Consider the following 144,179-nt stretch of genomic DNA (forward strand, 5'->3'; position numbering starts at 1 on the left):
CTGTATTCTTGGACAGCATTTTTACTTTATACATAAGCCTCGTGCACATAATTACGCTGATAACGTAACGCGGGTCACAATTTTCTCGCAATCACACAAGAAATGTCATTCGCATTGTCTCCGGTGCAGATAGACTAAGAGACAGTGCACTTTATCACGATCCTTAGGAGCAACTGACCAAAAATTAGTGGCATATGGGGCAGGGAGGGGGCTATTAGTCCATTCGTATCACACCTATGCCCTTGAGCAATCGTTCACTTCTCCTTGTGGTGACGGTAATTTTATACACCTTCTTTCACCATACGTACTCAGCCCTTTGCGTTGCTTCGAGCTTTACCACGATTTAACAGCTGTTGTTGCACGCTGTCAAACAACTGTATGCAGCCGCTGAAAAACAGACTGCGTGTGCGCTACTATCGCTGCTGTGATGGCGGATAGATAGCGTTGAGCGTTACGAACAGCATTCAGCGGGTGTGGCACTGCTGTCCTATGAAGAAGGCCGAAGGAACTCGGGAACAGATGAACTCGCAACATCTTGATGTGCGTCTGTTTCTGTGCCGCCCTGTTTTCACTGACCTGAAAATAATGCAAACACACCAAGAAATAGTCTATTGCGAATTTGTAAAGGTTACCAAAATATGCGTAAAATAAATGTTATTCTACGTAGATTCTTCACGAGGCAACAACTTGGTGGCAAAAGGAGCAATGCGACGACAGAACAGGCAAAGGCAACAGGAACACGGTGTTTGTGTTGTCTTGATCGCTTCTCTTGTGTTCATGCGTACATGCCTCCATTTCGGTTATCGTAAATGCTCATCAACCAGTTCAACTCTCTGTTGTTCTCAGCACAATGAAAAAGAACAACTACCAATTTACACTAGCAGACACTCAGCAGCTGAGGACGTTCACCTGCATTGCGTCCTGTAAAGCAGGACATACACAGATTTTGCACACTCGTTGCAGGTCACACAAACAAGATCAATGTATACACGCGCTGCAATCTGGTGATGACGTCAGACGTTTTGCGCGAAATCTTCTTGTGTGCTGCCACTGCTGCATTCGAACTTCGCTCAATTCGTAAGCCTCCGTGATTGACGACGCACATGACGATCCAGTCAGAGCAACAAGGTGTGAGCAAATCTGTCGCACCTTGAGAGAGTTACGTTGCGATGGCTCCCCCACCAGCAATACTGACAGTCGGAAATATAGGCACGTTGTTGCATAGTTTTGTGACATTGCTCAAAGAAGTGGTACATTTCACAACAGCAAACTACAGAAGTACTGACAAGAAGGCGAAGATAAATAGGTTGGCACAGCCGGCACAATCGGTTGGTAATCAAGGTTCTTGTTTTTAAGTTCTTTTTGAAATGGTGTAAAGACCGAAATACGTGACAAAAAATTATAGTCGTCATTCACTTTTGTTCGTGTTAATTTTAAAATTCCACAAGAACAATTTAAAAGTTTTCGTGTATAAGAAATTTGTGTGCGAAACTCCTGTGTAGTTTTATTTGTTTTGCACGCAAAAAAAAACAAGATTGAATAGGAGTATTTCTGCAATCAACTATGAAAGCAGGAGCAATCTTATTAACGTAGCCCCGCCGAAGTGGTCTAGTAACTAAGGTACCCGGCTGCTGAATCCGGGCTGCGGGGGCTACATTTTTGATGAAGAACAGACACACTGAAGTACCAGCGTTCAAGGGCGCTAGCGGGATGGCTCACTGCTCTCTCATAGTTGAGTACGAAGTACTCAAAATCGTTAAACTTTTTTTTAAACATTTTCGATGGAGGCCAAAATGCTGTAGGCCCATAATCTTTCATAAGCGTCTCTCATAATCATATGCTGGCTTTGGGACGTGAAGCCTAATATATCAATCAATCGTTTTAATCAACACATGAACTTTGCAAAGAAACATGGTGTGGTGAGGCCATGATCACTCCATGAAAATCACTGTGTGACACTGCGGACATTAGAGGAAGGTAAGTACTGCATCAAGCCTCGTCAATTTAGAAGAGTTGCGCGGTGTATAATAAAAAAAGCCCGTTCAATAGTTATCAACCCTTCTATTACAAATATAAAATGTCACAATTTGGGGGGGGGGACATCTCAGCACTGTGAAAGAGGACGTAATGTTTGAAGCACAGTTGATAAAATAAATACACCTATAACGCTTAAATTACTAGTGATTAGACCAAGAACATCTGCATGCTCACTGGCAAAGTTTTCAGGATCTACAAAGCGCGACACCGTGAATCCAGTTGAAGAGGCACCGCCCAAAGCGTCAATGTCTATATGCCGAGAAGCTGCACGGTAACTGCACTCCGTCTTGAAGTATCAGCCCTATACACAGTCATGGAAAGGCGTGAGTGGCCTGGTGATTCGTCGCCTCAACTTGGCCATGTTGTCTGTAATGAGCTTGTTCTCTGGGTCTAATGAGTGGGCAACTTGATAGTGTCGAAAGGCACCTTGGTAGTCACTCTGTGAGACAATGGTTAACACAAAATGTTAGCCAGTAGATCGCACATGAAATTTTTTTGCGTCGGATAATCAGTTGTTTATGCACAAGTGCAGTTCTTGTAAGAGAAAACATAAGGAATAAGCAAACAAGTATCGTGTGTGTTTCGGCGAAGAAAATGAATATTGAAGCATGATAAAACAGATTTTCGGAATGTTCTACCAAATATCGCAACTTCAATGCTCACCTCCAAGTGTTTGATCACAGCGAGATTCAGATGAGCGTGAGCAAGACCAGAATCCAGACGAATGGCCACTTCGTAACTCTGAAACAGAAAACATAATGGCCTTTTCTGTTTTTTATGTATGTTATTATATGAGGAACACGTAGGGGTCATAATAACGACATAATATAAGTGGTCATCTTTAGATGCACGCCGGACGACTGTCTCTTAGGAAAACAATTCATAAGAAATCCACAATTCTGTGGCACTCATCTTTTATTTTCCCTGAAACTTTTGCACAGAAAACTTTTCAGCTTTATTTCAGCCCTTGACGACACAGCACTTCTATAGATAGTAAACGAACAACAATATTGAGTGAGCGATCAAAGACGTAACCTTATAAAATGTTTGTTCGTGAATAAAATATTTTTGTATTCATAAAAACCAAAAATGTATGAGTAGTATTATAGCTTTATACAGCGATATTGCACTATGTTACTGTTTGATTTCGGTTGAAACGTTTTCACACTACTATCTTTAAAATGTTTATTTGCTCCGAGTAAAAATTTGGTCAGATTAAAAAAAAACTCCGTTTTTATGAAACAGCTGCTTCTTGACCTAAAATTATACTTTTACAATATTTTTGCTAATTTTGTTACCTTGTATGCACACCTTCCTGCCCACGCAAAAGTATCTCCAAATTACCGCATAACTATCACCTTTGGCTGAACTTAATGAAACGAAATCTCATACAATATAAAAACTCAAAACTTTCGCAACTCGAACCTGACAGCACAACTCTGGGCCGTTCAGCGTGCCGAGGAAGCCGCTTCGAGACAGGGTCTCGGAACCACATCCGCGGTGGGTGCCCAGGCCCACTAAAAAACGCCGGACTCGAATCGTCTGGATTCGACAAATAAAGTTTATGTTCTTCTTTCGCAACAAAATTAATCAGTTCAAGCCAGTTCGATTAGAAACATACGCTAATTCAGTAAAAACTACATCATTCAAAGAACCAACCTTTGCCGACGAGCTGAGGTCGCCCAAGTCCTTCAGTATGTCGCCGTGATCACTGTGTATTTTCGCACAACGCAGGTCATCAACATCGCATAGCTTCAGAGCCTTCAAAATGTAGTCCAGTGCCTGAAATATTAGAGAGAAATATTAGCAACGTGATGACTAATCCACTGATCAAAAACGTTAGTGCGAGAAGGTATAGCATTTCGGAAAATAATAATTGTATTCAGGACAGCGTGGGCAACTTAATTTGCTGTATAAAATTGGCATATTGTTTATTTAGGTAAAATAAAGATGTATAAGACAAGTTCTTGTAAAATCACACAAATTCTTTACGTATTTTTAGGCGTTATTTCAATTAGGGCGCTTTTTACGGTCTCTTCAACAGTACCGTAGTTATAGAGCACCCTGTGCGGAATTCGCAATGTAATTTAACGACCAATGGGTCGCCTTCTACAAATAATTGGTAAGCAGATCTGAGAAAAGTACTGAATCACATCTCGATTCAACGTCTACATACGAAACTTGGCCACTCCACAACCCAGCCCACAATTTGGCTACTTGCTAGGTACCTAAATTATTTTGAGATGTTAGCCACCAGTTACTGCTTGCTGCCTATAAAAACAAAATCGCATGCTTGCTCATTATTTTCTTTACAGTGATGTAGGGCAAAAAAAAAATGAAACCATTAATTTCTCGCAGAAAAATTAAGTTACCTGAGTTATAGGCTTAACGTGAAACATTATTACAGGGACTGCAGATTTACCCGCGCTATTACATTGGGTGAAATAATATAACGGACGAAGGCCAGTGATATGTTTCTGTGGAAAATGCTGAGAGACAAATATAGAGCAATGGTTTTAAGTACGCGCACGCAAGGAAAACATTGACAAGCAAGTGATATTCCGCGCAGAAACAAATGCTTGGTTCGCACACAAACAAAACAAAATGGTTGTCTAATTCGGTATAAGGTAACAAGTACCTCGACTGTGCGGTTGATGTGGTTGTATAAAAGGGCAGCCGTGTGCAACGCTCTTCTGTCGGTGCTGTTGTGTTCAATCACATCCAGTAGGAGGTCTTCAGCTGCTCGAAAGCTTCTGAGCTGAATCAGGAGCTGAGCCTGAAAATAAAGTTAAAGTAATACACCATAAGAACGGCTATTTGGGCTAGTTGTTTGGAATTCATGGTAATAAGGGCTGCAGCGTGAGCACGAAGGTGCCTTGCTTCACCTTTCGTTTCCCGTTTCTTCTAGCACCTTCGTGCTCACGCTGCAGCCCTTATTACGATGAATACACCATAGGCTGCTTTTCACAGCACGCTAAGTCGGTACAGTACTCATTTATAGCCTTTACATAGTGAAGCACGAATACAAACACGTTCGCTCATAGAAATGCAGATATTTAACACGTATGAATGCAGCAGTGTCTAAACAGCTACTGCAGCAACGAACATCAGCACGCCTTTCCCCTCTCGTAACATATAATTCAAAGTTACTTTAACGTCAACCTCACACAGTCACAAATATACCCCTTCTTTTATTGCACACACTCTCGAGAATGATTTCTATATTTTGAAGAATTCATTATTCTTTTTTCTCAACCATGCACCTTGAGAGGATTTAAGTTGATTTAAATGCATGCACACGCGTCCTGTTTTCTTTACCACCTCGGCTGGTATTACGTCACTGCCTTTCTAAACTAAATTTTTGCATGAAAGTTGCGCTACAAACACAAATCTTTCAGCCGTTCGCGGTGTGTCGCAGACATCAACAGAGAAAGTTGGGTCAGTTTATTGGAAGTACGTTTACAATTCTGGCGGCTCTTTTGTGTTTAAGAGGCAATGAACTATAGCCTGTACTTAAAACTGTGCTTATTATTTATTACAGCCATCTCGCCTGAGAGTAAATAGCAAAAAAGACAAAAAATTTTATGTGCGTAAGTTAGTCATAAGAATAGAACAGAAATGGTCTGCCATTTCTAGTCTGATGTTTCTCTCTTGTAAAAAAGAGCAGTGCGCGAAGGCCAATGATGCCACATATGAGGTGTTAACAAAGATTTTATTGGTAGAATTGAAGTTCCGCTTGGCGTTCCTGACTCACATGGTGAACCCTGCTTTCACGGTGCTCCGGGAAACGCCTATGAATATCCTCAAACAGCTCTCTTGCTTCGGCCAGGCGGCCAGCGTTGACGTAGAACACAGCCAGGTTGTCCATCACCTGTGGATCCGGCTCAACAGCGAGTGCCCTGTCCGTTAAAGAAGAACACATCATATTAAGGAAACTGAAACTGCAAAAATTCGACCTGTATGCCAGATTCACGTATAGCGTGCATGGTGCTGGCTTAACGGCAACGTACGTTTAGTGAGGCTTCTTGAGCGACCGTCCCACATTTGCTCTACACCATCATTTGTATATACGATGAAAAACACCTCTGATACGATGTGTCAAAAGTTATTTTGTAGGAAGTCAAGCTTTTCAAACATGGTTGGAAAGCTCACTCCCTGATACTCTTGATGTCATGCTATGGTAAATGTCACTCAGCCGCTCATTTATTCAAATTGACAATGTGAATATTAAGGCAACATCAGTGTTACCTACTAAATACATCTGAAGCACTAATTGTAACACTAGTGCTATCTGAAACGCTAGAACGCACTAGGGGGCATCGATGCGCAGTTCCTACAGACACGTCAAGGAAACTATTACGTAAAACACGAGTAATACATTACATTATGTTAACTACGAGGAAGCGTCTTGTAAGAAAGCCATCACTGGAACACGAACACTCAGTGACGGTATCTTGTGCAGATTTTCCCCCTAACAACATGGACCAGCTAGTGGCCTTCAATAACATCGGTCTATGCTGAGAATATTTGGCTTACGACGTTTTCAACCAACGCTCACCTTTCTTAAAGCTCTCCCGCGGCTTGGCCCGCTGAATCGAAAACGTAAGAAACTATTGATTTGAGGCACTGGGCGTGGTTCTGATGGTTCAGTGGCATCAGTAATATGTATATGTTGCAAAAGAACCTGCCAGGAAACTTAATCAATTGATCCTCTATTCAGGTCAGCTGTTGTGACATGTGGTCAGTATGTTGTCACAACAACCGGTAAATGGATAGGTTAACGTAGTTCTGTGTATCAAGGTCGGCTGTTGGTATACTGTCTGACCTCTTGTAGAGACTCTCGGCCTGCATGTTGAGGTTCATGCTGTGAAGGCTTCTAGCTGCGTTCAATAGTGCCACGGTGTAGTTTTGCTGGATGTCGAGAGCTTGCTCATATTGTGCCATGGCCTCCTCAGCACGGCCTGCACAAAAAAGCATATCTATGATTACATGAATAAAAACATCAAAAGGCAGAATATTGCAACAATTATTTAATTATATTAGAAATGACACATTATAAAACCAGGGTGTCATTTGTGCGAAGCGGCAGGTATATACTTGAGTACCAACAGCCGTTTTCGTTGAACAACTCTACAATCTGTCTTTCCAGCAATTTCTGCTCGCTTGTAATTTCCAAGTTCGCTGTTTAAAATTATTATCGACGAACGTGCCATGTAGCAGTGCCTCCAAACACTTTATTATTTGACCGCTCCTGCACCATATCATGTTTATACCGTTAAAAAGGTCGGACGACGTGCTAAAAATATAACGGCTGAATATTGAATCAGGAAATGCATCCAGCCGTCTTATTAGGAGGAAGGAGGAGGAAGAAAGTTTAAACGGAAAGACAGGGAGGTTAGCCAGTTCTCAGACTGGCTGGCTACCCTGTGCTGGAGTAGAATTGTCACCTGTACGTTGAAATGGGACCTCGGGAAACTTGTCATACGTTGCCTCGCCGCGGTGGTCTAGTGGCTAAGGTATTCGAATGCTGACCCACAGGTCGCGGGATCGAATCCCGGCACCAGTGAATGCATCGATGGAAGCGAAAATGGTGTAGGCCTGTGTTCTCAGATTTGGGTGCACGTTAAAGAACCCCAGGTGGTCGGAATTTTTGTAGGCCTATTCTACGGCGTCTCTCTAAACCGTATAGTGGTTTTGAGACGTTCAACGACACATATCAATATCGAATCTTGTCATACATTGCAGTAACAATTTTCAAGCGTTTGGCTGATTTGGCTTAGATACAGCTTACCAGACGAGTTACCAGTTATTTAGCTATTGAAGAAGTACTTAACACCTTTTATACATAGCATGACTGTGAACTTAATAGGAATGAATAGAAGCCACAGTACAGCCGGCCTCACCGTGTGACTGAAGGAATGTGCCGTAGTTGTTGCGGGCATCCGCATTTCGGTCATCGCTGCGTAGCGCCATCTGGTGCAACCTCTCTGCTTCAACGAGGTCACCTTTTTCAGCCATGAGGACCGCAAGCGACGAGTATGCCTCGCTGAAGTCTGGATCAAGCTCCACCGCACGTTCCAGCAGAGCTCTTGCGACGTCCTTTTGGCCTTGCTTGCTGCACGTGGGAAAAGAACGCTAACTGTCAAGTTTCTCCTTTTTCACCCCACCATGGTAATCCAGTGACGAAGGTACTTGGCTGCTGACCCGCAGGTTGCGGGAATGAATCCCGGCAGCGGTGACTGCATTTTCGATGGAGGCGAAAATGGTGCAGCCGCGTGTGCTCAGATTTGGGTGCACGTCAAAGAACCCCAGGTGCTCGGAATTTTCGGAGGCCTACACTACGGCGTCTCTCTGAACCATATAATGGTTTTGGGACGTCAAACTCTACTTATCACTATCATCTTCATTACTTCAAATTTTGCGCATTTTTTGCAGTGCGTAGCGCACTGCAAAAAACATTCAAGAAACAAAGCCAAACCAATATAGCTGTACAAGTGACACTTACAATAAAAATGCGCCATCTACAGCTGTGATTCTAACTTGGGTCTTTTGAGTGGGAAGCGGGAATTTCACCTTTTCGGATCCACCCGCAACTTTTAAATCGACGACACAACGCAGACTACCGACAGTGCCACAAGCGAGTTGATCCTGTTTGGGCGTCATTTTTCAAAGCTGGGACCGGGCACTCCTCTCTTTTAGTAGACCTTAACTCAAACAAACTTTGAGTACATTGCCGAAATAAAGCAACGGAAACATCACGTGTTACCAATAACATTCCCATATAGCGAAAAAAAAAATCAAAACAGATAACGCAGCACCGCCTCACACTAGTCGTGAAGATAGTCTATCTCACAGTAAAATAAAGCAAGAGACGGCTTGCTGGTGTGTTTTATGCCCAATTTGTTGAAGCAATACCTTCAAATAATTCTCGTTTATGTCTTTTTTCCATATCTTCAAAGCTCTAACGTCTTCTCCAGCTTCCGTGTGTAGCCGGTTGACGCACACTGCGTGACTGGTGCACGTCAGTCAAACTGAACGGCACCTGAACAAGCGTCAGCATGAACGTAAGCGTACATTAAATAGTGACACAGGAAGCGACTTGGCACTTCATTAAAGCATAAAGTGCGCGTCAAGCTATTGCGCACCTTAGCTGGAGCAGTACCGAAGCCGTACAGAAATGGTACAAGAACAGAGCATCACAGGTAGCCAAGATTGAGACCAATATTCATGTAGCAAAGCAAGCAAAGGACTATTCTTTTTCGACGCCGTTAGCAGTGAAGCAGGCAAATACGCGGTCATTTTTTTCGCTATATGACAAAGTGTTTTAGGGGCGAAGCTCCTTATGGTGTGGCTTGTGCGTTCCGTTGTCGCAGCACGTAACCTGTGGCGCATAACCCAAGAAGGATTATTCTCCTTGAGATACCCGCATACCAGTGGCACTTACCCGCCCTCGGGATCATATCTGTGTGTCCACATGTTACGAAAAACGTAGCATGGGGTCGTTGTCAGGCGCTCGGTGTAACAAAGCGCTGAAAGCACAAATGTGGTACATACTCATGTTTAGTGCTTGAATTATCCGCTGGATGGCATTATTTGGATAAGATGAATATATGATGAAAAGAAGCGAGATGGCGGCACTTGAAGTGCTCACTAGATGGACGGACGTATGCACGGACGGACGGACTGACATAGAGGTGGACAGACGGACAGACACATGGACGCACGGAAGAACGGACGCACGAACGGATGGGCTGACGCCCGGACGGATGCAAGAACGTATGAACGAACGGGCGCACGTAAGGACGTATGGACACACGGATGGAAGCACGGACAGATTGACGGACGCTTCGGTGCACTCATCCTCATTCATTTCGTAAATATGCTGTGAATTTTGTTTAATGGCTTTATATTTACAATCAACGAAAAGTAATGTTTTGTTGCAAGTGTGTGCCTCTTTCCTCTCAGTTTTTAACCTCGCTACACCCACACCTTGCTAGAAAAGTCAAACGTACCTGTAGATATTCGCCAGATTAAAATGAGCCCCCGGGTGGTTTGCATTCACGTTCAAGGCGTACCGGAAGTGGTGTTCAGATTCCTCCGCTGACGTCAGCACAGTGCCCAAGTTATTGTGAGCGCTGGCGTGATTTGGCCACAACCTGCGGAAAGCGGAAAAAGTGTTCAAAGATCACCTTATCGCATCACGCCCCATCACCTGCTACAGTATGCCGCGTCCTCACCAGCGCAAGCGAAGGCTTCAGTAATCGCAGTAAAAATAAACATTCGTTCTCGCTTGTCCGGGCCTGAACAAGCGTAAGTAGTGCAATCCGGTTCAAAGGTTTATTGGCCACAGACAATATTAAAAGAAAGATAGCTTTTTTGGCTGGTATACCTAGTGCGAATGCCCGGATTACGTCGTATTAAAACCTGCATGCCTCATTTTATGATTCGGATGGTATCATTTGAGTACCCGGTTTGTGGTGCAGTCCTTCAATGTCACGCGACGTTTGGTGACAAAAAGAGTCAAAACCACGTCATACATAAAAACAAACAAATAAGCACTAAATGAAGAATGTTTATGGACACGAACACTGCATGTATGAAGCGTTGAGCAAAGATTACAGCGACCGAGAACTCACGCAATCGCTAGTCGGTAGTGTTTGACGGCCAAATCTGACTTTCCAATGTCCTTCTGCAGATTAGCGTAATTGTAATGCACCTTTGCGTTTCCTGGAAGGTCCCTTACACCGGATCTGAAACAGACAAAATGCATCATTCACCTAATGTAAATATAATGAACGAAAGAGAAAAAAGAAAGCGTCCAATGTTGATTCACGTTCTACGTTTGGTGAACAATGAATGTGAAACGAAAGATGAACTGCGCGTGAAAACAGTACGAATTTCACCCACTCGAACAGGGCCTCTCTGGACGCCCACACGATGTTCCTGTTCCAGGTGCGGGCAGCAAAAAGCAGCACCAGAATGAAGCAGATGCTCGTAGAGCACCACCGGAGCACTCTAGAGCACCGCATGTGAAGGCGCCACAGCCCTTCGGCCACCAACAGGGACATGCCGATGCTGTAATAAGGAGAATGGCAGTGCAGCTAACTTGCAGCATCTAATATATAAATGGAACAACAAACAAGAAACTACACATTACGATGGCAAACGAATAAACACCAACAGTTGTGTCTTGTCTATGCCAACTTCGAACTATGAGAAGCTCATATTAATGTCTCTAAAAGATACTGATTACTTGACGAGATGAGCGCAACGCGAAAAGCTGAACCATACGCAGTGTTTTGTGTAAAAAAAATCCGTCTGGGAATCAATGCGATGGGAAACAGCCAGTAAAGAGTCCCATACATTGCTTATTTCGTAATTGGTTGCAAAAGAAGTCATTGGTGTTTTGAGATCTAGTTCACTATTCCAAGTGTTCAAAGTTTTGCTTCATAATTTTCTTAAATTTCAGCACAAGGAAGAACATGAAAACCACCTTCGGAGAACACTTATGTATCCAGGGGGTCCTAGAGACCATAAGGTAGCTCTCAATGTCTCAATCAGCTAGGATTTATAGCATCTTCAGAATTGTGCCCAGGAGCAGTCTAGAATTTTCCGAAAACCAAAAAAGGCAGAACGCCCCAGTTCTGTGGAGGGGCAAATGGAAATACCGAAGAAAAAATGGTCCACTTTGGTGCGCAGTGCTAGCGCCGCCTAGCGTAACGCGCGCGCTTTGAATTTGCGCCCCCCTGTGCTCCGTCCGGCTTTTTGCATCGTCTGCTACACCGTGAGCGCTTTTTTCCGCTGTGAATAGAGCCAATAGGCTCCAGTCCACAAACTTTTAAAGTATATGTAAGTATAAAATCACTCACGTCGACGTCGGAGTAGAGCTTGACGGTTTCCCCCACAAAATTGCGAACTTTCAGTACTTCATCGGTGCGCCTGGTCACCCAGCTTAGCCAAATTTCATCTTCACTGTCGTCATCAAATACCCTGAACAAACATGCCTCCGAAAATTAGAGGCGTGCTATCTTTCTTGCTGTCGCCATACAAGCCGTTGCGCGTCGTCTGCTGATCGTCTGCTACGCGCGCGGCACACAACGAAGGCTGGGATTACACAGCGTCCCTCCAGAAATTTTTTCGGAAGACCTCGGAGCAACAAAAAAAATGTGCCCCAACAAGGTGCGTTTTGGTTACCGAAGATGGTTGGTGCGCACTGGTGCAATTTATCGAATACGTACAGACGCACTGGTGCGCACCGGTGTGATTTCCCGAAGATGCCTTAGTAATTAGCTTTTCAATGACTGCAGTAAGCAGAGAGTTTTGTATTGAAAAATTGGAGGAAGTTGCGTTTCGAAACATTTACACGTGAAAGAATTCCTCTAGCATTTCTGTGCTCCGAGGTATCCCGTGGTAAGGTTTAATTGTACTTTGCATCATTAGCATGCAGGGCGGTGAATATCAGTGAATTGCTTTTTCCCGATGTGACAAACAGCCATAGCTTGGTGTCGCCAACCTGTAGAAGGGCAACCGTTATCATCTTTACCAATGCCCTCGACTTATTGTCAGATTAAACGATGCACGTAACTACCGTGGCCCTTCGGAAAGTAGGATCGCGCCAGTGCTAACTGTCTTGCACGTGTAGTCATGCTAAGCAAAACTAGGTTTCTACGCAGTATCTCGGAGCACAGGCATGCTAGAAGAATTTTTCCAACGTGTAATTGTGTAGAAACGCAACTGTCTCCCACTTCTAAATACAAATATGTCCGCTCACTGCAATCTCTGAAAAGTTAATTATTGAAACCTAGTTAATTGTGCCACTGACAGCCACCAATATTTTATCAATTTGTGTCCCCCTGGATGCGTAACGTATCTGCGAAAATCGATTTCGTGTTCTTCCTAGTGCTGAATTTTAAGAAACCCATTAAGCTTGAATTTGAACACACGGCATATCACATGTTTATTATGTCCAAATGCATGAGCAACATGATATATACACCCCGCGAATGAAACCTATAGGTCCTGACAGACTTCTTAGTGGGAACCGGGCTCTATGAGCGCTTGTGATGGTCCAGGGGTTATTATTTATGAAATGATGTGTTAGTATATTAACTGAGAGTAAAATTAGAAAAATTTGCGTCGGAACATTTTATGACAGTGTGAACTGCTGCAAAAAAACTGTTCATTCACACGCTATTTCAACTAGTATAAAAGTGCTATTATGCGTTTTTTGTTTTTTTTTGCTGATTGTTCATTTTTATTATCATTCAGTATTGATTTTTTTTAATTTCTTTTCGCTGCAGAACTTATTGATATGGAGGTGCTGGGGCAATATGTACGTCAAACTCTCCACAGCAAAACAGTTATAATACAACACGACGGAACAAAAACCGATATGACCGTACGTACATGACCTGGTCATGCATGACCTGCCGCTTACGTTCGTCGTGCACTGATGTCATGCCATACCAATTTATATATATATATATATATATATATATATATATATATATATATATATATATATATATATATATATATATATATCCTGGTAACAAAACTCCGAAAAACGCACCAATATACTATACATACACAATACATAATACATACATAATAAACCTGGCATGAATTTTATGTTAGAACTTGTTATTTATGTTCGTCTCACAAACGCGTCAGGTAATAACAATTTTAGAGCATATCAAGCTAGCTAACCGGTCACAAGCACACCGTAGGCGTGTCATCTAAATGTTGTTCATGACATGCATATGACTTTTTTCATGTTACCACCAGTCAATTCTATTTGTTTTGCAGTCGCGTCCCAGAATACCATTTTTGTTGTACATCAGTGTAGCCAACTAACTGCAAGCGCACCATGCGCGAAGAAAGTAAGTAACGCAGTGCGTGACATGCATGTCCTTATTTTCATGTTACCGCCTAACACTTATGTTCGCTACACATTAACGTTGTATTTAAAAATGAAAAAAAAATAATCTCTGTCTTAGAGGCATTAGCGCAAAGAATACGGAATTGGTGAAGTAAAAAAATGAACTAAATAGCTAAATAAAGATCTGAACATTCTTTCGTTTTTCTCACATTTCCCCACAGCCAAGCGAAGCCTTAAGTGATTTTTATAGCAATTAGCAAGCAGGAGACAATGGAGTCATTAGGACCAACAAGGGAGAGTAGGGGCAGTAATTGGTTCCAAGGCTGTATACGCAAAATAACAGAAATCTGCGAAAAGAATGTGTGAATACACACACAAGACTAACCCCAATCGAATATGTGGCGAACTATCTCCGCACTCTCATTAAGGTGGTGATGCCCAAGGAACGGCTTTCAGCTCTCCCATAGTAGAGTACCGAGTACTCTGAATCGTTAAGCGCCTTTTTCCAAAGCCACAAGAATAGGTACTGAGCAGTGTATGGTATGCTTTCGTTGGCAATGCAAGCGCAAGTTGGTTGGAGACAGCAAAATACCATCTGCGTGGAACACTGCTGAAGAGTCTCAGTAATAATGAAACTGCAGTAAGCGAATATCTTACTCCACAGAGTAGAAAATATGTTGTCCCAAAAATACGTAAGCAGGGACGCGCAAGGAGAAAAAGAATGACAGTGACGGCGCCGAACGACCATACCGGGAATTTACTAAAACAGCTGAGGATGTACTTACCTAGGAATTGACATCATGTAGAAAAAAAGGCCTGTCCTCTGTTTTTTTTTTTCTGGATATGAACAGACAAACCGCTTTATATATTTGTTCGCGGAATAGCCGTTTGCATTTTCACTATTTTTGAATAAGCTACGAAGCGATTTGTGCGTGCGTGTACACAACAAATTGCGGCAGTGAAATTGCTGGGTGAACGTCGTACAGAATAGAGAAACACGACCACGTCAAAGAACGTATCGAAAATTCTAATATTTTTACAAAACACCGCGGAATAAAATTTAGCGCTGTTCGTGCTCGTGAAGTTTACGTGATATCGATGTAGGAACCAAGACGGTTAATCAGGCGTTAAAAAATAAGGTGCGTTGCAGTTCTTCGTATGACAGTAGTTCGACTGAAGACGCAGAAACATTTACAAGTGCTTGTCTGTATGTTATAGCAAGCTTCTTCTTGAGTACGTCCAACAGAGGCAATTCAAATGCCCCCGAAACCCACACCTCCGGTGAACATGCAAGGTTCCCAAGTTGCTCTGAACTTTAGAAGTACAGGGCAACATGGTAATTTAAAGCGATGACAGAGTCCTTGAACAGAAGGTATCGCTGCAGCGATACTTAATGTTTAGAAATCTTGCATTTCATATGTACGTGTGTTTTTAACTCGCGCTGTTGAAATTAACGCGGGGTACAAGGCATCAACGCAGGCACATAGGTTGGGAAGTATGGTGTGAAGTTTTAGAAACATGGAAGCTCATATATAACGCAAGTAGGCCAACAAGCTTGTTCACAGGAGACAAACGCTACGTTCCCCATTTTGTTTGCTTGATCATGAGAAGCATCGAATTGCGAAAAGAGAGCAGGAAAATCTTGCGTCAGCTGCCCGTAAAAAACAGTTGCATCCCCAGACGAAAAAATCTTATAAATTGAAAAACGAAATAAACAACAATATGTTTGCATAGGTATTAAAAATATTCAATTAAAATGTCAGTTTCATACGAAACGCGAATTACGCTGAGTCCAGCAATGCATCAAAGCGGTGATTAAGATTGAGGATGGTTACTTGTTCGTCTGTTGTGTTGAAGTAAACGTTGCCGCATTCTTACATTTTTCCACTAATAAAGAAGTCATGTTAAACTGTTACTTAGCTCTTCCGCGTGAGACTAATATAACAACAGTTCAGTGTTTCAACTTCTTCACAAGCTTTCTCTATAATTGTGATCTTTGTGGAGTTGCCTGTAAAGGGTGCTTCGTTGTATATTTAGTGTTAATGTGGCAAAAGTACTCACTGCCCGAAAAGCCCTTTTGAAGGTATATAGGAATTAAATAAAGTGCACACCGGCGATGGCGTACACACACCGCATGAAATGAACCCACTTGCCAGAGTTATAAAGTTTTGCATTCCGCTATTTATTCTAATTATAGTTTTTATGCTCGCTATTATCCACGCGCTTCTTAGTGAACGCGGTGTCAAATTCTTCACAGAGTGAGGTGACTACGTCAAAAATGAAAGTGGACTGTTCGCAAACATACTTTCTATTTTCCAGCTCGCAGCTCTTTATGCTTTTCCTTGTTCAGATAGTGCAAACAGGAATGATCACTCTGAACGAGTACACGCTTGCTCAATATCTTTTAACTTTCACTTCGCTCCCATAGCACAATCGCCGAGTTTTTTTTTTCTGATGTGGAATGCGAAACCTAAGACGGGCGAGTCTGTTAGGTGACTGAATATTATATACCTTCACAATATAATCTGTCACGTGACTAAAATTGCGTAACATCACGTAAAGCTCGCTCACCTAACTATAACCGCGTAACAAAGTCACATGACTGAACATCATATAACGCTCACGTCAACTCTCTTTGTCTACATTTGTTGAAAAAACACTCGCGTCACCAAAAATTGTGCTACGCCTAGTCGCATGACTAAAAAGACGTAGCAATTAGTCGAGTGGCTGATATCAGGCTGCATCGCATCACAGCCAGTTAGGTCACATGTTGCGTTGATATATAAAACTCGTAATCGCTACTCACGTGGCATGTTACCTTTATAAACCACATAACAGTAGAGTGACCTTACTAAAATCACATCAGGTAACAGATAGAAACGGGACATGTCCAGGCATGTCTGGGCATACTTATTACTACTAGCGAAAACATAGGATATGTCGCAAATATTTGGCATTACTAGCATAAGCTTGGTAAAAAAGTAGTTTCACTGATAGTTGCAGCCTTTTGCCACTAGATAAAGGCTGCAACGTCTTCTTGAAGGACGTTTTGCACGGTTCAACTCATATATAAAAGTTATTTTTTACATATCAGATTCAATCATATCATTCCGCCTTTTGAACACCATTCGTTATCCGCTATCATAGGTACACATACGACTATTATCATGTGCGCTGTTAAAAGGTATTCCGTACCTGGGAATATAGAGCACTCTCTCAGCTACGACGAAGCCAACGGTCACGAACAGGTTGGACGCCGGAAGGAATGGCAGCACAGTCAGGAGCAGGGGCACCAGTAGTCTTAATGAAGGGTCGCGCGGTTGCTCAGTGTTGTTGTAGTAACAGTGTTGTTGTAGTTGTTCTCTTGATCCAATGGCAGGCTTCATGCGTCACATGAAATGATACCAATCGCTCAAAGTTCTCAAACAATCCTATCATGCTAATATTGATGACAATTGCGCGCATTGTATGGTTACAAAAAATCACACCATATCCACGGAGTAAGTGAACTCTGGAGGGCGTAAATATATGATGATGAGTGGGGCGAAGCGTCCGTCAGTTTGTCCGCGCTCGCGTCCATCCGTTCGTTCTTGCTTCCGTCCATCAATGCGTCTGTCCGTGCATTCATTCGTCTATCCGTGCGTCCGTCTGTCCGCACGTCCTTCCGTACGTCTATCCGTCCATCTGTCAATGTGGCCGTGCGTTCATCCGCGTGTTCATCCTTGCGTCCGTCCATCCCTCCATCCGTGCATTCATCCGTGCGTGTGCTCCTCCGTGTGTCAAACAGACAGACAGACGACGGACAGACGCAGGCGGTGGATGATTTACTGTTTGTCGATGAAACCCCCCGAAGCTTCACTTCACTCATCATCATTCACTTCGTGGATATGCTTTGAGGTGGTTACTACATACATGCATACATACAGGTGACGAGCTAAATACGCCTCAAGGGGCTTCGCCCCTTAAATGTTTCGCCTGAAGACACACACATGCAAAACACAAATACACTCACGCACACGTGTACATATGTTAAAGGTAATACTTAAAGTGGCAGAAAGTAGAGCTAATCAGTAAGGACTTATCATAGAAGAAGATAACACGTGCAGACTGGGCCGCAACAGAAGGGACCAGACGGCGTTTGTGTTGTCTTGTTTCCTTTATTTGTGTTTTTGTTTGCACACTCTGCCTTCATTATTACTTTTGCCTTTAAATGTTGCTTTCATCTCAGGTAGTAAAGGTGTCTTTCTTTCTTTTATAATGAGCAAGCCCACTATAAGTTTATGATTGTGAATGTTTAATCGGTCCCACTGAAATCACTGACTGTGTTACTGCCAGAACAGCCAATATACTATTTTTGAGAAAATTCTGCGACTTCAATTTTTTTATGGTAGAGGACATAAAATAGTGAAGAACACAAGGAAACAAAAGTTCGCCCCATTACAAATGTATGTGCATAGCCATTCACCTTCATTCATTTATTTTCTTCAAGAAAGAAGAGTGAAGCAGTGTATAAAAGTACTCTTGAAACTACTGGTCCAGTTATGGGGAAACTTGTTGGCCTGTTTTACAAAAAAACCCAGCTAATGGACGATTTATCTCATGACCCTCAAGAAGAACAAGTATCGAAGAACCGTCAGCGGATGACTATAGCAATGTAGAGCTTCCCTGCAACATGACATACAGGGAATTCGCGCAAGTAGGCTTAAACGTCATTACCATATCCGCTGTGAGGAGAATAAACATACTGACCAGCTGGACTGAATACATGTTGGCTACACGCTTAATACAAGGCTTAATACGCGCTAGCCTTGTGATGGTAATGGTGGTTGATCTAGTGATGGTTTCTCGTGAACCGACGCTAGATAGTGCTTTACATATTCGAAATTTGGATGCGTTCGACCTACCGAAGCAAACATAATAATAAAAAAAAATCATATAGTAAATATAGAACGACCGTTCGGTGAAAGTATATTCTTAGTAACACCATGATCAACACAAAAATTGCAATTCCAGTGCCCCCCCCCCCTCCTAAAAAAACATACATGAAATTGAAGTTAACTCATTGCTATTCCGTTTTTAGGCAAGGCCCGTAGAACAAGAAAATATGAAACGTAATGGCAACTCACGCTGCTTTCTCTTTTCAATCTCGTCAAAGTCTGCCAGCCAAGAGCCAATAGCGAAGTGATTAACGCCAGTGTAGCCAGATTCCTGCAGTCACACGGTGATGTCACGAGAGGTATACTGCCCATCTGCCAATCGTATGACAGGGTACGTGGACACAGCAAGATCCAGGCGTTGAAGGCACACAAGTAGCTGTAAGTCAACAGCCTGTCGCAAGGAAAAGGAAAGAATCAGGATGGGCGACGTGCACTCGCAAGGCTTATCATAAAATGAGCATCGCCACCTAATACTGTTTGTGCAGTGCTGCCAACACGCTGTGTACTTTTTGTGAAGTGAAAGTAGGATGTTAGCAGGTGCTCAAATCTTTTATGTAGCTGCCAGTAATTGAGTATACCGTTTTCCTGGAGTATTGTTTTTTGGAGTTGGTAGTAATGAAAATACTCTATAGTATTTTTACTACTCAAAACTCTATCTATACACTAGACGTATACAATAGAGAAGTAATAAAAGCTGCGGCATATATAAACTTGTTTACTGAGGAATTAAATTTTACTCGGAACTGTGCATTTAACATTTAAGCGTGCATAAATGTTCTGCACTACATTTTTATCGCGTTCCTCTATACCCGACTTCGTTTGTTTGGTTTTTTTTGCTTGACATTTTCTCACTGATTCTTTTATTTTGAAACATCATGTTCGCCATCGTGGAATCAACAGTGGACTAATAAAAAATTATTCAAGATGCGCATTTTAAAATGCCTGTCTTTTCATAATGCTGTTTCTTTCTATCATTTGAAAGTAACGTCTTATACCAAGTAACGCAAGACTTGCGTTTGAAAATCTTAACTTTATCTCTGTGACGTTTCGCGAGTTTTTATATATGTTCTGAAAGTTAGAGATAGAGTATACGAGATTTCATAATGACTAATACCCCTGTCACACGGGCACTCGCGAAGACCGTTTAACTCCCTCGTCCTTACGACAACGAAGATGCGGTCCGTGTCATACGGCCACCCTTACGCAAACGAAGGTAAATGGAGCATTTCGCAAAGGACGTTCAGCGATCTCCCTTCGCAGCGAAACGAGGTACTCTCGTCCCCAGCAGTCTAGAGGTCAGAGAAAAATTTCGAGCACTAAGTGGCCGCAGTGAAAGAATAATACATTTTGGCAATGATAAACGTTCTTTCGTTGTAGTACTTATTCACAACGGGTGTTTCTTTACATATATTTACGCCCTCCAGAGTTCACTTACTCTTGACATTGATGCCCTACACACCGTGCCTCGCGAGTCGGGCCGGCCGGCGCCAGCCGATCAACGTCATTATTAGCGCAACATCGCACCACTTCCTCACGTCGTCCGCTGTGTCACTCATGGCTGAAGAACACAAAATGTGCGCTCACGAGGCAAGGAAACATAGGAAATTTCGTACCAGGCATGTACACAGGCAACAAAACAACTAAAAGCACAATGTGGCCAGCGTCACTACTGCATTTAGCAAATGCGCTTTTATTTGAAATTATTTTTAATGGTTGGTTAGTCACATACCTACTTAATAGTACTTTTTGTAAAAACCGCATAACGAAGATTCTAAAAAAAATCAAGAGAGATGAAATTAGAACACTTTCCCGAAAATCAAACAGCGCTAGCTGAGCCCCCTCGCGGCAACTGTTACAACCTCTTCATTGCCGTGTGACATTGCCACAACTCCTTCCCCGTTGAACCCCCTAAGGGAGATTTACGTTGACGGTGTTCAACGGAGTTTGGTGGTGGCCGTGTGACAGGGGTATAAAAGAGAAAACATTGTAAGAATTCAGTTTTCGACTATTGACATTAATTCAATCTTGTTCTTTTCTATACAAGGAACTGCTTGCTCCCAAATAAAGATCGCTGATCTGAAATATTTTGTTAAGCGATGGGTCTGCGATATTGTGATACAATATACACTTTTCATAACTGTAAAGCAAGCTATCAAAACTAATGGTGGATAGGCAGTTACTGCAGAGAGGTTCTTTGTGCAATGTTTATTTGCGCTAAGACATCAAAAATATTGACTTTCCTCTCTTGACATAAACAGGCGTTACCGACAAGCGCCAGCGCGTGCAACTAGAAGTTCGCCTCGACCTGAAAGATGCCGACATTAGTTGAGGGAATGTACAATGCGGAAAGGTGCACTTGCTGATAATAAAGAGGTATAATAATAGTTATAAGCCGGTATTGCATTTGTAATGAAACCTAATGATTTGGTATACTTACTACCACTAGCCATATTTGAAAGGTATGTTCACCTGGTTGTACGCATCGAGGAGAAGGCTGCAGGGTTGTCCATCTCAGAAAATTCAGGAAAGCTTCCTTGCAGAATGCATATCCTGAAGCATAGGAGCAATATCGTCTGCACATAGAAATGAAAAACACGATATCAGCGCAATAGATGTCATTGCCTAGTGCTTTCCTTGCTTTAGTTTCTGCCAGTGATTGCTCCGAAAACATCATAAATTTCCTGGGTTCATTCAAGACAACAATTCCCATCCACCGGGGAGTTGCGCCAGTCTATGGACTAAACTAGTAGACATTTCTCACATTGCAAAGGAAGGCAATTGATAAATATATGTCATGTGAAGGAATTAATAAAGGTACAGAGCCTTGTTTGTTGAACGCTATTTGGTCGGAAGCCACGAGATATACGGCAGAATGTTTTTGCTTGCTGCTATACTTAATTTCTTTTTGAGAGAACCTAATGATTTATTTTAAAGAACAAAAAAAAAACAGTAAACCTTCTACGTCTATTCGCCGACACTTCAGTCACATTTTGGTTGGGACAACATTGCACTTTATGAGCCAGCACGCGTATAGGAATCACTGTGATTATCATTATTTTCATTGTTTTGTTCACCTGCATCTTTCTGAAGTTTTCATTACCTGAAAACACGTTTTTTTTTATAACTAATGACGCCGGAAACACACGGGATTTAATGCGAAACAATCTTGTTCCCGCTGTAGAGGCAATGGAAAGCGAGCAAACACGGGAAAATATGGCGAGCTAGACAGGATCGAGAATTGTGATATCGCCATGGTATTGTTACAAATTTCAGGAAGTGACTACGCACCACTAGCGCATACTGGCCATACAAGAAAGCAAGATCCAGAGCATATAAGTACGCGTGGACGTTTACTCATTGAGGGAAGCCTGACTAAAGCAATAGCGACTGTTTCGCTTTGTTCTATCACTCCTGCACAGCGTGGCAACGCTATTGTTCTGATGCGAGGCATACCTATTCACGGATGGTTCCAAACTGCGCCGTTTATCGATCGCCATTCGTTGCTTTAGAAAAGCGTGTAGGCCATATACGCGATAAGAAATCGTCATACTCACTACCAGGGGTCCTATTCCTTTTGTACTACGCTACTGAGTAGGGTTTGTTAGCAAGTAATAATGACCAGTAAAGACATTTTGCCTGGTTGTAATCGGCATAGGCACTGCCACGGGCCCTATTCCTTTTGTACTACGCTAGAGAGTAGCGTTTGTTAGCTAGTATTGGTGACCAGTAAATACATTTCTCTTGGTTGTACAGAGATTACAGAGCTTGGCTGCTGACACGAAAAATCAATCCTGGCTGAAACGTCACATTTCAATGCAGGCGAATCGTCTGGCACCTGCATAGGCAACTGTGTGACGTCAGTTCCATGTAAATGAACGCCAGATGATCGAAACTTTCAGGACGTGACTCATCCATTTCGTAGCTCTCGCTCGTAAAATTCAAGATATGACATTCATACTGAACAGAGAGTTGTGAGAATGATTAGTCCATACGTGCCAGGATAAATTGTTGGTTTCATCATTTTGCATATGCATGTGGAAGAGATTACAAGTTCTCAACACGCTGAAAATATGTGCTGGCATTGATCATACATAGCGCCAATGGTGGCTTCATATAAAGATTTTTTACTCTTATAATGTCATCGTTATCACGGGAATAAGACGTGTAATAAAATAGGTTTACAGCCTATGAAGCAAGACTTTAGAGCAATTTTCCTTTGAAATCAATGTGAGAGTAACATAAGGCTGGCTCTTAAAGGACTGAGTTGCCACAAATCGACACACCTTTCAATTACCTTCTTGTCGATTTGGCAAGTGAACTGCAGATAAGTGCGTTCCTGCTTGAGAAATTGGCAAGACCATTCCATCAATTACAGTCTCGGGGCCCATACTATTGACACGGAAAAGAACATTGCCTCTTCATGCTATATATATATATATATATATATATACGTATATATATATATATATATATATATATATATATATATATATATATATATATATATATATATATATATATATATATATATATATAAGGCTTATATGCAGAGGAATAACTTCGGTGTTGCCGCAAGGTTATAAGTATGAAAATAGATGCGCTTTCACATAACAACTGTTTGCAGAAGGGCTTTTCTTGAAGAGCGAGTTGGTACATGATACTGAGGAAAACAGCGCGAAAAACGGGATGAAGAAAATTTCAACACACGACACAAGCGCTGTGTTGTGTGTTTAATCTTTGTCTGTCCCGTTTTTTGCACTGTTCCCCTCAGTAATAATTGTCAACAGCGCGCCACTCTTTCTCCCACAGTAGGTCGGAGCTCCTGCTATCAACACAAAATAAGAGTACTGCGCGGTAGAAAACGCGGACGGGAAAAATACAAAGACAAGCGTCTTTTTACCGTCCGTGTTTTCCAACGCGTAGTTCTCTTAGATTATATATCACCAACTGGTTCAATCGTCCACCTTGATCAACACGAAACAACGGTGCCAAAAGTGTACCAAGAGTGGCCGTTCACGTATAGATGCGCTCGGCACATAACAAATTGCCACCAGCGGTGACACGTGACGTATGGCCCTTAGTGCCAGCATGCGCTGCCCGCGGGAAGCGCTTCTCACCAACGCCGTCACCACGCATGGTTCTTGTTGTGATCATCTACTGTGACCACGCCGCAAGAAACTTGGTTACTTGGCAAGCGCATGTTCACTACAAATAGTATTGCTCCTGAAAATGCTAGCCTTGCTTCGTAAAACATTTTAATGTGTTGTTATCACATCCATTGCTTTGCCCTTTTGGCTAAACTGTGACACTTTTTTTGTGCAGGTCATTTTTTGGATGCCTGCAGTGAGCTATTATCAGTGTCGTTCTCCAGGATCTCTGATGCCCACTGCTACAAGCTGCCTGAATTATCGAGAAATCCGTGATATTGATTCATTGACGCTGATCGTTTCGACTCTTAGTACACAGACTACGGGTTTAGTGTCACCGTCAAAACTGGTACTTTTCCCACCTAGGTGGTCTAGTGCCTAAGGTACTCGGCTGCTGACCTGCAGGTAACGGGATTGAATCTTGGCTACGGCAGCCGCATTTTCAATGGAGGCGAAAAGGCCATAGGCCCGTGTGCTCAGATTTGGGTGCACGTTAAAGGACCCTGGTTTTCAAAATTTCCGGAGCCGCCCACTACGGCGTCTCTCATCATTATTTGGTGGTTTTGGGACGCTGAGCCCCCCCATATGAAACCAAATCACTAAGAGAGGTACTTTGATGACTGGGCCCTTTAATTAATTGTCCAGCCAAGTGCCGTGTTTATATTCGAAAATCCTGGAATATCCTTGCTTCAAATTTTTTCTCCTGTAATCATTATCCACAGGTGGTCAGCTCAAATCAACAAGCTGATGTCGGTCACAGTCTCCGCCTCAGTTGAGTTATTTTTATCAGCAATACCTTTTTCTTTGTGACGCGACTTCTGTGTTAACCATCACATGTCGGCAAAATAATGTCGTCACAGATAAACGGTACGACAATAACCCAAATGGTGTGGTTTTGAGAATGGTGTAGGCTACGCAAGGAAACTTAAAAAATATTTTGTTGCCCCGCAGAAGTTGGAGAAACGATGTCAAACATGTTTAATAAAGATATAGTTTTTCCCAGCAGATTGAGTTGCATTTTTTTCAGCTAGAACATCGGTGATGTATGATCTCTAGCTTCCTCCAACGAGAATCTCTCGGATGTAGCGGCATGTGTTACCACTGACGACAAAGGCGTGAAAGATCTGCCGGTGCACTCCTGTGTCTGTCTTCGCGCAACCACTTGGAGAATTCTTGTCGCATAGCATCACTGAGTGTGACGTCCCTCTCGTGCATCCTGAAACCTCTGCTTGTAACGCCATTTCCGCTGTAGCCAATTTACTTACGCAGTGAGGGTCCCACATACTCAATGTGCGCCTTCCATGACAAGCTGAGCACGTAATTTTGACATGGAAAGAACGTGCCTGATGGCCTCGGGACGTGCATTGATAGCAGCGGTTGTCTTTCGTCAGTATTCCTTTCTTAGAGTCGAGCGAGAGGTTCACATCACAGGCGCATGTACCGTGTTTTTTTTCGATTTGCAGAAAAAACACTAGCTCTAGCTGTTTGATGTGCTGTGCGGTACCGAAGCGGTACTGCCGCCTCGACCTTTATGATGACTAAGAGTGTGGTCAATGAGAGGTCATTCTGAAAACGGCTGACACTGATCCGGCTTTCTATCTGTTTCAATGCGTGTGAAGGTAAGCAGCTCTTTTAATTTTGAATTAGAGGTTGCAGCTGTTAGTGCTGGGTCAAAGGCATTCGTAGAAGGCTCGTGTCTTAAAGCGTGGCCGCGCTTTGCTCGTGTGCACGCCAGTACGATATCATGTGGCGAAGATTCTCTTAGAATGTCAATGAGCAAGAAAAAGTGACCGTTGGTACGTTTAGCGCCGTGAGATATCATACGTTGAGCTGAGTGGTATCGTAAAGTGGCCGGAGGCCATGTACGCCACTTTCATACTTTATGTGAGGTAGATTTCGAAACGCTGATAGCTGGTGTTGCTCGATCCGTTTTTTCTTGCCGTCCCACTGTGGTCCCCGGTTTCGGCACCACGCAGTAAAGAAACCTATCGATTGGCAAAAAAGCCAGACCAAACGCCGTTCATGGTTTCAACGTCTTCGTTTTGTCTAGCAGTGCTCGCGTGCACACGTTTATACTACACATTTTTCTCCACCATAGCTGCGAGTACACCACTCCACGCACGAACTAGTTACAGGCAGAAGTAATATGGGTATGCTTCACTTGACCTATAACCTTCAGCACTTCATTGGATATGTCAGTTGTAAATATAGAAAAAACTTTTCACGTTTTTCAAGTGTAAGGCATGAAAAGCGTAATGGTCTTTCGTCGAACCCTTTAAAATGTCTGTTAGCTAGTTTGAGAGTTACCACATAATTACAGATGTCCAGATATCTACGTTGAGAACGTTTATACCACGCAGGTAAATGTGAAGCATTGGATCACTTACCAGTGTCGTGAGAGCCACAAGCTCTGAATCGGTGATGCATCGGTAGGCAATACCTCGTATGCAGTACCTGCAGACTGGCCTGAAAGTCAGTTACACGTACTTTTTCAGGTTTCGAAAGTGTGGTCGTTAAATTTTATATGTACATGTCTTGCACTTTCTCACAGATACGCTCAATGGCTCTGGTGTAATACAATTCAATAACACTGTTTGAGATCCCCAATTATATCTACTTCGATTTGAAGTACTGTGGCTTGCCTTGAAGTCGAGGGTTTGACGTAAACGCGATTTATCTTCATAAAACACGAGGCTGCAAAATCTGCCAACCAGAAGTTTAGGCCTGCCCATTCAGTATGAAACAAAGGCAACTTATCTGTATTTACAACTCTGAAACAAAGCTACAACACGAGGGTCGCCTTCTGTTGCCCAAGAATATAGCTACCACAGTGCGAAAACGCCACTGAAAACATTATGCTAAGCTTTGTGATAAAGCCTAATCAAGCATTGCATCAGATAGGACAAAAGGGAGAACGACCTCGTCAATTAGTCTCACCTTGCTGTCTTTTCCAAACGTTATCTGATGCGCTGTTTCATTCAGTTCCAAATTGGAACCCCACTAACACTAATGCATTCTTATGAAGGTTTTTTCTGTCATCTCTCATACGTAAACATTTTTTTTTCAGTCAATTCGAAGTGAACTCTGAACACTTGATTGAATGCACGAGTTAGTTAAGGAGCAGCGAATGATTTGTACAGAATTTCGTGAAGCTATGAATGCCGTAATTAAGGTTGCATGCTTGAGCGTAGGAAATGACCAACTAGTAATCACAGCGCGCTATATGCAGTAAAGAAAGCATCATGATGTATTTCAGCACAAGAAACTGTATATAGTCAAAGAACTTACCACGTCCAGCATCCAGCTTTGCGGCGTTGCTTCTCTTTTCCTGGGTGCATAGATCCACGCACTAATGTGCTTATCCTGAGAGCCATGCACAGCGGCAGAACTGTGATGCCTTGCTCTTTGGAAAGCAGCGCACATAAGGATAGCAGACCACTAGCTGCGAGCCACTTTGACTGTCCATGACTCCCTTGGACATCTCGAGAAAGTTGGCAGCTGTTGCTATGAAAAAATAAAATAGAGTGCACTTCTCTAAACTGCCTCATATTCTGCCCTATCATATCTGTTTGCGAGGACAACACGAGTATTTCGAAACATTTTGTTAACAGCAGGCTGGCCACATGCAAATTGTGAGGAGAAGTTTGTGGGGCACCTCAACCACCTAACCTATGAGATTTAAGATTTGGTTTATTTTCCCCACGTAGGTACATTTGTAGGAAAGCGAACATTTAATAATTGGGGGGAGGGGGGGAGGATGACAGAATGAAAAATGCAATATATGTAGCTTCACTGGCTTCGCTACCCACATGGCATAAAAAGAGCAAGATGCCGTGCGGAGAGCGTTTTAGCAGCGCAAACTTGAGAATCGCGTGGCAAAGTTCAGAAAGGTGATAAAACGCCGAAACTACCCTACTTACACTAGAAAGGAAAACGTAAGCAGACACTATATCTGATATTGAATTTTGAGAGTCTCAGGTTAACGTCGCCTGTTCAAATTTCAGCAATTCAGAATTTTCGCGCGTTCACGCAGTCTGCCAGGGAAGAATCTGTTTTGTTGTAATTGTCGAGAATTGAGTCCTCTAACAATAGACTGTCATTAAAGATGTGAAAACAGCTAATGCCAATGTTGATTTTCATCAGCGACACTTATTACCACGAAGCACAAACATCCGTACCACTGTACTAATCATGCTAATGGCTACTTATGAAAACACATGACCCTTCCCAGTATTTTGATGTTAGCTTATTCCGAGTGCTATGATATTTTTCGTGCAGAAGTATAAAACGAAGATATCTCAAGCATCACAGCAGACCAGGTTAATACTTATCCTACACATATCCGTCTCTCTATCACTATGTCTTGACAAAAAAACAAATGAGTAATCGGCTAACTATTATTTCTTCGCAAAATACTCATAACACACTTTGAAGATTTGGCACTTTTTTTATTAGAAACCGAAAGTATCTTTTCTAAATAAAGGCGGTGATTAGGGTTCTATACTCACGCAATATACAGTTGCTAACGAGCCCTGCACTGTACCCGCCGAGTATTTCCACAAATCAGTTGTACTTAACGCAAAATGTAAACGCTAATGCGTGAAATGGCGCGTCAGCCTCTACCGCCAACTCACAAGACTGCTGATAGAGCATGCGCCTAGGCAGCTCTCATGCAAGCCAGTAAACTTTTTTTCCGAAACAAACGTACGCTCACATCGGCGACATTGTAGCTGGGCAATTGTCCTCCTAATGCTGAGTACGCCATCAATACCACGCCTTGTGAGGACTACGCTGCGATCAAAGGCGCGTCAATGAGGCCGCAGCTGATGCAAACACTTGAAAGCATTTTCACGTAGGCATATATATGCGAACGCTATCACTTAACGTTTTCTTTCTTAGTTCCTTGTTGGCTGACAGCTGCAAAGCAACACTAATAAGGTTAGTAACGCTAAGTCACTCGATTACATTATGGCAGTTCGTACTTCCCGAGTTAAATGCTATCAAACGTGTGTACACTCAACTCTCATTTAATTCGCAAATGCAATTGCTTGACTCACACACTTAAGGCTTAAGGTGAAATCACCAGAATGCGTTTTGGTGCAAGGTTTCCGCTCGCTATTCCATATTCTTAGTCTGATATTGTCATTAAACATCCCGTTACAGAAGCTAAGTCAGACGTGATTATCAACATTTCGCGCGGAATTTGAATTTAAGTTTCCGTTCGGTAGAATGAGTATATTGATGAAAAATTGAGGAAATATGAGAAGAAAGAAGAAAAAAAGACAAACCAACGGAACCACCTGAATGATGGTGACGTTTCACATATGCGCATGCCCAGTCAGTTGCACAAAGACATTAGTAGCAACTTCTGAGACACGCATCCCAACCCTCCTCGGAAGTCTGTCTATGGTGCTCGAACGCTGAACCGAGGGTTGCGGCAGCCTTATTTTCGTAGGAGGCGGAAAATGCTTGATGCCCATGAGCTGGAATTTAGCTGGATGTTAAATAACCCCGTGTGGTGGAAAAATACAAAGCCCTCTAGGGCACCCGTCGTAATCGTACCGTAGTTTTCGAATTACAATTAGTAGTGGCGTGCACAATTGTTTCAGTGATAGCGTGTTGCCTCTCACGCAAAAGGCCAAGCTACCACTGCAGTGATGTTGACGGTGACGCTGTCGGTGACACAAGTTTTCTTTTAACTCGACCGCACTGGGATTTGAATTCAATTCCCAGTGCGGGAATTGAATTCAATGTACTTCGGTTGAGCTCGTTTGAATTTGTGAACTAACATTGGTTCTTTCCAGTGACGTGCGATATGACGACATTTTGTTGCAGCAAAATTCTGCCTTCTCATCAGGCATCTTAGGCTGTCGCACTCCTATAAAAAATTGGACGTCTTAGGCGCAAAACTTGATAACATCCATTGCCCTCTTTTTTTGTAGTAAGCCTGCCAAGCTGCAGCGCATTGGTTCAACAACATCATTAAAACTGATGAAGTTGAGTGACTATCAATTGAAAGGGTATAAAGCAACAAACTAAATTTTATTTAGCGGAATACCAAAAAATACTTGGAAATATACGCGTGCTGATGTAGTCACCTCTTTTTTAAAGTAGGCATATTTCATGCATTTTTAAATTACCATTCGTAACGATGTATTATGGAAACATTTTGTCTAGTTATCCCACTAAAATCAAATCAAATCGGGAAATGTTTTATGCCTTACAACTATCTATTGAGCAATAGGTTGTGAGAATCATTATTTTCCCTACATGTTTTGCTGTGTGCTTAAAGGAGCCAGTTTTCACTCGCTCATTTCTTCGCTTAAACGAATACTTCAAGTCACAAAACGTTCCAACGTTAGAAGTAAAAACGTTTTGGTGAGACAAATGAGCATTTAAACTTTTTTTACGTTGATCTAGCTCTTACTTCAGAAAACAGTTTTCAGAATGTTAACATAAGAAAAGGCTACGGCCTACACCGAAAAATTTTATCACGCAATGGGCTAACGGAAATCGATTATAGAGAATTCTCTTTTTTCTAAAATAATACCAAAAGCGGGGACGACTGCCTATTATAGTGATGTAGGACCAGATGGGTTACGCCTGCGCATTTTGACTTACAAAGAATTGCGAAAAAAATGGGCATTATCTTTTATCGGTTGCGTAGTATATAAACAGTGCCCGCATCAAAGACTGATCGTCTTTTCTTTCTTTCTACCATAATTGTGCAATAGAGACTCGGACAATGCGCAAAGAGTAAGTCCACGTCTCTTCTTAAGTTTGTCTCGTTTGAGTTTTATTCTTTCAGTAAGTAAATCTGTCACCTAAACTGCACATCCATAGAAACGGCATTTTATAGCGGCAATACACTGAAAAGCCATTGAGCAACACCATTTTGACCTAAAGCAATTGAAAGAGTAATTTAAAAGTGGTTTCGCGATTCTATTCTGAACCATTTTCAACCTGAAACGTTCAGGTTTCAGGTTGCCATAAAAGATTGGCTAAGAAGTTCATTTATAAAAGCTCGACCTGAAGGTTTCTACAGAAAGACGTCTCAAGCACGCGTTTTTTTTTTCAATCACTAATACAAGGTAAGTCGGCTGCGTAACGACTGATTCTAGGAAATTTGTACCAGATCTCTGCACTTAGAATAGAAAAAAGGAATAACGAATACCGTAAAATGCTCCGAAAAGTAGAAGATTGATGATTGGTTGATATGTGGCATTTAACATCCCAAAACCACCACATTGTTATGAGAGACGCCGTAGTGGAGGGCTCCGGAATTTTCGACCACCTGGGGTTCTTTAGCGTGCACCCAAATCTGAGCACACAAGCCTACAACCGTTCCGCCTCCATCGGGAATGCAGCCGCCACAGCCGGGATTCGATCCCGTGACCTGCGCATCAGCAGCCGAGTACATTAGCCACTGGACCACCGCGGCGGGGCAAAAGTGCCAGATTGATTAGATTATTTTCTTCCAAGGAAATTTTCGTTGGTATTTACGCTGCGCAAGAAGGCAGAAAACATAATGTGTTCTAAGACACTTCACTGAACGTGCTTACTTAATCAATACATTTCACCATCAGTGTTGTTTTTTCAATTTTTGCTGCAGTTCACTGTAGACTTTCAAAGTGTTTCTAATCAACAGGTTCACTACTGGAAGTTTGAGTACAGTTTACGTCATGCGTTGACATACCAGGCAAGGAGCTTTTTTTGTGTGTGCAGGATCATCAGCTGACCTCATTCAAGTTTCCCGCGTGAGAAATTTATTCCTACGAACACCGGGAATCCTTATCTTGCAAAAAAAAAGAGATTATTCTGTGTAACTGAGCACAAGCAAGTGTGTTCGGACAAAGTCTTTGCAATATAGATAGAGCTTCTCCTTTTTGATATTCAACACTTTTTGATACGAGGAAAACATACATGCTTTTAAAATGTATGTGTCTTTGATTGTAGCACAGATGATATCATGGCATTGCCTAACGTTACAGTAGCAAAATAACCATGCGCATCACTATCATTCATACAAATGCACGACCCCTCGGCCTTTGTACGTCGTCTTACCGGTGGTAGCAGAGGAACGACAGCAGAAAGAAGAGGCAACAGAGCACTTCGGCACGGCCAACTATGCTGGACACCTGCGACAGGGTCACAGATAGAAATAGGCCGATTGTACATAGCCCATCTGACAGTGCAAAATCTCATTGTCACCATCGAACCCCACTAGTTTGTGTTATAAATTATCGCCATTTTGACACTTGCCCTAAAAATAAGTTTCAACCTCAAGTGCGGCTTGGCGTGAAATGTAAATATTTTGTGTGTCTGGCATACAAACTGTTTCAACTGCATGACTTCGTAATACACCCAATGGGGCTGAAAGAGCGAGGCGGGATAATAGGTTAACAATGCTTTGCCACCTGCACACACGCGGTCGTAGATTTCATTGATTCTGACTGATCTTTTAGAACGCCACAGAGATTGACTATCAGTTATCGTATAAAAAGTGAAATTTTTTGCATAGATTCGTACGAGGCTTTGCTTAGTCTCAAGACACCATTGCTCTATTCATTCACAATATTACCCTGCAGATCTCGCTTACAATCTGATATTTTTTATACAATAATGGAAATGCAATATCAATATTTGTTGGAGAAGAACACATAAGTAATTGAGCTGATACTGAAGTGTTTTTCCAGGGACTGGACATGTCGGTTTAGGTGTATAGTAGTAATATTGATGCTTTTAGAAAAATATTAAAACTACTCAATCTTTACGCTCGACGGCAGAATGACTGCCGCCATGGCTGAAGTGTTAATGCATATAGGGCGTGTTACCTAAAGGTTTCAACTTCGATTCGTATACCGTCGGTAAATTGAGTCTTCATGCACGCCTATTTCTTTACATTGTTTCTGTCATAATTGCCACACCGAAGATGAAGACTACAAGTAATGTACCTTATGCGTTCTTTCGCTTCATCGTCTGCTCGTATTGCTAGGTTCTGTCCCACACAAAAAAAAGACAGACCCTTTTAATTATCTTCATTATTTCGTGATTTACAATAATTCATTTCTGAGTCATCTACGATATGGCAAATCTCATATTTCATTTCTTTAAATATGAAGGTAAGATGACAAACTGGTTGGCTGTTCTCGGACACAACTTTACTGGTGCAAGATTTCATGCAAGTACCTAGAGTGCATGCGATATTCGTAACTCGAATCAGGGCGTGCTCAAACTTTCCGAGTCTTAACGCCACAGCGAACACTCACTGCCTCGGTGTGCACTGGATGTGCAGCGAACAGCATCGAGGACAGGCCCGCATGGAGCGCAGTTATCCTCATCACATGGCGTGCGACGACGGCCACCAAAACTGAGCACGCGCAGTGCAGGGCAACGTTGACCACGTGGTAGCCACGCACTTGTCGCCCAAGGACGTAGTAGTTGGCCCTGCGAGAGAAGACATCAATATGCACATCAGGAGAAAAAAGCACCATTCCCAATAAAGGTAGCCATGACTAGCATGCGAAGCAACGCATAGGTAGACTTAATTGATTGATTTATATATGGGGTTTAACGTCCCAAAACCACCATATCATTATGAGAGACGCCGTAGTGGTGGGCTCCGCAAATTTCGGCCACCTGAGGTTCTTTAACGTGCACCCAAGTCTGAGCAAACAGGCCTAGGTAGACATAAAGTACCGTTTATCACGCGCTGTTTGCACGATGTTAACGCGTCTTTCAAAGTGGAACACACCATGAATTCGCTATAGTTTCTGTTGCTATTACTCGTCCCGATTGATGAATGATATATGGGGCTTAACGTTCCAAAACCGCCATATTATTATGAGAGACGCCGCAGTAGAGGGCTCCGGAAATTTGGACCACCTGGGGTTTTTTAACGTGCCCCCAAATCTGAGCACACGGGCCTACAACATTTGCGCCTCCATCTGAAATGCAGCCGCTGCAGCCGGGATTCAATCCTGCGACCTGCGGGTCAGCAGCCGAGTACCTTAGCCACTAAACCACCGCGGTGGGGCGTTTACTCGTCCCGAACTCTTGTTGGAGCTCACTAGGTGGGTTCATCGCCACGCCACGCGGGAGAACATGCGTCCTACGCACGTCTGCAGAATCTCGCTTTCTGACGCCATCCCATGATTGCTGAGAGAGTGTGCGGGGGAGAGGCCTCCGCGTCTTACCCAGCCCTTTACAAAGGCCAGTACACGCTATCGCGTGGGCGTGTTCTGGCAGTGCTTGGGATGCCGCACGCTGGATTGAAGTCAGCCATAAGCTGCCTCACATGTTATTGTTTCCTGTGTAACGCTTCACTGATATATATATATATTTGACCAACTGTGCGGCATAAGTCGAGACATTCAATTTGGCGATTCTGCAGATGATTCTTCAATGAAGCTTTTGATTGTTTTATTGAGAAGTTGTTAAGAGGTGGGTCTGCGGCATTGATGAGGATAGATTTTGAGAAAATAAATTCGGCAGATCCCCATACGTTGGGAATCGGTGTTATACGAAGCATGTGGAGGGAAGGTGACCGTGTTATAAATTTTATATAATGACACGACATCAAGTGTACAAATATCACACGCTCAGACATCTTTTGAAGAGTTGCAGATGTTTACATAACGAGTCATTTGCACTTGTGCAACGATACCAACAGGAACATAACTATCAGCAACACCGGAAGTGATAAGCTGATGTGAAACGCTGGTGCTCGCGAGGATGGTAGACCTGGACGCTGCTACACAAATAAACTTCAAAGCACGGTTCCCAACTACAGTTGATGTTAACTAAACGTCCGGGCTTTATTGTAGGTGTACTTATGTAATGCATTCAAAATTGAATAGCCAGCACGGCAAGAAACAGTTCACGTTCCACGAACTTCTGTTTGAAAAATAGTTTCGAGACCTCGCATGGCTCTGTGATAAAATGCTTGATTGCAGCGCAAAATGCGTGGGTTCAATTCCTTCTGGGGCCCTGACATTTATTCTTTTTAAGAACACACGAGGTTGCGTAATCACCTGCATGCGAGGACTATTACGATACACCGACGTCAGTCATTAGAGTCACCGCCCTTCTTTGTGAGCGAAAAATCAGCAGTGTCCGTGACCAAAATCTCCATGTATATCCATATAAAGAAGTAAAAAAAAAGATCTGTTAAAGTGCAACCAGGCTTTCGAACCTGCTATTACTTTCCCCATGGCTCCTTGCGTTCAGCCACTTTAGCGTGGACACCAACTTGCTAACGGCCCTGCATGTACACCTTTGAGTTTCGGTGATGCTTGATTTTAGCAGCTTTACACCACCCGCGAGATGGCGCAAAGAACTGGTTTCAGCAATCGTTGTTTCAGTAGGTATAAGTCCAGCTATTATTATTAAGGGACAGGCACAACCTCCTGGAAACTGAAACGAATGCTCAGTGAGCAGGTAATGAATAGTGTCCACTACAAAAAAAAAAAGACCCCATCACTCTTATGTTACAGTTCACCGTTGCTCTTTTTTTTTATACGATCCCGGCTGCGGCGGCTGCATTTCTGATGGAGGCGGAAATGTTGTAGGCCCGTGTGCTCAGATTTGGGTGCACGTTAAAGAACCCCAGGTGGTCGAAATTTTCGGAGCCCTCCACTACGGCGTCTCTCATAATCATATGGTGGTTTTGGGACGTTAAATCCCACATATCAATCAATCAATCAATCAATCAATCAATCAATCATTTTTTATATGTATGCGAGTTGTTTTTTTTTGGTAACATTTCACGTCGCGTAACGCAAGTGATTAGGCTCTCTTTTTCCCTTTGAGGATTACTATGAATTCAAATCAAATCTCCCGTATTTATTGAGCGCCGTTCTTTCTATTGGACTCGTGCCATTTGATCATGCGTTATCGGCAGAGGCAAAACTCCACAAAATGTAACAGTATTGACGCGATAGCGTTAGAGAGCTCGTGTCACAGAAATTGCGCTTTCGGCGTCGGCTCCGTTGGTTGTGAGCGCAAAATCGTCCGTGAGCGCGAAATCGAGAAAGAAGTAAATATAGTAGAAATTTCAGTCCCATTGAGGATTGAACTCGCGCTGTTCGCGTGGCAAGCAGACCACAAAACCACGATGCTTTTTGCAGCTTCTTTAGCGCACTTTGTTCGTCAGGTGTCACGACGAAAACGTGCCGTTTCGGCGATTTGTAGGCGCATTTGGGAGGCCATCAAACTACGCCGAAAAAGGTCGGGATAGTGCAGACATCGCCGCTGAAAACACACAGGAACTTTTAAACAGCTCTAAAAATGGACAACTATGTCCATCTAGCGGAAAACATATCATGCCTTTCCAAAGACGTTGATCTAGCAAACAGCGAACAATAGATAATGATCTGCCGCCATCTGTGAGGCATTGTGAGACTCTCTATATAGCAAGCGCGCGGCGTTTATCTTGGAGGACATGCAACTCTTGCTTTAAATCAAAAACCTGTATGTACCATTCGCACGCGCGTGTGGTACAGTTTACTGTGTGTGTGTGTATGTGTGTGTGTACGTGGTGTGTGTGCTTGTGTGCGTGTGTGTGTGTGTGTGTGTGTGTGTGTGTGTGAACGTGGTGTGTGTGCTTGTGTGTGTGTGTGTGAACGTGGTGTGTGTGCTTGTGTGCGTGAGTTTGTGTGTGTGTGTGTGCGTGTGCGTATGCGTGTGTGTGAACGTGGTGTGTGTGCTTGTGTGCGTGTGTGTGTGTGTGTGTGTGCGTGTGTGTGTGTGTGTGTGTGCGTGCAACAATACATATTAATAAGTATGCACATAGCGGTTGAAGGGTGCACTAGGGGCCGGATTTTGCTATCACGTTCTACTTCTTAAGGCGAAGCTTCAAAGTCCCCCAATGTTTTTTTTTTTCTGTTCTCTCTATGGAGTACCCGTTCACCCTCGAAAAGGCTGCAGCAGCAGGCAATCGGCATGTTTGGATGCTTCTCTGTTCAAAAGGATGCACTTAGAAAGTGCAAGCCGTGACTCACCAAGGGCGTCACTAAAAAAAAGAAGAAAACACAGTTCTCGTGGATCATGCGGGTCGGTATCGCTTTTCCATTTTTGTTTTTCTTTTCGTGTGTATCAGCTTGTGCAGCACAAACTGTTACAGGGGACATGCATATATAAGTATATAGATGTATAACCTACTAGCTCCGCCGCAGTGGTCTAGTGGCTAAGGTACTCGGCTGCTGACCCGCAGGTCGCGGGTTCAAGTCCCGGCTGCGGCGGCTGCATTTCCGATGGAGGCGGAGGTGTTGTAGGCCCGTGTGCTCAGATTTGGGTGCACGTTAAAGAACCCCAGGTGGTTGAAATTTCCGGAGCCCTCCACTACGGCGTCTCTCATAATCATATGGTGGTTTTTGGACGTTAAACCCCACAAATCAATCATTCATGCATAATCTACTATTCCAAAAAACAAGAAAGAACGTGCAACTCTTTTGTAGAGGAACGAGCTATTTGTGTCGTATGGCACCTATTTCAGGGCTTTCTTCTGGGTGGTTACTGAACAAGCGCGCACTTTAGCTCCTTGGATTGAACCAAGTGGCCGTACTCGCCTTTAAAACAGGGCTACGTTGCCTTTTTTTCAAACGAAGCTCCAAGTGGCACCTGCACTTTTCGATGCTAGTGCAGAGAATGCGTTATGTACACTGAGTAAAAATATAGTTTTCTGTGCTCTGAGAAGTGCTCGAGATCGGGCGGAGCTGCAGGTACACATGTAATTGAGACGTTCCTAAACACTAGGTCACGCACGAAATTAGTCCTTTTTTTCTTTCTGAACAACCTCTGAAAATCCCAGCAGAACTGGCTGCGAAATTCCAGTGTGCATGCATATACAGTTACCGTTGGTTTTTAATAAATTTTTATTAGCTCGAATTCTTTCTCCGTGGCTCGGCCACTTTACCTATAAGTCTATTATAACAATGCGCAAATATTCTCGGTCATACGCACTCGAATTATTTTCCGCCACACGTCTCGGACAATTCACATCGCGGGACACTACTACAAAGTACAGTAACACAAAAAAAACTCTAAAAAACACTCATCTTTGTTGTTTTAGTATAAACATCACCATAAGCCTTCGCTTCCTTTTGTGCGAAATTTAGATTGATTGATTGATTGATTGATTGATTGATTGATTGATATGTGGTGTTTAACGTCCCAAATCCACCGTATTATTATTAGAGACGCCGTAGTGAAGGGCCCCAGAAATTCTGATCACCTCGGATTCTTTAACGTGCACCCAAATCTGAACACAGGGGAATAGAATGGAATGAAAAAAACTTTATTTCGGTCCTGCAGGACGCGCTTAGCGCGTAGCGGACGTCTCCCACGTAGGGACCGACAGGGAGTACCTAGCGGCCGCTTCGTGGGCCTGCTGGACGGCCCATTGCTGGTCGGCGAGGAGGGAGCTCCTGAAGGACCTCTCCCACTTGCTTGAGGTGGAGTCGGGAGGAGTCGTTGTACACTCCCAGAGCATGTGTGCGAGTGTCGCTGTCCTACAGCATTTTTGCCTCCATCGAAAATGCAGCCGCCGCAGCCGGGATTCCATGCCGCGATTTGCGGTGCAGCAGCTAGACCTTAGTCACTAGACCACCGCGGCAGGGCTGTATGAAATTTTGCGTCCTTCGGTAAACAGAGACAACAGGTTCAAAGTTATCTGCGAAAGTTGATTTCATTAGGCCTTTTTCAAAACATGACTCTAAGGTCATTACCCTCTATGCTTCTTTTCCTAGCTCTTTACTTGCTTCTAAATGATTTTTCATTATTACTTTTTTGACATAGTCTCTGCTTCCAAATATAGAAGCTGAAGCGGGCTTTTGGTTCGTGCACATACTTGAACCTTTCGTGAGATAACAGTACCCTTGGCGCTTTGAAAGCCCATATTGCGCTCCACCGAGTGGTGGTTGAGGGTAAAATAGAGAGTTAGAGCACCTCCCTGGAGGGTGTAGATACGAGCACCGAGGGCATAGATTAATCCCTACGGGCAATTGTCATGAACGACATCGGGGTTGGTGTCAAAGGCCTTAACCTCCCCGCGTTTAGGAGGGCGTCCTTTCCCCCCTTTCATCCTCTACACTTCTCTTTGGAGCTGCCGGAGGAAATCAGACTTCCCTCGTCACTTCTTTTCATTACATTTTTCTCATTTTTTGCTGATAACGGGACACTAGGGATCCGTTCGCTGGGATTTTCTTCATTACATCCTATTTTAGGAGAATGAAGAAATAAGAGGGTCTTTTACACAGGTACCAACCACACTGCCGCCCACCAAGCAAGCCTCTATGTGGTATAGAGAACGGACGATTGGAATTCCACTTAAGACTTTCCGTTGTTGATTCCACAAAAAGAACGACTTTTGCGGGATAGCGAAACTCTCATTTCTCGTGGAAGTGAACCGTGTAGTTACGGTGTACCATGTGCCCCAATAAGAACCATGTGTGACGTTAATAATTGTCAAGAATGGCCAGCTGGGTAAGAAATAAGCACTACAGGTGCAAAAAAAACCTTATACGGGCTGAAATAGGACTTGAAAATTTCTATTATGAAATATGTGCAAGGTTCTTGAAAAAATTTCAGAAATACAAAAATCAGGCAAATGTGACTTAAGTTGTATACCTGTACAACGATTTTTTATCTAGCCATAGGCATCGTAAAATCATTAAATACATTTTTGCAACTGTAATTAAGAGGTTAAGCTATTTTACGCTTATAATTAGTGGAGTTATGCAGTCAAAATTTTGAGATTTCAAAAAAAAACGGACTCTAGTGAAACGTGCCTTAGCGCAACTTCTGTATTATTCCAAGACGTCCAAAAAGAATGATAATAATACCTGAGGTTCAACGTCCCAAAACAAAGCCACCATACTATTATGGGAAACGTCGTAGTGGCAGCGTACGGGAAATTTCGACTATATGGGGTCAGTTTTTTAACGCTCACTTTATTGTATGTATACGGGCCTGAAACATTTCCGTCTCCATCGACAATTCAGCCGTCACAGTCAGGACCCGATCCGATGACCTTCAGGTGTGCCATAACCACTAGACCAATGTGGAGCAGCTTTCAAAAAAGAATGATCCGCTTAGAGCAATCACGAGGTGACATTTTTTGAGCGTAGATGTGAGGACCACCCTTGCAATTTCAGCCCTTATGGTACACATTGATTTCAAAAACGCGGAAGAAACACACATTTATAATCGTTTGCTTCATCAATAACGTTATTGGGGTGATGTGCATGTTGCGCTCATTGGCACTTTGGTTTAGGTTTCACCGCTTAACTTTGTTGAATTTCATTGTCCCCACAACTATTAGAGGCCGCTTTTTCTATATCTCAACGCAGCGATCTGTTCTTCGCGTGAAAAACTTCAGTCTCTCCATTTCACATAACATCCTAACTACGGTATTTAAATATTTAATAAATTTAACCTTCCTGAATAGTGTTCCTAATAATCTGCTAAACAATCTGAAGCTGCCTAGCTATATAAAAAATCAATTTCGACAAATTTTCGACAAATTTATAATTACACCCGCTTTACTAAGTGAGCAAAGCCGACACTGGGCCTATTTCAACCGATTCGCATAAATAGACATGTTGTTTCAGTATACTCCCATCAAACAATACTGTATTGCAAATAGACATAAAAATACACACGCCACTTGAATCCAAACTATGGAAGGAAAAACTTCATCGGAGAGCTAGGCCATGTTTGTAAGCAAAAATATATACGGATATAAAAAGAAAGGCGAAGCATGTACTAGGAAACAGTAATGTTCATGAACGGTATGCTTAGCGACATCATTTGCTCCTTGACCGTGCTGAGTCACGCTAGTGACGCAAGCTTGACCGAATACGTAAAGCCATCTGCGACCTTAAACTCAGGAACACCAGCACGCATGATCGTGCCCTGGCACGTTCCACGTAACCTCGATTCACTGTGGTTTCTCTACAGCGGGTTGGTCTTTTTCAGTGCTTTACGCAATTATTTGTTCGCGACGAGAAGAAATATTCGAAAGTGTACGCTTTCTGCAGTACCGAGAATGCCGACTCTTTCGCCACTGACGAGCAATGATGGTAGCAGCACGGATTCGTTCGAACCGGCCATAAGGCGACCATCAGAACTTCTCACCATCTGCCGCAATATTGTATTGCTGCGCATCATCTAAAAACATTTAGCCCAGCGTGACCAAAGCTTCTGCGCTCTGTTTTACATACGTAGCACCTGCATATAAAACAAAAATGCAATAGGAGCGCTAACGACAACCGCAAGGCTGTGGCCACGAAGCCTGCAGCATGCTGCACGTGCCTGTGTTATTATCACGTGCATCGCGCCACTTCGGAGTTTTGAGATTGGCCCTCGCACTCGCAGCGCTAATTGGCCTGTTCGTGCCGGCGCATGTGTCAGCCATCGCAGGTACGTGACAAGCGAGACAAGTGAACGGTATGCAGAAGCCCGCCCCGCCCTCTGGTGTGAAGACACCGATAGGACAAGGCTCAATTGTTTTGTGCTTCGCTCGTTGTGTTGCAGATCAACGCAACAACAAAACTAGTCGCGCCTCGCAGGGGCGCATTTGTCATTTTTTCATCCAGTCTTATTTGCTGTGTGCTGCAACAGCCACTATTCTTGTTGTAAAGGCAAGATTGGGTAGACGCCGTGTTTTTAATTAATTGCGTTGCTATTCGCCGACGCAAAATTACTCGCAAAAGTTGAACAAACGAAGCTCTATTATATGCTGTTGTTTTGTTCAGATAATCAATATTTAATGCTCAATATATGCTCGCAGAATAGAAGCGTTGCCATGGTACCTGTTTATTCTTTCGCGAGTAGCTTGACTTGCTTTTAAAGGTATCGTTCACGGAAGGGTCTACCTAATGATAGTTCGGGCAGAACGCTGCTGGATGGGTCAACCACGTATTCACAGAAAAGAATAGCAAAACAGAATAGAACAATGGGGTTCATCTTGTCTTGAGGTCTTAATACATACACCTCGGACGTAAGGAAACAACATCTCGTTCAGTGGTGAGCCTTTTGCTCGCGTAGGTAAACATCTTGAATAATAGACCCAACTCCTTGGCACTGCTTACTTCACACACACACACACACACACACACACACACACACACGCGCGCACACACACACACGCGCACACACACACACACAAACACACACACACACACACACACACACACCTATTGACGAGCACACTCCTCGAACATCGTCTAGCGAGTCTGCAACTCTGAATGCGCGTATGAATGGGGGAATGCCAAGTCGCACCTGCTTTTGAAGATGGTATATCATCAGCTAGTTCGACAGCAAATTCTAGTGTATATATGGTTTCTTGAGGGTTTAAGGATGATTGGAAAAAGAGCCTGCCACGATGATACATGGCATCACGCCTGAAAAGGCAGTAAAGTGTACGCATCGGTTCGTCGAGAACATTGCTGAGAGTGGACCACCTCTCCTGCTCTCCTCCAGCTCGTCCCCCTCATTTCTCGTGTTTTCTGTAAAATGGCAAGAAATAACCCCCCTTTCCCCACCCGTCACACACACAGGCAAGTTAACACAAATACAAAAAAGGAAAGCAACTCAAGGAGCAAGCGAGAAAGCTGGCATGATCGAGGAGTACCCTACCGGGCGTTCGTGTGGGGTCCTCTGGGCGCTATACGCATCGAAGCATGTAGAATGGGGCGAGGGGGGGTTGTAGTGAGGGTTTACAGTTAGTTGTTTGCCAGAACAGGACATCCCAAAGGGCAGCACCCCGCCTACGGAAACGCCACGTGCCCCTCGCCCCACCGTGTATAGATGGGCGAGTAGACGAGCGGCACGAATCCCTCTGCCCCCCCCCCCTTTTTTTTTAAAGCTGAGTGGCGGCACGGACGTTCTGTGGTCCCCTAGTTGGGTGGACCCCCCGTCCCGTCTCACTGGTAGACAAGTGCCCATTGTGCAGCGGCGTCGACCGCTTTATATACGCGTGCACCCAAGTCACGAACCCAAAGGCGGCGCCGTTCTTTTCGCGCTCTGTGGTTCCTCGGCAAGTAGATTGTGTGGAAGGCGGAGTGCTCAAGCACGAACAAGAAATCTACCTTCTCGCTTCTTGTAGCTTCATGTAGCAGTTGTGAAGAAATCCAACGTATCGTATTTCACGGTATTTCACGAGCTATGGTTACTATAAAAGTAATGTAGTAGTCCGTATTTCTATCAAGCAGGTCGCAGCGGTGGTACTGCGGTTACGGTGGTCGGCTGCTCACCTAAAGTTTGCGGGTTCAATTCCAGCCACGACGGTCGCATTTTTGTGGAGGTGAAAAGGTAGATGCTCGTGTATTGTGCGATGTTAGTGTATATTAAAGAGGACCTGGTCGGTCCTGACCAATTGGTTCTGAGTAGGTCGGTCATGACCAGTCTTCTTAGAGACCAGATTTCGTGAGCCCTTTAATACGACGTCCCTCGTAATCACATCGCAGTTCTGAGTAGTAAAACCGAAATAATATTATTTTATATGTTGTGTAGTGGTGATACACGATAATGATAGAGTACAACGCCATTCGAAGTGTACTTGTTTGATACGAAGATAGCAAATCGCAGTTTTTTTTTTCTTCAAAATGATCGGGCATCGATTAGGCGCTGCCACGGCGACAACGTGTATAAATTACAACTTCAGATCTTTCGAGGCCACTGTCTAAAGAAAGAGGAAATGCAGCAAAAACGGCGACGCCAACTAGACTACGGGCTGTATGCTACCCTACAAATGAAAGGAGGACGAAAAGACAGAATAGTCATCAAGTAGGGTGATAGCGGATGCCCAATCTGAAGAACTCGGTGAGTACGCTTTGCAAACTCGAAGAACACGCCCGACGTCTTGCCTGTGAATACGGTAGATGATATAACGTTAACATGAGGAGCCGGTTAAGTTGCGCAATTCAGTACTTGACATGTTTCACGTCTGCACGCATACGTAAAACGTGGCGCTTTACAGCTAATGGCTGCTATAAGGCTTTCTTGCGCTGTAAAATTAGGTAAAGCCTAAAGACGGCAAGGAGCATCCCTCGTAATGGGCATGAACAGGCAACACGCGCAAGCGAATAACTTCCGAGTTCTCGCGACTAGTTGCGCGCACGTAACACGTCTTCGAATGAAACCTGCAGCACTGAGCAAGCTCCGACACTTTTTTTCTTTGCACTTCTGTTTACAGCTGCTCGCCTTATATATTTATTTATTTCGTAATACTATCCGGGCCAAACGCATTGTGGAGAAGGGTCAAACATGATTTTTTACTCATACATTGTTAGCTAATAATAAAAAATAAATAAATGACAAACAATAAAGAACAAAATATCAGCACTGTGTACAAACAGAACAAGTAAGTGTGCTTATAAAATGCTAGTTAGCGCAGAACATAACAAGTGATGATCGGTCAAGATGGCCACAGATCCTGGAAGGCGGTTCCCGTCTACTGATGTTCTGGGAATAAATGAATCGCTGCAGATTCATCCGAACTACACCTTCCCAGTTAACGATCCTGCCATAGTGATGCAGACTTATTTTTGACATGGCCAATTTCTTGTGAATGAATCATCCCAATAATATAAAATGACTCACATTCTGTAAGGCTATTTCATCACAAATAACTAAATCAGTACAATCTTCAATATAATCAATAACTCGTCATCTCTCTATAAGTTGAAAACTTCTTTTTAGTGCAGAGCATTTCTTAGTCGCATGACGTCGCGCTCGGCGGCAGCGCCGTTCGCACTGCGCATGCTCGCATCTCGTGCGGGCTCAGGAAGGCACCCTCAAAACTATCGCTTTCCTCTCCCTCTCTCGCCTCGCAAAACCGAAACTGGCAGAGTCTGCTATAGTAAAAACAAATGAATAAAAAACGACTGCTCGCGCTCCACAACCGTTCACTGTAGTTACTGGATCGCACGTTAGGAATTAAGTCATGGGCGTCTTTACTCGGCTTTTGCTTCGCCTTCATTGTCGTAAGCCTTCTGTCGCTTCTGGGGTGTTTCTACAGTTTTCGTTGCCTTTCCCGTTTGCTATTTTAGGGCTAAGGATTGCCTTCTTTTTTTAACTGACCAGTGGTGAGCAACAAGACTTCCCCCACGTATGTGGCACATACCAGCCTATGGTGATGATAACTTTCTAATAGACCGCGAATGTTTCTGTGACAAATACCCATTTGTTGTGCTAAATGTTGGCGTATTCATCGTTAGGGGACCAGTGGTAAGCCTGCATTGGTGTTTATCCTGTTTATTTGGCATATAACTGATAGGCGTCGCTTGGCAGGCCACACAAGATAGACCGCCCAAATTAGTGCTGCCTTAAACAGCTTGTCTGTCAATAGCTTACTCGCGTTTCCAACCATTTATGGGACCAGGTGTAACGAGAGCCATAACAAGAGAAAAGTCGGTCCCTCTTCGCTCTGTTATGAACAGGATACACGTATATTGCAAGGACAACAAAATAAAGTCAATAAAGCAGCTGCGTGCTTTCTTCATTCATTCTTTTTCGCGTTATTTACGGAAGCACCTCAAGGGAGTTTTCGAGTATAGGGGCCTGAAAAGTTTGAGGGCCCAAAGCCTCTTGCGCGTGGATGCTTTGGGTCAAGCAGGAGCGAATGGGGTCTCCGGCACATTGGACACCCCCCCCCCCCTTATTCTATGACACTCTAGTCTTGGCCGAGAGCCGTTCCTTCAGTGGATGCCGTCAGATTTGTCTGACCGAAAACTTCTAGGGGCAGGCTTGAGGACTCCCGCCAAATTAGAACAATAGCGTCCCCGACCCAAAACCCAAACTCGGTTTGGGTTTTGGGTTGGGGATGGTACTTTTCGCAAATGCGGGAAACCCACACTCGGCTTGGGTTTTGCGCATGTGCAGTGGCCTTGACGCTATTTCTTTCGAAAACTTCCTAATGTGGCGGCCGCACCGCGGCCCACGTTATAGTTCTGCAAAAGGCGTTCCTTTCGAAGGTGGCAGCTAAAACGAGGGTACATATTTCGCGCACCTCGACACGTGCGTTTCCTTTTTTCTTTCTCGTCTATTGCAACGTCCTGTCGCGAAAACAAGGGCGGACATAAGACAAAAAAAACAAACAAAAAGAACTCTGGGAAAGTAAGGGAGCCCCCGCGCGAGTCGGGGGCCTCCCCATGAGCTCGCTCGCGGCAGCGAGCTATACGCGTTAATGTTCCGCCCCTACATATTCCTCGAGCCGCCGTGGCGAGGGCTCCCTGCCGGCCACTTTTTCATGCAGCTTGTAATCGTTTGTTACGCTCCACGTGGGTGGCATCTCCGAGTGCGTGCGGTTGTTTTGTTCCCTCTGTTTTCACCTCTGTTTCAGAAGCTTATATTGGGCTTACCACAGCGAAAGCGGTCCGAACACGAAACTTCGAAGAAGGCAACCCCACCTCGCACATTAATAATGCCTCTCTGTCACCAACTATACGCAGAAAATTAGGCAATGTGGAAGCTTGGCATTCTGAAAAATGCCGGGTGAGTCAGAAGTATACTACTACCGAGTTTGTACAAGTTGGTCATGAAGCGATGTCGGCGATTAATATTTATCAGCTTGCGAGATCTGAGGAATATACAAATAGACTAAAATGCCGAATAAAAGGTTCAGCAACACACATTTTAATGTCCCTTGCGTGTCAGTTATGAGAAAAGCTGACTGTACACATTGTTTTTTCCTCTCGTTTAGAGCTCGAACAAAGACCTGGCTTGAAGATAGCCCATATGTGTATGTTGTAGGGAAGCAAGATCGGCACTGCTGCTCGCGCGAGCTCGGCTAGTAAAAAGAAGGGGAGAACGAAGAACTAAAAATGTCAACACTTTTACCTCTAAACTAGATTTTAAGACCAGTTTTAGTTTCAGTTTAGTATTCTACCACCCGGTTCTTGACATATACTTTTTTGTGGGTGAGTTCCATTTAGGTCATCATCATCATCATCATCATCAAAAACAGTGGGCTTGCAGCAAGGGTGCTGTCTCTTGCTTGTCTTTCTTTACAATAGCGCAGTCGATGAAAACGACGTACTAGACCTTCGATTCCTCCCAGCCTGAGTTGTTGTTCGGAGCTTATTGGCCGAGATTTCACACGCCTCAAGTTCTCCATATACAGAGCTTAAATGTTCATATTGTTACGGAAAAGAAGAGACCCCGTAACGACGGGGCTGGGGATTAGATATATTCCAAACCAGCGGTAATGGCGTGCCCGGTTCACCAGCGATCGAGCGGAGACAACCCTTCGTCTTCCTCGTCAGGCACACACGCGCGTCGCTCCCTATAATGTCAATACACATGCATGTAGCATGACCCCCGGCGGCGCAAGCGCCGTCTCGGCGCATTTAGATGTCAACGTCACTAGGAGAATTGTAGGGCTTCAAGCGCGCAACATGTACAATATCGGTAGCCTGTTGGGCACATTAAGGCAATGGGGTGGCAGGACCAATTTCATATGTTAGAGGCGTAACCACACGGAGGACACGGTATGGGCCTGTGTAGCGAGTAAGCAGTTTTTCTGACAAGCCAACTTGACGGGTCGGAGACCAGAGCAGTACCAAAGAACCGGGTGGAAAGTGTACGTCGCGGTGTCGTTGGTCATACAAGCGCCGTTGCTTCTCTTGAGAGGTCAGAAGGCGAGTACGGGTGATTTTGCGTGCGTGAGCGGCCCGAGTGATAGCGTCCATGGCATATTCACTGGTGGGTACTCCAGGAGACGGTATGACGGTGTCTAGAGGCAATGTTGGTTCTCGGCCAAACAGCAGAAAAAATGGAGAGTAACCGGCAGTGTCATGGCGCGAAGCATTGTAGGCAAATGTGACGTACGGCAACGCGAGATCCCAGTCGGTGTGGTTGGTAGAAACATACTTAGCGAGCATGTCTGTAAGAGTTCGATTTAGGCGCTCCGTGAGTCCATTGGTTTGCGGGTGGTATGACGTAGTCAGCTTGTGTCTCGTTTTACAGGACTGCAAGATGTCGGCTATGACCTTCGACAAAAAGGTGCGGCCACGGTCTGTAAGCAGCTGCCGTGGGGCTCCGTGTTGCAAAATCACGTCCTTGAGGAGGAAGTCGGTGACATCTGTGGCGCAGCTTGTTGGGAGAGCTCGTGTGATGGCATAACGCGTGGCGTAGTCGGTGGCCACGGCTATCCACTTGTTACCTGAGGAAGAGAAGGGAAAAGGGCCAAGTAGGTCCAAGCCAACGCGGAGGAACGGTTCTGACGGAATATCGAGTGGTTGAAGGCGTCTGGCGGGAAGTGTCGATGGCGTTTTGCGGCGCTGACATTTCTCACAAGCCGCAACGTACCTTCTGACTGAGCGTGCAAGCCCTGGCCAGTAGAAGCGTCGGCGTATTCGGTCGTAAGTGCGTGACACACCAAGGTGACCAGCAGTCGAAAGGTCATGAAGTTCATGTAGAACTTCCGAGCGAAGGTGTTTCGGAATGACAAGCAGCAGAGCCGGTTCATCCGGCTCAAAACTTTGGCGGTATAATACACCATCGTGGAGCACGAATGACCGATTGGACTGACTGGAAGATGGTGATTCGAGGCGCTCAATGATAGCACGCAAGGACGCATCATAGCGCTGCTCGTCACAGATGCATGTCATTTGCGAAAGGGAAAAGACGCAGGGCTCGGTGTCGGTGTCATGCATAGTGCTCGACTCAGCGACCGGGTAGCGCGACAGGCAGTCTGCGTCCTGATGTAGGCGTCCGAACTTGTACGTCACCGTAAAGGTATACTCTTGGAGTCGCAGAGCCCAGCGCCCGAGCCGGCCAGTAGGATCCTTCAGTGACGTAAGCCAACATAGCGCATGATGGTCAGTTATCATAGAGAAATTAGTGCCATATAAATATGGGCGGAACTTTGAGACTGCCCAAACAAGAGCAAGACAATCACGCTCCGAAATAGAATAGTTGCGCTCAGCAGCTGTGAGGAGGCGGCTAGCGTAGGCGACAACTCGGTCGTGTCCCCGTTGGCGCTGGGCTAACACGGCTCCGATTCCGTGACCACTAGCATCGGTTCAAATGGTCAACATGTCTTTGTTATCTTGACGATGTCGTTGTATATTCCCCAACATTTGAGACCCACCTTCAGCGTTTGTCAGCTATTCTCGACATATTCCGCATCGATGACACACACGCGTCGCCCCCTATAATGTCAGTACACATGCATGTAGCAATATAGAACTCAAATGTCCATATAAGTGCCGTATCTGTGATCAGTGATAGCAACAGCTCTATCAAAAAACAGCTTCACGAATGTTTTGCAAAACAAGTGATACTAATGTCAGACCGCATTTTAAATTCTATTCTGAGTGATCATGTGGCTTATTCTTCAATAGGGACAGCCATTGCGATGGATGCTTCGCAAAATCAAGAAAATGTGGAATTGGGATATTTTCTGATATTCTAGATTGGTCACTTTCTCGGCGCATTCCCGAATTTTTGTAGCAGAGTTGTTTGCGATAATTTTGGCTTTCACAAATTACCTGCACCAACTAGTTCAGCAATAATTTTAACTAATTCGCTTTTGGTGTGTTCTTCTCTCACTGCAAATGACAACTCCTACGTGCTGAGTACTTTCAAATAATTAGTTCCAACGTATATACAGTGGGTAAATTGGTGTGGGTTCCGGGGCGTAAGGGAGTTTTACTCAATGAAATGGCGGATGTATTAGCTAATTCATCGTTAAATGGCCCGGTTGTTCACATATTACCAGCATCTGAATGCGACATAGGGGCTAGATTTAGGAGAAAAATGATGTTAGAAGAATTTTTTTCCGTCCATATTAAATACATTAGATTTTTAACACCTACATTGTCGTTGGAACTGTAAAATATGTGACCCGCGTGAAGTTGAAGTCGCAATCACTCGGCTGAGATATCAAACTCCTTATCTCATTTTTTATTTACGCAGAGATGGTCTGGCTGCTTCCCCTAATTGTTGGTTTTGTGGAGTTCCTGAAACAACAGATCATTATTTGATATATCGTATGAAATACGCTGCATTTCGCAAAATCTCAATAAATGTTGTCTTTCGTCTCGGTAAGACTGGAGTTAAACACTTCAAATGTACTTTATTTGAAGGCTTCATCGCCCCGCAACGGTGATCTAGTGGTTAAGGTACTCGGCTGCTGACCCGTAGGTCGCGGGATCAAATCCCGTCTGTGGCGGATCCATTTTCGATGAAGGCGGAAATGTTCTAGTCCCGTGTACTCAGATTTGGGTGTACGTTTAAGAACCCCAGCTGGTCGAAATTTCCGGAGCCCTCCACTACGACATCTTTCATAATCACATGGTGGTTTCGGGACGGTGAACCCGACAAATTAAATAAATCATCAATTTGGGGCTTCGTTCCTATGATTCAGTGACGGGAAAGTTGCCGATGCCTTGCAGGAGTTTATTAAAGCTTCAAAAAGATTAAAACTGCAGAACATAATATTATTTTTAAATTACTTTTTTCCAAATTCATTTATTCATTCTTTTATTGATTGTCCTTGCGAAAACCATCTGCTTCATTTTCTATATCCGTTATTTCTCATTTTACATTTTCAATATTTAATTTTTGCCCTTGCTCTCTCATTACTTTGAAAAAACGTGAGCTAATAAATTAACAGTATTTCGTCAGAAATACCTGGTTCTTGGCCAATCTACCAGCGTGGGTGTGTGCCACAGTTTCCAGGCCTTTCCTTCCTTCTTCGTTCATGGCACCAGTTGGCGTCCAGCCGCGGTAAGCCGTGCTTGAGGACGGAGTGAAGGCCTTCTCGGCACCTGCTCACCTGCTGCAACGGCCACCATCGTTCGGCGCGTCTAGGCCTCCTGGGTGGTTCCGCGTTACTGCTGCCATACCCGTTCTTGACAACAAACGCCGTCCAGGCACCCTTGGCTACGCACCCAGCCGCCTTGAGCACAAAGGCCACCGCGCACTCCGCGATAGCCACCCGGGCTCGGCGCGTACCTCCGTCGGCAACTTTCCGGAATTCTCGCTCGTGCTCACAGAACTATCACATCAGTTTCACCGCGTGTCGTCGCTGAAGTCTGATTCCTCATCTTCCGCTTCACGATAGTCGGCTGTTTAAGCAGTGCCGGTTTTTCGTGGCATCCAGGACGACGTACTCTCGTGGGTCGAAAATAATAACTCTCTCAGCACCCCCTTTGCGTGGTTGGAATATCACAAGTGGATAATTGCCATCGATCTCCTTCGCGATGCCGCCAGGGCGTGGCATGCCTACGAAGGCATCAGGCAGCAGTCCTGGACTCAGTGGTGTGCTAGGCTCACAAGTATCTTTCACCCTCTTGCACATTTATGTGACGATCTCTCCTACGACACTCACTCTACCACGGATTGGAGCTGCGATGCAAGCCACTTCGATGGCACATATGTGCCCTGCAGCCTATGCGCAGAGAATACCGAAGCGTACGCGGCAGAGAGCAATGCTGTTCACGGGCAGTGTTCCTTGCCAGACACCTTCGATTCCATGATGTTGCCATCTACATGACCAACACCAGACAACACTGCCCACTTCAAGCAAGAACAAGAACTGTCACTGACGCACACTCCAAGACCGGCAACGCGTGCAAACATCCCGCTGCTAACTTTTTTGCTGTCTTACGCATGCGACTTTCGCAAAGGTCAGGAAGAGCTCATGTTATTCAGAATGTTATGACAGAATTCAAAACCCACCAGAGCCACCAACGATTCGGGAGCATCTTGACGTTGCATCATCTAAGCTGATCAAGTCTGAACCGAAACAATCCATCGGAACACTAGATGCCCCACCTGAACTGCCTCGCAGACCACTGGACATCCACCATTTCCAAAGTTACGCATCTATAAGTGAAGCCGACACGACTGTCAATGTTGTCATCGAAGACTAGTCACTAGAGTCCAAGTCCATCGATGCTTCAAACGGTGACCTAAGCTCCTCAGACCTATAGGTAGCTCTGCGACAAAAGACATTAATGCGGGCGTAAACTCGACGTTGCAGATAAAACTTACAAGGAATGAGTTCACGGTGGCTGCTACGCTCATCTCATCTAAACTTGGCATTTCATGGCCGCTGATATTTCGCTGCGTGAAAATTCTGACTGAACGTTCAGGAGTGCGACGGGACGATTATCGAAGGCACCTTCCCCGCACCGAATACCCGTTAGATGCGCTTTCTGCATAGCACGTTGAGTTGCAGCGTGAACGAGACCTGCGGCCACAGCGAGGCAGTCAGTGTCGGGCACCGGAGATTTTGACACACGAGGCGTCGCGAGGTGCAGAAGAGAGATCACTCAACCACAGCCGAGACCGTCCGCCACGCAACAGCCAAGGCCGACCAGCAGAGGTATCGTTGACGCGAACTTTGCATATTGTTAATCTGGGCATTTCAGCAAATGCATATTGCTTATGAAAAAATGTGTCATCAAAAGTGAACAGCAATGAACCAGTGCTAAGTTCGATAAGGTAGCCATGGGAAAGTAATTTCCTTCCCGCTGCTGGCCATGTCAAAGTTCACGTCTTGCTCCCCCCCCCTTTTTTTGTAAATGAGACTTCCGTTTTGCCTTCGATGAATCCAGCTTTTTCTAATGAACGCGTTAGAAAGAAGCGTGACGAATGTTCTCCACTGCAGTGAATATTTTCAGAAAGGAATGGACACAGCAACAACAACAACAAAATTTCGCGAGGTTCAGGCGCTATTAACAGAATTTCATAGAGAAATATCGAGAGCCAGACTGCTGAGATAAAAAAAAAGATTAAAATGATCGCGACAACTAAAACTATAGGCGCTGAAGCATGTACACATGTCGCGGAGTAGCAGGAAGGCCAAATTTCTTTAGTTGAACGATGACAGGAGTATCAACACGTCCACTCTGTTTCGACGCATCTCGAAGACTGCTTTTTTTGTTCGCTATATACAGTGATCTCGTACAGGGACAAATCAAAACGAAAATAGAAGCACAGAAAGACAAGCATAGTAAAAAACAGTTTTCTCTACACACGGCACTTGCATGCGGAATCAGATGACAGAGGTAGAAAACGCTTTCACGGTCTTTGTGGCTTACAGTTCATAAGCCACAAAGAGGGGTTGCATAAGACATTAAAATGAAAGTTTGAACTACAGAGTTTCCTAAAATTAACTAAAAGGGACTCTGGCGCTGCAATCGTTCAGCGACTATAGGAAAAATAGGTAGTACACAGACTTGCCGTCTTTGTACTTGGGGCGGTGAATCGCACTTGCGACTTTGTTTATTGCAGGTTGCAGTTTCGTTTTGAAAAAAAAGAGCGAACACTTTCCAATTTTGTGACCCGATTCTTGTTGTCAAACTTGCCTTAGGCAGGCTCGATTTCGGGACATGAATTGCGTTACTACGAATTATAAAGCGTTATACAACAGCGAAATAACAACCAGTCGTCACACAATGCAAATGGCGTAACGAGTGGGCCATCTAATGCTCCAAACTTTCACAAAAGCTCGTTCTCGTTCCCCTATTAACTGTGGCGCATACCCACTTCATAAGGTGGTGAAGCGCAACAGCTGAACAATTGTTAAATTTTTTTTCTTAAGAAAACAGCTCCAAGCCACACGAACACACACGGAGCCAGAAGCAGGCCAAAAGTACCAAGATTCGACAAATTTGTGTACTACCCACCATTCCCATGATCGCTGAAGCGCCATGCGTTGCAGCTCTTATAGACACTAGCATTAGAGTTCTCTCCAGTGCATATTATGAAAGTCTATGGTTTTAAGGACTATCTTCTCTCTCCCCTTGTTTCGTGTCATGAGACAAGCATGACCTAGCACCAATGACACAGTGATGCTCGAACACAAGTCCGCTGGGCGCCAGCCCAGTATTCTACCACTGAGCTACACCAGTGCTTGTGACTTGTCAAACTTGTCTTGGCCGGTTTGATGTCGGGAAAGCAATCGCGTTAATACGACTTATAAAGCGTTTTACAACAGCGGAAGAACAACTAGTAGTCGCGCAATACAAATAGCGTAACGAGTGGGCCGTCTAATGCTCGAAACCATCACAAAAACTTGTTCTTGTTCCCCCGTCAACTGTGGCGCATACCCACTTCAGTTATAATTCCTTATCGTCGTCAGCCACTGCATGAACAACTGGCACAAAATTCTTTGGAAGTGTTTAGCGGATACCCCGCTTCTCAGAAGAATGACGAAAACTAGCATAGCGAATGCCAGCCTACTACACAAAAGGTTATTATTAATGCCCTAGTGGGAACCAAGCAAGTGTACTTGCAGTAGTTACCCAATGAGTGTTTTACACAGTAGTTACCCAATGAGGCCCTAAAAGGCCCCTTTTCTAGTTTTCGCTGTGACTGTGCTGCGCCTATACCACGCAGGCCTGGCGTTTTTTTTAAATACTCCAGAAATCTTAAGATATCAAAAATTATCGCTTGTTTTTTGTTTTTGCTTTTTTAAGGCCTATCGTACCTGACGCAGCTCCTGAAGGTTTTCCCAGCAAGATAAGTTTACCGAAAGAACTACCGGAAAACGTGCTCAACTTCCCTATAGTGAATCGTTCCTTAAGCTGCGCCAACAGTTTAATATTCCGGATTGAACGTCCCAAAACCACTATATGATTATGAGAAGACGCCTTAGTGGAGACCTCCGGAAATTTCGACCACCTGGTGTTCTTTAACGTACGCCGAAATCTGAGCACACGGGCCTACAGCATTTTCGCCTCCATCAAAAATGTAGCCACCACAACCGGGATTCGATCCCGCGACCTGTGGGTCAGTAACCGAGTACCTTAGTCACTGGACAACCAGGGCGGGGCTGGCTCAACAATTTGTGGTAGCTTATCTTTGCAGGCAGCGGTCGGTCATTCCCCAATAGTGCTATTCGTATTAATAATAATAATAATAATAATAAGAAGAAGAAGAAGAAGAAGAAGAAGAAGAAGAAGAAGAAAGAGAAAAGAAGAAGAGGAAGAAAAAGAAGAAGAAGAAGAAGAAGAAGAAGAAGAAGAAGAAGAAGAAGAAGAAGAAGAAGAAGAAGAAGAAGAAGAAGAAGAAGAAGAAGAAGAAGAAGAAGAAGAAGAAGAAGAAGAAGAAGAAGAAGAAGGGCTTTGCGTACCAAAACCGCAATATGATTATGAGAGGTGCCGTAGTAGGAGACTCCACAAGTTTTGATCACTTGGTGTTATTTAACGTGCACTAACAGGGCACAGTACAGGGGCCTCTACCATTTCGCCTCCATCGATATACATGTGACCGCCACGACGGGGATCGAACCCGTGGCCTTTGGGTCAGCAGCCGAGCACCCTGTAGCCACTGTTTCATCGAGGCAGACAATTAGTGCTGTTCGTGGTGATAATTCATTCCGTAGACATTTGGCAAGACATTAGGCTTTGCGACACTTCACTGTTGCTTTTCTACGTCTTTAGACAAAGCTTCTTTCAGTTAAGGGTGGCGTACTTGTTTTTTTTTAACGAACATAATGCGATGAGCTTAAGTGACCTTATTAGAGAACGCATTTTAATTTCACTCTGCCTTCTCAATTGAATGTTTATTTAAGCGGCTCTTGTATTTTGCTTACGGTTTACACCAGCTATTGGGAAGAACTTATGAAAGTCATAACAACTAACAAACACCAGGAAATGTGCACGCTATACCAAGTGATGTTATTCATTCCCGACGCTTAACGCAAGGAGCCCGTTTCTTTAGGTCAGCCCAAAAACGAAACTCTCAACACCCGATTTGCGAACACATACATTATGATTTGATCGACTACTTCTGACAACATCAATATTCCTAACATTACAAAGTGCACCTGATACGGCTACATATATGACCCTCTCGGCGAATGCATGTGTTGTGTGCGTCGTCGTAGTTATTTAACCGGGCTTTTAGTGTTGTATGAGCCATGGTATAAATGTAAACACAAAAAAAAATTTTGATGCCGTGGTGCATGAACACTTCAGTAGTGTATATGAGTCACAGATATGACGTTGACAAAGTGAATGGTAACGAAAGTGAAAACTAACTATCATAGAAAATTCGCTGCCGGAAACCGCACCAATACAATCTCATGGATCATCATGATAAGCACCCGGCATTCTACCAACTAAGCTATCAAACAACCTTTTTATTGTTTTCGTTACTGTCTAAGCTATCAAGGCGCATGCACAACACTCCACAAACACGCATTCTGTAGCTTGGATATTTTTTTAGCGAATGGGGCTCTGTGTTGGGTCCCGCAAGAGGGCATGGGTTCCTGCCCCCGTCAATGAGCGGTAAAGTAAAGTAATGCGCCTTGACATTTATTAGCGGCTATAGGGAACGATTTGATGGCGGCGCAGTTGAAGCTTGGTCTGGTTGAAGTATATGCGGTCATAGTTAAAGCGTCTCGATCACAGCCTGGAGCACCCGGGGCATTGCCGCCTAAAAGTTGCCTATCTTTGTTTACGATTACAGGTGCTGGATGGCTTCCGGTTCTGTGTGCCGCATATACCCCCGCAGTATTGGGGAGGAACAGAAGCCCTAACGAGGAGACAGTTCATCTTCAAAACTTTCCTCCCTGTGTCCGATTATATATTTCAAGTACTTTTTCTATCAAGCTAGATATACCATCATAAGAGCTAGTCCTTCGCAATGAGCTCCATCCTTTTACCTGAAAGCAGAGAAAGTGATTTTTGTTACTGTAGTAAAAATTAAAACACAATATTCATGCTTCGGTGTTAGAGAGTAATAAGTTAGGTGAACGTAAATTTCTTGGTTAGCAGTACGTGCTGCTGCTATTACTACGTTGAAACGGACAAAAAGGCCAGACGTCGTTACGTTCTTCGCATTTCGCTTATTGCTAGTGTGTGACGGTTTGTCCAACTGTTGCAGTTTCGACGTGCGCGAACGGTGTACCTCCGCAGCAGACTTCTCTCAGGGGGATAGCACCAATGCATCAAATTGCTGCAAGAAGCGCTGCGCAAAGGCGATGATGTCGACGGGCCAATGTCAAGCCTTGGTGGACCGAGGCAGAGGCCACCGTTACGCAATACTATACTGTGCCCGTTCGCGGCTCAAGCTGTGAACGTCGGCCTTCTGTGTCGCTGAAGCGCAGTGTGTGTGTATGCATGAGCATTGGCGCCAGTTACCCCTTTACGCGGGAACGCAAATCGTGCCGTTGGTCTCCGTAAATATCGACGCTTTGAAGAACATAATATTGAGTACCAACGTTTATTATGCGCCTGTTGTTGCCATTTTACAGCGCAGGATTTGCGATACGCTGTGCGCGAATATGTTAACTACTTGCGCTATACCACAATGGTTATATCTTACTTTGGTTAAATGGGCCAGCCTTTATAGTTCCGCATTGTTTCACCAGTTTGCCAAGTATTTTTGTGTGTGGGTGAAAGAAATCCTATTCTGCGAGGTTTCGACGCGATCTGTGTATCTCAGAGTATCATTAGCCCTGACACAAGTAAGTTGAAAAGAGGGGGTGAATTCCGAACCCCTAAGAATTTTCAAGTTCGCATGTCGATATATACATAGGCGTGTACTCGTATACCAAGGTGGCGATGGAAAAGGCGTCGACTTCACGTTATTTTCTAGTTTAATATATATATATATATATATATATATATATATATATATATATATATATATATATATATATATATATATATTATCAGCGTGACTACGTCCGCTGCAGGACAAAGGCCTCTCCCATGTTCCGCCAGTTAACCCGGTCCTGTGCTTGCTGCTGCCAATTTATACCCGCAAACTTCTTAATCTCATCTGCCCACCTAACCTTCTGTCTCCCCCTAACCCGCTTCCCTTCTCTGGGAATCCAGTTAGTTACCCTTAATGACCAGCGGTTATCCTGTCTACGCGCTACATGCTCGGCCCATGCCCATTTCCTCTTGTTTATTTCAACTATGATATCCTTAACCCCCGTTTGTCCCCTAATCCACTCTGCTCTCTCCTTGTCTCTTAAGGCTACACCTACCATTTTTCTTTCCATTGCTCGTTGCGTCGTCCTCAAATTAAGCTGAACCCTCTTTGTAAGTCTCCAGGTTTCTGCTCTGTAGCTAAGTACCGGCAAGATACAGCTGTTATATACCTTCCTCTTGAGGAATAGTGGCAATCTACCTGTCATAGTTTGAGAGTGCTTGCCGAATGTGCTCCACCCCATTTTTATTCTTTTAGTTACTTCAATCTCGTGGTTCGGCTCTGCGGTTATTACCTGCCCTAAGTAGACATAGTCTTTTACAACTTCAGGTGCACTATTACCTATCTCGAAGCGCTGCTCCTTTCCGAGGTTGTTGTGCATTACTTTTGTTTTCTGCAGATTCTTTTTAAGACCAACCTTTCTGCTCTCCTTGTCTAACTCCGTAATCATGAGTTGCAATTCGTCCCCTGAGTTACTCAGCAATGCAATGTCATCATGTATATATATATATATATATATATATATATATATATATATATATATATATATATATATATATATATATATATATATATATATATATATATATATACATATATATATATAACTTGTGTATAGACAATGACACAAACTCACGGCACGAATGACATAAATTGTAGTAGAGCTCCGGGAAGAAATTCTGGTGATAGCCCTGTCGCGTACGTTTTCTGCGACGATAACTCGTCGCGATTTCACTAGACGATTTTCGCAATACACTCCAGAATCTTTCACTAGTTTCCCAGATTTTCCGTGGTTCTATTGGCCACACAGGTACAGTTGATGCGAAAAAAATATGAATAAGACGTGCATCTCGCACTCTTTCGGGCTTTCACAGCAGCTTTTACCCGCAAGAATAGAAAACGTTCCGCTACGCCACAGGGCTAGCGTGACCGACTGGCATGCCGCGGGTCATTAGGAGCGCAAATGGCATTTCAGCACTATTCTTGTTGGGTGTTTTTTTTTCTTTTTAGCATTTGCTCTCTGTCTCTGCTAAAAATGTAAACTGGCATACCGAACAATTCTAAAAGGTTAAGCACCCCATCGAACGCCAGCCGACGCACGCGCCGATAAATGAACGAAACTGGACCCCTATTTGCATTTAATGTATGCTGACCAAGCACGAAAGCCTACAGTGAATTACCATAACACAGTCTTGCAACGGCGAGGTTAAATTTCGGGCAAGTCAAAGGCTATTGAAAAAGAGAGTTTTCTTAGAAGCTCAAAAACAAAAACTGAATTACAGCAAAATTCAAAAAGCACTTTCGACAAGCGGGAATGTGAACATTTCAACCGAAGAACGCAGGATATATTGTAAAACTGTGTACGCTAAACGCAGCTGATTGGAAAGATTTCTGAGCGAGAAATATTGGCCGAACAGTGGGTATTCGTACTCTTGGTGCCGTCCACCCGCTTCATTGTGTGCTCATATAATAATAATAATAATAATAATAATAATAATAATAATAATAATAATAATAATAATAATAATAATAATAATAATAATAATGTAAAACTTGTGCCACTACGTTAAGTTGGTCGATACTAATTATTGTATAAGCTTTCAAAACGAACAGTACACCAGCATTACGATTCTACCAACTAAGGTTGCATGGCATGCCTATTGGTTATTTATGAAGTATCTAATATATAACGCATCTAGTACACATCTCTGTACCATCTGGGATGCGATACACATCAGATACAATTCTATCACTACCATGCAACGTGGTAGCGATACTGGCTAAGGTACTCAGCTGCTGCTCCGCAGGTCGCGGGATCGAATCCCGGCTGCGGCGGCTGCGTTTACGGTGGAGGCGAAAACGCTGTAGGACCGTGTGCTCAGATTTGGGTGCACGTTAAAGAACCCCAGATGGTCGAAATTTTTGGAGCCCTTCGATATGGCGCCTCTTATGTTCATATGGTGGTTTTGTGCCGTTAAACTACCCCATATTAATCAATCAATCAATCAATCAATCATCAATTGTATTTTTTAACGCGTTAGGAGTTATAAGTAAGTCCTTATGTAACAACTAGCTGTGCTGATGATACTTCTTTCGCGCTGTATCAATAACTGCTTGCAGGAGTACATCATGTATATGTAACATATCATCTCCAGAAGATCCAAAATCTTGATGGGAGCCGACAGATGGAAACAACGTAGTAGAATAATCATAAGATGAACAGGTGAAGTGCTTCACACTGGCTGACCGACGTTTCGATAGGACGACCTATCACGCCTTTGAAAAAGATAGGTCCTTTTATCGAAATGTCGGCCAGCCAGTCTGAGGTGCTTCACCTGTTCATCTTACGATAATCCCACCAGCTTCAGAAGAGAGATTTAGGCGAAGCTTTTCCACGCAGTTCAACTAGAATTCACATCAGTGGACGAATCGTTTTTTTATGTCTGGCCGTTCTCAATGTCCTCCATCTGGACTATTTGTGTATCCTAGATACGAAAAGTAATAGCATCTATGGTTTAACGTTCAAAATTCACAATATGTTAATGAGGCAAGCCTGTGTGGCCGGTTCCAAAAATCATTTACGTGTATTTATACTGCACACAGAGCACGGCCCTCTAGCGTTTCCCCAATATAGGCCCGTGATTTTCGGGGTCAGCAGCAGGGCACCGCAAGTGGCTTCCACCGCGGCAAAAGAGTTGGCTGGAAATAATTTAGGTTGCTATCGTAGAATTCACCTTTGGTGGGTGTTTGGACACCCTGGCGAGAATGTAGAAATACCTGTACTCAATCATTTTAGGATACAGCGTGTGCATCTAATTCTACAAACAGAAGCACGTTACATTTACCTACTTCTAAGCACGCATACTCCTCACCTGAAAGTGAGCACTGTGAGGGGCCGGTACGATTTGTGGCTTCGAGGATCCGCCATTGGTCGGCCCCAGAAATCGTTTATCCAAAGCGACGACGACGATGACGACGAAGATGCTGCATGCCGTCTACTCTCGCCAGTGACGTCGGGGTTGCCAACGACGGCCACCATGTCGTCGTGCACGAAATCGCCATCCAGCGAGTTCACGTAACACAGCACCGCCACAACACCGGCACACAACGTGGGCATCCACGCGGCTAAGGGCCTACGTGCCGTGCCGAAGTCGACGCACACCGGTTCATTGGCGGCACCAACTGCCCCGTCGCGTCTCTTTTGCGACTGTTGTTGCGTGAGGCGCGGACGCCTTTGGCAGTTGAATGATGGTTGCCGCTGCTGGCGGTTGTCGTCCTCAACTGGTACCGCACTCGGACTGGCCGCACGTAGTCTCGTACAATATATAAAGTAAGAACGCATCCTCGTGATTACAGAAGCACATAGGGCGCCCAGCGACCCGGTCAGCGCACGCAAAGTGTCCGCAGTGCTCGTTGTTTTACAGCGACAACGTTTGTGCCATGTGTACGGTCGGCCGCATTTCCGATCGCCGTCAGAGTGATCCGAAAGCGCCGTCGCGGTGGACGCACTTGCAGATGACTCTAGGTAGGCGTGTGGCAGGGACGATTGCACACCTCCGCTCAACAAGGCCCCTACAGCCATATTAGGGATCCACACAACCAACGCCAACACAACACAATCAAAACAGGCACGCTGTCGTCGCACTACTATTTCAAACAATACACTTGGACGGCTCTAGAGCAGTCGATGAACTACACAGGCGCGCACACAAACAAAGCGAAGCGTGGTGGGAAGATTCGTCATTTTCCGAAGCACGTGGTAGCATCGGACGGCTTACTCCTGGCCGGCGGAGAGACTCGATGCGTATGTCCACTCACAATGGTCGTCTTGTGCGACACTCTCACAGTGACGCAGCGTGGTAATCCTCGGTAAATCCGTTCCAGAGATGCGATTGTCGGTCGGTACAGCAAATGAATGGTGGTAGACACCTTTGGTCTGTTTCCGTTTGGGGATGCGAACGCCTGACGACACATGCTTATCACAACAAGGGAACGAAGTGCACCGTGAGTAAAAGTTTAGAAGAGACTGAAAGAAAATCGAACAAAACGTAAACCTACTTGAATACTACTGGTACATCCTTTGGAACGCATGTCCCCGTGGACCCCTAAACGTTAGTTCAGCCGCACTGAAAGATACACGACATTTTCCGGTGCTCGAACCTGAACGCGAGCTCATCTGAAGCTACATCTTCCCTTTTCAGAAAAGTATGCACAACACCAAATCCATTCTCTTTATCCACCGACGGGACTGCGCATTGCAAAATTTTTATGTGACGATCCCAGGCACAGGCTTGGATTAAAATGAAGAATTCACAGTAAGCTGAAAGAACACGGCGCAACGAAACGCGAATTAGATTCGCGCGCGCGCGATTGCAGAGCCGCGCGAGACCACCCTCGCTCAGAGCGTCCAGCGCACAAGGCACCCAGCAGAAAGGACTCACACGAACTGGACGTCCCTGCGAAACGGGAGACCCCTGGCGTGGATCCGCGCATGCTCAATGGTGTACTGGTGCTGGCCCGTTCGATGCGTCCCGTGGGCACTGCTGCCATCTACCGGTTGGCGCAGATGTTATGGGTTGGGAGAGCCGTAAAAACTCATCTTTTCGGAGCAGGGATTTGAGCCGCTGTTGTAGACCTCGTTCGAAGTAGGGCTGTGTCAATATTCGAGACTTCGAGAGTTGAACAGTTCATGGTATATCCGATTTGGAAAGCACATTTATTATGTGATATACTCTAGACTTCATGGTAAATAATGAAATCTGTACAGTGTACTTCATACGTGTGACAAATGGTGTCATCTTTGGTGTCTTGATATGCAAATTACTTTCCCTTGCCACCTCCCCCACCACCACTCGCTCTCTCTCTCCATCCCATGCAATTACGCTTCTGCAACTGCAGAACTTCCAACTGGCGTGGCCACAGCATTGCGTCCAGCATGTCATCGAGCAATACAATGTCTAGTTATACTAAAGGAAATAATCGTAATGGAGAGTCATTTGAAAACTTTATAGAAATGTCTGAAAATAACGAAACCCAGCGTTATTGCGGGTTATTATGTGTTAAAGCAGCTGCAGTGAACAATGTGCTGCTCAGTTGTCATTGTTTCTCTCATTTGAAAGAACATGCATAGAAGGTCACATTGTGATTAGCGGATAAGTACATCAGCCAGAAGTAGTGTGGATAGCTGATTTCATTGGCTGTAAGAACGGCACACTTTTTATAGAAAAGTGCGAAGCAGCTATTCATCTTTCATTACAGCATTAAATCAACAGCATATGTGGTAGAAGTAATGTAGTGCAATCAATAGATGGATGAATAAAACTTTATGGAATACCGGCAAGGCTTAACGCAATGTGGAGTTTGGTCTCCTTGCCTCCTTCGGGCAAACGCGAATGCCTTGCCTCAACTCCCCGTCGCGGGCTTGCTGGAGTGCTAACGTATACATGGATGTGAGCTATCCATAATGGCTGCCCAATTCGACAACAGGGTCCTGTAAATAATTTACTGTACAAAAAACATGAATTTGAGCTGTCCAGCATGGCTGACCAACTTGACGACAGGTTCCTGTAAATTAATTACTCTAGAAAAAAGTTACTTATTGATGTCAGGTGGACGAAAAATAAATATTTTAGCGAAACTCAGTTGTTCTATTTGTTGCTGACTTTTTAGCTATTACATTTCCAAGATTGCACTAATTAAGGTATTAGCTTGATACAATGCCTTTATTAAAGTGAGTAATTTGAGAAGAATGACTGATACTTTCTCAATTACTTCTTACTACAATGTAGCATGTCCGCTATTTTTGTTTTAGGGATAAGTGACTTGGTGAAAAAGGAAACAAAATAAAAAACGAGTTATGGGATGGCACAGCGTCAAGTTTGGAAAGTTGAACAAAGATTTCGGGAATATCCTAGCATAAGCACTGTTAATAAATAATAGATGAATATATGAAAAGGGGATCAACTTTGCGCACCACGCTTTAGATAAATTGTCATGATTTTGAAGGGTAATGTTACTTACTGTAACACCATTTCTTTAGCCGAAATACATCTCTAACATAACCCAATTACTCTTAAGGAGTAATACTGCCATCTCTCTACTGTACTAAGGGAAGGCGCAGAACCTGGACACCCAGGGGTGCCGCGAAAGCTCGCTGAATATGCATGAATTACGGCACGCTTGCTAGGCCGGCTCAGTAGCGGTGTTTGCGTTCGTAAAATATCTGCGAGGGCTCCAGAAAGTGCCAGCCTCCTGCAGCTAGGGCACCAGTAGAGGTGTATTTTGCTCACTGTATTCAAATAAATCGACATGCTGGACGTTCATATTAGATGCAGGGTTGTCGTTAGATGGAATTGAAAAGACGCCAGAACTCTAGCTGAACGTATACGCAAAGTAGCAATGTCAGTTAATATCTTCATCAAATTTGTACCCAGATCGAACAGCAGCGCTATTGTGAACACAGTCCTTACTACTGAAGGGTAATTTAATCTACTTAGAATAGGTAAGACAAGAGATTTAAAAGCAGCCAGGAATTAGCCATGCGCCAACAGAGAATTTTCCGTGCCAAACGGATCAAGAAGTAGCAAATTTGGTGCAAAGTAGGCACCAACGGCAGCCCTGATCAGAGGTAAGCTGCTTTGCGGAATGAAAACAAGGAAGGTCTATACAGAGTCAATATTATGAAAATACCAAACAAATAAGAATGACAGCAAGAAAAAAACGGCATTATAAATAAGGACATTCGCAATTAGAGAAATATAATCTGAATATATTGCTATTCCAGATGATGGAACAGATGCGGCTTATGTTTCTGCTTTACCTAATTGAAGCTCATTAGCGTCTTACATTCAACACAACACTTCTATGAACCCTTTTCATAATATGCACGTTCACTTATCTTAACTCCATGAGTAAACAAGTAATAGCGGCACCTGCTGTGCTTCTAGTGGAGACGCGGTCATCGTTAATCATGCTGGACATGTTGAACATGTTGCTAATTATTAGTGTTTTTATCAAGAGAGGCGACTCGACATTGTATACGTCATGGCGTAAGTAAACCGCGCTTGAACAGGATATTTTCACTAAATGACAAACCGCCTTTAGTTGCTCCAACAGGATAGCAGGAAAGCTAACTTTACACTTTTGAAGAGGGCCTATAGGTGTACCTAAAGCAGCAAATTACTTCGTGGGTTTATATCCACCCTTCAAAATTGTGTTACCTATTTTTCTGTTATGCATAATTTTCTTCTGTAGTTCTGCTAGAACACGAGTTTTGCTGTAACAGTACAGGTAAGGCTAATGAACCTGATTTTTATTGGTTGTCCTTGAGGAAAGGTTCCCCAAACAATTGAGGCTGTAAAAACTTCCTGTATGATTACTTTGTACAGTGATTTGTACTAACACGCGAAATGCGCTCTATTTGATTTCAATAGCACAAGCTTCTGAAAGTAAACAAAAAAAGCAAAGTGAAAGACGGAAATGCGAATACTGCTTTTATTAGTCGCAAACAAGCAGTAGGGGGCGATTGATATCCATTGAAGGTAGTGAACGTGAAGACATGTTCGTTTCATTCGCGTTCTGCAAACTTTCCTAACTGGCTGATATTTATGGGGCGAGAGGCATCAGCTCCGAGAAGCTGGCTATTGAGCTCGAAGCTGTATGAGCTGTTTAGAAATTGAAACGACGGAAAAGTAGAAATGCAAAGCAATGAATGTGCTACAACTTTTTTTTCGAAGATGCAACTCCTACTGTGCAAACTTAATTGAAATCGAGCGTAAAGGTTATGTGCTTGTCCTGGCTAAATGAGAACTTTTTGGCTTCACAGATGGACGACTTTATCTATGAGTGTGTGTTGTTGTGGTTTTTAATTTTTTCGTAACAACGAATTGGAAAGAGTTGCCAATACTGTGTGACCAATTTTTAAATTTTATTTAAAAAGTGGGGAAATGATCAAAAGGAAAAGGAAAGAAAATCAAGTAGGAGAGAAATAAACGGATAGTGAAGAAAAAAAAAACGAAAAATATACCCAACAAGAAAGATGGAGCTTGCGATACAAAAAGCAAACACAAAAGAAAACTAAAAGTTGGAGTTTGACAATTATATTCTAATTTAGAGGGACAACAAACACAAAATGGAGAAAAAATAACAGTCAATAAGCCTTACATGTATGAGATGCTTTCAATATTTTATGTGGCTTCATTTACATTTACCAGTAAAGCGCAGACAAATGCAGTAATTGAAATTTCTCAATTAACTCTTTCGTTACCACGCCTATTCAAATTGATCACCGGTGATCGACGCTTTTGGATCGTTGATTTTGCCATGTTAAATTTGTTTCTCGTGCACCCAGCACTTTCTAGTAGTTCGTTCAGGCACTCAACTGTCTGGATCGATTTGAATTCGTCCGTTTCGGCAACATAGTGATTTTTGACAGGCCTTTCTGCTAACCAATCTGCGTGTATTGTTCTAAAAAGACACTAGGCTGGCGAACTTGACAGAAGTGCGTGCCTCTCGTGATTATGGCACAGTAACATTGAATTTCTGTAATGAAAGGGACCTTTGCAAGCCGAATATTGTTCTAAAGTGTCAGCTTCGCAGTTGGACAATGTTAAACAGTAATAACTGCCATAATAATATGCCAGATAGCTAATACAGAGCTGTTCCTAGAAGACAGAGAAAATTTGTTCGACAAAAAATATTTGCGAAGGTCCACTGCGTGTCTAAAGTGTTGAAGTGGCCCTCTATGACAGTTTAGTTTAGCAACTTTAGTTTTGCTTGCATTGTTATATCAGACACAAGGTTACATCTAGTGTCACTAGTAGCTCCTATGACGCCATCACGCGCGCACGGGTGCGCACCAGCGCTCCAAAACTCATGTGCTCATCAAAAATCTCTTGTTACCCCACCTGAATTGAGTGAGGACGAGCTTAGAGTTCGAAGATGACAGCACCTCAGCTTCAAGTTTTGTGGCGACGATGTTTTGCGTCAGCCTCAGACATCCATAGCCGTTCACGGGTTTCTGTTGTATACATGCTAAAGTTGTCTTCTCCGCCACAACTGCGTATGGCTTCTGACCTTTGTGCACAATCTTTTAGCTACTCTGGCTACGTGCGTGGTCCACACTTCACTGATGTGCGGTGTGCTGGTGCTGGCTGCAGAGCTTCTTCTAACTACAAGGAGGCTCCCGGAGCACATCTTGGCCCTGACTTAGGAGCATTGCAAAACCTTTTAGAACTGCACGCGATATTATCATTTTTTTTAAAACGATATGTGCAAAAACGAAATAAAAAATATGGTTGGATGCACGTCTGGTTATGGTAACTTATACGGAGTGAGGTGGCTCATGGAAAGATCTGACGCTAGATGAAATAGAGCTCATTGGATACTTCATTTATACAGGAATTATTCACACCATGGGTATGCATCTATACTGGAACACCTGGAGTCTCTTTATCCCAAGTCAACAAAATTTACTGAGGAATGTGTATGAGTACACTTGTGTCTCGCGAAAAACTATGCAATGCCTCACCGCATGGCACGAGCAACGGAGCAGCACCTTGATTCCGATTTTCTAGTCTGTGTGAAGAGGAACATTTTGTAAAACATTCATTATTTTTTACACTGTTACTGTCTCATTTATCCACAAAATGTATATTCTAAGTTTTCTTTGTTCTGAACAATTTTTTCATATATCATGTTTTTATTGCACTGTTTACCAACTCGTAACTCAAAATTTCACACGTTTCGCATTTTTGTTTATTCTAAAATGCTTTTGTTGCTCTACAACATATACTTTTTGGAAAGAGCATTTCATTGTGCAAAGTTTGCTGTGCTGCGATAAGTGCTGAAGTACTTTTCAAACTGGCAAAAACAATTTTCATGAGACATACGAAAAACAACCATCTTCGGGTGGTAACAAAAGAGTTAACGTCATTCATTACGCAACTCAGTGATTTAGGAACAAACAATAATAACGCCAATTGTAATAAAGGAAGAAGCGCAAGTTAGAAAAATGCTCAGAGAACTTCAGCTGCGTGACGAGACCGAAAAAGCACCAAAAGAATCAAAAGAAATAAAAATAAAAATTCTAAGTCTGACAAGTAGGCAAATAGCAGGACTATTACAGAGAATTTTATTAAAATTTCGTGACCTGTAAAACATACGCAGTGACTAGAATTATGGGACATACCTTTGTGATAACAAATAAAAAATACTATAACAGATAGTCAAAAAGTGTGTAACAGTGCCTCTTTATCACGAGAAAAGGAACTATCAAGGAGCACGCAAAATATCAGCATCTCCAAATGAAAGCGTAGACTCTGTTTTCTCCAAAGAAAAACAAAAATATCAATATGGCGTACATTCATGTCGAAAAGATAGCGTAATGTAATTCTAGAGCATTCTAATTATAGGCGCAATCTCATTATAAAAAGGCATCGCATCGCTTTCACACGAAAGTGAAAACAAATCTTGAGTAAAAACTAGACTTTACTGATGATTCCACCAACGAAGATATATGGAGCAGCTGATGCGACTCTTCATCGAGAAACAATTCTGATGGCGGCAAATGTTCCGCATGTTCATTTGCACACACCAATATAGCCCAACAGGAATTATATTGAAGTTTATCTGGGGTTTATTACGGTAATCTTTAGGTCTATGGTAAACAAGTACAGAGAAGGAGCATTGTTCAGGAATAACCTAAACAGAAGTTTCTTCTTAACATACTGCAGTGTACTAACACAACAATTCAAGTTGGGGGTATTTAAAAATGTCTGTAGTTATTATTGCCAGTGATGAATAAACTAATAACAGAACGTAGCACTGACTTACATAGTGAGAATTCAAACAGGAGTGTGATTCTCAGAGCAAGGTATATTCAGTCACTATAGCCGGAACAGTACTCAATTTGATTAGCGCTTCTCTACTGGAGCTTTTTAAGAGCTTTAAATATCGTCCTTAAGTTTTTCAGCGGCATAAGAAGTCGGTAACTTGAGGCCGAGCTCAATAAAATCTCAAGTTTGCTTAAGCAATAAGGGTAAATTTAACGGCTCGCTTCCTTTCTTTTAATAATAAGAACTGACAGACAAGTTTACTTGGTAGTGCAAGCTCGCGTAATCAAAGATAAATAATAGTTGTTGTTCTTGCTATAATTTTCGTAATGTTTCCTTTTTCCTCTGAGAATATGCCCAAATTTCAGCGCATGCGCATATTCGTACTATATTAGCGCCTGTCGAAGTCTGACTAATTGATTGATATGTGGGGTTTAACGTCCCAAAACCAACATATCATTATGAGAGAGGTCGTAGTGCAGGGCTCCGGAAATTTTGACAACCTGGGGTTCTTTAACGTTCACCCAAATCTGTCGAAGTCTGAAGCCACCAGAGTAGGCAACCTCTGAGTGAAAAAAAAACGCATGACACAAACGAAATCACATGTTTCGTTGTGTTTGTTTTAATCAAGTTGCGAAAGTCCAAGCAATTCACTTTTATTTCACCAAGAAACGTTCGACCGTCTTCCCACTCTAATGAAACTTTTTTACGAATACGCAAGAAGAATAAAGACGTACACCACTAAGGCACGCGTTATTACAACACGTCTGCGTGTAATATATCGCGCAAATTATTCGTCTTTCTTTAACGTCTCCTAAAACTTTAATTCATTTTTTTAATTCTTCACGGGAAAGAGCAGGGACGTGCACGTAAAAGCACTGACTCGATTCAAATCGAGAAACGAGATCAAATTACGGGGACTGAAAATAACAGAATGACAAGTAGTAATCAGGATGATATCTCTATTCTTGCTCCGTTCATAGAGGACTGAAAAGGAAGCAATTTACCTCGGGTTTGAAGTGAGTTAACATGTCCGATTTTTAGGGGCGAAGCTCCTTAGGGCGTGGGCTGTGCGTCCCCTGTAGCCTGTATGTAGCCACCTCTAGTTTAGTTCTTGCAGTGTTCACTAGATGGCGGTACCGTCTCCTGTATGTAGCCACCTCTCGTTTAGTTCTTGTAGTGTTTACTAGATGGTGGTACTTGTAGCTGATGATGAAAAGATGCAAGATGTTATAAACTAGAAAGCGGTACTTGTAGTTGATGAAAGACGCGAGATCTCATAAAATAGGAATGATGTCACATATGGCGCGTGTCATTGGTTGAAGGCAATCGTTCGATTTAGTGCGGCGACGTACGCTAGGGGGAGCGTTGTAATAAAATCCGTTCGCTGTTGGCGCGCGCTTGGACTCGCCGGATGGATAAAGCTGCACAGCGGAGAGAGCGCAAGGCGGCAGCAGCGCGCGCTCGCAGACAGAATCCCGATGTGCGAGCGCGCGAGGCAAGGGACATCGCAAGCCATCCATCGTCTAAGAACAAATAAAAGTTGATTTGTGTATACACACACACAGCGTTTCTCACGTCTTTACATGATGATCGACTGGGCGAATTACACGGAAGATTCACAGTTTACCGATGAATCCTTCCGGAGCTTCGCCCATTCATCATCATTCACCCCGTGAATATGCCGTAATTTTTTGTTTCTTTCGATTCACATCACGAAAAAAAATCTAAAAGCGACATCGTACACTTTTACCGTAACCTTGTATTAGCGCTTACTATGGCTTTTCTTTCGAAAAGTGTTTATCAGAGGGGGAACTCGAGTAAATGCTTCACAGAGGGCGAGTATCGCGTGAATGCTGCATAATTGGTTAGGCTTTGGGAATGCTGCATTGTTGTTTTGTCCTTATTGTTCCTATTTATTGAACGAAGGAGAAGCGTTGCCTGAAACGAGTGGTGGAACGCTGATGATGGGTTGTGACCAACGACAGGTTGAAGGTACTGTTCCATTCATCGCATCTACTCGAGTCAAGCAAAGCGTCAAGTCAAGCGAAAACAAAGTAAAGACACCCTTGACTGAATTACGAACGCACACTCCACCGCTTATCTATATACATCGCCCGTGTTCGAGGGTGCCCCGCCGCGGTGATCTAGTGGCCAAGGTACTCGGCGGCTGACCCACAGGTGGCGGGTTGAAATCCCGGCTGCGGTGGCTGCATTTCCGATGGAGGTGGAAATGTTGTAGGCCGAAGTACTCAGATTTGGGTGCACGTTAAAGAACCCGAGGTGGTCGAAATTTCTGGAGCCCTCCACTACGGCGTCTCTTATAACCATATAGTGGTTTTGGGACGTTAAACCCCACATATTAATCAACCACGTTCGAGGAAGAAGAGTACGGTGGGAGAGGTCAGTACACCTACTGCGCATGCCCGGCTTGTTCAACGCCCGATGGGACCTCATCCTTTAATGGCTTCTGGCGGGTGTCTTCCTGGGCCTGCACAAGACTTCAACATGCGCAGTGGGGGTGTGAACGGCGCTGCTGACGACGGATCCGCGACATCGATTTACTTAGAAATGGTCCGCATTTAGAATTGACATTTTCATTGTGAGGTTCTGATGGAGTGTTTCCGCGAATGGAAGCGTCCAAATATGATCTGGGTCTGTGACCCCCACATAGGTTGCTGAAGATTGGCCAGAATGACAGCCAATGAAGTGATTGGACATGCATTTCTTGTCGGGTGTAGCTCCATTGCAAAGGCTTCATCGGACCTGATTTGGCAGCTTTCTGTCTTTGTCTTCGCGAAAAGTAGTGTTCGAAAATTCCCAGGCCACTATGTTATGTAATTCCACGGCAGCATGAAATTGAAGCTTTTGAACACAACCTGTACGTTCCTGGCAACATATTCTGTGAGCGCGCAATTTTACATTGAACGTTCAAGTTTCTGTTGACAGAACGCTTTGCTTTTATTGGATTAAATGTTTTATTTGCATCATATCAGTAAACACGACCTATGTTACTTTTTCTATACTTAGGAACGTGATTGTATCCTGTTTTTTCTTAAAAGAAATAGCCTCGGATGTCGTCAAACGCGTTACCTAAAACGTCATGTCCTAAATAATAATAACGTAACAAATTCGAGAATAGAATGAGTACGAAACAAAAGAATGCGTGTACTTTTCTATATATACGGGTAACTTATCACTCATGCGTATAACATCAAGGTGCGAAAGTGCTAGATAAATCGCACGTGAAGTTTTTCTGCACACTGATACGTGTCAAGAACAAGTACTGCTACTTTAAGAATTATAATAATAGTTCTTAATCGCACAGCATAAAAAGCCACATGTGTGGGAAACAAAATAACCGTTTTCGGCAGCACAAACTTCCGAAGGCCCTGTTCTACGTAGAACCCTTCGGAAGGAAGGGGAAGGGAGTAGTATTCACCCTACTCTTCCGCAAGGAAGCTTTTCATTTTCGCATTATATATTTTGCATGTTCAAACAGGCACAGATACAGACGCACAGACAACCAAACATAAAGTATGGTCGCAATCACGAACCCCTCCAGCCCCCGCTTTCCCTAAATATTTTCTGGTTACGCTACTGGCACGTGAAGTTACTTTATAACGGTTTGCATACCTGCTGGTTGATGAAAGAGAAGTGCGTCTACCACTTATAATCTCCTATCTTTATGCCGGCACATACCCATATTTATTATTTTCCTACTGTCACGTGTCATCGTCGAATATATTAGAGGCGAAACTCCTTAGAGCAGCACCCATTTATCCCTCTTCGTAGTTGTAGAGCGTAAGCAGTCTTACGTTTTCCCCTGCAAGGTGGTGCCGGTGGGATATTTCTCCTGTGCGTTGTTGAACAATAAAAATTCGCAGCGTGCGCGTTAACTAAAAGCCGAATTCCCCTGTCTCTCATTCCCCATTAGCAGCCGTTGGCATGTACAATGAGCACTATCTGACAAAAAAGGGTTGCCACGTTATACTCGCTGGGCGTAACCTCATTGGTTTTAGAAAGGTTTAGCGAGCGTTGGGCCGCAGTGCCATCAATACAGTGAACTAGTATATAATATGAAGTCGGGATGGTTAAAGGCGGAAAGTAGACACGAAGCGCAAGCCGTAAGAAAGTGTGCGTGTGCCACCTCCCGTTTAGTCTTTGGAATGTCCGCTGGATGGGTTGCTTCTATATGGGGAATATATGATGAAAACATGCGAGGTGGTCGTACTTGGAGTGTTGACTAGACGGACGAACGGACACATAGACAGATGCATGAACTGACGCATGGATGGCTGCATGCACGGATGGACGCATGGACGGACGCAGGACGGGATGCATGGACGAACGCAGGGACGGACGCACAGATGGACGTGCGGACGCATGAACAGACGCACGCACGGACGGGCGGATGGGCGCATGGACGGTCACACAGACGGACGCATGGACGGACGGGAGCAAAAACGAATTGGCGGACGGATGCTTCACCCCACTCTCCATCATTAACCCTTTGGATATGCTGCCATTTTTTTTTAAGTCGCCCACTCTCGGTGTTTCTGCCGTAATGCGGGATGAATTTAGGCAGCCAAGTGAGACGCGGGTAAGTAAAGTCAGCTCTTTTTAACTCTTTTTTATTGCGCTACTTTTGGTAGGGCATGGTAAACACCACAAAAACAGTCGCACTGCCGCTACTGAACAATGAAGAAATGCACATTGACGAAGACACGCCGAGCGAACACCCGTTCTGAAGACGCGCGACGAACGCGTAGTACTTCGGTGGATTACGGAGACAAATTACCGATCTAGTTTGTGGCTTGGTACGATCGCCCTATAGTGGCCGACATAATGCAACTGCAAAGCACACATAACTAAGCTCATCTTTTTAGATGTGAAAATGCTTATGGTCGGAGCTTATGCCTTGTCCATCATGGTTGCCACGCTAGTAGTGGGAGCACCCACTAGATTGCTCTTCGGAAGATCAATCGCTTCATTCCGGTGCATGTTTCTGTATTAGTGGAGTCTGCTAGCGGCGTTGCTCTTCTCTGTATATATAATATACGTATACTTACTCCTTTCCCTCTCACACACGCAAAGCATAGTAGCCTGAATGAAGACATCAGCATGAGTGCGGAAATGGCGAGGCCTCGCAAAGCAGCTGTGTGTGCAACCATGAACGTCTACGGTGATCAGTATAGAGCACCTTTTTACGGAACTTTTGGTTGAACCATGGCTGCTTAACATGCTGCTCAGTATTCCCTTTAGGCGAAGATGTGCGCGATTATTCTAAGTGTTGTTTCGATTCGGTGACCAGGCTTAGCCATTTGGCTAAACATCGAAGCCTGGAGAAATATTCCGTACCTATATTACCAGCTTTTTATTGCTCAGAGGCGCCGCACTTGACCAATAATAGAGATGACATGGAACAGCTCAACTTCTTCTCACAGATGATGCCCCTACCAAAAATATGCCTGTGAAATTTATTACTTATTGATTTTTTTGTTTATGCCCGGCTTATCAAGTTATTGAGTACTAGTAAATAACAGACACAAAATGTATCTAATAATGCACCATAATAGCTCTGAATTAGTGTTAAATAAATGTCTGTTTCTATCAAACTGCTAAGCAGGATTATCAGCTAAATTCGCTGCTCTCCTGTAGACTCCCCGACAAAAAAAAATTTTCTCCATATAATTGTAGTGAAGGATCTGAGGCTTCATTTTCGAAGAGTTCAATAGCGCAAAGTTTAAGCTTGGATAGTTTTGTTGATTCGTTGGTAATGCGTGACTATGTATAACTATAAATAACTGAATTGGCGTAATAATAACTCATTGATTTATGTCAAAGTAGAAAAAAAATTCTGTTATGTTGAACAGCTCTGTTTCATTTTCTGCGAATCTATATTCGCAGTAAATGCTTATACAAGAGACGCTCTCTTTGTTGGTCACGCTACTTTCATTGCTATTAGACCAGGCAGTAATACCAGGCATTGTGTGCAAGAGGACATCGTAAGCTTTTGAAATTAACACAATTCAACTTTATGCATATATACTATAGTGTGCAGAAATAATACTGCATCAGCAAACAATTACTGAAATCTGCAGCTGTTGCTTCCCCAGTGGGATCGTGTTTATTTGTGTACAGAAAGATGTGTGTCCAAGGTATCTAAATGAACAGAATACTAATATACAGCGTACCGGCATCAGAATTTGAGTATGATCGAGTGACGAATGACAGCTGGCCCGAAAATATATCTGCCCCCATCTCTGAGAATATTGGCGCAGCTGTACATCAAGTAAAAGAGTATTGCTCACCGGACCGTGTAACAGCGGCAATCTATTCGCCATTAAAGCCTAGTTCGCATCACTTTGGGGTCAGCAGTCACGCTAGGCTAAAATCGAAGTTTAGATTAATTGCGAAACTCCGGTCACACTTGCTCCATGGCTGCCGCTGATATAACAATGCACAAATAGTACTTTTGCACCGGGTTTGTTCTTGGTCAGTATGATTCAACGGTTTCAGGAGCACTCTGAAATATCGAGGACATTTTGCGGTTGTTATGGCAAAGTGCTCCGTTGAAATTCTGACGGTGGCCGTTTGATGGTTGGTCGTTGACGGTGATGAGGTACCATAAGACAACGGAAACTAAAACAAAAATTTAGTCCCACGGACATGCAGCGCACTGTTATGAACTAGGATGGCTTACCGTAGTGGTTTGCGTTAGGAATGTTTGTGTTCTGTAAGTATAAAACAGATGAAAGTTCAGGAGACTGGCAGTGCATAATTCAAGCTTGTAAAGGCAGCGCACAGTGTTGCATTCATCAGTGCCTTGAGTTTGGCCTATCATTCATCGCCTTTATTCAAACGTCCACTGCGTAGTGTAGCTGTTACGTTGCTCCACTGCTCGAATGCAATTTACGGCTTGGATTCCAGCTTCTGCAGTCGCACTTAGTCGAAGGTGAAGGGCTAAAAGCGCATGTATTATGTGATGTCGATGCACGTTAAAGAAAAACAGATATTCACAATTTCCGGAGCCCACTACTACGGCGTCTTTGATAGTCATATGGTGAGTATGGGACATAAATCACAATCTATTACTAATATTAAAATTCGTATATTAATATTATTGTTATAGTTAACATTATAAATAAATGAAACCACCTTTATGCGCGAATGGAATGTCGAAGTTAAACACACTGCCAGTGAAGGTGTTCGTGGCTGGCAGTGTCCGCTTGATTTATCTGATGGATAATTTGGCCTTGATGGAGGTATTGTTGCACTACGATTGTATAACATATGGCTTCTGTACAGTGTGTCCCACGTAACTTTAGCCAGAGTTTTAAAAAAATTCTGGAACACGTAATTACGACGCGACCAAACGCATCTTGCTCACCGTTACCTGGAGTTAGTCAGACGATTTTTTTGTGTTCTCAAATATTTTTAATTAGATATGTTTAATTCACTAACTTTTTAATAAACAAAGGTAGATAAAAAATTTCAATAATAAAAGTGTAGATCGGTTTGCAAAACGTCTAATTACACAGTTTTGAGCTTTATATCTGTTAGATATTAGTAATTTCTGCTAACTACAAGTGCCCGTGAAATACAAAAAATACCACGTGACAAACCCTTCGTGCCAGGCATATTAACCAAGAAAGACAGCTCCGAGGCTTGCGTAAACACAGAGCACATGGCTAACATGCCCATTATGGCCAGCGACGCTTTTGAGAATGTCGCTGTGAACGAGAATACTCAATTTTTTTCTAACGGATCAGTTGAATTGTATGCAAATAAATTATTCAATACTTTAAAATAAAACTTTAATATTACATGTTATGATTTATTAACCTTTTCATATATAATCTGTTCACGGTCTTCTTCCGCCGAGAATACATCTTCGTGACGAAAACTCATTCGAATGAGTTCGGCTATCTCATTCGTTTTCTGAAGTCATTTTCTCCTAATGACATTAGACGGGTCCTTGTGACAGCCGATTAAGGTCATTAAATGTATATGTCATCGGGTGCAAATGACATTAAACCTTCCCGCGTGACAGGGGTATTAGAGTGCTCGGTACTCTACTATGGGAGAGCTGAAAGCCATCCCGAGACTTCGGCTTTTTGAAATGTGGCGCAACAGACAGGCAGTGTTCGTCAATAGGGTAAAGTTTATGACACCACACCTACCTCAATCACTCTGGAAGATTTGTTGTTTGATCTGGTTATGCCTCAGAACTTGTTCGCCAGTCCTAACAGGTTTGCTGGTAACCTGCGTATCAAAGAATGCTGCATAAATAGATTAGGTTTTTATTTTATTCTTTAACCAAGTGGGTACAAGGCACAGAAATTTTCTTGAATTGGGCAGGAGGAGGAGGAGGAAGCAACAAAAGGGAGAAGGTAGGGAGGTTAACCCGAAGGACATTCGGTTGGCTACCCTACACGGGGGATTAGGGAAGGGGACAAGAAAGACGAGAAAGAGGGAAGAGAGCGAGACGAAAAAAGGGTTGGGAAGAGACTGACAGTAATTTCACTGCTGCGCGTAGCCCTCTACCACATGTCAGAGGCGTTCACACAAGCCTGTCTTTCTCAGTAAACACAGCAGGGCTTTCACTGTTGTGTGGGCTGTCGAGGCACGTGGACGTTGCTGTAATAGGACCTGCACAGAAAGAGGCCGATCGTCCAGTCGCCGCGTTGCGTTGGCAAGAACTTGTCTATCTAAGGCAAATCGAGGACAATGGCACGGCAGGTGTTCGATATTTTCGTCGGAGCCGCAACATCACACGCCGCACTGTCAGTAATTCCGATTAACGTGGTATAAGCTTTCGTGAAAGCAACTCCCAGCGAAAGGCGACAGAGAAGCGAAGCTGCACATCGATGTAGGCCGGGCGGAGGCCGGAGTTGTAGTGAAGGGTCCAGCTCGTGCAGTCTTGTACGTCATAGGCTTGGTGTGTTCCACTCAGTCAGTGTGAGACGGTGGGCCAGCTGACGAATCTGCCTCGCCGCATCCACTCTTGAAAGCGGAATCGGAACGCTGGTCGCTTCTTTATGTGACGTGCGAGCAGCATGATCTGCAGAATCATTGCCGGCTATACCACAATGCCCAGGTAACCACTGAAAGACGATGTCGTGGCCTTTTTGTATTAAAATGTGGTGAAGTTTCGCGGTTTGGTAGGTCAACTGGTCATGGCATCCGCGTCGGAGAACTAATATCAGGCACTGTAACGCTGGTTTTGTGTCAGAAAACACAGCCCATTTACCTGACCTTTCTTCTGAATTGATGAGGTCCAGTGCATTGCGCAGAGCTTCGAGTTCTGCCGTTGTTGACGTTGTCACATGTGAAGTCTTAAAACACTGATTTACCCCTTGTGATGGTATAACCACTGCTCCACCTGAACTAGACGGCGTAGTAGAGCCATCCGTGTAAATGTGCAAGTGGTTAGAGTAGTTATGTTCCAGTACGAATAGAATCAGTCGTTTCAGGGCGTGTGTCGGTGTGTCCGATTTTCTCCTCATTCCTGGAATCATTAAGTGAACTCGCGGCCGGCTCAAGCTCCAAGGAGGAAGCAGTGGCTTTGATGCAGGTGCGTACGTCTCAGTAAACGATGAACGATGCTTGTAGACAGTAATGCCGTATGTCGTGCGGGGCGTTTCAGCAGCTAGGCTCGCCAGGTGATGAGAAGGGGTCCTGGCATAATGCCTGATGTGCATGCGCATTGTCTAGGTAATAATATGCGTCTTTATCGAGTGATCTTGAGCGATGGCCATGGTTTCAGCCGTTGAAGCACTGCGGGGTAATCCAAGGCATATCTTAAGTGCTCGGGCTTGAATGCTCTGAATTGCGCGCAGGTTGGTCTTGCCGGTGTTAGATATCGCAGGTAAGCTGTACCGTAAGAGTTCGATAAACAGCACTCTGTACAGTTGTAGCGTGGATGGTATGGGCACTCCCCCATTCTTTCCTGTAAGGAATTAGCATGTGACATGTTGCGATCAGCCGCTTGTTCACATAGTTCACGTGTGGTGTCCACGACAAGCTTCTGCCTATTATGACTCCCAAGAAGCTGTGGCTTCTGCTGAACGATATGTATCCTCATAAATCGATATGCTGTAAGCAGACATTGGTTTGCGCGTGAACGCTACCACTGCACATTTTCCGCAGGACACCTCGAGGCCTTGTTTACGAAGGTAGCATGACGTCGTTGTAGCAGCCTTCTGAAGGCGGGCGCGAAGCTGAGGCCTTATCACACCTAATGTCCAAATGCAGATGTCATCAGCGTAAGCAGAAAGTTCTACAGTGCTAGGTAGCTGCTCGAATAGACCAATGAGAGTTAGGTTGAAAAGTGTAGGGCTTAGCACTCCTCTCTGAGGAACTCCTCGGCTGCTGTAATAATCACGTGTTCGGCCATTCGCTGTTATCACAAAAAATGATCTCAGCTGTATGTAGCTGTACATCCACATATATATATTGCCACCAAGACCTACTGTTTCCAAAGCACTAAGGATGGCTTCATGGGTGACATTGTCGTAAGCCCCCTTAACGTCTAGAAACAGGGCAGCGCACAGTCTCTTACAGGCCTTCTGCTGTTGAACATATGTCACCAGATCAACAACGTTGTCGATTGACGAATGGCCGCGCCTGAATCCAGTCATGGATACTGGATAGATTTCGTAGTGCCCTAAATACCACTCCAATCGTGTTAGAATCATTCGTTCGATCGGTTTTTCCACACAACTGGCAAGTGCGATAGGACGGTATGAGGCAATATCCAAAGGAGATTTACCAGCCTTTAGAAGTGGAATGAGGTGACTTGACTTCCATGCCTGGGGAACCATACCAGTCTGCCAGGAGTCGTTGTATAGGCGTAAGAGTGCCTTTCGAGCTTCATCTCCAAGATTACAAAGGGCACGATAGGTAATGCCGTCAGGTCCGGGTGCTGAAGTACGTCTGCACAGTGCCAGTGCCGCCTCTAGCTCATCCATAGAAAACTGGCATTCCAAACGGGGATCATGTGAGGGCGGTGGGTTGTCAATTGTTCCCATTCTTGATACTGTGAAATTGGAATCACCGGCAATTCTTTTACAGAAAAATTCTGCAACGTCAATCTCTCTGCATCGATGGTGAAGTGCCAGAGATGTAAACGGGTGTCGCAGACCCAAGGTTATGCTAAGACCCCCGACAGTTCGCCATATCCATGATAGGGGCTTTCGTGGATCCAACGACTCACAAAAGGATGTCCAACATCGCCTAGCCAGTTTATACGTGTGCCGCTGCACTTTCTTTTGAATGCGTTTAGCCAGCCTCAAATCATCCATGCACTTTGTCCATCGGTACCTTCGTTCTGTACGACGGCTTATTGCGCGAAGTTTCTCAAGCTCGAGGTCGAAATCGGTGCGCTTGTGACTAGTCAACAGTGAATGCGTGGTATTCAGCAGAACATCCTTTATCGAGTCCTCTAGGTTATATGATGAGCCGTCGGTACAGCAGTCTTCCATTAACATTTTGAATTTCTGCCAATCGGTGTATTTGAGGCGTCTTGAGGACTTTGGGCTGATGAAACAGTCTATACACAGGTAAGTTGGTATATGGTCGATGCCCCGCGTTTCCAGATTCGAAAACCAGTGCACTTTCCTTGTAAGTGACCGAGAAACCAATGTAAGGTCCAGGCAGCTGCTATAGGCTGATCCGCGTAAATATGTAGAGCTTACATCGTTACAGACGCAGAGTTCGTACTCTGAGGCTAAGGACACCAATTTTCTTCCTCTATAGTTGACCCTGGAGCTTCCCCATAGAAAATGGTGGGCATTGAAGTCGCCAGTGATCACCCATGGCCTTGGAGTCGATGTCAGAATACCGCTTACGTTCACCACAGTCTCGCTTGATGAAGGGAATCAGTATGTGTGCCTCTTACTGTGAAGAAGGATAAGTTTGCTTTCGCGATTATCGGAGCTTAGTTATCTCCATCAAGCCGCTTTGACTGCGAGCGCTTGAATTGGGGAAGTTTGAATGCTTTCTATGAATCCGAATTCAAGCAAGAAACATGGGGCGGAGAGTACTGTAGTGTTCTCTGCCCCATGTTCGACCGAGTGTAAAAAAATTACGGCATATTCACGGGGTGAATGATGATGAATAGGCGAAGCTCCGGAAGGATTTATCGGTAAACTTTGAATCTTCCGTGTAATTTGCCCAGTCGATCATCATGTAAAGACGTGAGAAACGCTGTGTGTGTATATACACAAATCAACTTTTATTTGTTCTTAGACGATGGATGGCTTGCGATGTCCCTTCATTATGACGGCTTTATGGTCTGTGAAATAATGGGACAGCGGTTCCTGTATAGGTTGCAGTGGGCAATTTGCAAATACTAGGTCTATGCATGTTCCTCGGATCGTGGTAGGTTTCATATGGTCAAACGATATACGTCTGAGTGCATATCTAGAAGTCATATGTTGGATAAGCCAATTATTGTCTATGATAGCCACGTTCAAGTCTCCAAGTAGTACAAATTGTTCATTCTTGTATTTGTTCTCATAATTTCGTAACGCAGTGTCTATGAATGTCTTGATGTTCCCGGTCGACAGGTTGGGTGCGAGGTACATGGTCATGAGGACGATTCCAGAGTCAAAGAGTTTGATGGCTGCATATTCTCCGCACTAAATTGAACGATTGCCTTCAACCAATGACACGCGCCATATGTGACATCATTCCTATTTTATAAGATCTCGCGTCTTTCATCAACTACAAGTACCGCTTTCTAGTTTATAACATCTTGCATCTTTTCATCATCAGCTACAAGTACCACCATCTAGTAAACACTACAAGAACTAAACGAGAGGTGGCTACATACAGGAGACGGTACCGCCATCTAGTGAACACTGCAAGAACTAAACTAGAGGTGGCTACATACAGGGGACGGTACCGCCATCTAGTGAACACTGCAAGAACTAAACTAGAGGTGGCTACATACAGGCTACAGGGGACGCACAGCCCACGCCCTAAGGAGCTTCGCCCCTAAAAAGCGCATGAGTGGCACCGCCTGCAGACAAATACATATCCGCACCTGGGTTCAAAACATGCGCTGCACCCAACCGCATACGCCGGTTCTTGCCCGTAATGTGGACGACAGCCAACACTTGCTTAAATTACATAAAAATGTGAGTTAAGGCCACCCAAAATAAAAAAAAATGCCACCCGCATCTTCCCACGGCGAGAACTCGAGTACATGCTTCACAGAGGGCGAGTATCACGTGAATGCTGCATAATTGTTTATGCTTTCGGAATGCTTGATTGTTGTTTCATCTTTATTGTTCTTATTTATTGAACGAAGGGGAAGCGTTGACTTCAACGAGTGGTGGAGGCCTGACGTTGGGTTGTGACCCACCACAGGTTGAAGGTACTGTTCCGTTCATCGCACCTGCTCGTGTCAAGCAAAGCGTCAAGTCGAGCCAAAACCAAGTAAAGACACTCTTGACTGCATTACGAACGCGAGCTCCACCGCTTATATATACACAACGCCCGCGTTCGAGAGCGCCCCGCCGCGGTGGTCTAGTGGCTAAGGCACTCGGCTGCTGACCCGCAGGATGCGGGATCGAATCCCGGCTGCAGCGGCTGCATTTCCGATAAAGGCGGAAATGTTGTAGGCCCGTGTGCTCAGATTTAATTGCACGTTAAAGAACCCCAGGCAGCCGAAATTTCTGGAGCCCTCCACTAAGGCGTCTCTCATAATCATAAAGTGGTTTTGGAACGTTAAACTCCACTTATCAATCAATCCCGTTCGAGGAAGAAGAGTACGGTGGGAGAGGTCAGTACACCTACTGTCATGCCCGGCTTGTTCAACGCCCGATGGTGTCTTTTCCTTTAATGGCTTCTGGCGGGACAGAATTACCGGTGACTTCTTGGGCCGGCACGAGACTTGAACATGCGCAGTGGTAGTGTGGACAGCGCCGCTGACGCCGGATCCGCGACGTCAATTTACTAAGACATGTTCCACATTTAAAACTCACATTTTTTCTGTAAGCTCATGATGGCGTGTTTCCGCGAATAGAAGCGTCCAAATATGATGTTCTATCTGTGACCCCCGCATAGGTTGCTGAAGATGGGCTAGAATGACAGCCAGTGAAGTAATTGGACATGCTTTTTTTGGCATGCATAGCCCCATTGCAAATGCTTCATCGGACCTGATTTGGCAGCGTTATGTCTGTGTCTTCGCGAAAAGAAGTGTTCGAAAGTTCTCAGGCCACTATGTTATGTAATTCTACGGCAGGATGGAATTGAAGTTTTTGAACACAACCTGTATGTTCCTGGCAACATTTTCTGTGAGCGCGCAATTTTACATTGAACGTTCAAGTTTCTGTTAAGAGAACGTTTTGCTTTTGTTGAATTAAATGTTTTATTTGCATCATATCTGTAAACACGACCTAGCTTACTTTTTCCATACTTAGGAACGTGATTGTATCCTGTTTTCTCTCAAAAGAATTAGCCTCGCATGTCGTCAAACGCGTTACCTAAAACGTCATGTCCTAAATAATAATAACGTGAAAAATTCGAGAATAGAATGAGTACGAAAGGTAAGAATGGGTGTATTTTATATATACGGCTAACCTATCACACATGCATATAACATCAAGGCGCGAAAGTGCTAGATAAATCGCACGTGAAGTTTTTCTGTACACTGATACGTGTCAAGAACAGGCACTGCTGCTTTAAGAATTTTATTAATAGTTCTTAATCGCACAGCATAAAAAGCCACATGTGTGGGAATTAAAATAACCGCTTTCTGCAGCACAAACTTTTGAAGGCCCTGTTCTACGTAGAAACCTTTGGAAGGAAGGGGAAGGGGGTAGTATTCACCCAACTCTTCCGCAAGGAAGGTTTTCATTTTCGCATGTTGTATTTTTGTATGCTGAAACAGGCACACATGCAGGCGCACTCACAACCACACATAAAATATGGTCGCAATGACCAACCCCACCAGCCCCCGCTTTCCTTAAGTATTTTCTGGCTACACTACTGGCACGTGAAATTACTTTGTAACGATTTGCATGCCTACTGATTGGTGAAAGAGAAATGCGTCTACCGCTTGTAACCTATGTTTATGCCGACACACACTCGTGTTTATATTTTCCTCCTGACACGTGTCATCGTCGAATATAGTTTATAGGGTCGCCCACGCTTTGGTATCGGTGTTTCTGTCGTAATGGGGGATGAAACTAGGCATCTGAGTGTGACGTGGGTATGTATAGCCTGGTTTTGTTCCACTTTTTTTATGCGCAACTTTTGGTGGTGGTTCGTAAACACGAAAGAACACAGTCGCACCGCAGCAACTGAACGGTGAAGAAATGCACATTCAAGAATACATGCCGGGCAACCAACCGTTCGGAGGACGCACGACAAACGCGTAGTACTTCGGTCGATTATGGAGACAAACTACCCAACTAGTTTGTCGCTTGGCACGACCGACTCGCTCGCTGGATTCATGCTGACCGGTTGTGCGCTCGCGATCTCCGACGACAGTGCAGCTCTAGCCAACTAGGTTGGTCCTACGCCACCTCCTGACGCCGGTCTTCGACGACGACGACGACAGCGTAGCTCTGGCCGACTGAATTAGCCCTACGCCATCTCCTGTCGCCGACAAGAGCTCTCGCCAGTGATGCTCCGTCCTCGGACTCCTGCAACCGTGTCCGTCTTTCCTGAATTCTCCTTACCTCCGACGTTCGCTGTCCCTACGCCTCGCTCTCTCCTTCCTCTCTTTCTATTTTTTGCCTTTTTTTCCTATCTTTTTAATCTCTTCTCTACCCTCATACCTCGTGAGCTACTGTTGAGGTGCCCTCCCTCTGAGAGACATTTACGGGGCTCACTTTTCTCTTCGTTTCATTTAAAATCACATCCCCCTACACCTCTCCCCTGGTACGTGCGCCCTACAGCGGCCGCCATGGTGCAATTGCAAAGTACACATAACTAAGCGCTTCTCATTTAGATGTGAAAATGCTTATGGTCCGATCTTATCTCTTGTCCGTCATGGTGGTCACGCTAGTTTTGAGAGTACCCACTAGATGGCTCTTCGGAAGAGCTATTGCTCTATTCCGGCTCACGTTCCGGTACGATTGGAGCCCGCTAGTGGCGTTGCCCTTCTCTGTATATTATACGTATTGTGGGCATTTGTTACTTACATCGTCCTCATCGCTGCATGATCACAATCACCATCATCCGCTTATCTCTTTGTCCTCATGTCCACTCTAGGTCCTCATCATCGTCCTCGTCTGTGTACTGGCTCTACCCATTCGTTTTGCGAGGTATTTCCTCAAATAAACGCTGACGCAGCCAAGACTACCAAAACTTCATACGTGGTGGAGGTGGATTTTCGTTCCTCTGACCTCCCGCAGCCCGGTATACCCCCTGGAGTTTCATTCAGGCCGCCATTTGCGCCCACAGTCAGGCATCATGTCCCAGACCGAGCCTGTTGGCGCTGATGTCATCAACCACGCACAGTCGCTAGCTGTCCCTGCTGCTTACATAAACGGGCATCTGCGGGAATCCCCGCTCTTCGCTGCTCTTCGGGGAGAAGACGTAGAAGACTGGCTCGATGACTACGACCGCGTAAGTGCCGCTAATAGGTGGGACGAGGTCACCAGACTGCGTTACGTGCCTTTGTACCCGACCGGAGTCGCGAAGACATGGTATTTTAACCACGTCGTTGACTTACCCGACTGGGCTTCCTTCCAGCAGCAGCTGCGACACGTCTTTGGGACACCGGACATTCGATCCGCCGTCGCGAAGAGAACACTTGATACTCGCCGACAACATCCCGGTGAATCATACACTTCATACATCGAGGATGTCCTCGCACTGTGCCAGCATGTCAATCAATCCATGCCGGAATCGGACAAAGTGCGCCATATATTGAAAGGCATTGGCCGTGTTGCCTTTAATGCCCTCGCTCTGCAAAACCCAGCTACCATCGCTGATGTCGTGACGACATGCCAGCGCCTTGATGAGCTGGACTCCGTTCGCCTCCAACCGGGCATTGGCGACCACCACTCCACGTCACATGGCCATCAGCGTGACATCATCCGAGATATTATACGCGAAGAATTGCGGTCCATGGGCTTCACACCTCCTACACCGCGTCCTACACAGCCTACGGGAGTGCCCTTACGTGACATCATCAGGGAGGAACTTACATCCCTGACTGGCTCTGCGCCCGTACAGCCACCTGCTTCTCGCCCTATATCCACGTACCCTCAAGTTGCTGCTGTACCTCCCAGCGATGCCCACGCGATATTGCCGCGTCCATCCTACGCATCAGTTGCTGCCGCTCCCCCGGTGAACTACCATTCCGTGCCCCCTGATCCTTCCGCTCACCTGACCGCGCTATCTCCAGGTGCCCCGAATGCTTTCTAATCCCCACCGTGGCACTCGTCTCGCCCGGTATGCTACTACTGTGGCTATCGCGGCAACATATCTTGTTTCTGCCGAAAGAGCCAGCAAGATGAGCGTCGGAACGACGTGCGCGAACGGGATTTGTACACTGGGGTGTCTTATCAAGGTCGGCGTTATTCGTCTCCCCCGCACCGGTCTCCATCTCCTCCGGCATCGACTGCCCCACGAAACAGCCGAAACACGAGACGCCGCTCGCCTTCGCCCTTCCGTTGTTCTACTTCTCCACTTCAGCCCGCCTCATTTTCATCTGATATTCATTCGGAAAACTAAGTGATGCAGTTTGTGGAGGAAAAACTGCATTCGGAATTAGAACTGAAATTCCTCCATCAGGTCCGTGACACATGGTTTCTGTGAAAGTGGAAGGAGTGCGAGTCGATGCTTTGGTGGACACAGGTGTGACATTGTTTGTGATACGTGCTGATTTGTGTGAAAAGTTAAGGAAAGTAATGACGCCTTATGATGGCCCCACGTTAGTTGCTGCCCAGGGGAACGTCATTCGCCCTTCCGCGTTTCGTACTGTGCGTGTTTTCGTCGACGGCATCCGCCATCATGTCCAGTTTGCTGTCCTGTCCCGCTGCTCTCACCAAGTAATTTTAGGGTGGGATTTTCTATCATCTGCTTCCGCGGCGATTTGTTGTGGACAACGCGTCGTTTACCTCGCTGACACCAACTACATGCTTGACAACGACAATCAGAAGGCAGTTCGCCTGGTTGCTGCGAAAGACATCGAAATGCCACCACTACAAGAGCAAATTGTCAGCATTACGTCCAACGACATCTATCACGGTGATGTATTGGTCTCACTATCACCACTTTGCGTTCGTAAAGTTATAGTTCTTCCGTTCGGTGTCGTTCGTTTTTGCGATGGCTCTGCACTTGTCACCGCTGTCAACTCTACACCGGAGAAGATCTTACTGCCACAGGGCACTACTATGGCTCGTGTTGCCGACTTCGAGCCTGTATTTGTAACGCCATTTCAGGCCACCGCATCCGAAGAACCTTCCCTCAGTGAGCATGTTTCTTCCTTTGCCTTTACCACCGCTATCAGAAGCGAATTGACATATTCACAGAGGCAGCAGCTGCTCGCATTTTTTGAAAGATGCAAATTATTTCGATATTATCTCGTCCAAGCTGGGCCGCACTAATACTACAGCACATCGAATTCAAACTGCTTGGACATCTATCGTACACCGCCGACCCTACCGCGTGCCTCTAGCTGAAAAAAAATCATAGAAGAAAACGTTGCGGACATGCTTAAACGGGAAATCATCCGTCCCGCATCTAGCCCTTCGTCGTCTCCTATCGTTTTGGTCCATAAAAAAGATGGCTCTGTGCGTTTTTGCGTGGACTACCGGGCGCTCAATAAGATAACACGCAAGGACGTGTGCCCTATGCCACGCATTGACGACGCCTTTGATTCTCTACAAGGCGCAGAATTCTTTTCAAGCATCGACTTGCGTTCTGGGTACTGGTAGATACCCATGCAGGAAGACGATAAGGAGCAAACGGCGTTCGCAACCCCCGGCGGGCTCTATTAATTCAACGTGATGCCTTTCGGGCTCTGCAACGCCCCGTAACTTTTGAGCGCATGATAGATACTGTGCTGCGCGGCCTGAAATGTAACAGTTGCCTTTGTTACCTGGACGACATATTTATCTTTTCGTCAACGTTTCCTGAGCACCTAGAGTGATTGGATTAAGTTCTGACGTGCCTTGTCGGCGCCAAGCTTCAAATAAACACTAAGAAATGATCTTTCGCTAGCAAATCTATCAAGTTCTTAGGACACGTCGTTAGCAAAGATGGCATCCGGCCCGACTCTGACAAGATTTCTGCATTCCTTCACTTTCCGCGTTCCGAAAAACCAAAGGAGCTTCGCAGTTTCCTTGGCCTCGCCTCCTATTTTTGCCGGTTTATCCAGAACTTCGCTTCTATTGCTGCTCCATTACACCAACTACTTGCTTCCAACGTCCCCTTTCTGTGGTCTCAAGAATGTCAAACGGCATTCGACCTGTTGAAGCGGGCACTCACGTCTGAACCTCTGCTCTGCCACTTTGACGAAGCCGCACTGACTTTCCTCTATACCGACGCTAGCGGCCTTGGTATAGGAGCCGTTCTTCTACAACGCGACAAGTCTTCCCTAGAGAAAGTTGTTGCATATGCCAGTCACGTACTCACCCCTGCCGAAAAAAACTACCCGATAACTCAGCAAGAGTGTTTGGCTGTGGTTTGGTCGGTCCAGAAGTTCCGTCCCTATCTCCACGGCCCTCACTTCACAATCGTTACTGACCACCATGCATTATGCTGGTTTTCTACACTGAAAAGAACTTGTCCGGACGCTGGGTCGGTGGATACTACGATTGCAGGAGTATGACTTTGACATAACTTACAAGTCAGGCAGAAAACATCAAGGCGCCGACGCTTTATCTCGTTGCCCGCTTCCAACTAACCATATCAGCGTTGATGAGAACTCAACCACCACATCTACCCAAGTTCATACGCTCGCATCAATAAGGCAAGCCTTTTCGGACGACGAGCCAACATTTAACTCCTGCCAGCGGTCCATTTCATACTGCAGACGCATGATGGACTCCCTTTCGGGAGTTCCTCATCCACCAAACGCGCGACTCCGTCGTCAACTCCTGCAAATTAAGCTGGACAATGGGGTTCTCTACAGCCACGTATATCACCCTGACGGTCAGCGCTGGGTTTTTGTACTGCCACGCTCTCATCGTCTTCAGGAGCTCGAAGCCATCCGCGACGACTTGACTGCTGGTCATCTTGGTTTTGAAAAAAAAACTCTTTACCGCATTCAATGTCGTTATTACTGGCCTGGCCTTTCTTCTAGTGTAGCGCGGTACGTCGGTTCCTGCTACCCATGCCAGCGTCGTAAACTCCCCACGTCTGCACCTGCTGGACCTCTACAGCCACTTCTATGCAATTCAATGCCGTTCGAGGTTGTAGGTGTTGACCTTTACGCGCTTCTCCCCGTCACGTCTGCTGGAAAACGATGGATAGTGACCGCCTTGGACCACCTGACACGCTACGCTGAGACTTCCTCTGTTATTACAGGCTCAGCAGTGGAAGTTGCAGACTTTAATCTTCACGCCATAACACTATGACGACCATAACGCTATGACGACCTACTTTTGAAGGCGAAGATCAAGGGCCTTTAGTTTTTTTGCGACATGTAATGTGAACAATAAAAAATTAGATGTGCAGTTATTTTTCATACTCAGCTACTTGTCACCACCTTTTACTTGTGCCAATTTTTGTGCCAAGACAATGCTGATGTGCCAAGGAAGGACACCACTAAAGAGTGTCATCAATTAATCAACAAAAATACAGTCAAGATTTACGTCAAGTTTTCGATGTAAACAAACTAGTGAGGCATCAAACTGCTGCACGATTTAAATGTTTCTTAAAACTACCTATTTATTCTCCTTAAGTTATCTCTATTTTGTTTGCTTCCAGGATTAGCACGACAGAAAGGGAGGGAAACTTGGTGGTCCTTTATGCAGATAATGTGTAAAACCTAAGCTTGTTTAAGCTTCCCCTAATATAGTGTGTCATTCGTCATCGCTTTCGGCTGTAAAAAAGACAAAAAGAAAGAAGTAGTAGTTGCAACAGTGTACTATAGCTCACACCCGGACACCGCATCTCTATTGTGCTGCCACCACTCAACCCCGCCCTTACAAGCTTTTCTCCTCGTGTGGGGTGTTTCACGACAGTATAGACCCCGAACCCCGGACATAAAACTAAACGTTAGGTCAGATAGCTAGGGAAAAAACCACAAAGAGACGGGCAGGTCGACCATCGTCGTCAGACTGGCGCGGTTCCTGTATATTGTGCCATATATTCCATCTCACAACTGGTACGTGTTTGTCAAGATCCTTCCTTGTGGAGCTGTATGGTCTGTGACATAGGCTTTATGTTTTATGTTTTAGGCTTTCGGGTTAATATGAGTCATAAAATTTTGTATTCTGGTTATCCAGCGTTCTCCTCCAGATGCACCTTATTGCATCTTATTCGGATGTACCTTAATTCAGATGCACCATTTTGTAATTTTACAAAGCCGCGTTTCTCGTTTTTCCATGGCAGATCTTCCTGCCTTGTTTATCGTTTGTTCACACTGTTCTTTTATTTTTCATCCTGGTCTCTCTTTTCATCCTAGTTGGTCACATGCTGCGTTGAAGATACACATCAAATGAATTGGCTAAAAATTTCAGCCATTGCCGGCGGATTCACCGTTGATACTGAGGAGAGCAAAATTGTAAAGAAACGTTAGGCTTTTTAAGACACTCTACTTTTTTTGCATGGCCATATTTTCTTTGCCATAATATCTGAAATGTTCATTTTAGAAAGGTAAATCCTTCACCATTGCCCACGAGTCGGGACAACACCACACAACTGTTGCGGTACGTTGTCGGAATTCCCCACGAAGCGTCACAGTAACAAATGTGGAAGCTCTGTCATTACGCACATGCCCGTGAATGGTATGGGCCACAGATATATATATGTGGGTCCGTGTCGCAGGCGATTGACACTTCATATCTACCCAGGAATGGCGAGAACACGCTTGTATAGTTTAAACGGGTAGGCGTTAAGAGAAAAGGTGGCATTGGCAGCGTTCACCCGACAAACGCCAAAAATAAATGCCAGGATTCCAGCAGAATTTAAACCATAGTATTCTGCGCGGCAATGATGTATTCCACGCCAGGTCTCGGAACTACTTGTGAAATAGACGCTGATGTTCTTGAAACGTCTATTTATGTTAGAGTGCCTGCTCTCCGACGTTATAAACATTACATGGGCACTCATATGATACATCTGTCACGTAGGCTTAAGTTAACCTCGATTGCAGTACTTAGGTGCTATCCGCTAAAATTATTATATGTGGTGATCAATGGCATATATATGCGGTTCTCACTAGGATATACCGTCTTCGCGAGCACCAGCGCTTCGTACCAGCTTAACGCTTTTGCTGTTGCTGACATTCTTGTTGCTGTTAGCATCATTACGCATTTGTGAACAACCGGTTATGTAAAATATATGCTGTGGTTTAACGTATGTCTCTGCCTGCATTTGTACATATCTGTAGTGTCACTTCTTGACCTGCCACTCAATTAGAAATTACGACAAACTTACCTCTCAGCGCTCGTGTATTGATTGACTGATTGATTGTGGGAATTAACGTACCAAAACCACCATATGATTATGAGAGACGCCGTAGTGTAGGGCTCCGGAAATTTTGACCACCTGGGGTTTTTTACGTGCACCCAAATCTGAGCACAAGGGCATACAGCATTTCCGCATCCATCGGAAATGCAGCCGCCGCAGCCGGGATTCAATCCCGCGACCTGCGGGTCAGCAGCCGAGTACCTTAGCCATTCGACCACCGCGGCGGGGCAGCGCTCTTGTAGTTTAGCCTTTCTTTGTGATTCGTCTGTGCGCTTTTCCATTAGGAACACCTTCCGTCCGCATGCTTCGCATAACGTAGATTCCGAAGGTACCTGGGATTCACCGATTTTTTTTTCATAATTCATGATCGCACACCTCCCAGAAAAAGCCGGTTTTTCAATTAAAGCGCTTTCTCACTATTACTAGTTTGCCCGAATGCAAAGGAAAAGTTCTAAACGCGAAAATAGCCCAAGTGTGAGTCTAACCTTGATCATATGTGAAGTTTAACGTCCCAAAACCACCACATTATTATGAGAGACACCGTAATGGAGGGCTCCGGAAATCGAGACGCCCTGGGTTTCTTTAAGATGCACTCAAATTTGAGCACACGGGCCTACAAAATGTCCGCGTTTATCGGAAATGCAGCCACCGCAGCCGGGATTCGATCCTGCGACCTGCGGGTCGGCAGCCGATTACCTTAGCCACTAGACCACCGCAGCGGGGCGTGAGTCTAACTTTCGTCATCTAAACGAGAGGCTTCATCATTCACACAATTATGTCATCTCACGTGCCATATAGATGCGGTCTTGTGTGCCGGTCAGCCTTTGTTGATTTTGCGGCTTGAAAGAAGGAGGGACACGCTTCGTTTTGTGGCTGTCTGCGCCTCTTCTACACCCGCCACACTCGACACGTTGAAGGGTCAAATATTACTGGTTCACGCGGTATACTTTTTCCAACAGTCGGGCATGTTCATTGTAGGTTTATAAAGTTTTTTTGAATGATGAGCACTCTGTGGCCCTGGGCTGCCGTGTGTTGTTGTCGCTTCGGGTGGCGCAGGTGAAAGTACGTGCGAAAGTAGAGGAAGCAAGTGCCTAGAAATGGAAAGAGAGAAAAATCAATGGATAAATAGATAAAAAGATAGAAAGAAATTGAAGTAAAGCGATGAAAAAAACTAAGAAAAAAACATTTGGCAGATTCCACGTACCTTGGAAATTGATGCAATATGAAGCATGCGGAGGCTAGCTGACTCTGTTGCAATTTATTTTATTCAGCGAAACGTGACAGAATGGCACTAAAGATATGTATGAATGTTGTGCTCACAGACGTATGTTAAATTCTCACTTGTTTACTGTTGCGCAATGACGCATACAGCAACAAAGAAAGTGGTAAGCTGATTTGCATAGCTCTTCTGCCAGCGAGAATGGGGACCCTGAACACTGTTAGATAAATGAGCTTCCCTGTATGTCGCTTCACTACAATGGTCGTTAACCCAATGTGAAGGCTGTATATTAGGAGTACACATGTACTGTTTATAAGTTTAGATAGCCAGTATTGCCCCTATGTGCCCTCATTGCTTCATATTGTGCACGGATAGCCGTGCGTGCATCCTACGATTCCTTCATCTGTGCATACGTCCACCTGTTTGTCAGTCCATGCGCCCGTCCATCCTTCATACTAGTTGGTGAGCTCAATGTCGGTGACACGGACCTTAAGACCTACAGCTTCGCCGACTCATCATTTATTTCTTCGTGGAGATTCACTAACTTATCTTAACGGTCTTGAACTAAATTACCAATGTGTGTTCACGTCCTTCTTTGGTGTATATCCAAAGAAGGAACGGTCCATCCCTTTCAGTGCATTGCGATAAACCGCAGTTGATCTTAACCTGACGTGACCGCTCTATCGTAGGAGTACATACATAACGTTTATAAAATTAGTTAGCTCATCACTGCATCCACTACTGACTATTTAGAAACATTCCGTCCCAATTGAACAGCACTTGCGAGACTTGGAGTGGCTCTTTTAGAATACCTGGTTGCCACGCAGAATGGTAGGGTCAGATTCCTGCCGGGACCCTGACATTTTTTTTTTTTTGCATTCGGCGGGTCAGTGCAGCCGATGTGAGTTTTTTTTAACGTTTCACGCAATAGTTTACCCATGCGTGTTCTCGCCGCTCCTGGGCCCATATAAAATGTCAATCACCGTTGGCACACACCCGCATACCAGTGGCACCTACCCGCCTGCAGCTCTGGCACTGTCTGGCGGAAAGTGTTCAATGACTTACGCTACGGGATTATGACAGTATTCATGTCATGACCAATGAGTCGTATTTGTCAAACAATCTTACCCTCCATTACTAACATTGGTTTTCCTAAAGACAAGAGGGTGTGCACAAAAGTACTCAGACCGGGGCGGGTAGATAGGTGGACAGATGATGGAATACGTATATAGACGCCAAAAGTGCTTTCAGTACATAAATAAATGATTCGCATTGATAAGTGGAAAAAGAAAAGAAGATAGAAAGAGGGAAGGAAGGAAGGGAAAAAAGTGAGAGGGCTCATACAATATCTGTTGGTGACAGCTAAAGCACCATTTTTCGTAAATGCATTGGCGTGGACGCTCAGTGATTCATCTACATCCCGACGATTGACGTATATGATTAAATATTGATTAATGATTAAACCTGTTCTCGTAATCATGAACGCCTGTGGTAGCTGTAGTAGTTAATGGCGGGACCACAACAAAAAAATTCACATCATATTCACGGAGTGAATGATGAGTGGAGCCAGGCTTGGAAGGGTTTTATCGGTAAACCGTGAATCATCCGCTGGCCGCGTCTGCCTGCCTGCCTGCCTGCCTGCCTGCCTGCCTGCCTGCCTGCCTGCCTGCCTGCCTGCCTGCCTACCTACCTACCTGTCTGTCTGTCTGTCTGTCTGTCTGTCTGTCTGTCTGTCTTTGCATCCATCCATCCATCCATCCATCCATCCATCCATCCATCCATCCATCCATCCATCCATCCATCCATCGATCCATCCACCCATCCGTTCATCCTTCCATTCTTTCATTCATCCGTCCATCCATCCGCCCGTCCGTCCATTTTTTCTAGTGAACACCCCAAGTACCACCATCTCGCATCTTTTCATTATATAATCATCATATACAAGAACTGCCATCCAGCGGACATAGCAAGGGCTAAAACCAGAGTTGGCTGCTACGTACATGGGATGCACGACCCACGCCTCAAGGAGCTTCAACCCCAATAAAGTAGTGTGAAAGCCAGAAGAGCGTGGCTGATTGCACGCCAAACTTGGGGTAAGGTCGTCAACTCGAGACATGTTAGAGTTATTGAACGCCACTTCGCGATTAGAAAGAAACGCAACCCGCGTTGTGTCTTCGCTTTTGTCCGGCCACGATGTATTGCGTGGCAAGCGCAAGCGGGGAATGCGGAGTTGCATCTAGGCGAAGCAAATGCATTGCTCTATGCGTTGCAGAAATATTTTTGGGGTGGATCATGAAGGAAGGAGATCTGAGGAGAGGCCCTCGCTATCCAAGCGGCAGCAAGAAAAAGGTGTGGCGGAAGTCACGTGCTTGTTCGCAATGGTTTCTATGGCAATGTGGGCACGCTGTCGATGCCCCGTCATGGCCCCGTCGTCTCGTGTCGTCGGCAAATCACACCTTTGATCAGCTTGTTGTCTCTGAATCTGCATTTTTATAAGATCGTTGTGTTCGCGGATGACGTAAGGTTTTAGAAGGTCATTCTACAGTGAGTGTATGTCGTCACGGTTCGTGCGCAGCATTTAGCGTGCCATCGCGAGGGGTTTTCGAAGCCCGCGACAGCTTCGCTGAGAAGCCCCGCCACGGTGGTCTAGTGGCTAAGGTACTCGGCTGCTGACCCGCTGGTCACGGGATCGAATCCCGCTTGCGACGGCTGCATTTCCGATGGAGGCGGAAATGTTGTAGGCCCGTGTTCTCAGGTTTGGGTGCACGTTAAAGAACCCCAGGTGGTCGGAATTTCCGGAGCCCTCCACTACGGCATCTCTCATAATCGTATGGTGGTTTTGGAACGTTAAACCCCACATGTCAAGCTTCTCCGAGAAGGCTTCGCGCCGCAACTTCGCTGTTTGCTTTCGCCAACGTGCTGCTGCACTTCTCCGCGATGAAAGCATACATTTCCGATAACAGAACGACACCTCCGGCGGCTCTTAAAGTTGGAGACAGTGGTGACCTGTTTCCGTGCGCGACGGTGGCGATTGGAAAGCATTGGCCCGGTGCTCTCACTGATGGCTGCATCGTCAAGGGTAGAAATGACGTGCCTAACCCAATTTTTGTGATTGACAGAACAAGGCGATTTGCGAAGCTGCTTGACGTGTTCAGATTTCATTGCATTTTGTGCGAGGTGCTTTTATATGGGCTGAAGTTCTCTTCGAAGCGGTCGCACCCGAACTATCGCCCCGCCCCGCTCACTGTAGCTTGACTGAAGTGCCGCCACGTTGGTGCGATTGTATGAAACTCTATGGTGCGAATGTTATGACGCACAAATGCAAGGGAAAATCTGAAGGTGCAACATGCTTATATGGAGGAAGGCCAATGCAGATGGCACTGTTAAATTATGTCGCGTACCCTTAATTTACCGGTTCAGCTGAAAAAGAAAGTGCACGGTGATTGCCCTGCAGAGTTGCACAGTTTTTTTCTTGCATTCAGCTCAATAGGCTTGAAGAACGTAACTGGAAGTTTATTTGAAAAGCTCAACAGCAACGCTTGCACACAATAAAACTTTGTTCCATTTCCTGTACACTCTCCCGGGCAATATACCGACGTATAAACATGCAGTCAATTTACATGTCTCTCCAATTAATGTTGGGCATTTAAATCTGCAGGCGTGCGTCATTGCGGTTTCTCATGGCAGTAGGAACGGCATGCTCGCGAAGGCGAATTGCCACCGCTGGCGCCGCCCTATTGAATTGCTCAGGTGGGAAGTGTTTTGAGCACACAAAATACTATTATGTTGGTTCCCAGTCACGTTTGGCTGGGTCTAATGGCCTCGATTCATAGCCTCCTTCGACGGGGTTCCTTGAGAAACCTCCACGAAAGCAATTATAAATGTACGTGAATTTGCTGAAATTATTGACACATGGTTCAATAGTCCTGAAAATGAAACACATATGATATCACGAAACAGACAAAGCGAACGCAAAAAAATACTCCAACGCTAGCGGTGCCGTGTTGTCAGCATCGTAGTTAATTGCACTGCGTTTTATTGCGTTCAAGAACAGTCACCAAGAGCTGTAAATAAACCCCAGGAATACTACCCTGACGCATGCAGTATCATGCATTATGTTCTGCGACGACACTCTCGATCATACCTACGTCGAACATAAAGAAAATTCAATACACTCACCTGTGGAAGCTGTCGCCGGGTTCCCGTTTTATCGAGGATATCGCAGCCCCTTAGCCGATGCAATCAGATGTATCGCTTTCCGGCTCGGTCAGCTGGCGATGTCCCTGCGCTCGGGCCAGCGCGACGTGATATCGTCTCCTAGCAACCAGATGAGCGTGCTCACAAGTGCGAGGAGGAGTGATCCTGCTCTTCCCTACGTTAGGCTTCACAAAATGTGACGTCACGGCCTCTCCTCAGTTTTTTCTTTCCTCCGTGGTGCGGATAGAGTGAGCCACGATGACGCATTTGGTAAGGGCGCCACCTGGCAGTGTGTAAAGGATTTGAAAAAAAAATGCATTACTCTCATTAAAGACACTACCAATACGACGGACGCGCAGAAATGACGCGTTAAAGGTACAAATGGGGGGAGAATTCCACGGTCGTCATGCATGATTAGACTTTACCAACAGTATTGGGCGTAATTGGGCATACCAACAGTACCACAATTACCAACAGTACTTGGCATGTTTGGGCATACATACATACATACATACATACATACATACATACATACATACATACATACATACATACATACATACATACATACATACATACATACATACATACATACATACATACATACATACATACATACATACATACTTAGCAGGCTAGAGCGAACTAGCTCAGGCCAACCTCTCTGCCTTCTAATAAATTCTCTCTTACATACATACATACATACCTACATACATACATACATACATACATACATTCATACATACATACATACATACATACATACATACATACATACATACATACATACATACATACATACATACATACATACATACATACATACATACATACATACATTAAGTGGGAGCAGTGCTACTCCGCGAACAAATTGGTTCATATGTGATCCGCTCGGTGAGGGCCTCTGTTCATGTGTTTACAAAGAAAGTTCGGTGGCGAACGGTACGGTGCAATTTGCAGCGTTATAGGGTCGCAAGTCACATGCAGCGGTTTTATGTGATTTGGGGATGTTTGACGATTTAAAGTATTATAAATTCCACTATGGGATAGCTTTAGGCTGTCCGTCCACACCTAAAAAATGCGCAGTGCGTTTAAAAAAGTGGTTATAGCGATCAACAACAGTACACGGTACTCTACTTTGGGAGAGATGAAAAGCTATTCGCGGGCCTTACATAGCACGGTGTTCTTTAGAGGTGGGTCGCTCAGAAGTGAGCCGGATCTTTTGAGCGGCTTTTCTTAAAGAACGAGTGATCCACGGCTCAGTAAACATGAGCCGCAGTTCTTCGGCTGACCGCGAAGCCAACTGACTGACCCGCCGCCGCCACCCGCTCGCAGCTCGCGGCTTATCTACTGAGCCGACGATTCAACGGTTCAGCGAGAGCCTATGAGCGAACTGAAGGACGGTTCTCTCTCGCTCACTCAGAGCGGAGGATCCCTAAGCTTTCGCTTCTTGATTGACCCCTCGGATACGTACTTTCCGCATAGAATAACCTTTAGTGAGCTGGCTGGGTCTGAGTGAGAGCGAATGCGGCTGCCTCGCCATCTATTGGCGTTGAAAAAAAAAAAAGAACTGCTGAAAAGCATGCCCTCCGAGATGGTGAATAGATGTTTCTCTCAACATGTCCTGTGCTTTCAATCTCGGAAGCCATGTGACAAGTGCTTGTGCTGCGCGCTTCCCGCCGCCAGGCTGGCTTCGAATTCCGTAAAAAAAGTTTCGCGTCAGGCGTTCGCAGAGCGTGCGCTGGCGATCTCCGCTCGCCTGTTTCATGGTGCTCCCTTGCCGTGTGCTTGCGCGCCGCGATGCTTTTCGACATGTGCTGTTTATGCATTGTGTCTTGTTGCTCAGATACTTCTAGAACAAGTTCCGGAAAATGGTGCCGACGCACAAAATAACGACGGGTGAGCGTGCCCTTCGAGCCGTAGTTTTCATTGTCAGTTTAATTTGCGTCCACATCGACTAGAAGTACTTACACGTTTTCTCCGGTGTGGACGCAGTTAATATTTTCAAAAGTGAGTGACAAGAAAAGCCTACAATTGCAGTGTTTATATAATTGTACAAACAAGCAGTGGTCAAGCACGTGCAATGTAACTATATCGCTTATAATCGTGTCTCAGAGGCTTTAGGTAGATGTATGAAAAGTCGTATTGCTCTGTTACGAAGAAACACGTTCGTTTAAGCACGATCCGCCAGCGCTTTTCATCTTCTCATTGAATGATGTCACTTTTCTTCAGGATGGAGGCGTTCTTATTAGGCTGTTCCAGAAGGCCGAAGCTCATCGCTGTGCACAGACTACAGCTGAACAGCTGCAGAATTGGTTCTTCTCAAGGGCAATTATCCTTCGATATTACGTGTTCCTTTGGTCCGTGTTTTCCATATCACTAGTTATATGAGAAAAGAACTATGAAGTGTGGCCAATGTTAGTTGAGTTTGACTAGCGTTTATTTTGACATATAAAATGTTTACATTATCATTCCATTTTAGCTACTTCACCTACTTTTATTGTTTTCACTATTGGATTGGATTGGATAAACTTTTAATTGGTCCTCCAAAACACAGATCCCTGTGTTTCAAGCAGTTCCCACGTGGGGACTGAGACGCCAAGCTCCTCAGCCGCCTCGCGGGCTTGGTGGACAGCCCAGAGCTGATCTGCCAAGGATGAGCTGCGGATTGCCGCCTCCCATTTGGCAGAGGTGATGTTCGATATATGAGCGAACTTGGTGCACTGCCAGAGCATGTGTTTTAATGAAGCTATTTCCTCACAATGTGGACAAAGATTACTTGGGTATAGGTCAGGGTACATGATGCGTAATATTTTCAAAGTAGGGTACATCCGCGTTAGCGACAGCCCTAATGAAAGTGCTTGGGGCCGGGTTAGATTTTCGTGAGGTGGAGGAAAAATCCTTCTAAACAGGTAGAAATGTTTAGTGAGCTCGTTATATGTTGTAAGAATTTCCCGGTTATCCCCTTCACCGGTTGAACGCATCCCCCGGGAGGCGCGGTTGGAAAGTTTTCGCACCGCCTCGTGTGCTGCTTCATTGAGATTGGGAGGGGAATCGTTGATTTGCCCAAGGTGAGCTAGGAACCAACTCAGAAGATGATGCGTTATGTTCTTGCCTTGCGGTATTCTCAGCGTTTGTTCACAGACCATCCCCTTGGCGAACGCCCTTAGTGCTGTATGGAATCACCGTAGACGACTTCAATGTTATCCAGCTTGAGTGCCAAGGCGATGGCCACCTGTTCCGCAATGATTGGGTCTTTCGTCCTGACCGTCGCTGAGTTGACGACATGGCCAGCCCCATCGACCACCACTGCCACAAACGCTTTCCCATTGGCGTAGGAAGCCGCGTCAACAAATACGACCCCTAGTTCCTCGTTTGAGACTTGAGGAAGTATAGTCCTGGCCCTCGCTACTTTTCTTCCGACGTTGTGTTCTGGATGCATGTTTCTTGGTATAGGACACGCCGTGATATTCTCCCTGATGTTGTCGGGGATATCATTGTAATTGTGCCTGATTGCCATTGGGTGTTGGCCCAGCTCCTGCAGGATCATTCTTTCCGACCTTGTTGTAGATAACCTTGCAAGCTGTGCTCTCTCTTGGGCTTCTGCTATTTCTTCGAGCGTGTTGTGAATGCCAAGCTCAAGCAGGCGCTCGGTGCTGGTATGTATGGGTAGGCCCAGGACCTTCTTGATAACTTTCCTGAGGAGCACATTCAGTGTCTCGGACTCTGCTCTTGACCAGTTATGCATCGGTGCCTCGTACGTGAAGTGGCTTAGAACAAACGCATGCATCAACCTGATGAGGTCGTCTTCCTTGATCCCATTTCTTTTCTTGGCCACTCTGCGTATGAGGTGGACCGCACTCTTTGTTTTCCAATTTAACTTGGCTATAGAGAGAGAGTGAGAATTTATTAGAAGGCAGAGAGGTCAGCCTGAGCTAGTTCGCTCTAGCCTGCTACTCTACACAGGGGATAAGAGAAAGGGGAAGGAAAGATGGATGAAGGGTGATGATGGGGACAAGAAGAGGTGGTGCGTATGTACAGTAGCCACTTAGCATAGTACCCTACAGTCTAGTTTTTAGTCCAGTGCTTTTTATAAAGTCTAGAACAGCCTTCGTAACAGTTTTTGACACTGTTTGGTCGTTCATTGCTGACAATATGTGGCTTTCACTTAATGGTGTTCATCCAATGCTTGCCAACGTTGCATTTAGCATTTTTCTTTGCGCCACGTATAATGCACAGTCACAAAATATGTGAGCTATCGTTCCGCGCACTTGGCAGCGTTCGCAATTCGGGCTGTCCGCACGGCCGATTAGGTGGGTGTAGGGGCGAGTGAAGGCGACACCCAGGCGAATTCGGTGCAGCATATTAGCATGTCTTCGGCTGATTCTATCTGGAAGACGAAGAGTCATACCGGGGTCTGTTTCCCGCAGGCGCTTGTTCCGGTGATCTGGTAGCGACCAGTAAGTGGCAGCGCATTCGCGCATGAGTGATCTCAACAATGTGTTGACGTCACTTCGCGAGTACGGTACTTTGATGTACATAGGAGCGTTGTATATTGCCGCTCTCGCTTCGCTATCGACTGTTTCGTTGCCAACCAGGCCGCAGTGTCCAGGAATTCATAGGAGTGTAATCAAGTGACCACTGCTGTGTGTTAGATCAAATGCTTGGATGATTCCTAAAGCTAACTCGTAAAATTGGCCTCTTGTTGAGCGAGAATGGATAGCTTGAAGCACTGATTTTGAATCAGCCAGAATCGTCCATTTACGCGGTGCTTGGTCGTCCACAAATTTTATGGCTTCTTTTATAGCAACAAGTTCTGCAGTTGTCGAAGATGACCTATGATCTATTTTGTACTGTCGAGAAATACTGAGTTGAGGGATAACGAAGGCTGCAGCTGAGGCGGATGAAGTTACGGATCCATCGGTGTAAATGTGCACAGAGTCGCTGCATCGGTCATCTAAATGTGCCAAGGTGAGTTGCTTGAGGGCAATAAAAGAAACACGCGACTTATACGAAATTCCCCGTATGTGAAAGCACACCAGTGGTTTAGTCAATGTCTATGGAGGCACTGCAGGGATCACGGCTGGTGCAAAGCCTGAAGGGATCATGTGCCTATGCGTATCGAGGCATCGTGAATAAGTACAGCCTGGTCGGTCCACTTGTTACGAAGACAACGGGCACTGTGCATGCCGGGTCAGCAGACAAAGGTGCACTCGAAGAGGCTCACAGTACGTGTAAACCTGTATAGGGTAGGTGCGGGACTCCTCTATAGTGCCAGAGGTGGACGTGCACCATGGCAGGCCAAGGCATATTCTCAGTGCTCGTGCCTGAAGGCTCTCTAAAGTACGAAGGCACGTTGCCCGCATGCTGGAAAGCACAGGTGAGCTGTACCTTATATAGCACACAAAAAATGCCTTGTATAACTGCAGAAGACTTTTCTCCGAAGGGCCCAATCTCAGTCCTGCTATAACACGATGAACATACACAAAACTGATTAGTTTGCTTCGCAGCACAGTCACATGCTCTGACCAGGACAGGTTGCGATCAATGACGACCCCTAAATAGCGGTGGTGCTTGAGCACGGGAACCACTGCTCCGTGAGCGAAGATTGGGTACCGCGACTTTGATTTCTTCATAAATGCCAATGCAGCACATTTTGCTATTGAAAGTTCCAGGCCCTGACGACGTAAGTACTTGGATGTTATTGATGTGTCTTGTTGCAGCCTTGCTCGCAGTTGTGGTCGCGTTGCTCCAGATGCCCATATGCATGTGTCGTCCGCATACGCACTGATTCTGACAACGTCGGGAAGCTCCACTTCAAGGTCAATGAGTGCTTTGTTAAAAAGCATGGGGCTCAGGACGGCGCCTTGCGGAACTCCATGGCTTACGAGGTGCCTGGCCGCGTCACCGTCGGATGTCGACACAAAAATGGTACGTCCTCTGAAATAGCTCTCCGTCCATGCGTGTAGTCGGCCACCTGTGCCGATGTCTTCAAATGCATCAAGAATGGCATCATGGTAGACGCTATCGTACGCGCCCTTTATATCTAAGAAAATGGCCCCTACCAATATGTGACGTTGTCTTTCTTTTTCAACAAAAGAAACTAGATCTACAACACCGTCTATAGATAATCGACCTCTACGGAAGCCATTTATAAAATCTGGTAAGCCGACATAATTCTCCAGCAGCCATTCTAATCTTGCCATCATCATGCGTTCCTTCACCTTAGCGATGCAACAGGCTAGGGCAATGGGTCTAAAGAAGACAACTCACGTGAACACTTACCTGGTTTCAGTTAGGCCACCATGCGGCTGCCCTTCCAACTCTCTGGGACTGTCGCTGTTTCCCACGTAGAGTTCTAGAACGACAAGAGAGCCTGCCTTGCTTCTCGGCTGAGGTGATATAGAGCCGAATAAGTAATTCCGTCAGGCCCTGGTGCGGACGACCGTTGGGACGCAGAAATCGCAGCGTCGAGTTCGTACATTGTGAATGGTAAGTCAAGGCGATCGTCGCTGGATGGCGGTGAGGCTAAACACGAAGGTGATATCGATGAGGAGGGCATACCTACGAGTAAGTGGCAGTAATCTTCTGCAACCTCTACTACAGGTCGACCTTGCTTTAGAGCCAAAGATCGGAAAGGGAACAACTGTTGAGTGGGCGTCTGAAGGCTTCGGACAGTTTGCGATATTCGAGACAGGGGTTTTCTGGGATCAAAAGAGCTACAAAATACCCTCCACCGTTGCCTATCGAGCTTATCGAGGTGTCGCAATACATGTCATTGTGCTTGGCGTGCTGTAGATAGGTCAGATGGTGATTTCATCCTCCTGTATTTTCTCTCTGCCCGGCGACGGATTGCACGAAGGTATTCATAATGTGCGTGAAGTTGTGATCTTGGTAGCGACACATTCACAATTTTCGCATGCGTTGTTAAGGCTGATGCAATTAGGCTTTCTATTTCAGATATAGATTGAATGTTCCGGAGCATATACAGAAGCTTGGAATCCTGGCCAGTCTACGCTTTTCACAGGCAGGGGAGTCAAACGACGAAATATATTTAGCTGTATATATGTAGGGAGATGGTCTCTTGCATGTGTTTACACGTCTACGAACCAACAAATGGTAGGCAAGAGACTTCTGCTCACCAAACGTACGTCTTGACAGCTACTGTACAATGCGCCATGGAGGTAAGTAGGTGATCCATCGTTAATGGACATCAGGCCCTGATTGAGCACAAAATCGGCAATGTTCCTACCGCGGGTGTTTATTGAGGCTGAACCCCACAAGGGATGATGTGCATTCAAATCCCCAACTAATACATGTGGTCCAGGACAAGCTTGGAGCACAGACAAGAGATGGGAACAGTCCACGTAGCTTCTAGGAGGAATGTATCCACCAATGATTGATATTGAACGTCGGTTGTGCTGTATAGATAGGCAAATATAGTCGTTAGAAGCATGACGAGTCACGGCATGTCCCACGTACGTTAAATCTTGACGCACGCATATAATTACTTTGCTCGCATTTCGATCATCACGTGACCACAAAGTGATGTATCTTGAAATACGAAACAACGACATCATATTCGGCTCACATATTACAACCAACGGAAATTTGTATTTAAACATCCGTTGTCGAAAGTCAGACAATCGGCTTCGCAAACCTCATGCGTTCCACTGCAATATAGCAGAGGTGCGCACACGTTCATTGAAGACATTCGCCATATTGTTTGTGTAAGGGTCAGTAGTAGCGGTTCCAGCACGTTGAGAATCTGCGCTGCTGTTTTCGCTCCTGGTGTGTGTAGCTCGTTGAGAATCGCACGAATAGATTTTAGTAGATGCTTCAGCATAGTTTGGCTCTTCTCAGTGTCTTGCCAATCATTTTCCGCCCTCTTTGAAGTTGCAGCCCATGATGTGGTCTTTTTTATTGCTCCGGTCGGTAGCGAAGGCCACTCAGTAACTGAAGCATCGGCGTGCAACGCGGGCGTTGGTCCACTTTCTGCATCCCTGGGACGTGGTGCGTACAACATGGGTGTAGCGGCCTGATAATGCGCACGTGTATGTTCATCTGTTGCTGATGGTGATGCATCACTACTATGTCCACTATGCTTTCGCTGGTGCCTACGTTTTGGACGACGTCTGTGTCGGCGGATGGACGTGACAGCCTCTCTGTGCGTCGAGTTGTCACTGACCATCTTCCGCAGGATGCGAATTTCTTCTTTGATCTTCGGGCACTCCTTTGACGTTGCGTCATGTGCACCAGAGCAGTTTGGGCATTTCAATAGAACAGCAGTATCGCAGTTTTCCACCTTATGAGACCCGCCGCACCGCTGGCAAGTTGTCTCACTTTTGCACACTGCGCTGACGTGTCCCAACTTGCAGCACTTTTGACGCTGCGAAGGCCGTGGCACGTAAGGGCGCACGGGATGTCTCACGTATCCAACCTTCATGCTAGGGGGCAGAGTCTCAGAATCAAATACTAGTTTGATGCAGCCAGACTGCCCGAAGCGGCGTATGGTCACGATTCTGACTGTCGACGTCACAAGATTCTGCAGGTCCGCGTCTGTGATGTCAGCGTCGACGTCATTTATTACGTCAGTCGCTGTTTCTTTCCCGTGAGCGAGAAAAGTGCGAACTGAAATACTTCCGAGCTGCGTGACGGCCTTCAGTCTGTCAAGAATGGTTTTGTTTGTCACTGCGACTGACAATGTGATTTTGCTGCTATTTATGCGAACTTCAATCACTTGAGCAGGTGCTACTCGCTCGAAATAGTTAGTCAATGACTGCCTGTTTAGTGAGTTCAGGTTGTTTGATGTAGACATTGGTACATACGAGAAGGTGAAACATCGCTTGCCTTTGTTTAGCGCAGGTTGTGGCTCCGCCGTTACAGAACTTGGCTATAGATTTGCTGTTGGCGCCGGTATACTCTATCAGCATGCCCAGGACTTTGATGGAGTCGACCCTCTGGATGGAATCCTCTTGATTTGTACGGAGGTGTATGTCTATCTGGTCTAACGGCTTCCATCCCGAAGGCTTCGGTCCCCGGCATGCAGTCCGATACAGTAAAAGTTCTGACTTACTCGAGGAGCACTTGAGCCCAGAAGGACGAAGGTACTCTTCTACGGTGTCAATCGCATCATGCAGGGCGCTCTCAATCTGCCCCTCACTTCCACCTGTGCACCAGATGGTAATGTCATCTGCATAGATGCTGTGCTTCAATCCTTCAATGCTCGATAATTTCTTTGACAGTCCAATCATGGCAATGTTGAACAGCATTGGTGACATCACTGCCCCTTGCGGCGTGCCCCTTGCTTATAGTTCGATTGCTGCGGTCTCTATATCTGCAATCTTCATCACGGCTTTCCGATCTGCAAGAAAGGACCATACGTAGTCATAGAAGGTTTTCCCCAGACCAAGGTTGGAAATTGCTTCGAGTATGAATGAGTGGTGGTTGTTGTTAAACGCTTTTTCTAGATCTAGGCACAGAATGGCTCTCACGTCTCTCGTTTTGTTGTCGATGACCTGGTGCTTGATAAGCTTCAACGCATCTTGTGTGGATAGCCCTGCCCTGAATCCAACCAAATTGTGTGTATATATGTGGTTATCTTCCGAGTACTTGTTTATCCTGTGCAGTATGGATGTTCTGCAACCTTGCCGATACATGATGTCAAGGATATTGGCCTCATGTTGTCCAAGTTAGGGGGCTTTCCTGGCTTAGAAATAAGAATCGTCCTGGCCAGCTTCCACTGCTCTGGCACCCTGCCTTCTTTCCATGCTGCATTGATCATATCCTTCAGGGATTCAATTGAATCATCATCAAGGTTACAAAGGGCCTTGTTTGATATACCGTCCGGGCCAGGGGCCGACCTGCCGTTGAGATCATGCAAGGCTCTTCTGATCTCCTCGATATCAAAATCGCCTTCAAGACCTGGATTGGGCCTGCCCTGGTACTGTCTATTGGTGGTGCCAGTCTTCTTTTGATTGGGAGGTACTTATGCACGAGCCGCTGCACAACTTGCTGTTCTGTAGTGCGTCCTATATCTTTATGCAAAATTCGAGTGATAACATGCTTTTGATTTGTTTTCGTGGTGTTTTCGTTGAGGAGATGCTTAAACATATTCCATGTCTTGCCATTGCGCATTTGACCATCGACGGAGTTGCAGATTTCGTCCCATTGCTGCCTGGATAGTGCGCGACAATGTTCCTCGACTGATCTGTTTATCTCAACTATCTTCTTCCTCAGTCTTCGGTTCAGGCACTGACACTTCCAACAGTTCAGTAGTACTTTCTTTGCCTCAAGAAGATGAGCGAGCTGGCTATCCATTCTTTCAACCGGAAAATCTGTGGTAATAGTGGAGGAGACGGATTTGATGTCATCTTTAATCTGTTTGAACCACTGCTCCAAGCCTTGTCTGTGGCAATCTTGTTCCCTTTCCATCCTTATCTTCCTGAACTTATCCCAGTCTGTGAAGTGGAATTCTCTCTGCTTTTTACGCTCTACGAAAAAGGTAGTGGCAAGAATGCAGTGGTCACTCCCTAGGTCTACAGCAAGGTTCATCCACTGGGCCTTCTTGATGTTCCTTACAAATGTAAGGTCCGGGGTGGAATCCCTGCAGCAAGATGTACCAAGCCTTGTTGGTAGGCTGGGGTCTGTGGTTAGGGTGAGATCAAGTTCACTGGCACTTTGCCAAAGTCGATTTCCTTTTCCAGTGTTGTACTTGTAACCCCGTGTATGATGAGGGGCGTTAAAATCACCTGCTATGACGAGGGGACAATCCCCAGGGATATTAACAGCTTTCTTCAAAACCGTCTTGAACCCTTGCTTTTGTTCTTTTGGAGTGCTGTGTATATTTAGAATGAAAATGCTCTGACGGTTGCTGGTACCTGCCACGATCTCTACCGTGACGTGTTCCAACCGGCCTGCTTCTATCTTGAGGTCGTGGGTTACGTGCGTTAGTTTGTGTCACAAAACCAGCGCTCAAAAAAGGGCGCGCCGCCAAATTCTCGCGACGACACGCCGGAGTGACGCCGTGATGTCAACGATAAAAAAAGAAAACAAGCATCCAAGAACTCCTTGGGCACGCGTCCCTTTCCCCTTGGAAGCGTAGGTTCACAGGACGAACCTCCTCACCCCACATCGGCGGCCGAGCAAGCCCTGGAATTTTCTCGATGGAACGGGGCGTGGTGATGCCAGGTTGAGTCATCCGTCGCGGACGGCCCCCGTATCGTCTCGCCCTTTCCCCCAGCCTTCGCTGCGTATCGCGCCGACTAAATGATTAGAACTTTCTGGAATCTCGCGTGGAAGGTATTTAATCGAGCAGCCGAGATGGGAGATCAGGAGAAGACGGAAGTTAGCGCCGGAGCGCGTAGGGTATTCCGCTGTGTAGTGCGCGAAGGTTTTGTCCGTAGTGACAAAGCAGGAGAAGAAGAGAATTTCCACCTGAGGGGTGACGACTCGAGCTACAGGCAAGAGTGTGTGTCTACCGCTATCGAGCGAAGACGCATGGCAACAGCTGCGAGTGTGACGCCGACGTGTTTCCAGCAAAGAAGATTGAAGCTTGGAGAGCAGCCAAGTGAAGACGCGAGGTTTCCTGGAAGAGAAACTTCGGGGGCAGCAGAACGACAACAACGCTGGACTTTGAGCGAGTGATTCTCGGAATAGTATCATCCAGACTTTTGTTCCAAGAACTTTGGACTGAATAGGTTTTTTATTTCTTTAGTCTCTAAGTTTCTTGGTTGTTCAATGCATGCGACTGCATTGTAGTGCGTATTGTTGTCTGTGTCCGTTGTTTCGATTGTGGCTGATTGTACTGTGTAGTACGTTGTTTGATTGGTGACATGTTGTATGCAACTATTGTGGAGTGTGCATACTTGTGTATTGTTTTGATCTGCCATTATTGAGAATATAATTTTGTTTTGTTTATCAACTCTCAGCTCTGACTTGTTCTTTGGGCCACAGCCAGCATCGGCTGGCACGCCAAAAAGGACCACTTCTAAATTGTCCACGCTTTCGTGGTGCGGCTCGGGGGGCCGATACTTCGGCCCTTAGAATTAGCCCGGCGATCGCCTCCCGAATTACCAGGACCCGTGACAGTTTGTTGCATACGAAGGTGCAGAATCCCCTCCCTTCAGTATCCCCTAATTCAGGCCGGAATCCAGGCAACGTTGCTTGCGGGGAAAGGGTTTCTTGTAATAATATAATATGAGGCTTTTCTTGGCTGCTCCTGATATACTGCTGTAGGGCTGCCTTCTTTTTAAGGTAACCTCTGCAGTTCTATTGCCAGATACGAAATGCTTCACGTAGCGCTGCCATCATAGTTATTACACGGGTGGCCAGAGCCTGATGCTGCACCTGTCGACAGGTTTGGTACCACTAGTATTGGTGGCCGAAGGGGTGAGTTTGGTGCATGAGGAGGCCTTGCTGTATTGTGCATATATGCTTCGACATTTGTAATGCGCAAAGTCATACGCTCTTCCAGTGCTGCCACGCTTGACTATAGCCTACCCATCTGCTCGCTAAGATTGGCTACTACTTTGCTGAGCGTGTCAAAGACCTCTTTCATATTCGACATGGTCGTTTGGTTGGCTTCCACGTGTTCTGCCATGACTGCCCTCTTTTTTTGTGGTTCTCGAGTCCCCCACGTTTTCAGCCACAGGGACATCAACTGTCTGAGGCAATGGCTGTGAAGACTGCGCGCTGGTTAGCTTAGTGAGAAGAATTTTTATTTCTTTTAACTCAGCTGATAGCCTCTCATTCGATTTTGTAAGTCTCACGTTTTCTCGCTCTAGCTGTGCAATTCTATCATGCTCTGGCAGCTTACCTGTTACACCTGTGCCGCCCCGTTGCGCACTCGCTCTGCCCAGCTGCCTTTCGATGTAACTGCAGGCGTCCTCCCCGGGTGTGAAGCCGTGATCTCGAAGTGAACGCCAGGCAGCTGGCCATTCGGGTGTCGCCCAGGCTGATCCCGACCCTGATGGTGACCTTGAGAACTCGAGCGCCCCCATGATTGGGCGTGGACCTTGGGTCAAGAACCTCTTCTGAAACGCGACCTCCCCCTGGAGTGGGGTGACCTTTCCTGTTCTTGAGTAGTCTGGATGCTCTGGGTCCCGTAGGCTGGAATAAGCTGCTTGTCGTTGATGTCTGGACTCGATGTGCTTGATGCGTCCCGGGCTTCTGCGCCTGCTCACGATCTTTCCCAACGTCTGCTTCTGACGACATATGGAACTAAGAACCTGTTCTTGCACTCTTCGTCTGCTTTGGGATGGTGACCGTCACACAACCTGCATCTTGGATTGCACTGGTGCAGGCTATCTGGGTTCTTGATCTCGCAGCCTCTGCAGATTGTTTCAGCTGGGTTCGGACAGATGTCAGACCGATGTCCCAGCTTTCCACAGACGTAACAAATATCGATGTTCTTGCGGTAAAGGGAGCACTTCAAAAGTGAAGGTCCATATCTCACGAATCTGGGCACCTTGGTCCTTCGAACGCCACGATAATTGTCCCGGTGTCCTTGAATTCCTTGGCCTGCAGCGCGAGCGGGTTGATCGCGTTCACAATCTTTTGGGTCAAAATGCCCTGAGTATCGCTTACGGGGATCCCGCGAATTACTCCGTTACAAGTATCGTGGAATGCCGTGGCGTATGCGCTAACCTCGAAAACTTCGCCTCCAATGTCCATTTGCTTCACTTTGAGGTATCTTGAAGCTCTGTCTTGGTCCGGAGTGCTTGCCACCATAATGTTCAGCTGCAAGTTGGAACAAATGATGTCCTGCATGACCTCGTCCTCTTTGATGCCGGCCGCCAGTACTATCGCGTCGGCCACGCCGCCAGTGCCAATTCTCGAGATATTTAATCCTCCACGTGGTCGTAGCACAATTTTGCTGAAGTCCTTGGGTAGTGGCGGCATGCGTCCAGCTCGCACAATTGTATGCTTGGTATCATACCTACTACGACTGGCTCGAGCGTCTCCCGCAACGCCAGCCTTGGTCAAATTCTCGGCAGCAGGAACGCTAACCACGGCTTGCTTATTCCTTGAGCGTCTCGTTTCGGCTTCATCCAACCCATGTCTTCCGTGCAATCCTCTGGAGAGATGTCCTCTCCATCTACTTGGTATTCCATTCTCAGTTGCAGGTTCTGGAACGCGCAGAGCGTTGAGTCACGTTGGCGCTGGGTCGGCGCATCGGCTACAATCGCCTCCTTGGTTGTTAGGCTTAAATCCTCCGGTGGCGTTGCCGTGTAAAAATGCCACGAAAACGGTTTAAAATCCACTCACCAGCACAAAAGTGATATCTGCTAGTTCATTGAGAACTTAGGCACACGATGGGAATGAAAACTCGGCCACGAATTTGTGAATACCACAGAAAAGCATTCTTGAAAGCAGAAGCCGATCTTCGCGCGTCCGCACTGGTCGGCACCTAGAGCATCTCCCCCTTGTTCTCACTATACCGTGGATGTTTACGTTTGTTTGTTGTCATAATAATGACATGAAGGCCGAATTCTGTGCCGTATCGTGTGCATATGTCAGGAGATCTTGTTCATTTTTCTCAGTATAAATATGTTTTTTAAGATGTGCCCAAGTAATCTATTTTACACCACTGTTATGCAAGCCTCTGAACTTTCTGGAAACTTCCGTTTTCAGTGAGATTGAACACGTGCGTGTTCTTTAGAAGAGTAGAGGTTGGCGCCAGTTGGTGATGCATACAGTTGAAGAAATGGAGCGCAATTAAGGAGACAACAAAAGAACAGGCACACTGACAAAATGATTCATCCTGTGTGCTTCTTTTTTTGTTGTCCAGTTCACTGCAATTCATTTCTTCATGTATCTCTACATTATTCTCCTGTTAATTTGTTAATGGCTTAAGGTTGTGTCGCACCACGTTTGATGAAAACGTCATCAAACGATGACAAAAAAATTTATTGTCATCGGAAACGATGACAATAAAACGAGACCAAGGACATAATGTGCTGAGTGCAATTCATTCTGTTGTTTTCTGGTTAATGCACGTGTGGCTGCAGCGATTACTGAATGCATCCTTACAAAATGCGTGAATTGAAACACGCGGGAATTAGCGTATCACGAGCAAGCGGGTGCATTAATAAGAATCGTCGTTGAAATTGGAGCGCGCGTGAGTGGGCTAGTAAAAAAAAAGAATGCGCCCGCGCATGTGACATTAAACGCTAAAAAACGGTGGGCGAGAGAGAGATTGCGCATTAGACGTGGCTGGTTTTAGTTCTGCCATGATGACGCAAAGCGTATGCGTGGCCTTTGATGCACTTTGAAACTCTGACCCCCGTATTCACAAACGCTCCTCGACTCGACTGTCACCCTTCACATGACAGAGCCGCGCACTGCGCCGCTGCTCGGCTGAAAATGACGCTGCTCTACTCAAGAATAGCAGCAAAGTACCATAGACACGCAGTGACTTTTCCCGCCTATAGATGGCGCTTCTATCGGCTTTTTCAAGTGAAGGTGGAGCTATGAGTGAAGGAGCGTTTTAGAATACCGGGGTGAATTCCCCTCGTTAAGGTCGTAAATGAAGGGTTATACAGCGCTGATGTCATAAATTAAGCTGTCTTGTGGGAAGTACGCGAAGTTACCGACCCCTGTTGTACCGGTGGGCCGTTGAACTGACCCGTTCGGAGCTGCTCACTGAAGTGAGCCGCTTTGTGTGTGTTTGGAAGTGGTTAACGATTCATGGAACATCGTACGCTACTATGAGATGATAGCATATAGCCGTCCTGTGGGCCTCGTACTTGATGAGGCCCTGTCGAAAGGTGAAGCTGCACCACGACCGGCTTTATAAATAGCGACCTGCGCACGCGCCCTTCTCCTACGGGGCTACGCGGTCGAAGAAAAGCCGCGATGTTGACGGCGCGTCTCACCAGGGGGCACTGGGTTTAATCCTCAACTTCGTGTCGGCTGCTACAGCTACTACGACAGCGGAACGCGCGAGATCGTGTAAACCCCGTGCCTTTGCAAACATCAGCTGTTTTGTTTTTTGTTCTGCCTACCATGACATGAAACAAGGCAGTATATACCAACTTCCAACCAACCAACTTCGAGGAAACGTAGAAACGTCAGCACTCGTAACGGTGGCTTGTTGCACGGGCCCGCAACCTGGGCTAGCTTTTCCTGGCAGCCTAGACAACATTGTCAAAGAATGTTATGCAGTGCCATGCTGGTTCTGTCTAATGAGGTATATTTAGCAGGTCCGCGAGGTGCACTCCAAAGTGCAGGAAAACAAGTAGGCTAGGTCGGCTGTTACATTTTGTGCGCGTACGTACTTGTCACTTTATCCTTTCGAGAGTTCTTGCGCAACTTCACCTTCAATTGTGGCTTGTTTGATACGCAAGTCACACAGATTGGTGCAATGAGCTCGCTAACTTTTAAACTGTATTACGGTAGTTGTACCTGCATTGGCCGTCTCGTCAGATTTATCGCGTTTTATGCAGGTGACGGGAGCGCCAACAAATATTACACGCTTTTTTTTTCTGGGTTTTACGCGCTGTGCTTGCATTTGGGCTTCGAGGCGCACCGTAAGGACTACGGAATTAGTTCAAGGAAACTTGAACGTGTGACGAAATGAGGACACACCCAACTCATCCAATCCATGCATTCAAGCTTAGAGCAACAATAGATCACAACTTACGAAAATTATGAAACCTACGAAAATTATGGACCTACGAAAATTATGAAAAAGAACAAGGTGAATAAGTAGAGTTAATAGCCTAAGGTGTCCGCCGTGGGGAGCAAGAAAGTGAAGTGGGTGCTCTCTCCAGCACAGCAGTTTAGAAAACAATTATATCACGGTGTCGCTTTGTTTTCTTGTGTTGTCTTTTTTCTATCTGTAACTGTTCACTTAATCTTATGTTTCAGTTCAAGCTGCGTAATGATTGTGCACATACATGGGTAGCGTTCCAGTGTAGCTAGGTGAGGCAGCAGGAGCTTCCGGATGTCCGTGCCAGTAGCAGCTTGCTTGACAGGCTCGACAGGCAAGGCTGGCACTTCACCCAATCAGATGTGACTTCATAAGATCCCTGCACTTACTCTACAACAGGCTGTATCTGCCCCCCTGACAAGCTTGAAAAAAACTTCGTGTTCGACTTGTGATTGTCTCCAACAAGACGAACCACTCGAAAGCCAGCATCTTCAACAGACTGCATCACATTAAGAGCAAGATGAATGTTCTTCAGCCACAGGTTCCGCACATCCGTGATCGGGAACTCGTGGAACGATATTCCTCGTGATGCGGCCGTGCGCCCGCTTGATTTGCAGAGCGGTACGCAGCAATAAACCATTGCGCAAGTTGCACCGTGTAACTACTTCGCCCAACTTCTTTCAACCATAGCTAATAGTTGAGGTAATACCAAGAGACGTGCATGCAAATGCACAAGCAAACGCGCCGATCACCCTCGCCCGGCAGCATACGCAGTCGCGAGGATGGGAGACGTGAGGATTAAAAGCAGCGCCACGGCTTGCAGCGGCGCTCGCGGAAACTATAAATAACACACCAAGCAAAAAAAAAATCACGGACACGGCGCTGGTGGCGGATGCGCAGGTCGCTATTTATAAAGCCGGTCGTGAGCTGCACATACTGGAGCCGCTGTGTTTGTTTAGAAAAAAATGTCAACGATTTAGAGTTTGAGGTATTCTACTATGGGAGAGCTTGAGCCGTCCCGTGAGCCTCACACTTGATAAGGCACACAAAACTTGCTGAGACATTGTGTGTGTATAAAAAAGTTTTTAAGGATTTAGAGTACTGAGTACTCTACTATGGGAGAGCTAAAAGCCGTCCCGAAATTTACTTTGTTTAGAAAAAGTTTATTCTCTCATGGGACGCAACAAAGCTAAGGCACTAGCGTCTGTATAACAGGTACAATAACAAACAAAAGACAAAGCACAACATACAATACACATTTCAACAAAAGTGTCCAAGTCCGTAGGATGTCCATAGTCCATTGTACTAATAACTATACATACACTACATAAATGCACTAATCACAATATGGACAATGTACATATCTCTAGTCATTTAAAGGGGTCGTGAAACGACCGCTTTACAACGACAATGCAGCACCATCGGCAGCCACATGCGCTAATTGTATCATCAGCCCGAGTGGACCTGCATAGACGTTTTGCCTATCAAGGAACACGGAACTCCATGGCATATCGAGCACACGCAAGAGGCGCTCATTGGCGTCTGCCATACGCGATCCGCATTTCACACGGACGCTGCTTAATATGACGTCAGAGTTCAAGTTAGCGCCGATTGCTTATGACAAAGACGTTGATGAGTCTCCCAGTAGCACGTACTCGCAAGTACCGAAGAGTTCCGCGCTCCTCAATAGACAAAGCATTACTTATGATGACGTCACCTATTTAGTGCGTGTGGACGCCGGTGGCTTCGCATCATCGCTTACGAGCGTTTAGAAAAAGTTTATTCTGTCATGGGACGCTACAAAGCTAAGGGACAAGCGTCCGTATAACAGGCACAATAACAAACAAAAGACGAGCGAGCGTTTCATGACCCATTTTAATGGCATTTTTATAGGACCGCCTTTGTGAAGACACTATGCATTGTTTATAGTAAAGAAGCCTCTATAATTTCTCTGGCTACACGGCACAAGGTTTTCTATAGCGTTGATCTTGGACTACAAAAAACAAAAACGTTTGTGGCAGAAAATAAACGTCTTGTGCCATCCCACATAGCCTTTAACGAAAAGTTCATTTCCAATCTTGGCATAAAGCTGTGATTACTATAAACTTCTTGTAATAGTTGCTATGATGATATATTATATCTATGTTGTTCGTTTTTCAGCGTAGAATGAAGGGGAACAGCTAAGCTTGATGCTGGTAGTTGCTGGTGAAATAAAAGATGTACTTCCGTGCCAGATGCGTAAATGTGGTATTGTTGTTCGCGACTCCAGCAATTCTTGCAGCACCTAGTAAAATATAGAGAAGCTGCGTATTGAGGTCCATACAGTCCAAGCGTCGGTCGTATGCGGTAGGAGCACGGTAGGATGGTGCCGCCCGGAAAGAAAAAAATGGCAGCATATTCACGGAGTGAATGATGGATAGTGGGGCGAAGCATCCATCCGTCCATTCGTTCTTGCTTCCGTCCATCCACGCGTGTGGCTGTGTGACCGCGCGTGCGTCCATACGCCTGTCCATGCGTGCGTCTCTTCGTGCGTCCGCACGTTCGTCTGTGCGTCCGTCCCTGCTTTCGTCCATGTATCCGGTCCTGCGTCGGTCCATGCGTCCATCCATCTGTGCAGCCATTCATGCGTCCGTCCATGCATCTGTCTGTGTGTCCGTTCGTTCATCTAGTTAACACTCCAAGTACCACCATCTCGCATCTTTTGATCATATATTCCTCATATAGAAGCACCGCCATCCAGCGGACATTCCAAGGACTGAACGAGAAGAGGCACACGCACACCTTCTTACGGCTTGTGCTTCGTGTCTACTTCCCACCTTTAACCACCTCGATGACGATGATGAAAAACATTTATTATAAATGAGAGGTACGGGGCCAAAGCATGACCCCGCTACATGGTCGGTGTCCTCAGTCCGGGACACCGCATGACGAGGCCCCTACTCGCGCCCGTCTCACCAGAGCCCGTTGAGACTCTAGTGATGAGCAGTTGAGGAGGGCAGTCTCCCATGCCTCTCGGGAAGGGGTAGGAGAAGAAGATAGGTGGGGATTTTTCGGACATGCCCATACCATGTGGAAGATATCACACGTCTCCGCACAGTGTGGGCACCGCTCATCTGTGTTCGCATCGAAATGTTTTAGGATTGCAGGACAGAGTAGAGTACCTGTCTGCAGGCTCCTTAGAGCTCGCTCTTCCGCCTTACTAATCCCTTTGCAGGAGGCGGGTAAAGGCGGTGAGTGTCGCGATAATAGGTCGGAATTTCTTTGAACCGCAGCAGCGGTGTATTGGTCTCCGAGTCATAAGAGCCAAGGTGAGGAGCCCGGTGGGTAAGCGCTCGGGCGGCCGCGTCAGCGGCCTTATTACCTCGTAAGCCCTGATGGCCAGGAGCCCATACGATGCGTTTCGAGGCTGGATCAGCGAGAGCCCGTTTTAGAATTTGGCTGGCTAGGGGGGATATCTCTCCTACCAAGTAATGAGCACATGCTTTCCGGGAGTCCGTGATGATAACTTTCGAGTTGGGGTCCGCAGCAGCAAGCGCTATCGCGACTTCCTCAGCGCGCTCTGGATTTTGTGCTCGGAACGAGAGCCCATTGACATACTTTTCTCGGTGAACTACACAGGCCGTGTAAAATCCCCTGTGCGAAGGCCCTGCTTATATCTACGTAGAATACACCAGGTCGGGAGCCGTGTTGCCTCTCAAGCGTCCGAGCCCGCGCCTGTCTTCTGCTTTCGTGCTTGTGCTAATCCATGTTACTGGGGAGTGGAGAGACCGAGAGCATATGCCGCCACAGTTCCGGAATACGCTCCACCTCCTCTGCAGTGCAAGTGTGCAGTATATGTGCGCGGTTCAGCAGGCGGCGCCCGGGAGCCGTCTGCCCGAGCCGCGTATATTGATTCATAAGGTGGGCCTCCCGCAACTCCTGGTAGGAGTTAAGCACACCTAACGCCCTCAGGTTGGCGTTGGAAGTGGCCACCGGGAGATCCAGAGCTCGTTTAGCAGCCTTACGAATGATGGCAGCTATTCTTTCGTCTTCTTGCTTGTTAGTGCGAAGGTATGGGACGGCGTAGAGGATCCGGCTAGCCACGAAGGCGTGGGCGAACCGAAGCGCGTCCCTGCCCCGCAGACCACCCCGCTTGTTGGAAACGCGGTGGATCATGCGCCCTACCTGTTTGCCTATTCTCTTGAGTTTCGCTAAAGTGGAGTCCGGTCTGAGTCTGTGGTGAATGAACAGGCCCAGAATCTGGAGCTCCTCCACCTCTCTAATGGGAACCCCAGACAGGGAGATGTGTATGGCTGACTTATCTCTTGGCTTCGCTCTAACATGCAGAAGCTCTGATTTGTTTGGAGCACGTTGAAGTCCACAATCGTTGACATACGCCTCGACTATGGATGCGGCCTGCTGAAGGCGTTCCTGAATTTCACCAAGGTTCCCTTCAGTGGTCCAGATTGCAATATCATCGGCATATACTGCGTGTTGTGTGCCTTCCACCCTGGCCAATTCGCTTGGAAGGCGCATCATAGCAATGTTGAAAAGGAGTGGTGATAACACTGCTCCCTGTGGGGTACACCGTGTTCCCATAATGTACGGGCCATATTACTCGTCCTCGATCCGAAGAAGTGCCTGGCGTTTAGAGAGAAAATCTATGACTTATGCAAAAGCCTTAGCCCCGCAATCGGTGGAACTCAAGTTAGCCAGGATGCTGCTGTGTTTAACATTGTCGAAAGCCCCCTTCAGGTCAAGGGCGAGAATGGCTTTATCATGGTGTCGCACAGTTATGGGCTGTATGACGGCCCTATGGAGCTGGAGAAGAACGTCCTGTGCAGACATGTGTGGGCGAAACCCAAACATGGTGTCTGCAAAGAATCCCTTGCCCTCAAGGTATGGGGAGAGGCGATCCCGTACCATCGTCTCCATAAGCTTGCCCGCGCACAAAGTCAGTGATATGGGCCTCAGATTTTCCGTATTCACGGCCTTGCCTGCTTTGGGGACAAAAGTCACAAGTGACGTTTTCCATTCAGAAGAGAGCGCACGGCCGTCCCAGATCTCGTTCATGCATTCCAATAAATGGAGGTAGGCTGTGTCAGGGAGGTTCGCCAACAGCTTTACTGTTATGCGGTCCAGTCCTGGAGCCGTACCCCTGCGCATTTTAGCTAAAGCCGCTTTAAGGTCATGCAACTCAAAACGGGCATCGAGTTGGTGATTAGTCTTACCAGAGTACGTGTACGCCAGCCCTGGCGGGTCCTCCGTACGACAGAGATACCTATCGCACAGAGCATCCGCAAGCTGTGCCGGGTGCCTTGGTACCCTTGCAGAGCTCGCCGGAGCTGCTTCTGCGCCTCCCCTCTCGTTTGAAAGGGGTCTAGGAGACTGCGAAAGAGACACCATGTCCCCTTCGAGCTCATCTGACGAGCTGCGGCGTCGCAGCGGGCTATCCAATTTGAATGTGAGAGTTGGGCAGCATACGCTGCAGCCTGTTCCGTGAGTTGGGCTAACCACCTCGACTTCATGGTATATACCAGTTCCCTGTATTCATGGCACTGCGGCCTAACTCTCCCTAAAGCTTTCTATAACCTTGGAGGTTACGCCCAGCGAGTATAACTTAGCAACCCTTTCTTGTCTTCTGTGCGTTGTTGAACAATAAAAAATTCGCAGCGTGTGCGTTAACTAAAAGCCGAATTTTCCTGTCTCTCATTTCCCCTTGGCAGCCATCGGCATGTACACTGAGCACTTTTTTTTATTGTTCAACAACGCAAAGAAGAAATCTCTCATCGGCACCACCTTGGAGGTCAAAATGCTATACATTTTACCCACTGCTACAACGGCTACGAGGGACGAACGGGTGCCGCCATCAGGAGCTTCGCCCTTAAAAAAATTGACAGATCACACGTACAGTGAGACTCGAAGATATGCGAAGCACGAATGAGAAATGTTGATATGTCACTTTAAAATCAGCACAACGGTGCGAGGTCGAGGTAAATGACGCCGTAAAAGACATTCTTGTCATGATTATCTTGTTTGGATGTGTCGTTTACCTTCGTGATCTATTCACGTCACGTGATACGAAATTCAGTATATGTGGAGCTAGCGAAACGGCCGCGAGAACGCAATGAGCGTGGTATATTTTCATGTTCTTACATGACACGCGTGTCAGGGCTATCATGTTTGCAGTAGTCATGTATTTCGTCATCTATTGATGTCACGTAACACCAAAATTGGCATATGCGTAGCTAGCAAAACGACAGTGAGTGCATCGTAAAAGGCCCAATATACTCCAATGTAGGGTTGACGTGCGTGCACGCTGGGCACAGTGACGCAATCTTAGTAAAACGCGAGTACTCTATAGTCTGACGCCAGGCGCGACCAGTGTTCGTCGGCGCGGCCCGACAGCGAACGACGCAAAATGCGACATGTTGCATTTCGCGCCGATGCGTTGCACAGACAACGCTGAGTCTCCCTATTTTTGTGATGGAAGGACGCCGGACGTGCCGATATCAATCCGGCCATAATGTCTATCTGAAACCCTGTAAGGGCCTCTTGAAGGCGGAGGATCGAATCCTCCTTCACCTTCATATCAAAACTCTATTGTGCCCGGCAATCATAAAACACTTTGACCCCGCTTGCACGGGGAAGTGCCCGCATTGTGAGGAAAATTCCTCTGACATTTTTCACATGATGTGGGCATGCCAAAAAACCCCAACCTTACCCCACTACCCAACCCATCGCGCGAGGACTGGGAGGCAGCCCTGCTCGGCTGCTCTGACCTGACGGCCCAACGGGCCTTGGTCGAGCGTGCCCGGGCCGCGGCCCATGCCAATGGGCTCCCGTAAGAGGGAGCCCACCTAATGTTTGTACAGGGCGGCCCCTTAAGGACCGTTCCCACCCTCCCGGTAAATAACATCTGTAAATGTTTTTCAGCAGCATCAGGACATGCTCAGACGCGAATTTGTCTGTGCAACGCAGCGCGGAGGAGGGGGAGGAGGAGGAGGAGGAGGAAAGTTTAAGCGGAAGAACAGGGAGGTTAGCCAGTTCTCAGACCCGCTGGTACCCTGTGCTGGGGAAAGGTGTGAGCGGAATAAAAGATGATAAACAGAATTGTTTCGAAATGAGAGAGGAAGAAATCACAAAAAAAATAAACAAGCGTGGCAGGGTAGTCATGTTGTCACATGACAGCATGTCATAGTTTGCATGTTAGGATCTGTCACTTGTGTTAGCCATTCAATCATGCCATACAATACCAGCTTTGCAACATGCCACATGAACAAAACCACCGCAAGAGCTGCAGCACCATGAAATGTAAATCTTGACATTCATGACATACATGTCATGATTTTCATGTTACGACTAGTCGAAATTATTGAACGGCCGGGAGAGCTAAAAGTCGTAGGTGGCTAGATTGATAGATAGATAGATAGATAGATAGATGGATAGATAGATAGATAGATAGATAGATAGATACGCGCGAAGTCGCTGAAGTTCGCAAAGAAAAGTTTCGCATTTAAAACTCAATATTTGTGTTATTGAAAGCGGACGTGGTGACCTCCATGAATCCGCCACGCTGCAACTCCGCAGCGCCCTCTCCTGTTCAACTAAGCTGCAGCCCTTCCACGAATGTTGTTGAAGTCGTCATGGTGTCTTTCGATTTTTTAGGGGCGAAGCCCGTTAAAGGGCGACTCACCAGGTTTGACAATTTTGAGCTGACAAGCGCAATGCGTAGATGCGTTCATGATCACGTCTGCGAAAATTTACAACGCTACGCGCCGCCAAAATGGGTCAAAGTCATGGTGAACGCTGCTCCCCCTTTCTTTTGCGGGCGCACGCCGAGAGAATGAGGGCATGACGTGCGCGTGTGAATGGCCCTATGTACAGGGCAATGCAGTGACGTTCGTCATCTACGTAGACGACTGTGCTCTGATGTTATCAACGGTATACCACGTGACATGGCCTAAATTATTTAACAGGATATGCGTAGTTTATGTAATCTGTTGCTTTAATAGGTGAATAAAACTTGAGATAAGTAATGAGACGCAATAAAGAAATGTGCGCGTCTTTCTTTAATTTTTTTTCGTGAATTGCAATGAGGTTCGGGGCTAATGTGCCAGCGTTTTGCATGCGTTCGTGTCCCCGGGGTCAGCGCATCGAGCAGACGACAGCCATGGAATGCTCTTACGCTTTCGCGAACTCATTGTGCTCATATATTTAACCCTGTCTAAGCCAGCGTTTCCAATCCGTCCCGCAGAAACACGCGATACACCTCAAAACAACGCAGGTCAAAATAAATAATAGGTAAATAAATAAATAAATAAACCCTGCTCGCATGCACAGGGGTTGGGTTCGTTCGGTCACGTCATGCGCACGTGATCCTTTGGTCGGATGCCGGAGAGGGTAGGGGAGAGATTTGGCTTGCGAAGGCTACGTGGAGGAGCGGCAAGGATTTCGAGCTCACATCCTCTCATCCCCGTTGCGCTCCGTTTCAAACAAAAAACTGTTTTTTGAGCTCGTAATGAAAAAATTTCTTTTTTTTGATAAAAGAATTCTTGTGGCAAAATGTTCCTCATCAGACACCCAACAAGCTCCATGCTCTAACTAAAATTTGGTATTCAGCCTGATGAGTGGCCCTTTAAGGCTTGTGTCGTGCATCTCCTGTATGTAGTAGTGTACCTCTCGTTTTAGTCCTTGGAATGTACCCTGCGTGGTGGTACTTGCATATGATGAATATATGTCGAAAACATGTAAGACGGTGTTACTTGGAACGTTCACTAGGTTGATGGACGAACGGACGGACAGACATACAGACAGACGGACCGATAGACAAATGGATGAACGGAAAGACATACACACATACATACATACAATCATACATACATACATACATACATACATACATACATACATACATACATACATACATACATACATACATATATTCATACATACATACATACATACATACATACATACATACATACATACATACATACATACATACAGACGGACGGACGGATGCTGGAAGCAGCCAGCGGATTATTCACAGTTTCCCGATAAAACCCTTGGAAGTTTCGTTCTACTCATCATCATTCAGTCTGTGGATATGCGGTGATTTTTTTGTTGCGATAGCAATTATATGAGCACTCCCGGCTGGATTTTTCTGCCGGGGTCAGCATCGGCGTTCACATCATGCACCCTATATGTATACGTATCTATATAAGTAAATTCAAGAAAAAAATCCAGAAACGTGGGACCTCCGCGTCGTGAATGCGAGGCGCCAGCCACTGAGCCATTGTTAACTACTTTCTTCATTGTTCAAACGGCAAGCTTATGGGGTGACTGTCGATGTGATGCACGAGGTCGTCTCATTGAACAGTTCCTCTTTTCATCAGGTGCTTGTCTGTTGAATAGAAAAGAGGCAACCTATTATAATCTTGCAAACAATACTTACTCCTCCATAGATCTCAGTATCGCATCTCCTTCACTTGTACCATTACTTAAGTGGAAAGTCTTGAATAATCCATACGGAAGTGACCATTTTCCTTTAGTTTTGAGTACACCAATAGCATATGAATGTCCTCCACATGTTCCCAAATGACTGGTGAACAAAGCCGACTGGGAACAATTTCAAAAGATTACACACCTAAGTTGGACCGACATATGCGGATTAGGCATAGATGAAGCTGTGCAGTACTTCACGGCTTTTCTTACTGACACAGCAGCCAAGTGCATTCCACAAACATCTGGACTGCCCGGCAAACGACACGTCCCGTAGTGGAACACTGAGTGTCAGAATGCGAGAAAGGAACAGAACAGGTCATGGAGGTTGCTGCGCAACTCGCCGACAGGGGAAAACCTTGAGAGCTTTAAGAAAATAAAATCTCGTGGCAGGAGAACGCGTCGGCAGGCCAGAAGAGAAAGCTGGCACAAGTTTTTATCAAGGACAAATTGATATACACAAGAGGCCAAAGTCTGGGACATGGTTCGTAGGGTAGCAGGAAGACAAGTACACTCACTCCCACTCGTAAACACACAGGATGACAGCCTGGAAGATCAGGCGAACTTCCTCGGTGCACACTACGAGCAAGTGTCCAGCTCAGCACACTATACTGAAGTTTTCCAAAAGATAAAAAGCAAGGATATAAAAACAGAAACTAGAATATAAGTGCACAAAACACGAGGCATACAACCAACCTATCTACCTTACTACTCTTGGCAGGGATGTCGGGGGGCTGAACTATCAAGTTTTCAGCATTATCAGCACGGTAGTGCAATGAGTGCGCGGCGGCTCTCATCTCCCACGCGTACTTTGGCCCATGGAGAGGAGGGCCGGGGAGATCTCTCGAGGGCCCTTACCTCCTGGTGGAGAGGATCATACATCTTGGCTGGCATTGGGCTTGACTGGAAGGATTCTGTTGTAAATACGGGGTGCACAAAGGTAACTGCAATCGTTTCATAGCCTCCGTTTGCGAAAAGAGCGTGCTTTTCAGACACAGCGAAGTAACAACTGATCCGCTTATTCGCGTTCGTCTGTGTACTTGTGAGTACGTTTCGTTCGTCTTTTGTGCATGAGAAACGCGGGGCACGTTTCGATCTGCTCGCCATTTTGTGCGTGACCTTCCAATTTGTTGCTATCGCAATCATTGTTTCACCTTTGTAGCAAAGCTGCTACTTTCATTAGCTATTGGCTTATTTACCTCTTTGAGCAGCCAAATATTAGATTTATAGTTTACGTTGACAAAGGCATAAACAGATGTAAAAGCTGAAGACGTAATTTAGTGTGCACAAGAAAACCGTTAGCGAGAGATAGTGCTCTGTATTCACTTTAAAGCATCATGTACAGAGAATCAGCTCTGTACTATTTGCCCATATATATGTTCTGGAAAGTTCAAGCACTTTGACTTTCGGGCATGCGTACAAAAATTATTCATTGATTATCTCGATAATTTTGGCTTTCATTCTTATTTTTTGGTCTCGCTATATTCAGAAGTTATTTTAAGAAGTTAGCCCACATGCCCCGCCGCGGTGGTCTAGTGGCTAAGGCACTCGACTGATGATCCGCAGGTCATGGGATCAAATGCCGGCTTGCGGCGGCTGCATTTTCGATGGAGGCAAAAATGCTGTAGGCCCGTGTGCTCACATTTAGGTGCGCGTTAAAGAACTATTGGTGGTCAAAAGTTCCGAAGCCCCCTACTATGGCGTCTCATGATCATATGGTGGTTTTGGGACGTTAAACCCCACACATGAATCAATCAATCAATCAATCAATCAATCAATCACTTGGCCCGCCTGCATAAACAAATATCTTCACCTAAATCACAAGACACTCACTAATTCTTATAATGTAAGATTAACAATGTTCATCAGATTTGATTTGGCAGCTGTTGAAAAAATGTAAAAAAAAACTCCTCAAATTCTATGTGTTTACATGGTAGCCTTTGACACTAAAACTGCCTCCTAAATCTCACTATATTCAATTTGCTTACCCTTCTAAACGCTTTTATAAATGACGAAATGTTTACTCATCGTAGCAATGTGTCTGAGCTTGGAGTGAAATTTTGAAGCCTGGAACGTGTGGTTATGTTAACTGATGGAATCGCGAAATTCTCTGCTTGCATAGTTACTTCTATTCTCTGGCCTCACGTTGCCACTTGTATTCGAAAATTTCCTAAGCATTGAAGGGACACAATAAAAAAAGAGTTTTTTGGCTTAGATTGATAAAATACACTCTGAGAAATCTTATACCACAAGTCTTGCTGTCATGAGTTCATTAATAGCAGAAAAGTTAAAGGATGAAATTTCCTTTTGTTTAAATTTATTAACATAATCTTCGCGCATGGCGTTTTGAATTTTGCAATTTATTTCTAGTATTTTCCCAAGTTGACCAAATGAAATTTTTCGAAACGTCATATTTTAGGTCAATTACATAAGAGAATCTATTTCATTCTTATATAGTAGAAGCTATGTCCCACTAGAGCCTTCAAAATTTAGTTTGTCACGGTGATTGGTTCGCAAATCTCAGTGGCATATCCCCGCCCCATAATTTATTTTCGTGCGCGTTCTCGGCTATCTTATTTTTTATTTGAACATACGGCAAGCTGTTCATGGCCCATGCAGGAGTGGAGACAAAAAATACATAGTAAACATCGAGAAATAAGGTATAACGGAATAAAAAGAAGTAAGATACGAGATCAATCACCCATAATTCTGATCTGACCCACTGTAATAAATTCATAAATGAGTGATTGGAGTTCTAGCCCACAATATTTTATTTCTAGCCTATTAGAATAGTGGATACCTGACGAAAAAAGGGAATGTTTGTGAGCATTAACGCGACTGAAAGGTTAGTGGATTGTTTTAGAATGTTTCCGTCGTAATGAGTGCTTAGGTGGCTCTAGCAGGTAAGGAGATCATGATATGCGGAATTGACCAGGATATATTGGTAAAGAACTTTCAATCGCGAGATAGTTCTGCTAGGCGATTGAGGTTTTAAGCTTGCCCCTTGCGAGCGAGCCTTCAGAACTGGATAGCTTCAAGAAGTGTGAATATACAGAACTGCAAAATTTCGTATGATTTCTATTTTATTAATGAGGTGTTTTTGATGTGAACTCCAGATGAGATCGGCGTACTCTAAACATGATGTATTTAGTATTTTGTATGCATTAGGTTTAAGGTGTGGTGGAGCAGTGCGCAATTTTTTTTCTCAGAAAGGATAGTTTCCTTTCCGCCTTACGACATACGGCTAAAACATGTAGTTACCAGTTGAGGTTTGATGAGAGCGTAACGGCTAAATATTTTACTTGGTCGCCTTTATTTGTGAATGAAACGAAATGAGTTTTAGTTGTGTTTAATTTCATGCTCCCAGTATTGCAGCAGGAATAAATCATTTGCAATGCATTGCACAGTTAGTCATCTGGGATAATTATGAATCATGTCATGGGTGGAGTGATGGCGTCATGTGAAGTGGTGTTTTTCAAATTGTAAAATTGTACATTACAAATGTGCAAAAATTGGTTTTGCTTTATAGCAAAATAATACACGAACAATCACACCAGTCACCTATTCACTGTCGCCACACCTTTGTTCTTAACGTTCAATGATGGCTAATCGCTGCACTTTTTTTCCAACACACGCAACACAAAAAAATTGAGTAATTTGGGTGTGCTTTTGCTACTCAACAATAATCGTCATCGACTTCGAGTACTTTCCACTTGTTATCACCACGGTTCCGGTATTTCGGCTGCGCCAACGGCGCGAGTGTTATTTCCGTGCCGTAGCATTCTCGATATGAAAGTGACCAGTACCAGGTTTTCAATAGAAAAAATACGAAGAAATCAGATTATTGTTGTGTAGCAGAAATGATCCCCAAATACTCGATTTTTTTAGAGTGAAGTTCGCCGAGTCATGCACCTCAACGGTATTTTCCCACCGTCTTGTTCTCTACAAATCATATTACTAATCAGGGTAATTTTCACACGCAATCTAAAAAAAACTCAGCAGATCCCACGTACCTTGGGAATCGACGTTATGCGAAGCATGTGGAGAGAAGCTGACCGTATTGTAATATTTGTTATTGGGGAACAAGTTATGAATGAGAGACATAAGTTGAAGACTCACACATGCTTTACATAACCAGTTTACATCTGCGGAACGATGCTAACACCATCATGAGTATTAGCAACGCGAGATGTGGTGACCTGATTTTAAACGCCTGTGCTTGCGACGTGGTAACCTTGGGCACTGCTACGTAATCTAACTTCGGTGAATGGCGCTTAACTACCACTGACATTAACCCAACAGAATGACTAATCATACGACTACATAGGAAATGTAAAAGTACATGGCCAGCTTTGCAACCACGAGAGACTTATCACCAACAATGCGCTCGAACAGTGCATGTTTCGAAAGCGGTACTGAGACGTGGCGTGGCTCTGTCGTAGAATACCTTATTGCCACGCAAAATGCTTTAACTCGTTTTCTACTGAGACGCTTATGTTCTTCGGGTCAACGCTGCCGATGTCAGTTAGTCTTAAGAGAGAGAGAAAACAACATTTATTTATGCACCCGGCGTTCGGGAAGTCACCAGTTTCTATCTGAAGACTATGACTAATAGAACACTATAGTCCCAGGGCCTAGATCTTGAGGACGTTGTGCTCCGGCTAGGCGTTGGATACTCGGGCTCCTCCGCTCCCGTTGTCCGGGGCTTCGGCTTCCTTTCTTCTCTGCTTTGCCAGTTACTCTTAACGCTGTCAGATTTAAAAGACTCATGTCTGTTGTCAGCACTCCCAGGTCTGTCAGTCACCTGTGGCGAATACGCGCCCACGGGTATGTGCCACTATCTGGCGGAAGGTGTTAGACAACGTACGCGATGGGGATTGTGAGATGATTCATGTCACGACCAGTGGGTCATACTCGTCAAACCACCTTACCCTTTCACACTAGTTTTGGTTCACTCCAAATCAAGGATGTGATCACAAAAGCACCCAAACATTGGCAGATAGATAGATAGATAGATAGATGGATAGATAGATAGATAGATAGATAGATAGATAGATATATTGAAAATAGAGATAGAATAGAAATGGAAAATAAAATTAGAGAGGAAATGAATAGACAGAAAATGAGCGAGCTATTTTCTAAAGCCCTTCTTGCCAACCGATGGTATTATAAACAGTGAAAGCGTCCAATACCGAGGTGTCAAAATGAGGGGCAACACCGAGCACTATCAAGACATGCCTTGACAAGTACCACATCTGAACTGCATAGAAATTTCAACGGCGATTACGATACTGTCTAACGTGTATTCGGAGTACAGCCTCGTGTTCAGTCAAGGCCAACTGTGTTTCTGGTTTCGGGTTGCCACGAGGTAGTATCGACTACAACACAAAACACGATTTTACAAATGTACGACCGGACCCACTGTGCCGTTATGCGTGTTTCTTCAGATTATTGAGGTACCTTTTAGTGCGATATACTTTTGGAATGCGTTACCTTCTAGAATTAGGCGTTGTTCTTCCTTTCCTTTCTTCAAAAAGTCCATCAAAAATCATTTTCTCGAATAACCATACTTGTGATCGTTTACCTGTTTGACTTGTTTGCTCTTCGGTTCTTTTTATACCACGTTGCGTGTTTTGGCTTGATTTGTGATGTAAAAGTGTATGTTGATTCCTTATATTGTAAGAATTTTCTGTTGCTCTGTATAAAGTTTACCGTCATTTTATATCAACAAACTGGGGTTCCCCCTGAAGTCTCTGGCTCTGGGACCCTCGTCTGTATATCCTAGATTTTGTAACTTGTTTTTGAAAAATAATAAACGTAAAACTTGAAACTTGAATCCCCCTATAAATATATAAGGTAATATGTTCACTTTGTTGATACTGCACGTGGCTCTAGGCGATAAAAAATTTTGGCTGAGGACTCTGCACTGAATATAAAGTCTTTATTCCACAGTGGTAGGGCAATTAACATTTTGTTATGACTAATAATTCACCCTTCTTTCACTCTATATCACACAGCCTAATCCGCTGTGGTTGTCTTGGCGTTATGGCTCTCGACTGCTTCCAGCCGAGGAGGCTGCAATTTCGGGACAAGTTCAGTTTTGGGGGAACCATTAAGTATGCTGGCTTGAGATCAGCGTTCTTATTTTTTGATGTGCGTTCAAGAAACACAGGGGGTCGAAAGTTTCGTACACTCCGCTATGGCGTCTGTAAAATTTATATTGTGTTCCTGTGAAGATCAGCCCCAACTATGCATGTGTATTACGCAGGTTAAAACTATTTCTCACCCGGCATAGCTTCTGTATACAGGTGCTCTTTGCAGAGAAGTTTTAAGCTCTATTGTGGTTCTATGGTAGAGTTCTCTTGTTCCGCGCAGATGGTCAGATTTATTTCTTTTACGTTCATGGGTATTAAAGCTCGTTTCGCGAAAACTCCGGCGTCGGCGTCATTGATTGTGAGAAAAAAAACATCATTTTTGCATGACCGAGAAATCGGCCATTACGTGTGACCCAAAAAATCGAGAAGGATGCAAATGAAGGGAATAGTGGAGAATGCTGGGTCAAACTGGGAATCGAATCCGGGCTGTTTGCGTGGCAAGCGGGTGTTCTAGCATACAGCCACGCCTCTTACTTGCTTTATTGCCTGTTCTTATGACACAATGTACATAAACAATGACACAAGAGGTCACAACGACATATAGTGGCAGTCCTACTGAATAGACACCAATTGTGAAATTTTTTGAGAACTGTCAAGGGTTCCACTCTCGACAACCACTCAGCAAAACAGCTGCAGGAAAGAAGCTTGCTGAACAAGCTCTTGCACAACGGTCTTTGTTACCCAGCGAGTCCTATACAATTCATATACAGGATAATTCGAGGCTATAAAGGCAAGCAGACACCAGCACGTCTGAAGGAGATAAGGTGGGGCATTTATTGAAAGGTATTGCGGATGATGCCTACGACTTTACAATAAGCAAAGAAAGCCAAGCTCTAGTGGCAGATGTCATTCGCAACTGCTTGACATTTGAGACATTCAATCGCCTCGGGATAACCCTAAGTTAAGTCGTCTAGCGAATGTCCCTATTGTGGCCGCTGTAGAATCTAAAGCAACTGGTGACCTTGCTACAACCATCTGTCAGGTTGGTCGAAAAAAAAATGCGCTAATGTGAAAGCTTGACACGGGAAGTGACCGCCACCCCTCGATGCTGTTTCCTGCAAGGCGTGGCACCCCGAAACTTGAGTTTTCGTGAATAATTCCATCAACGCTGCGGAGATTTTGGAATCTCGGCGTGTTAATCGCTCAAGCCGGACGAGACATCACTGTTTCCTCAGCGTTTCTGTACCGAACGGCCGTGCCGCCTTGAACTGTCGTGTGCGTACGGTACAGTCATGCCATCCAAGCCTTCTCTAAATAAACCCCAAACCCACACTGAGAATATTACACCTAAGCCAAAGTTGGTATTCGAACAGGAAACTGGAGACCTTCGGTATAACGTTTCCCATGAACAACACTATAACAACATTCTGCGAAACTGAAAACGCTTCCCCATGATGGCAAATTTTTTTCTCCCCGAACTATTCTGTTTTTGCTGGAAGAAATGAACAGACGTTTTTTCAAGTGCATTTGGAATGGACGCGCAAGTGACTAATACGGTTGGCGTGGAATGGCCTAGTGTGCAATCTTTTTAGGCACATCAGAATGATACTTTCTCACTGATTCAAAAACTGCCTATTGAGCAAGGACATCACTTCACATTCGACAAAAGCTCGGTCTTTATGCAAATAGGCTCTGAAGAGCACCAACTACTGATAGGAAAAAGCGGTATACGGGCAACCGCGACCGACCAACCACAGAGCAGCCACTATTTTTCTCCCACCATCCACTGGTTTGGTGCCTCAACCGAAGCGTGGCACTCGACATTAGGGAAGCCTTGTAACATGGCTAAAGAGGTGGCGATAGTAAAATGCGGGGGTTGTGTAGGCTACACCATTATGTATTGTCGTCCCCATTTATTAATAATCTTTTACTATTGCTCCTCAGAGCCGGAAAGAAGAGAAATGAGTCAACGCATTAGGCGAGAACGTCGCGTGTCTGAATGCGCGCCAAACTAAGGAAAGTTCTGAACGCTTTCAAATTTCTGTGCTTTTTTTTTCTTTTTTATGTGCGTATGTTGGCTGCGTAAGCACGTCAGTAAGAACAAATTCCATGAAGGATGCTTTGCGCTCTGCACAAATCAATATATCTGATGGTTTCGATGCAGGGGGGATATAGAAATATTGTTTTCTCTCACACCACTAATAAGTATGACGATGCTACCGCTGTTGGCATGCTTGTTCGGTATTGTAGTTAGAAGAAACAAACTGTGCAAGAATCCTTGACGTAAAAGTCGCCTTTACGATATTCGTGCCTCGACTAGTACGTTTTCTCACTCAACACGTCTCTTGCATTTGTTGCTGAACATGACTAATCTGCATATGTAATCACTGCACTTCTTCGCAGATTCTACGAACAACTTTTGTGAGAGGTACAAGGAATGCGGAAACATCTGACTGAAAAAAATGGCAGATTCCACGTACAGTGGGAATCGATGATACATGAAGCACGAATGAGAAATGTATATGTCACTTTAAAATCAGCTTAGCGTTACGAGGTGGAAGTAAACGACGCCGTACATGATTTCCATTTCATAATGATCATATTTGTATGTTTCGTTTACCTTCGTCATCTATTCATGTCACGTGATACCAAATTTAGTGTATTTGGAGCTAGCAAAATGGTTGCGAGCAAGCACTGAGCGTGGTACACTCTAAGGCAAAAGGGTGTTAAAAGGGTGTGTGGTTCGCCTTTTGGGGACTAATGGGCTGTCACAACCATTATTCTTTTTAAGGACTAAGGACACCGGGTCTTTCAGTTAGTCCGAACAGACGAGCTCAAGCGACTAAATTTAGTCCTCACATTTACACTATAGTGAGCAATCGTTAGTCCCACAATTTACCTCAAAGGACCAACATTTATTCCTCATGTTTGCACCTTATAGAGCAACTGTTAATCCCCACAGTTACACGTTACCGGGCAACCATTAGTACTCACAGTTGCACCTTGCCAGACGAACGGTTGATCCACTCAATTAGTCCCATCGAATGAACTTTTTCCCCCAGTTTAAACATCGTTTTTAGTTTATTTCCCGTGATGCCTAATACTTTTCCGCCTGTTTTTCTGCGCAGTGAGCAACAAATTCCGCAGAAAAGAACCCGCGAAAAAGTAGTTAGGCGCCTATGTGTAACTGCTTTCACAGTCACGGCAACAACGAAAAACAAAAGTAAGACATCGAAATCTTTTGTTTTTCTACATACACATGAAGTTTATCCATTCTTTTAAGCGAATTCATGGTGAAGTGTACAAGTCCAGTCTCGTTCTCAAATCTTGTTCACTCCTTGGGGAGCTTCTCCGATGGAAGCGATAGATGACAGGCATTGCAGATGCCAGCACACGCACCCTTTTGCCTGTTGTGTTCCCACGGCTGCACGTACAATAGTATAGTAAAAATGGTCAGACACACGTGACAGAAGATGACGATGCACCCATATGACAAGTACGTGCACGTTAATATAAAAACGAGTGCTAATATATGACACACGAATAACTTTACCTTCACATCTCGCACAGTCCTTCTGAAGCTGCTCTGACGAAAGAGGTGGATGACAGGCATCGCAGACGCCAGCGCACACAGTCTTCAGCACGGTGTGTGCCTATGGCTGCACAATAAGTGTGTAAAATAGTGAGTCCCACGTGACAGAGAATGAATACAAATGCGTATGAGAAATACGCGCAAGGTGAAATAAAAATATATGTGAGATATGACATGCTAAAAATTATACCGTGATGTCACCCATCGTCTAAGACTCATTTCGATTCCCGTAACGCAACAGCTTAGGAGTGGCGGCGGCCGCAGCCACAACTACGCAAACCACCGTGCCACTAACAAGTCGGTGAGTCCTAAGCGAGCGACGTCATTCAGCTCGAGCAAGCGAACGCGAGACCAAACACGTCGCTGCCCGCGGAGCGTCTGCCGCCAGCGAATTTCGAACAGGAGAGCGAGCGTACGCTTGGCCGCCGCCACGAGCAGCGCCGAGCTGGTTTGGAGCTAGCGCCGAAGAAATTGACGGCAATGCGGCCCTTTTCCACAAACTCGAGCGAGCGCAGCGCGCAAACGCGAGTCCGCCGCCACGGCCAACGGACGGCACCAAGCTGCTCTCGACCGACTGATGGGAAAGCCATCTGTAATCACGACCAATTTTCAGTGAGTTCCGACGCTAGCGAAAGCCCCACCAGCCCGGGCTGGTCCACTTACAGCTCGCGACATACTACAACCAAGCTCTTTACGAGAACCCGCAACGTTTTTTCGACGACTCCCAACGCAGCGACGAGGTCTCAGCCCAATATCGTCAGCCCGGAGATCATCGCGGCGGCGAAGACCGGCGAGCACTCGATGAGTGAGCGTACGGGAGGCCGACGGCAATGGCTGCCAATTTCCAGGCGGTCGCAAAGCACAGGCGAACTAAAGACACTGAAGCTGATCTTCGCGATGCACTTCGTGCGTGCGATATACTACACGACCGAGCCTGTTGCCGGCAAGCGCGATACGTGTCGCACACGCGACAAGTAGAATGAAGAAGGATAACCTACTTGCCTTAGCATCCAGCACTGTTTTCTGCCAGGAGTCAGTATCGGTATATACTGAAGTATATAACCGATAGGCCTGTTGTCTTCTCGGCCGCCATATTGGCCTTCCCAACGGTCGCTGTCGTGTGTTGGTCATGACTATCTTGAAGCCAGCGATATACAGCGCGGCGTGGCGACGTGTCGAAACTTTCTCCAGACTTCATGGGTGCAGCGAAACGCAAGGTTATTTCTGCGGACATCCACCTTGGTACCCCTGAAACTTGGATTTATCGTCACCGCCAAGTTCTCCGCTTCGCCTAGACAACACCTCCGTACAGGTCGGTCCAGTTTTGACAACTTGAGGGACGTCCTTCACTCCCGGCTACAACGCCGCCTCGCTAAAGGCTCTCAGCCCGGCGATGGCAGCCGCTAACGTGGTTACGGGCTATGATCCTACCTCAAGCCAAATGCTGTCCATGGAGATTTCATCCCCCGAAAACACTATGCCATCAAAAGATGAATACCTCGACGACATGGTGAGACTGTGGCAACGCAAGCAAAGCGAAATCGAAGTCTGCGTCTCAACAACAACGAGACGCCACGGCGGGCCACCATTCCCCAGCCTTGCAAGGAACGCCGGCGCGCCATCCCTCCAGTGGTGTGCCTACCTCTGCTCCGTCCTCGCAGCCAGCGAAGCAACGCAAGTGGCGTCCGCGTCAAACTCCTCGCCTCTCTCGCGATGACTACATCGTAGTAGTGAAACCTCGCGTTCCCTGCGAGCTACGCACATTTGTCCCGGCCGATCGCGCGGGCGACGCCATCTGCAGCTACCTCGGCGAGTGGACTACCATGCAAATTCAAGTGTGGCCAATCTGGGAACAGAACATCTTGGTCTGTAGCACCACCATTTTGCCTATGGCACAGCGACTCCTCGGGGACTTCCAGCTGCAAGTGGGGGATCAGCAGCTGCCCGTTCGAGGGCACGCCAAGGCACCAGAAGATACATGCAAGGGCGTCATCAACGTAAACCCTGCTGAAAGCCCGGAGAAGATAAAGTCTGAACTGTATTGGCCTCGAGGTACTATACTTGCGGTCCGCAAACTCGGAGATTCCGCGGCGGCGGTGGTGACTTTAGAGGGCACGAAGTTACCCCGCTTCCTCTTCTACCACTGCGTGGCGACGTATATCCGCGCCTACAAGAAAACGGTCCCTGTTTGCACCAAGTGCGGTACCATCGGTCATCGACCACCTCAGTGTCCTCACCCCGCTCCAACCCAGTGTGCCAAATGTGGAACCCCCGCACCTGCAGGTCTCAATGCCCACGACTGCCACCCCAAGTGCCTCCTCTGCCACGGCGCCCATGAGACTGGGACCAGTGGCTGCACGGTAAAATATCGAAAATATCGGAAACGCAAGCAGCCCTCAACATCTCCTCGAGGGACCACCTCATGTTCGTCACAGCCAGACAGCAGCACCAACCTGCATCATTCGGCTCCACCACTCCACGCCGACACTCAAGCATTCCCACCGCTCGAAGCACCAGCGGTGGTACCTCAGGTGAGCAGTTGGGCAGGGAAAGCTGCTTCTAAGCCTCTCTCACCCCCTTCTGTCGATCCTCCTTCTCCCGAACTTGCGGCCCTTCGCCAGCAAGTTGCGGCACTTCAAAAGCAAAATTCTCTTTTAACTAAACAACTCGAACTCCTAAATAAGCGACTTCAACCCCAACAACAGTGTACTGCAAGGCCTTCCGGTATTGCCTCCTCTGTCCAGGCGGCTACGCCAGCTACGTCCAAGCTTAGTCCTCGCGCTAAGTCTACTCCCATTAAACCACCGGTTCAAGCAACCATGTGTACTCCAGCACTCGGAACCGGTGCCACATCTACTCCAGAAGCTCTTGAGGCTCCTGGGGCACCTCAGGTTCTCTTGCCCGCTAACCAAACTCTCCCTAGCGAAGAGCGCACCCCGCCCGTAGAGGAATGCCTCACGCGCGTCGAAGCTTCGATTAGTCACCTCCTCACCAGCTTCTCGGTCCAACGCATAGTAGTAGAGGTTACCCAGGCTATTCAAGCCTGGGCAGTCACCCAGTTTCAACCCAAGGCATCGCGTTCCCGCTCCTGCTCGGTGAGCAGTGAGGGTACAGCTCCACGGCGTCGTCGTAAAGTGGCTACTACCACACCGCCGTCGGACAATCCGGCCTCCGTGCCCCTCCCTGCCTCTGAGGATTCCGAGCGGGACATGGAGGACCAAATATAAAACCTAAGACAGTCACGATGGCTACCAATCGTACGTCCCGTTCAAACATTGCGTCTAAATTCGAGATCATACAGTGGAACCCTGCAGGCTTCGGGAACAGGCGAAAGCGTTCACATCTTTCCCTTTTCCTCAGCTCACTTGGCTCTCAGCCGGCCGTCTTGGTGCTCCAAGAATCTGGCCCTGCTCCATCCCTTTCTGGATACTGCTCCTATGTAGGCGGCACCACCACAAGCCTCCTCGTGCATAAAGCTTACGCGGCGATACAGATTGACTTCGATCTGAATCTTCCTTACGACTACTGCATGATATCAGTCCTGTCTCAGCAGAGGGGCCAACCATCAATACATATCTTAAACGTGTACTGTCCCCCTCGCCTTGCGAGGGCTTCGTTTGCGCATCTCTTCCATCGGGCGCTGCGTATAGCGGCCCGACAACCACTGGTGATTGTCGGGGACTTTAATGCCCCCAGCCCTCACTGGGGTTACCACTACGAGAAGGCCCGGGGCAGAGAGCTCAAGGAGCTCATTTCCTCGCTGAGCCTGACGCTTCTTACCGATCCGGCACAACCCACACGTTCCGGCAGCTCGGTCACGCAAGACACATGCCCGACCTCTCCCTCACCCGTCACATCCGCGATGCTACATGGGAAAATTTAGGCGAAACCCTAGGCAGCGATCACTTTTTACTCCTCATTTCGTTCACACCGCGGCAGAAAATGCGCCAACACTGGGGCCAAGCCCGTCTCACCGATTGGACTCAGTTCAGAATGCAACCATTCCCCGCCGGCCTCTCCTCGCCCGAATATGCAGCGTGGGCATCATACGCTCTTCATATGAAACAAGCGAACACTCGCACCCTTGCAGCCTCTAATTTGACTCCTGCAATCGATCCACACCTCCTACATATTTGGCACGCTCGCCGCGGGCTCATAAGGCGCTGGAAACGCAACAAACTTAATCGGAAACTTCGCGCTCGCATTGAGGCGCTCACTGCAGAGGCGGCCGCATACTCCGCACAACTTTCCGATGCTAACTGGGCAGACACCTGTTCGAAGGCTGCAAACCAGATGAGCTCTAAGAGTGCGTGGCGACTCTTTAGAAGCCTTCTCGATCCCTCCACCACCAGGGGAGAAACGCAACGCCAGCTCCACCGTGTTCTGCATGTCTTTCAGGACACTACGGATGAACTCGCGCGAGAACTTTGTGACCGCTACATCTGCCGCAAAATTGATCCCGCAGGCCAAGCATATACGTATTCCGGCGCCCCTAACACCGACCTCGACGCCCCATACACTCTGTCTGATTTACGATTTGCTCTTACGAAAATGCGACGGGGCACGGCCCCTGGACGCGACGTAATCACAGTATCGCTCCTGGCAAATCTTCCCGACCAAGCACACCTCTCGCTACTCCACCTTATAAATTCGATATGGGACGGTTCTCCGCTTCCAACGGAATGGACTACATCGGTCGTAACATTCATTCCCAAATCGGCAAAGTCCGTTAGTATTGACGCACTGAGACCCATCTCACTTACGTCTTGCGCAGGCAAACTCATGGAAACCATGGTTCGCGAACGCCTTTCCGCCTACTTGGAGGCCAGGAAGACCTTTGCCGACACGATGTTTGGCTTTCGCCCGCATCTGTCGGCGCAAGACGTCCTGCTCCAGTTTCAACACGATATCATAGAGCCGACTACTATGCGCCATAACGATAAAGCCGTGCTCGCTCTCGATCTCCGCGGGGCGTTCGACAACGTCAAACACAGCACTATACTCACTAACCTGTCTACCACAAACTGCGGGCAGAAGGCTTTCAACTACATTCGCGCCTTTCTATCACATCGCACCGCCTTCATTCGCCTTAATTCTACCGAACACGGCCCGTACTTATTAGGCACGCGGGGTACACCTCAAGGGGCAGTCCTGTCTCCTCTGCTTTTTAACCTGGCGATGATGAACCTCCCCTCTCTTCTAAGCGAGGTCGAGGGATTACAACACGCACTATATGCGGACGATATCACAATCTGGACCAACACCGGCTCCTTAGCGCAAATCGAAGAACGCCTGCAAAAGGCTGCCTTTCTGGTGGACACCTACGCAGGTTCATGCGGTCTGGAGTGCTCTCCAGCTAAATCAGCTCTTCTTACACTCTCTCCGCTACCGCCGCCTCAAATTTTTCTTCCGTCCGGGCCCGTCCCGTCAGTGCAAAATATTTGGGTTCCTTGCTTTCACCTCACATCGTCCTTAGATCCAAAGGGCACAATAGCAGGCGTCAGACGCACCAGCGAACAGGTGAGCCGCATGATACGGCGAGTTTCTACCAAGCGCGGCGGCCTCCGCGGGTCTCAGTGCCTCCGATTGGGCTACGCGTTTGTGACCAGTTGCGTCCTCTACGCCTTGCCTTACCTTCGCCTGCGTCGTCGACACGAGCACCAGCTGGACGTCCTTCTTCGTTCAGTATACAAACGCGCTCTGGACCTACCTATTGCAACTTCCAACAGCCGATTCGCGGCTCTGGGGGTACACAACACCTTTGCAGAGATGCGCGAAGCTCATCGCGTTAACCAAATCAATCGACTGTCGCAGACGCCTTCAGGGCGCCGTCTTCTACACAGACTTGGCCTTAACCCGATATCTGACCATGACCCTCTGCAGCCGGTACCAGAGCTCTGGCGTCAAAAGCTATGGGTGGAACCTCTACCCTGTAATATGAACCCCGACCTTCATCCTGGCCGTAGACTAGCACGCGCCGCGGCCCTTCATAGGCGACACTCCGATCGTCCTGGTGTTTTCTACGTGGACGTCTCGGGTCCCTCCCCCTGGGGTCACTTCACGGCTGCCGTGATTACAGAGTGCAAACACGTAGATGGCCTCTCCTTTCGAGCAGACACAGTAACGCACGCTGAAGAGGTTGCCATACCTTTGGCCGCCTCTCACCCTGCCTCACGCACCATCCTGACGGACTCGCGCTCGGCCTGTTCTCAGTACCTTCAGGGTTTCATTGCCCCGCTGGCGGCTAGCCTACTACAGGCAGCCTCTTGGCGCTTTAATCCTCATCCCATTCGTATAGTCTGGACCCCAGGCCACTCGGGCCTGCCCGGCAACGAGGCGGCAAATGCCGCTGCCCGCGCTTCTCCTGTCCGGGCCGTTGCCCCTCCATGTCCCGAGACGGAATCTGGCAATACCAACCTGACGCGCTTTCGCGAAATTTCGGCTTATTACCGGGCTTCGCGCCGCCTCTACCCGAACCCCGCACGCGGTTTGGAGAAAGCGGACGAACGACTGCTACGCCGCCTGCAGACGAACACTTTTATCAGTCCGGCGGTCGCCAGGCCCTTTTTGCCGAAAATCAATGGCACCTGCTCGACCTGTCATGTCCTCGCCGACGCATATCACGTCGTAGCATCGTGCCCAGTTAATCCCGTCCCTTTCTCATCCCCTTTTCCTATCCCAACTAGAGAGGCTTGGGAGGAGCAGCTGCTCGGCTGCTCTACCTTGGCTGCACAACGCTCCTTGGTGGAGAGCGCACGGGCAGCTTCCAGCTCCACTGGCGTCCCGGAATAGGGTCTTGCCACTCTAGCACGCCGATGGGCCACGTCAGCACTCTCTAGCAGACTTTTTCTGAAATAAATGTTTTTTACCACCACCACCACCACCGAAACGCAAAAGCAGCAGCCCACGCTCTTCCAAGCGTAGACACAAGCACCACGTCGTAATTGTTAGATCGTCGAATCCAGGCGGCCGTGGCCGAGCACTCCGAGCGCGACGCAACGCGCTCCGTCGCCGGCAAAATACGGGGAAAGACTGAGCCAGTAGAGGAGGAGAAAGAGGGCTGGTCACCTTGGCAACGCTTTTTGGGCTGCCTGCAATCCCCGTGCGGTTCATCCCTTTGCAGCGTGTTTGGAGAGTAATTGTTTCGCGCGGCACGCTTTACTCTGTGGTTGCTCCTCAACGGTCTATCCGTTCATCGCACACGCCTATTGGGCTTCGTTACTCCTTTTCGGGTAATTTTGCCTGAGAGTGTATGTTGTCTTGTTCTTACATGACACGCGTGTCAGGATTATCATGCATTGCACGAGTCACATACTTCGTCATCTATTGACGTCACGCAACACCGAATTTGTTATATGTGGAGTTAGCAAAATGGCCGCGAGCGCATCATGAAGCGCCCAATATACCCCAATGTAGCGTTGACACGTGCGCACACTGGTACCAGCGACGCTACTTTAGCAAAATGCGAGCACTTTATAGTCCGAAGCCAGGCGCGACCAGCATCCGTCGGCGCGGCCCGACGGCAACAGGCACAAAACGTGACAAGCTGCACTTCGGGCCAATGCATTACCCAGACAACACTGCGTCTCCCCCTTTTCGTGACGGAGGGACGCCGGACGCGCTGCAACACGTATGCGTCAAAGCAACGCAGCGCGGCGCGCGCCTGCGACATATGGCAGGACCAGCTCCTGGCGTTGGAACGCCGGCGTGACGCGATGAAATGAACGCGGGCGAGCACGCGCACCGCGTCACGTCGAATTGTAATAATGCCTTGACTGTGGCATGTAGCTATGTTCTTACATAACACGCATCTCATGATTATCATATTTGCACCAGTCCCATACCTTCGCCATTCATTGGCGTCACGTAATGCCAAATTTGGCACATGTGAAGCTAGCGAAACGGCCGCGAGCGCATCATCAGTGTGGCATGTAGTCATGTTATTACATGACGCGCATGTCGTGATTATCACGTTTGGATGGGTCATTTACATATGTCGTCCGTTGACGTCGCATATTACCAAGTTAGGTACATGTCAAGCTAGCGAAACATCTGCCAGCGCATCATGATCGTGGCATGTAGTCAAGTTGTTACGTGACACGCATCTCATGATTATCATGTTTGCACCTGTCACATACCTTCTTCATCCATTCACGTACTGCAATACCAAATTTTACATATGTGACGCTAGCGAAATGGCCGCGAGCGCATCATGAGCGTGGCATGCAGTCATGTTGTTACATGACACGCATGTCATGATTTTCATGTTAGGGTCTGTCGCTTCTGTTCGCCAAGCAAGCATGCATTACCATACTAATTTTGTAACATGCCATGTGAACGAAACCGCTGCAAGAGCTGGAGGACTGTGAAAGGTAAATCATGACATTCATGACATACCTATGGTGATGTTCATTTTATAACTAGTCAAATATGTTCTTTATACAGCCAATCTATGCCATACCAAGTTTGGTATCGATACTATTATCGAAACGGCCAGGAGAGCTAAAAGTGGTAGGAGGATGGATAGATAGATAGATAGATAGGTAGATAGATAGATAGATAGATAGATAGATAGATAGATAGATAGATAGATAGATAGATAGATAGATAGATAGATACGCTCAAAGTCGCCGAAGTTTGCTAAGAAATGCTTCACATTTAAAAGGACACGACGCTGGGTTTCAGAGGTTCCCGAGTCATTGTGGCAACTCCGGGAACGACCTCGCCGGTGAAAGCGCCAGAAAAGCACAAGCATGAAAAAGCTCTGTTTCTATAGACGATGTCTAAGTTTCAATCCCTGTACCCAAAAAACTTCCACTCACCGCACTTGCCAGCCTTAACGTCGAAACGGAAAGGATGTCTTCAAGATATTTCTAAGAAAAACGAAAGTCTTTCTTTCATTTTGCACACAAAAAGAGCGTGCGTAAAGTACAAAGGAATGTTTTGTAAGTTTTATGTAGCCCAAAAGAGACATTGTTTTGAATATATTTTGCCGAATAGAAAATGAAAACTGTAGAATATCAATGGGTTATTTTTTAAAGCTCTTGTTTGTCAACGATGCTGTTTAGGCACATCGAGGCAACTTTCGGCATCTGCGATCCTTGGAGGATTTTAATCGCTCCCCACCAGGTCTGTTCTGTTTCGGGCCAAGAAATACACACCAATACGTGGTTAACGCGTGACATCATTCAATACACCATTAGCCGATGTGCGCAAGGACTGTTGGTTTCATTAGATCAAGAGAAAGCTTTTGATTTCATAGAATATGGCTACATACTAAATGTTTTACATGCATACGGATTCCCGGATAAGTTCATTGACCTTATCAACGCGATGTACACTAATTTAGAAAGTACCCTTTACTTAGATTCCCGTTAGAGTCACGCATTTAGAGTCACGCGTGGGGTCCGTCAAGGGTGTCCCCTCTCCCAAGTGTTATTTACCCTTGCATTAGAGCCCTTCTTAAGGGCCGTTAAACATCACGCGCCGATTCGTGGCTTACCTCTACCCGGTAACACTCATGTAAAGGTCGCTGCATATGCAGATGATATCACTCTAAATGTACATAATGAACAGTCGCTGCAGCATGCTCTTGATACATTCCATGATTTCGGTATTATCTCCGGTGCAAGGTTAAACTTTTCTAAAAGCCAGTATTTTTTCATTGGCAACCCCAGCGGTCGTATCAACATCACGTCGCCTTTACAGTGGTCTCCTGAGATTTCAATACTCGGAGTTACTTTTACTGTATTTGGTATACAGGATAGCATCTGGTCATCCATTGTACCAACTCTTCTAAATGATATCAAAGCAGCCAGGTACTTCGAATTCCCCCTCTTGGAACGCCGATACTTAACTCAAACGGTGTACATAGGAAACTTTTGGTACCTTTGCCATTCTGTTAAACCACCGCTCCACGTCTGCAGGAAAGTGCAAAGCTGCATCAGTTCATTTTTTTGGTCTGGTGGCACAGAATTGTTATCGCGTCCAGCGTTAGCTCAACCGCGAGATCAAGGCGGTTTTGCAATCCCCGACGTTTCCGTCGCGGCTTCGACATAGTGCCTCCGCACTCTATTGCGAATACTAAGCAATGATGACATGCCCACTCAGACACTTTCTCGCTACCATCTGGCGCCATCACTACGTGCCTTCTTGCAGGATAGCCAAATAAACAAAGGTCCCCAATCAACTGAATTACCATCTTTGTATCGAGCCCTTCTGGCATTTCACCGACGTTTGGAAGCTACGTGCCCAGAGATAAAGGTGGCCGATTCTAAAGTGGTGGACACAATGGCCGCCCTTCTACGACCCTTGGTGCCCCGGCATCGTGAATCTGTATTGAACCGCGCTTGGAAACCAATAACTGCCGCAGTGTTGCCGTGGCATCTCAGAGACTTTGTCTAGAGGTTGGGCTGGCGCTTGCTTCCCACGCGAGATCGGTTGCAGCGATGGCAGGTAGTTCGCACTTTCACTTGCCCCAACTGCGTCATGGTAGAGACCAATCGACATGCGATGTTTGAATGTGTGGTTTCCTGCCTTTTTTGGCGTGCAGATAATGCTGCTTTTAGGGGACAGGGTGTGCGAACTTTCGTGTCCAACGGCCGATTTTCGCGTAGCCGCTTCTCCGCTCTCTTAATAGTTGCGGGGCTGTTGAGCCTTTGGAGAAACCGATGTGAGACTGTAGCTGCCAATTGCCGCCGGCGTGCCTTGTGGCCGATACTTGGGAGAATGAGACGAGAGATCCTCGCGTTCCTCTCCGAAGAGCTTTTCTTCCTCGGGGAGCAAGAGTTTCTGCGGCATCGGTCGTGCCCTTTCGTCAAGGGGGAACACGAAAGAATACAACTCATTTTTCGACCGACTTGGTGCTAAGCAGTGCCCGTTGAGATGTTATATATGATTTCATTTGTTACAAATTGTGTTTCATTTGGATCTATTGTATCGTGATACCCTTGTATCGTGATATCATATTGAATTTTTGTGTACATGTATGCCAACATAATCATGTATATTAAAGCAAATGTCTTCACTGTAACGTAGTGATGTTAGTCGTGAAATATAGATGTGCCGAAGTGTATGTGCCCTGTTACTGAAATGGTATGTAGCCTTTGTGTTCTGTACATGCTGTAAATAAACTTTTTCTAAACGAGGATTTTTGTTTACTTTTTCTTAACACACAGGATTGTCTATATATACCTCAAGGGTACAGACACATTGGATTCAGGGACGGCACACGGCTCTCCCTTAGTAGAGTACCTAGTGCTCTATATCGTTAACCACTTCTTCTAAATAGGATTTTCATGTGGTCGTGCGTAGATTAGTCTTCCACCTGGCCTGGTTCCTAAAGCCAGGTCATCTGTTAATGTCTGATTAGTTCATGTATTTAGTGTGTGTTTACTATTTCTATGTGTTTGTGTATGTACCATATGGGTGTGAGCTCTTTTACATATGCACTTCATTCTAACGCTGTAAGTTATGTAACTTTTATGAATGTTGATACTTGTCGTACATACTTTCTAACAACTTTACCAAGTCTTGTGAATTCTGTACATAGGTCATCATGTACATTGTCCATATTGTGATTAGTGTATATA

The 144,179-nt window shown here is 45.7% G+C and overlaps 2 protein-coding genes across 2 annotated transcripts; both read right to left on the reverse strand.

Moving 5' to 3' along the window:
• Positions 1–2,216: 2,216 nt before the first annotated feature.
• Positions 2,217–27,492, reverse strand: LOC142774770 (protein O-mannosyl-transferase TMTC1-like). The gene is made up of 15 exons (XM_075875805.1): positions 27,291–27,492; positions 26,390–26,468; positions 21,325–21,428; positions 19,045–19,246; positions 17,114–17,298; positions 10,945–11,112; positions 10,674–10,787; positions 10,050–10,193; positions 7,941–8,152; positions 6,863–6,998; positions 5,792–5,936; positions 4,676–4,813; positions 3,697–3,819; positions 2,701–2,778; positions 2,217–2,476 (listed from the first exon to the last, which is right to left on the reverse strand). The coding sequence occupies exons 1-15, from the start codon at positions 27,374–27,376 to the stop codon at positions 2,339–2,341; spliced, it is 2,052 nt and encodes a 683-aa protein (XP_075731920.1). The 5' UTR covers positions 27,377–27,492; the 3' UTR covers positions 2,217–2,338.
• Positions 27,493–32,062: 4,570 nt separating this feature from the next.
• LOC142774304 (protein O-mannosyl-transferase TMTC1-like) lies at positions 32,063–61,611 on the reverse strand. Its single transcript, XM_075874701.1, has 3 exons — positions 60,779–61,611; positions 33,272–33,449; positions 32,063–32,140 (listed from the first exon to the last, which is right to left on the reverse strand). Exons 1-3 carry the CDS (start codon positions 61,486–61,488, stop codon positions 32,063–32,065), a joined length of 966 nt encoding a protein of 321 aa, XP_075730816.1. The 5' UTR covers positions 61,489–61,611.
• Between the last annotated feature and the right edge of the window lie 82,568 nt (positions 61,612–144,179).

Source organism: Rhipicephalus microplus, chromosome 10 (genome assembly GCF_043290135.1).
Source record: "Rhipicephalus microplus isolate Deutch F79 chromosome 10, USDA_Rmic, whole genome shotgun sequence".
In the NCBI taxonomy this organism is placed as follows: domain Eukaryota; kingdom Metazoa; phylum Arthropoda; class Arachnida; order Ixodida; family Ixodidae; genus Rhipicephalus; species Rhipicephalus microplus.

What these genes read in the sequence shown, in the direction of transcription:
- LOC142774304 (XM_075874701.1), bottom strand. Translation starts at nt 61,488, where the DNA reads ATGGCTGTAGGGGCCTTGTTGAGCGGAGGTGTGCAATCGTCCCTGCCA. An exon ending in CTCACAGTGCTCACTTTCAG is followed by an intron (nt 33,450 to 60,778) that starts GTGAGGAGTATG and finishes CTTCTCTCGCAG; the next exon opens with GGCCAACTACTACGTCCTTG. An exon ending in ATCCAGTGCACACCGAGGCA is followed by an intron (nt 32,141 to 33,271) that starts GTGAGTGTTCGC and finishes ACCCTGTCGCAG; the next exon opens with GTGTCCAGCATAGTTGGCCG.
- LOC142774770 (XM_075875805.1), bottom strand. Translation starts at nt 27,376, where the DNA reads ATGGCTCTCAGGATAAGCACATTAGTGCGTGGATCTATGCACCCAGGA. An exon ending in ACATCAACCGCACAGTCGAG is followed by an intron (nt 3,820 to 4,675) that starts GTACTTGTTACC and finishes CTAATATTTCAG; the next exon opens with GCACTGGACTACATTTTGAA. An exon ending in CTGTGATCAAACACTTGGAG is followed by an intron (nt 2,477 to 2,700) that starts GTGAGCATTGAA and finishes ATTGTCTCACAG; the next exon opens with AGTGACTACCAAGGTGCCTT.